At 38.4% G+C, this 144,179-nt stretch overlaps 2 protein-coding genes across 3 annotated transcripts in view; both read right to left on the bottom strand.

Moving 5' to 3' along the window:
- Nucleotides 1-45,064: 45,064 nt before the first annotated feature.
- Nucleotides 45,065-133,843, bottom strand: reep2 (receptor accessory protein 2). Of its 2 annotated transcripts, XR_008361281.1 has the most exons (9): nt 133,674-133,843; nt 129,592-129,664; nt 128,108-128,184; nt 127,786-127,906; nt 127,594-127,707; nt 127,318-127,450; nt 124,320-124,489; nt 122,893-124,227; nt 45,065-45,075 (listed from the first exon to the last, which is right to left on the bottom strand). XR_008361281.1 is itself a non-coding variant. In XM_053506558.1 (8 exons), exons 1-8 carry the CDS (start codon nt 133,703-133,705, stop codon nt 124,150-124,152), a joined length of 798 nt encoding a protein of 265 aa, XP_053362533.1. In that variant the 5' UTR covers nt 133,706-133,843; the 3' UTR covers nt 121,499-124,149. The 2 variants fall into 2 exon arrangements, 1 of the variants encoding a protein (XP_053362533.1); XM_053506558.1 differs by lacking the exon at nt 45,065-45,075 and having other exon boundaries at nt 121,499-124,227.
- A 3,673-nt stretch (nt 133,844-137,516) lies between these two features.
- kdm3b (lysine (K)-specific demethylase 3B) overlaps nt 137,517-144,179 on the bottom strand; it is an 18,851-nt gene continuing 12,188 nt past the window's right edge. Inside the window, exons 22-27 of the mRNA XM_053505588.1 lie at nt 143,848-143,967; nt 142,934-142,957; nt 141,334-141,473; nt 139,731-139,907; nt 138,357-138,491; nt 137,517-138,271 (exon numbers count right to left, since the gene is read on the bottom strand). Of these exons, the coding sequence (XP_053361563.1) occupies nt 138,191-138,271; nt 138,357-138,491; nt 139,731-139,907; nt 141,334-141,473; nt 142,934-142,957; nt 143,848-143,967 (677 nt within the window). The 3' untranslated portion in view covers nt 137,517-138,190. The remainder of the gene's footprint in view (nt 138,272-138,356; nt 138,492-139,730; nt 139,908-141,333; nt 141,474-142,933; nt 142,958-143,847; nt 143,968-144,179) is intronic.

Here is a 144,179-nt window from a genome sequence, read left to right as displayed (position 1 = left end):
ATTGTGTTGGAGTCCAAAAGTCTGCTTTCATTAAAATCAGTCATGGGTTAAAGTTAACAGTTTGCGACATTAAAATTAGTCAGAATTTATTTAAAAGTACTCTAAAAGCAGATGTAACATTTGGGCCTAACATGGGTTATGGTGAGGGTAAAGCCATACTGACTCATCAGCAGCTCAAATATAAGCATAAACACTTTATTCCCATTTGTATGAAATGCACACATTGTACTGTATAACATAATAGAATAGTTTATTACACAGTTTAAAATTCAACCCGGTTTTACATTCTTAACCAGGCATCAAATAACTCAAAGGTGGTGCTACGTTTTGCTAAACAACATAATAAAAAGACTTATTGGACTCTATTGTCGACACAATTACACACGAAACAGCATTTAAAACAGTACAGCTTGTTCTGCGGACAGTTCTGTGTGTGCTGCTGTGTTTTTTTAATGCTTAAATGTGTGTATGTTTGTGTGTGTGTGTGTGTGAGAGAGAGAGAGAGTGCACTGTAAGAACAGGAGGAGTCGAGACCAATAAAGCAGCCCTGTTATGAGGCTAACCTCTAACCACAGTCATATCCATTTTCCAGCACAGCGCAGCTCAGCTGTCATCTGTTGTCTGGGTGCAATTATCAAGCTCCGCGAACAGGAAAGTGATGTCACTTCCTGTGCTCCGTGATATCACAGACCCAGAAATGGAGAGTCCACATTACTGACGCGTGGAAAACGGAAGCAGCTTCTTTCTCACTCTGCTTCACAGATGCCGCGCTGCCAACAAGACCCTAAAATAACAGAAAAAGGAAAAAAAAAAAACCCACCATGAGCAGTTGGTTAAACAAACAAAACCAATTTAAGGCACTTATCTACTATCTGAGAAGTTTAAGGCACTTCCTGTCTTGGCCGCAGGTTCATGTAAAGGTGCCTTATTGTTGTAAAAGCTTGTGAGCTGCTGTTGCTGTATTAGCAAGAAATGCTCTTGAAGGCACTTTAAAAGCAAAACTACTCAAGCTAAGATAACATTGTTAGAGATAAATAACCATGTAGTACAGTACTCGACTTTCGTGCCGCGATCAGTGTGGTTTATAAACTTATTGAACTCCTACACGTCTTTTAAACCACCTATAAAGATGTCTTGATTTAAATGCTTAATACGGTAATAAACAATAACTAGACATGTCTCACCATGTTCAGAGGCTGAGATGAGAGGCAGATACATGTGAAGCAGTAGTTGTCTAACTGGTCTAGATTGAGAAAGGCAGCCAAATGTTTTCATTCTTCCTGGCCCTGAGGCTAATGTCCTTGTCCGTCTGTCTGGCTGCAAACAATTGTGAATGGTGCATTTTCACTCAAATTAAAAAAAAAAAAAAAAAGGGTTTCACATTTTTATGTGCTTCATGAACCTCAAGTCAGATGAATATCTCCACTAGGGATTGAGATAAGAGTGACGCTACACGAACCAGCCATAACATTAACTCTGAATAGCTGATTAAGCTAAATATCAATTATATACCAGTACAGGTTACAGGAACATAGACAGCCATGGTCCATCTTTGCCCTCAGGGACAGAAAGACCAAAGGCAGCACAAATTGCTGAATGAAGTCAACACTGAGCAGTTCAAGGTGTCCTTCTGATCCACACACAATTAGGCACAGGTTATACGCTGGAGGCCCTTCCTGACGCAACCCTGCCGTTTTATCCGGCACTGGGACTGGCACTGCATCCAGTGGCTGGCGGTATGCGGTGAAGGATCCTCACACCCGGATCCTCAGATCAACAACCAAGAGCCTTAGCTGCCTGAGTCAGGTAAGGTATCAAAACACCAAGCGCATCACAGCTTGCCTTTCACGGGGCTTATCAGGCAAACGGTTCAAGGTTGTTGATCTGCTCTCCACATTCCCCAGATCCCCATCTAATATAGCAATAGGACCCATCAGACCAACATCCCAATGGCATACGCCACAGCTCACCCCCAGTGGTCCTGTGGCGCCACACACTCCTGTGGAGCCAGAGCCGCTCCAGAGCACAAAGGAAACCTTATATCTTGTTGTTTTTTTTTAATGCAAATGGTTTTAAAGTTATGGCTGATCTTTGTATACACAATCACTGCTTGTATTTTCTATGTGTTTTCACATTCAAATGGTTAATACAGGGTCATCATTAAGCAATTGTTCAAAAATTTGGCCACTTGAACCCAATCATCATTATTATAAGTTTTATAATTAATATAATCACTACAATGATCACGAAATAGAGGGGGCTGATAGCTTAGTGATTACCACCGGCATCGCCATTATCGAGACCTTTAACCTGTCTGCTTTAAATATCAGGTGTGAACCTCATCACTGGTCTGTGTGCATGGAGGTTGCATGTTCTTCCCATACTTACAAAGTCCACACAGTCCCAAGACATGCATTGTCAGCTGATTGAGTTCCCTGGAATAGGATCCAAGCCCCTCGTGACCATGAAAATGTTACGGCATAAGTGGTCTGGCAGTTGTGACAAAAGATGCACTCCACCGAACAAGGATATGAAAGATCTCATATTTGTTTCATATTTTTTTCTGGTTGAGGTTTTTTTTTCTCCTCATGCTGACTTCATTTAGGTGACCTTTGACCTAGGCTCACAAATCATGTCTATTTAGTCAGTAATTAAAATGAAAGAATTGCTTATTATTACACTGCGTTCGTGTTAGTGTATCGTAAGTGTTCCGAATCTGTAAAAAAAAAGCTTTTTGATCCACGAAAACACAATTTTTTTGTTATCTATTTGAATATTCATCAAGTTACATTATCAGAGCTCATCTTTGCCCAAAGTCTCAATGTCTTTCAGCCACCCCTTCAATTTAACCTCTGGCAACAACATCCTCCTCAGCCCACCTTAGGAATCGCACTCACGGTGCCGGACTGCTAATATATTTCCTTATTTGATTACACAGTCGTGTTAGGGGAAAGATTTATGACAGCAGAGAACTGATGCCAAGATGAAGATGTTAAAATAAGGTTGTATTCGAGTTGTTCTGTTCACCGAATAATATGACGTGCTGATATTCCATTTATTTCTGCTGACTACCTGCAAATTTGCAACTTTTTGCTGTCAGCATGCAATACAAAGTGGCTTGAAGAGTTTTAGTGAAGACAGCACCAGGTTGATTTTTTTTTTCTTCACATTAGAGCCTGCTGTAGGAACTCACTCACTTAAGTCTCCTGATTAGAAGCCGAACAGCTCTCTAAGAGGAAGTGAGTCATTTCATTTTCGCTGAGGGTCAATGCGAAAGGTCAGCAACCATCACACAAAAAGAAGCTATGAAGCCCTGCTTGGGGAGCGGAAAAGAAAAGAAAAGAGAAGAAAGAAAGGTTTGGGAGCCTGTTTTTCCTTGCCCAGTAGGATGCATTGGAATCTTCACAGGAGAGAGAGAGAGAGAGAGATGAGGAGGAGGGAGAGAGAGAGAGAGAGAGATGAGGAGGAGGGAGACTGGAGTGAGGCCAGGGGAACTCCAGCTCCACATGACAGAGTTGAAAAGGAGCCACAAAAGAGCTGGAGCATGTTTCAGGCAGCATACTTTTTCCTCCCTAAAAGCATGTTACAGTATATTAAAGAACATATCCATTCATAAGAATATTTTAAATCTCCAATTAGGATTCGGAGGAATCCAACTGATCACTGTCTTAACCCATAAATATACAGTATAGAATATATGTGTTCTTATATGGAAGCCTTGCTTGTGTGTGTTAACGTGGAGGCTTCAGCCTTCAAACTGTATATTTGGGTTTTCGAAAATGTCAGGTAGAACAAAAGGTATCGTTAGATATCTGTGCCATTGTTGCCGATTTTTTTTTTTTTGCTTAGTCTGTAATGTTTGTATAGTTGGTTAAAATCAACTAAAATTCAGTTCATCATATTGCTTAGGTTGTGCTGAAGAAATAGATATGTCACTCTATACTGCACAATCCTGAGCCCCAAAATAGCTAAAATGCTAGTTATTAAGAGCTACAATGTCCATGTATTGGATTTTTCTTTCTTTCTTTTTTTTTCTTTTATTTTTTTTTATTTTTTAATAATGTTCCTTATACTTTAGATTGACTCGTTGAAGATTCCGAGATGACCAGGTTATTTTCTTCCTTTTTTTTTTTAACTCTCCAGGTTCAATGCCCATTGTGCCCTTACTTCTTGGCTGGCAGGAAGCAAAACCAATGTATCGTTATAGCCCACCTGCCTCACGGTTTGATGAGATGTGTTTCTGCTTACCACGGTTTTACAGCGTGGTCACCTGAGTGCTTTCTCATCAGAGCCCGTCTGGCATCCAAGTCACATTTTGTTTGACTACTCAAGCTCTTGATCTGTATCTGTTTCCGCATAATCAACTGATCGTATAATCACATTAAAAGGGCAAGGGCATGGCTGTTCCTATTAAAGTGGCCGGTGAGTGTATAGAATAAATAATATACCAGGTTGTGATTTTATTAGTTTCTTTATTAAGTATAGCTAATTAAAAAAAAGTGTCAGTGTATACATATTTATTTATGGACACACACATAGACAACTTCCAGGTTATTATCTCCACCTAATAAAGCAATAAACTTCCAGCTGTGTGTAAATCACAGCGTAATAAACCGTGCATTGTTTTTAATTAGCAAATCTGTTTATTAGGACCTTTAACACAAACCTACGTTCCTTTAAAAAAAAAAAAAAAAAGAAAGAAAAACTGTCTTAAAAACAGAACGTCCTGTTAAAGTGGAGCGGTTCAAATAGTTTGCGGACTCTTATGATGTGTGAGAGCTTTAACACGTTTTGATAGCACTGAGCAATAGGCGCGTGATTGCAATGGGTGTTTAGAGGCTGCTTTAACGAAGGCTATTTTTCAAGCAACACATAATTTCTTGACATGATGGATATACTGTCAGGGTGTGTTTATGAGGTGATTCTCTTGAGTAAATAGCGTCGCAGCAGAGGAGCTCGCCGCTGCATTCTTACGAAACCCGGCTCGTGTGGTTAGTGCCTGGCGAACAACACGGAGAGGGGTTCAAATGATCACGGTGTGGAAACTTACAGCTTAGCGTTTACCGCTTATATCTCTATATCACTTTCTCTCTGTGTCGCCATGGTAACTTACTAAGGCTGGTCTGATTCGTCCCTGGTGTCCACTTGTGAAGCCTGTGTTATGGCATGTTTGTTTTTTTTTACCATCTTTACGCGCGGACAATGCAGGCTAATTCATTGTCTTAGGGTTAGCCGACCTCGTGACCTTTTCCGTTTTCAGACGACAGGAAGAGCAAGTTGATGAGAATAAGAGAGAAAGGGTGAATAATAGTGTGAGCGCGAGTGTGAGTGGTTTTCCTGTTCTTCGGCGCTACATAAATAGCCATGGTCAGTCAGATTGACATAATGGACCTAAACTGCTGCGTGGTGTCACAGATTTCCAGCGGAGAAGGTGTCATCTTGTTAACGATAGCCTTACTTAGCTACATAACAAGCCTACTACTATTATTATAGCGGTATAAAACCTTTATTGCCTCAGCGCTGTCTCTAACACACGTCACTCGGCTGTAACCGGAATCCGAAGTGATTATTGGAACAACTTTCTTTACCTAATCGACTTATAGGAAGCCTATTTGTCAATACAGGGTGCTATAATTGGGTCGTAAAAAAACAGTTGTAATAAATGCTTACACATGAAAGCAGATGCTAACAGAAGAAAGCAGTTATGCTAGCTAATAAATGAGTTATCAGGGTGTGTGTGTTCACCAGGAAGCTGTGCATGTAGCTCGCTCGCTCTGACGGAAGTTCTCGTGTTTTAAGAAAGCCTTAGCGTGGCCCACAAACATGATTAGCACAGCGCTCTGCGGTTTGAATCAAAAAATAACCAAACACCATTGTTTAAGCAGTTTATTTCGGTCGTTTGAAACCCCTATATTTAGCCACTGTGGCTTTTGAAGAGCATGGAAAAGGTGACTGAGTTTGTTTTTCACTGCAACATTTCCTGTGTGCCGCGAGGAGAGGAAAACCGCACGCTCTGTGACGCGGCAGCTCGACACACACAGAAAGGGCAAGTCAGAGGCGTGGAAAACAAGACAGCAGGAAAAGGCCAAAAAAAGAAGGAAAAAAAAAAACCCTCAACTCATTGCTTGCTTTGTTAATCAGATCTAAAGAGCAGTTTCCTATTGAGAGTGAAGAAGAATTAGCACTGTCGATGATATCAGCCGCGCCGATACCGTTTCTGTGGCGAGATATTGCCATGATAAGTTACTGTGTGTGTACGTCAGAATGCAGTTAGAACACTTATACAGGACCGAATTAAACAAATTGAGTCATGGCAATGTTCACAAATGTGCATGTTAAATTAAATTATATTGAAAAGAACAGAAAACATAAAGCGATTGTAACATCCTGTTTTTTTTTTTTTTGCACTGTTTTATTTATTTGTTTGTTTGTTTAAACTTTACTAAAATGGAATAAATAGAATAGAAATATAAGGTTATTTTGTATAACTTCAAATTTTCCAATTTTTTTTTTTACATTTTAGAGAATGTCACTATATGGCAGTAGTGTTAATGTTATTCCACTGTAATGTGTATAATGAATATAAACAAATTTATTTTATATATATATATATATATATATATATATATATATATATTATTTTATTTTTTCATTATTGTCACTTCAGCATTGCATATGAAATATTTGTGACGTGTAACATCAAAACCAGTATTAAGTTACATTTTGGGTGATTTGAGTTGTGTGTATTTTTGAGATCCTGGTTCAATAAGCTCCAGGTTCATACCAAGTTTATTACTGTATCATGTCCGGTTGCTGAGATATGGCCAGTGTCTGTGTGTTTGTTTTACGAGGAACGCCTCGGAAAACTCGGACAAAATCCTATTTTTAGGATATTTAAATGAGGATTCCGCGACATAGTAAAGGGACAAAGAGGGAACCCTCTGCATCATTTTGTCACCAGGATTTGCCTTCTAGCCCTAAAAATATCCTCGCTAGCAGCATGGATTTGTAGCAAAAAAAAAAGTTTTAAAAATTTGCCTAAACTTCCATGACAGCTTGCTACTGGTTTAGTAATCAGAAGGTCCCTGACTGACCCCAGTTTCCTAACTGGGATATGTGAAAAAATTATTTCACTGTGTTTTAGGGTACATGTGACAAACAATCGAGTTTAACTATATAAAGTATGGAGTAGCTCAGTGGTTAAGGCATTGGCCTATGGTTTGGAAGGTCCCAGGTTCAAATCCCATGACCACCAAGTTGTCCCTGTTGGGCCCTTGAGTAGGGCCCCTAACATTTAAATGTGTAATGAGATAAAAATGTAAGCTGCTCTGGATAAGAGTGTCTGCCCAATATATACATAACAATGTTTAGGATTAAACCTTCATCAATACATTTCACCTACTGCACTGGCTACAGTGCAGAACCGTCCTGTTCAGTTGAACATCTGAAATAGTAATGGGTCACACTTGCAGCAAAATTGCCAGACATCTCAGACTTCACAATATGATTAACCTCGGGCCAGAAGTAGCTCAATGGTTGAGTCATTGGACTACCAATCAGATGGTCCAAGTTCAAACCTGGAGAGCCCTGCACCATCAACCACTAAGTGGTACAGTATAACAATAATTGTAAGTCACTCTGGTTGAGGAGGAGTCAGGGTTAGTTCAGTGGTTAAGGCATTGGACTATGGTTTGGAAGGTCCCATGTTCAAAATCGCACGCCCACCAAGTTGTCCCTGTTGGGCCCTTAAACAAGGCCCGTAACCCTCAACTGCTCAGATGTATAATGAGATAAAAAATGTAAGTCGCGTTTAAAAATATCTTCCCTTCCTACTCTTACAAACATTCTGAAAGTTAACGGGCAGGTACAGCTAGAAGGATTTGATCACATGAGCAGGCATTGTCTCATCAAGGATGGTGTTTGGTATAGCGTAGAGGTGTGTGCCTACATCTCCCTCGTGCCAACCTGACTCAGCCGTGACCTCAGAGAAGCAATTGTTACCAGTTTTCCAATTTCTCAAGGTCGTGTTTAGACGTCAGTACAGGATCAGAGATGAGTGTTCAACCTCAGTACACACAAAGTGAAACTGAAAGAGAGATGAGGAAATTGTGACAAGGTTGTCTGCAATGTGCGTATGAATGTGCTGCAGTGTGCTGCAGTCTACCGGAGACGTTCTTTACAGAATCAGGAAGTAAGACTAGAGCACATCCTTCCACAGACTGTGGGCTGGAGGTGAGAGAAACACCGCTCTAATGTAGCTTTAGCAAAAGAGATATTTTTCACCTTCTGTTTATCAGAAGATAATTGCTTCTAGATGATCTGAGTTTATACTTGTCTTAAAAAAAAAAAAATCAAATACAAATAATAAAAAATATATATATTCTGTGTCCTGTTTATTAAACCTATGAACGTAGCTCGGCTACTCAATTTCCGATAACCACACACAGCCCTCTATAAATCCATAGATAGCATTGTGCAGTGTGTTCCGAACATATCCGCAATTAACGAGAGGTCACCTTGTCTACTCCAGAGTGCTGAAAGCTCCACATCGCACCACCAAGGTTGCTATGGGGACTGGGAGAAGTGCTTCTGCATGCTCCTGAAGAAGGTATTGAGAATGTGTTCCAATCAACGGGTATGAAAAAGGAATGTGTTGGCAAGCTTGACCTCTCTCTACCTCGCTCTCTCGCTTTCCTTCTCACCCCAGGGTCAGACTGACAGCGTGGACTGTTGAGTTATTTTAATCGACATGTAGTTTTCTTCGCCATGCGCTTGCCTGGCAGGCTCGGTCCTCTCTGCGGATAGGATCAGTCATTTTTCCCAACATCGGCTGTGACGCTGGCCACGCCAGACTTTGGCTCTTCACGCTTTCAGTATGGCTGTCGCTATGTGGAAACGTGGCCGCAAGCCTCGGCACCCGCCGGATGAGTGACAGGGCCTTCTCTGTGGCTGTCTGGTTGTAGTACATACAGCACACATACACACACACATTCGCATACATACAGTGTGCTCCTCTAAGCGCAGGTTACTATCAATCTCCAGCCAGAATGACACAGCTATTCCTGGAGAAAAGAAACGTTTAAAACTCTGAGCGGAAGCTATGTGACTAAGTCGAGCAGACATTTTAATTGCTCCTTAATGGCATGAAAATCTTTTACCAACTTCAAATGAAGCAAAACAAGACTCTTGTTTTGATCTCCTTTGATGTGGTTGGGATCCTTTTTTCCTCCCTTCATTCCTGCTGAAGTTTGCTTCGACACTTCGTTAAATGCCCTCCTCGCTTTATTCTCTTCTTCACTTCTTTCTCTTCTCGTGAGCTGTGCAAATGCGTGCCGTTACTTGCTCTATTGCTCTAAGCTCAGCCCTGACAATATGCCAAGGTAAGGATTTGACGTAGAGGTTCACGAAAGGCCATGAGAACATTGACACGATTTAAGAGGAAAGGAAGAGACCGATGAACTGGGGATTAAAAAAAATAATCAATAAATAAAAAAGGGAAGGTTTAAACTTTTGAGCGAGGGAGTGTAATACGGTGTGGCAAATGACCCCCAGGCAAAGCAGGCTGGGAAAAAAATATAACAAAGCAAAGACAACAAAACATGGCTGGGGTAATGTGTTTTTGCTGTAAGTGTCATATGGCGGGTTTACTCAGACGAGTGATTGAGTGTCGAAGCTTCTCATGAGCTTTTTTTTCTTTTTCCCCTTCTTCTTTTTCTCGCCGTCTGGGTGCAACATCAGATGATCTCGATGTCAAAAGCGTTCTCTGAAATCCATATCAGAGACTTCAGACATCAAATGATGCTTGGTAACACGGTAAATAATCAGATAGTGATCCGATACTTAGTGCATAAACAGTTCTAATTGCTCACTAGAGCTTTTGATAACTGCAAGGATTTGGAATGTCAAAGAAATGCATTTATCCTAAAAATGGCCAATTATCATCAAAAAATGTGTTTGTTATTTGTTATTTGTCCTGATGCAATTAGAGTACACAGATAACAAATAGTGAAAGGACTTTGTATATATATATATATATATATATATATATATATATATATATATAAAGCATCCTTAGACAAAATCCTGTTTTAACCATAAAAAGAACATTTTTTGGTTTTAAATTTATTACACATTATTTGTGTAATAAATTTATTTAAGTAAATCTGATAGCCAATGCATCCTGTGAGTGAATGGCATTTAACAGTATCACAGACTTACTAATGTGTTTATTAACAGAGCTGTTCAATGTTTCGTAGCCAAGGAAAGGGTTGAAAAGTCTCAGCAAAAATTCCAGCTCAACTAAATTTGCTTTTTAAAATCGACCATTGGAAAAAGGAGACACATGCTTTCTTTCTTTTCTTACTCTGTGCATGGAGCACATGTGAGGCTCTTATGATCCGCAATACAGCTTTTCTTAATAATTGCCTGCTACTGCTATTATCTACTCTACGTTCCCTCTCATAATCTTTAGAATCTGTCTTACAACAGAAATGTCATAGATACTATCTGCACTCACACTAACCCTTTGTTTGCTTTGATTGATTTCCGTGTCTGCAAACTAACTACTGCAAACCCTACCTGTGTTCTTGTTTTTTTTTCTTTATCTTCTTCATCTTCTACTTCTTCCCCCCACCTCAGCCTTGGTCCAAAAACCAATTTTGTGTGAAAACTGTGATCCTGTCAGACCTAACCAGGGACCCCTTAAAATAGGGGGGAAAACGGTTCAAAGGTGTTTTCTGTTTCTGTCATTTTTTTCTTTAACATGAGCTCGAAGTGTAATACTTTCTGCACAGGTTTATATTAATGTGCTATTTCTAATGATGCTACCGTTTCTATAGCAACAGCATCTTCACAGGGACTTGCATGGCAGATGCTCTAAACAAGTCTAAAAATAGGTTAGATTAAAAACGTTTTTTAACAAGTAAAAAGCAATTCTTCTTATGGTGAGGCTTTCTCTATGGAGATAGGCGTTTACCATTCAAGGAAGGAGTCTCCAGTGTCAAGTAGTAAGTTTTCTGAAATGGGAAAGTCTTCAGGATGATGGAATTTGCATTTTCTGGGGTGATTTTTGTCGGTTGGTTTTGTTGAGTTTCAGGAGAAACAGGAAAGGAAAGGTTGTGGAGGGAAGAGCTGTGAGAATGATTTATGAACATAAAATTACCTTGAACAATATACAAAATATTTAATGCTTTTTTAAATCAAATTTCAGGTGTCGACGTTGTGTTGCATCAGTCCACTAATAACAGCAGGGCAATAGATTAAACACAAGCAAACCTCCTTTTTATGATAGAGTGTAAAGTGATTCACTTAAAGAGCTTTGAGGGTGAGTCAAAAATTATCTGCACTCTTTTTGAATTCATTTTATTAGAATTTATTTATTTTTATTTTAGTTTTTGGCAAATATAGTACGACCTTGCTTTTTAATACACTTAGTCCATTTTTCAACAACTTTCCGTATATTCTCTCATTAAAAAATGTTTTAGGCTGAGCTCCGAGCCTTGAATGCACCACTGGCTTTGCTTCTTCATCAGAAGTGAATCTTCATCCACGAACAGCTGCTTTCAGGGGACAGAACAGGTGAAAGTCTGATGGAGCGAGATCAGGTCTATAGGGAGGATGCTTTAACAGTGTGGGCAGAAGTGTGCAGATGTGCATCGTTATGCAGGATGAAGACACCCTTGGATATCGGTCCTTTGTCTTTAATCTGTAGTTTGGGCTTTAGCTCTTCAATAAGCCTCTCACTGTAACGAGCACTGTTGATTGTTGAACCGTTTTTCCTGATAATGTTCCAATACTGGCGCTTGAGAATCCCACAAAACTGTAAACGTTGATGAATTTCCCAGCTGATTTGGTTGACTGATTTGGTTTTTTGCTCGTAGTGATGAATCCGTGTCTCGTCTTCAATACTGATTCTCTTTAAGAAACTTTTAACTTCCTTAAAGCATCGCTCCGAATTTTGTTTGGAGATAACCAAACGATTCTGTTTATGAGTTGTTTCGGCACCAGGTACACCCTAAGACCACAAAAAAAAAAAAATCATTGCAGGCTGCTCTTCTTTCGTGCAAATCACTAGTACAACATCTATTTTTCGCTCGCACCGCAGATACAAATAAATCTTCACACCTGTACAGCAGTGACTGCGGAGACAGTGGCCTTGAAAGGAACGCACGGATAAGACAGTACAGACAACATAGGTTTTAATAACCGAAGTGCGGATCATTTGTGACTCAACCTTTTTCCGGCAGAATTATAGCACCTTAAAAAAAAAAAAAAAACGTTATTCCTCCATCTTGCGTTCTTGGAACAGGGAGGTGGAAACTACAATCTAAGAAAACTGGATGTAAGATCATTTGGATAGCATGAAGATCTTAAAAACACCTTCTTGAAACTTTTTGCAAAATAGTGTCAGTATGAGACACTAAACCCATGTCCTGACTGAACTACCACCTTTATAGCGAGAGGGAAAGTACATGAAATTTTTTATTTTTGCTGAAACATTCATTTTACCGTCTGGTACGCACATGCTTTCTAGCAGGAATATTTCATTGTGATATTTTAGGCTAGTGGTTTATGATCCCACTAAACCATTTGTAGGAGGTGGTTGCAGTGAGTAAGTTCTTGGTTAAAAAAAGGAGGTAAAGGCCTTCAAAACATTATAAAACAATACAACAACAGTGTAAAGAGAGAAAGATGTAGCACTGAACTCACTAACGGGTCACGCGGGGCCTGGAGCCTATCAGAGGAAACTTAGGTCATGAGGCAGAGTACATGCCAATCCATTGCATAAACATACTCACACACTACAGACAATTTGGAAACACCAATAAACACGATATCTGCATATTTTTGGACTGTCGGAGGAAACCCACCAAGCACAGGGAGAACATGCAAACTCCATGCACTCAGACCCGAGGTGAACCTCGAACCCGGACCCTAGAGGTGCAAGGCCACAGTGTTACTTAGGCAAAAATTACTTTAGGCAGTTAACTTTAACCTTTCATCAGGATATGTAATGGATCACTAAAGTATGTGTGTATATAAATACAATCATATGTTTTAAATCATTTATTTAAAAATCCCAAATACAAAGTATATGTTCCTGTATATTGAAGAAGTTATCCAGGTTTTTTAATCTAACGAGAGAGGAAAAAAAAAAAAAAAAAACCCACAGCGGCATGTTTTGAAGTTAACGATGACAGCCATAGGAATTGCAGGAGAAATTCACCACATGCCTCATTTCTGTCAGAATAAATTTCCCTCTCTGTGCGAAAGTGGGGTGGAAAAATTGGAGGTACGTCTTTTATACATTAGCCCTGATGTTTCTTAGATCTTTAAGACTCCAGCAGGGAAACAGGCACACTCAGACGAGCTGAACCTCACACGGCACTAGAACCCGGTGCAAGAAGAATGACATTTAAGTGAAAACATCACACTGCCTTCTTGCTCTTTCATCTCCCTCATTTGTTGATAGACAGGTGGAAACGTTGCTGGCTTTTACACAATTTCCCTATTATTAAAGAGTAAGTCACTAAGCCCGAGTCCCTGCGTTTGCTTTGTTCCTATTTTAAAACCGTGCACTTTTGAAATGCTCGATGTCAGAGTTTGAAAGAGAATAACACATTTGAAATGCTGAAGGGGGGAAAAAATGCCAGCAGTGTCAATAATTTATTGACGCGCTAAGAAAATGGCAAGCTTAATTTTGAGTGCTAGTAATGGAGTAATGGATGCATTCACAGAGTATATTCATTGTAGATGCATTGGTTGTATATTGTATTTATTCGTTATCTAATTGCTTGTAGTTTCCATGCCCATCTTTTTATATAATGCTTATATTTTTTGTTATATAGTAACTAGCGTAAGTACAGTATGCGTCATTGATGGAAAAAAAGAGTTTGTTATTTCAGGTTGAAGAACACTCGGATCTCTCTGCATAACTTATTAATACAAAGAAATAAAATTTTGTAAGGTCGAGTATCTTATGCCTTGTTTACGCCAAGTTGTATTTCTTTTGTCGTCAGCCAAATACGCTTCCTGTTCGGTAATGGGAGAGTGAATCACAGATGAGAAATCGAAAAAGTTGATTTTTAAAGATTAAGTTTTGTCTTAAAATGACTCCAGTGTGTTATTAACATTTACTTATACCACTTCAGCACTGTTATTTCAGCCATTATAAAATGAACTAATCCAGTAAAACCCATTAAAAATATTCAGTTTTGCTTTTCTAATTAATAATTAATAAAGCAATATTGGTGCAGTTGTTTGTTTACATTGAGCAAGTAACTAGTAGATTATTATTATTATTATTATTATTATTATTATTATAATCCACTGACTTTTGTCAGTTGTCTACAACATACTGTATTAATATTACATTCTTATGGTTGTATAAAGAGATCATCAGTTACAAGTATGTATACTGCATACTGTATATACACACACTATACAGTATTCATACTGTATAAAGTATGCAGTGTATATATACCGTACATACTGTATACAGTATTTTCTAGTTGTATCTATTGAATCGTTATTATGGTATCTTTTCGTTCCTAAAATCTAACCTGTTAATAAAAAGAAGGTACGTACTGACAGTTTCGTCAAAAGCAATCAGATACACAAAAGTGTACCATATTTTTTGTATGAACGCAGAGTTAATCCCATGCTGACAACCTAGTTTCAGAGTCCTACATCATCTTGAAAAGGTCAGCCGATGAGTCACGCAGAAAGCCCACGTCTAAAAAAACAGCAGCATTCTTCACTATAGATGCACAAACAATTGAGATGTCGCCTACAGTATACAGTTAAACTATTCTAATTCACAGTTCAGTAGGTTGGGGGAAAATACACAAACCCACCTAGCCTGGGGAAAGTCTTAGTGTATGAAAGTGTGACAGTATGGGTTAAAAATATATACTGATTATAACATGTGGACCACCAATCTGCTTCATAAAACCTATTTTTTTATGTACACTAATTTTTATTTTATGATTTTTTCCTTTAAAGTAAAAATGCCATTACGGTGCCTTGCAAAAAATATTTAAACTTATCCATATTTTGTCACATTACAACCACAAACATAATTATACTTTATTGAGATTTTATGTCATAGACCAACGCAAAGTGGTACATCATTGTTATGTGGAAGAAAAATGCAAAACACTTTTTAAATCTTTTTTACAAATAAAAAAATCTGAAAAGTGTGTACATTTGTGTTCAACCCCTAACTCTGATCCCCCTAACTAACAACCAGTGGAACCAATTGTCTCTAGAAGTCACCCAATTAGTGAATAGAGTCCACCTGTGTGTAATTTAATCTCAGGATAAATACAGCTGTTCTGTGAAGCTCTCAGAGGTTGGTTGGAGAACATTAGTGAACAAACAGCATCATGAAGCCCAAGAAACACACTAGACAGGTCAGGGATACAGTTGTGGAGAAGTTTAAAGCAGGAACACAGAGCACTGTTCACTCCATCATCCAAAAATGGTACCAAGACCAAGACTTACCAAGACATGGTGGTCCACCTAATCTGACAAACTGGGCGAAGAGAGCATTAATCAAATAAGCAGCCAACTTGCCCATGGTAACTCTGGAGAGTCTGCAGAGATCTACAGCTCAGGTTAGGAAATATGTCCACAGGACAACTATTAGACGTGCACTTCACAAACCTGGCCTTTATGGAAGAGTGGTGAGAAAAAAGCCTTTGTTGAAACAAAGCCATAAAAAGTCCCATAGGCAACCTTATAAGAAAACATGGAAGAGTTTGCAAAAGACTTGGGACGGGGGTGGAGGTTCACCTTGCAGCAGGACAAGTACACACAGGTGGACTATACTTTACTAACTAGGTGACTTCTGAATGCAGTTGGTTCCACTAGATTTTAGTCAGGGGTATCAGAGTAAAGGGGGGTAAATACAAATGCATGCCACACTTTCCAGATTTTTATTTCTAAAACATTTTAAAAACTATTTATCATTTTCCTTCTACTTCACAATTATGTACCTCTTTGTGTTGACCTATTACATAAAATATGAGCAAAATACATTTAAGTTTGTGGTTGTAGCATGTCAAAATGTGGAAAAGTTCAAGGGCATTTACATTAAAGGAAAGGGTACAAATTGTGCTTCTTAGTTCTTCTTCGCACCCTCAATGGTTCCTATATTTTAAATGGCATGTAATTTTCAGTTCTTTTTATAAATATATGAAGTATGTTATGATTTTAAAACAATTTAAGGTCGTCCTCATATAGTAAGGGTAGACCAAGGTTCAAATGGTCCAGGCATCCTGATCTCGGTCCTCCCTTTTACTGTCCACACTACAACATTCTCGCGGCTCATCATTTACAGTACATCAGTGGATCCTGCTCCTTCTTGGGATGACCTGTATAAGCATCAGGTTAAGGGCCTTTTCTGAGGGTCCAACAATGGTAGCCTGGTAGCAGCAGGGCTTGAACCCTTGACCTGTCTGAACCACCACTGCACAATTTTATGTGTGCATACAGTATATTGAAAGTGTTTCCATTAACTTTTATATAATTAGAAAACTGGAGTCCACTTGTGTACAATTAAGGTGATCTCATGATATCAGTATAACTTCAACTGTTTCTTGAAGATTACCAAGAATGTAACATGAAGGACACAACATCAAGGACCTATACAGACACATCCAGTACAATGTTCTGAAATAATATTAATCATAGTTTGGTTATATTAAAAATAAAAATAATTATAATATGACAGAACTGTGATACTATCGGATAGGGAAGTCATTAATCAAGCAGAGAAGCAAACAAGAAGTTAAAGGTGGAAGTAGAAGAAGTAGGTGGGAGAGAAGATTGGAAGAAGACTGACATTCAGTAAAAGAGAAGAAAAAGAGAGAAGAAAGTCTTGAATTTAATTTTTAAACTTTGGCAGAATCACAACACTCTGAATCACTCATATGATGAAGAATTTTGGCGGTGGTAGCATCATAATGTCGGGATTTCTTCATAAGTAGAAAAGTGGAAATTGATCAGGGCTGAAGGCAGGTGAGATGGAGCCAAACACACGCCAGTCCTAGAAGAAACCCTCTTTAGGTCTACAAGAGACAAACTACTTGGATGGATGGGGTGAAAGAGAAGAAGAGGACTGTCCAACTAGACCCCATGCATACGACCCAGACCACATGCATACTTCCAAAGTTAGACTGCAGGGGGACAAAAGCATGAACCGGGATGTGTTAAAATGGCCCAGTCAAAGCCCAACCCTAGATCTGTGTGAGATTCCGAGCCATAAATTGAAAATTTCCATTCATTGCTGGTCTCCATCCAATACGACAGAGCATGATCAATTATGCCAAGAAGAATTGGCAAACATATTAGGATCAGGTGTGCAAAGCTCACAGAAACATATCCTAGGAGGCTCTGTATGTAATTAAAGCCAAAGAAAAGTTCTACCAAGTAGACTATTGATCCAGGAATGCTCAATACATACTATGTTACCACAAATGTATGGGGTTTGTGTGTGTGTGTGTGTCAAAGTAAAATAAATATATTGCATTTAAAAATTTTGGGCTTTAACCCAATGATAAAAATCTCAGTTAGATCCATTTTAATTACCGGCTTGTTACAATAGTGGTGAAAAAGTTCAAGAGGGTAAATACTTGCAAGTCATTTGAAGTTATGCTCTGATTGGGAGATAATTGCAACCAAAACTCTTTGTCAATGTCAGAGTGTCATTTTCAAGCTTTTGAACTTTTCCAAACCCAAGTCATAGGTCAGCTCGTCTGAATTATAAAAAACATGACTTACGTTTAAGGCAAGAAGATATTTCCTTTTTTAAAGTTCAAAAACATACTATGGTAAAGATTTTAAAAGCTATTTACTAAATATACAAGAAACTATTGAGAAAATATTGAGAAACCTTGAAGTTTAATCATTTTTATATGATAGTATTAATAATAATGCAATTATGTAGAACATCTCAGGAATCAAGAATATATGAGAAATATGTTCATTCCTGTACAGTTTATGAGAAATTTATTTTTATATAACATTGTTAGCCATATCTAGCAACCCCGCCCCCTCTCTCTCTCTTGCCTTAATATAGATTTAGTGCACTTTAATGACATACTTCATAATGTGTTTGGTCAATGATCTGTAAATCATCTATTCCAGCCCAATATTTTCTTCCTGTCACGTAACGCAGAGGGCTGCCGCACTGATGAGATTCCTGCACTCGAGGCATAGTAACAGGCTGTAAAAAGAACCATGAGTCATGGTATTTTAGCAGTGGGGAAGGGGTGTGTGTGAATGGAAATGATATGGCAATGTTACTTGTTAGTGAGTCCTGGTGGCTGGCAGAGTTTCATCCTTGTCTTTATGGCTCCTCTGTGGGTGTGATGTGAATCCAGTTTTACTGTTGCCTCGTATGTTTTAGGTTATGGGGATCTGGCTGTAATAGACTCTGATCTTGTTCCGATCGGGTAATGCATGATAATAGAAAGAGCACCTCCTACTGGTCAGAGATCAAACCCCGGGAATTAGGCGAAAACTACGGCTCTCCACCCTCTTGATATATATTGACACAAAGTTTCCAGTGAAACAGGTGGTTTCAAGTTTTGTTTGCGTAGATAATGAAGGACTGTTGTTCGAAATGCACTGCTTCTGTGGAAACTTTATGCGCTATTCTCAAGTTACGCTACTTCCACTATTGTTCACAAAATATATCCCAGTATTGAGTGCATCACGTCAGGAGCCAGTCAATTTAGTATTTTTTGATGTTCTTCTAATATAATCAGTATTTGCATACAAAGAAATGGTTTCTCACTTGGGGTGAAAAGAAAGAAGTAAGACTAGAGGTCTACATCTGGACAGGGATGTTATAGACATCAAAAGTCAGGAAAGAGGGAGGTTTATACTCTCCTGGCATGAACAAGTTGTCAGAAACGAGGCTTTAAATAAAGACTTTGTTTGCAAATACGAAGAAAAACATGCCATCTTTTGGCTGTTCCCATTGTTGGGTCGCCATAGCAGACCATATGATCTGCACACAACTTGGCACAGGTTTTAAACCGGATGCCCTTACAAAGAAACCAGGGGCTGGGGTTTGGGCATTATCTGGAAATTGATCCCAGGCCTTTCGCATGGCAGCCGAGAAACCTACCACTGAACCACTAATGCCCATAAAAACATAACTCCACGTGTGGTGTTTAAATCATTCCCAAGCACAACCACAGTCTGGTATAGACAAATCACTCTCACTCAATTATCCTCTATACTGATTTATCCCGTATACAGAGTCGCAGAAGGTCTGGAGACTTTGGGCAAGACGTGGTACACGAGGGGGGGATGGGGTGCCAATCCATCACAGGGCACACACACTTACACGCTCATTTACACGCTGCAGGAAATTTGGGAACGCAAATTATCCTAACCATCCATGTCTTTGGAGTGTGGGAGGAAACCGTAGTACCTGGAAAAAACCCACCAAGCACGGGGAGAACATGCAAACTCCATTCACTCAGACCCAGGTGGGACTCGAACCTGGACTTTAGAGGTGCAAGGAAACAATGCTAAGCACAAAGCCACCGCACAGCATTTGTTGAAACCGACTATATCTTAACTTAGTTATATTACTAGATTATTACAGGACTGGATTATTACAGTTTCAATTCTTCCTGAGGACTTACTGTACCTTTGGTCAAAGAAGCATTCCTTATGTAACCTCCCTTGAGTAGCTTTGGCCACTTCTTTAAGTCTTTAATTAAGCTGTTAAAAGCAGAGTAATGTCCCTGTTTAGTGCTGGCCCAGTGGCTGAACTTGAAGTTTATCACTGCTTAAAGCTTTTCCCTTTCTTTGTTGAGATAATGATGCTCTCTACTGATGTGACCTGAAGGTTAATCAGATTAGGGCTGGACCCTGAGGCCAGAAGTCCTTCCAGAAATAAAGACCATTACTTGATTGCTGAGAGCCAGAAAACCTGTCAGATTACACTAATTAATTAATTACAAGTGATTGGCGAGCATAGACATTAGCATTGTTAATGAAAGTCCCCACTTCCAAAGAAGGTATTTATGTCACATCTTCATCTTATATGGGTATGGCAAGACTCTTTTACCCCTTTATCAGCAAAACCGGTGGTGTTATATTGAGTGCCTGTGAAGTATGGCAGATTTCTGACACTTGAAGCCCTCCATGTGCCTGACTGAATGGAGATCTGTCAAGCTGGAATGAAGCCGTTTCTGCACAGTCTATCAGTCTTGTGGGACCAGCTCACTCAAGCTCTTCTCATCTCGATATCCTTTGCTAGCAGTTGCCGTGGAAACCCAGAGGTAACAATTCAGGAGCTTGGAAAGTGGAGAACAATATTGACTCTGGTGTCTCTGAATGCGCCACACAAGGACATCAGTTCCCTCGCATCTTTGTACAGGCACCTCAGCAACCAACATCACAGCACAGCCTTGTGGTCTTCTTAAATACCAGAAAAGGAGCTCAGAGTCAGATTTTTCTTTTTTTTTTCCCCCTCTAAGTTCTTTTATTATGAAATGTACATTTCAGCAATTATTTGTTAATTATTGTTCAAGGACACAAAGTCAAAGCCAACAAAAGCTCCTTTTTAAAAAATATATATAACTGGAATTTCTTTTAGATTCACGGTTCAAGATTTGAAGGTGTTCCTTACTTACTGTACAGAATCAACAGGTCATACAATACCAAGCTTCATGCTCCCATACACACTGAGAAGTAAATTAACATTTCCTTAATGAAATCTCTGGGGCAGTACTATCACAGATACAAATAATTAAATGTGAAGTGGTATGCAGTAATTTGCCTTTACGGACCACTGTTGTTCTTTCAGCAAAACAGCCAAGTTTAGCACAGAGATGTTTCTTTTTACTGAAGAAAGAACATAACATCTGTTTGCGCAAACTGTTTTTTATCAAAGTCTAAGGTCATTTAAATACAAAAAAATACAACTACATAACGATTCTGTTTATCATCCTACAACATCTAATTTAAATGGCTGAGCCTGCTGAGTTTGTACGCCTCCCTCTGCAACTGGATCATGACCGAGAGACCCCTGTGTGTTAGGATCAGGAACACCGGCACTCCCCAGGGTTGTGCTCTTAGTCCAAGGCTGTTTATCCTGCTGACTCATGACTGTGCTGTAAAAGTACATTTTAAATCACACCATCATGTTTGCTGATGACACTACTGTTACATCAGGAACAATGATTAGTCAGCATACACGAAGGAGGTGAACTAGCTTGCAAAATGGTGTAGACAATTCCTGTATAGTGGCCTTTTTGTACATGGAACAATCCATACAGATCAGTTTGATCAGGTATAACATTATGACCTTACCATTGCCATCAAAGCAGTTATAACCTGTGTGTTCTTTCTATCATTCTATTGGAACCAGCATTAACCTTTTCCTCAATTTCAGCTATAGCGATATAGCCATCTTCTATTGGATTGGACTACACTGGCCAGGCTTTGCTCATCATGAGCATCAGCGTAAGGATTTGAGTGACTTTGACAAGTTTTAAGTTATCTTTTTTCAAAACATAAAGATTTTTTTCAGTCTGCTATAATCATATACATTTGATGTGGATTTGATGAATGTAATTAGATTAGGTAGGCAAATATTTGAGTCTTCCTTTAATTCTCTCTAATCTTCTAAAAGTATGCAGGAAAGAAGCATCACCGATAGCTCTCCATATCTTCTGCCATTCTCTCTGTAGCTTATCTGGATCTGAAAATGGAGATCTTATAATCCTCGCATCATTTAAGTGCATCTGCAGATGTATTCTGTGCGTATGAGATTGGATACCTGATTTCAATTGTTTTATTCATGATGCTATGCAAGTACATTTGCTGACTTGGGCATATCTTTCAAATGGGGTTCAAATAAAAAAAAATACATTTTTGGAACAAAATGAGTTTTAATGAGTTTTTAACAAAAATTTTTTGCAGTTTTAATAAAATAAATTTCAACATACGTAATGCTTCTTATCTTTCGAACCATGCTTCATTTATTTTAAAAATATGCATATACATTTATATTTTTAGCAGATAAAAAAACATTTGCGTAATATAATTGAAAATTGTTTTATGTAGTGTCCAGAACCTTTTTAAATTCAAAACTTTCAATAATCTTAATTGTCATTTAGATTCAATTTAGATTTCACATGAAAAGACGTAAACCTAAAAAAAAAGGTATTTTTCTAAAATGCAAAATTGTTAGGATAATACAACATGAATTTGACATGATTACAGACACTACTTTTTTAAGCAACAATTTTTACAGATCATATGCTTTTTGAAGCTTATAAACATTTTAGTATCAATACTCATAAAGAAATATGAATAATTTTAAAAATTAAAAATGGCCATTTTTTAAATATATAAAATCATCTCCCCAAAACGTTTGAAGTTAGCAACTTGGAATTTTTGGGGAAGCAATATTGTTCACTTCCATATTGCATAAACTTTAGAAGTAGCTTCTTTGGCACACACGTTTTCTGTTTTATATGTAGGCCTATAACGTAAATAAATAAATAAAATTAGCACCAGTAGTGTGTTTTGGCCGTATAAATAACATATTTCTTTAAATTGTTTGGCTTATACATTGCCCAGCAAAAAAAGAAAATTCAAACTGCATTCATTAAGCTTGTTTGCATTGCTACGGTTTGTATATGTTCAAGACATTATCCGTAATTATTAGAGATTTCCTTGATACAGTATGTATGTATATTCTTTGGTCTTTTTTTTTTTTAGTACTGTCCATGGAGGGAATATTTATTTGAAACACTTTGAACACTTTACAGATTTGTATCATAGCCTTTATATCATTTATTTCCATTCCTTCACTGAGAACTACAACCGTTCTGCTTCATTGAGTTCATCTTTTGTGATTTGTGCTTCCTGACTGCTACTCCATGCAGAGACTGCTAGATTTAAATGGCAGCCTGATAAGACATGATCTTGGGAGCCTTTTTTTTCCTTGTGTGAAAGGAAAAAAAAGAGCAAATGACAAGGCTTATCGCTTTATGAAATTGAAAGCTTTATCTCAGCTTAGACTTGCTTTTCTTTAAAAAATACTCAGGGACAAAAAAAAAGCTTTTCTGATCCACATTCTATCTCTATTAACCTGACCGTATTAGTTCTGTGTCTCCCCCTGCACCTTCGGAATCTTAGACAATGTGCGAGGAGCCTGCGAGTGATCTGGGGTGACAGTGTGGAACAGCGTGAGCTATGGCCACTCACACACACACACACACACACACAAGCATATTCTGTTGTTACATGACCTGGCATTGAGGAATGCTTGGACCTGAGGCTGCATAATTCAATTAGGACATGAACATATGCAGCAGAGGATCATTTTAACTAAAAGACAACCACATAGATAAACATATCCCTACCGAGATACCCATGTACACACACAGTAGTGAAGAAGGGTTTGGGTGGAATAGTGGAACAGTTCTCATCGCTGTTTAGTAATAAAGGGTTGAAACAAAACATTCTGTTTATTCCTACAATTGTCAAAATTACAGTATCCCTTAATCACAAGTGTATTGTTAGAGGATCTTCATCGTACAATATAACCTCCATGGGGAACACAGATTATCACACAATCAGTTAAAGACCAGCAATAATCTGAAAAGATCACTGATCTCACCAAACCTGAAAAATACATTATATTGTACATTTTATTTTGCATTCATATCTTTTTAAAAATTTGATTCTATTTAATCTCAATTGCCATAATAATATATTGAAACTTTCTTTTACTGTATACTAAAAAAAAGCATTTATGTATCAACATATTTAAATTAATGGCAGAATTTCCAACATTTTAAGTAAAATATGTAAGTTGAATTAAAATAAATGAAGGTCAATAATGGTAAAAAAAAAAAAAAAATTGGTACAGTATGTTTAGGTCAACATAATAAAATAGAAATAGGTACATTACAAGCTTAATTCATTTTTAGCCAAATAGACATATATTAATATCCAAAGGCTACATGAGGCCAGAATCTTTTTTTTTTTTTTTTTACAATATACAATTTATTACTGTAAATTTGCTGTATATAAATGCATTTATATAAAGTTAGTTAATCGTTCATGTTTTAGCATTGATTTTCTTACTACTGCATATTTTTTTCTTACTTTTTAATGTAAAGTCCTTATTTATCAGGGTACTGAGAAACATCTAGCCACGAAGTCTTCTACAGTATACAGACCGTTACAAAGCTCTGACACTAAAGACTCCTTATATTAATGATAAAAAGAACATCTTACAGAAATCCATAATCATGCCTACTGTATCTGTCTTAAACAGTGACAATTCTAAATCTATTTATTATCAGCCTTAAGGAACTTATCATATAAGAAATTGTATGGATCTCTCTGAACTGTCCAAATAATCTTAAACACACTTAAAATTTTAAAGTGAGGCTAAATAAAAGAGCATCTGTCACAGTTCAGTCTGTGTGCGTGGAGTTCGCATGTTCCCCCTGTGCTTGGTGCGTTTCCCTATTTTGCTCCTTATTTCTCTATATAATCCCCTGAAACACTAACAGTTTCCTCAGTATCCTGGATCCATAATCAAAAACTGCCTGCTGCACGTCTGAAACGCTGGCCTCCCAGGAACTCCATTAATCACCTAAACATGTAGAAATGTCTTAAAGCGAAGTCAGGACGGTACAGGGATGTGTCAATCCCTCCCAGCCGAGTTCCTGTGATGTGCAGATGGTGTTGGTGAATGATTGTCTGTACAGTTCCTACAGACAGATGTGTTTCTTCTACAACTTGACGACGAGTTATTGGTCCATTTTTAAGGAGTAGGCGTTCCACTCGAAGGATGTCCACAGGCATGACTTCAGTGGGCCTGGATCGTCGTTCATAGATGCACAGCATTTATTTTTATTTTTTAATATTTGCACCGGTTACATGTTTTATTGCATCTAAGAGTCTCATCACTGTTCTGTAAATGTCACTCATTTGCAAAGTTTATCAGATGTTCTTGTTTGACTTGAAGTCCCCTTATAGAATATTAGCAAGCACAGATGCACGCTAACTCTTTTGCCTTTTTGTCTTTTGTCCTAATTCGATAACGAGTCAAAATACCAAATTGGTTTATTTTATGGATTTCATTCGGAGTCAAATAATAATCATGAAATGACCTGCTTTTACAAATTTGTCTATGCAATTAAATCATTGACCTCAGTAGAGGTTCACATTTTGTGCTCTCGTAGGATCCAAACAAAAAAAAAAAAGTACAAGAAAAGAATCACATGATGTGTAGCTCCTGCCAATGATTTACAAATACACTTAAATAAATGAATAAATCCAAAGTATTTATTTTACAAAATAATTTTTGCACATTTTTCTGAAGGCGTACCAGTAACTATTGGTCATAGCAAGCATATACAAATGCACACCCGCACACATGCATGCACACACACACGCACACATACACACTTTCACGTGCAGTCATAGCTATTTTCACTCTTGGTGTTTGGCTATTATAAATCCCTGTTTTGGGCCGTTTGCCCTCCGGTGTAGCCGGCGCATTAGATGGTACTCCATCACCGGCTCTCAAAAGCAATAACACTGTTATTGGAGCTTTGTCTGCCTCCATCCCTCTCACACACTCATCTGTCTCTTTTTTTCTTTTTCACTCTCCTGTGTTTGCTCTTGCTGTTGGACTTTGTGTCAGGCTAGTTACTTCCACTCAGCCTGTTGACAGGTCAGTGACATTGGGAGTGTGTGTCTATGTGCATGCGTGTGAAGTGAGTCGAAAATGCCCTGATACATTTTTCGTATTTGTTCTATCACCGCACATCCTTTCTCTTTCCTTTGAGCCAAGGCTCTGGAGCGGCCCACGTCACCCCCAATTTACACGCATGTACAAGTTCACAGGAGGCAGCTTGAAAAACATCCCAGCTTCTTGTATATCTTTAACAGAATGCATCCATAAGGAAACGCTTTCTTCTTGCACAGAACAGCTCACAAAGTTTCTGCCTCTAAGTGAACGCATCGCCTCGTCCGAGGTTTACTCACACTTTTGTGCACTTTTTTTTTTTTTTTTTTTTGCCGCGGCCTTGCCCTCCTGCACAAGCAAATATTCAATCGATCACAGGAGATTAAGCAACCTACACCTGAACACACACACACACACACACACATACGCAAATATATTAACAGCACTCCCCTGACTTCCACCTTCTTAATGAATAACATTCATAAAACCTTTGAGTTTATGAGTATCACATTGTATACCTGGTATATCAGCAATAATGCAAGTTTCAATTTAGCCCATTAAACACTTTTTTTTTTTTGCATTGAACTTTTGTTCTTTTTTTTCTTTTTTTTTTTTTTAGCTTTTTGCCATCCAAACAGTAACAAGCCTCAATAAGGAAGTTAAGCAAAATTCCCCAGCGGTGCATGCAGATCCAGGAATAGCACAGGGGTTAAGCGTGCCATCTGGGAGTAATTAATACTTAATTATTGCGAGAGGTGCTGAACACTCATTAGAGGTGGGGGACGAGCCGGCGCTTCTTTAGCATCCTGCATCCTGAATCCTCTGTTCTCTAAGATTACAAACAGTAGAAAGATTTTATCTGATTCTTCAGCATTAAAGATGCCTAAAGAAGATTTATTATTATTATTATTATTATTATTATTACTATTTTATTATGAGAAGTTTGTTGGAACAGTGTAATTAATATATTCTATTCATATATATTAATATGCCATAACAAATGCAAAATTGTTAAAAAATAAATACATGATCCGGAGGTGTGGCCGTTGCACAATTACAGTAAATACGTGAGATGGCTGCCACAGATATCTTGCGGTCTTTTGGAGCCTCGCTTGTGCAGGCCCGTGCCTTCACACCAAGGATTTGGAATATGGCACGGAGTAAACATGATCACAATGTCTGGTATGTTTGCATAGTGTGAATATTCTGTACTGTGCCCAGACACAAATCAGCATGCCCTGCTCAATCCACTGGAAAAGATGATCTCAAGCACAGGACTGTGTTTTTGGCCACGTATCAAATCAGTTATAAAAAATGTGGAATGCACTGCTCGCATCCTCTGAACTGTACTGCCATTGACAAAAAAGTATAAAGGCATGAGAGACAATCTCTCTGATATACTAATAATATTAGGCATAGCATAAGGATCAAACTTACATCATTTTAGGTGTAGTCCTTGACTTACGCACAAGTTCTATTCCGGACAGCGCTATCCGCTTCTTGCACTTGCTTGAACTCACAGATGCCTTTAAATCGCTGTCGAGTCGTGATTGATTTGGAAGCACTAAGTACCGAACTCATGATCTCCGGACGATAAGGCAGGCGCTTTAAGTAAGTAAGTCTTATACGCCTTTGACACAAATATACAATGTAAAACATACCAATCTAATTCTGGATGCCATTTTGTCTCAGAGGCTGTTTTCCACTGTACTGGACTTTTTTTTGTTGAGGATTTTTTGAAATTAGAATTATTCTCCATCTGGACAGTTTTACAGTGCAGACATTTTCTACTGTATCATTGTGCTCCCGGACTGATTCATTGCAACCGGTGAGGCCAACTCATTACTTCCGAACACTCCGCCATAATAAATTATATATATATATATATTAAAAAAAATTCTATTATAACATACTATTTAAAAAACTTAAGGGAACACTTTTGTCCTGGTTTGACTTGAACCAAACATACACAGACAAGGTGTTCGAGTCAATCCAGGACTAAGTGTTCTCTTGTCATTTTTTAATTGTCTTATAATTTAATTGAAATTGTATTATAGCCCAATGTGTTAGCCCAATTTTGGACGAAAAAGCTTCCTGTGCTACCAAATGTGTTAGTCCTGGTTTCTCCGTCCATCTGAATTAGTAATATGCTTACAGGATTACATAAGATATGAGCTATTTGTAAAATAGAGTCACTTTAATGAATCATATACAGTAGAATGCATTTTTCGTCAAGTTTTTCCATTGTTTACTGAGCTGTTCAAGTCTTGAAAAAAAATTATATTCCACATTTGCATTTGTTTAGAAAGACTGGAAGAATGAACGAGACTAATAGACGCTGTTGACTAAGCTCCCTTTGTGACCAATTTAAAATGTGCAAAGCAGCTGATTTGTTGATGAGCTGATGACTTATAATGGCAGCAACTGTATGAAGGAGAACGTACTGAGCCATCACGCCACACTGCGTTAGTCAGACACTAATGAAAGCCCTGTGGCAGTGGGTATTCACTTATCATGACATAACATGCACAAAAAAACAACAAAGGAAAACACCTAAATGTGTTTCTTTTTCAGTTTGCTTCTTTTGTTCAAATGTGTCATTGTTCCGGGGTTCTCCCTCTTGGTCCTGTACTGTACTGTATGAGAGCGGATTCTCTGAAGGTTCATTTTGAGGACTTTGCATCGTTACAGTAGAAATACGAGGACCTTCTTCATAGCTTTTGTCATTCTATTAGTAAGACCTGTGACCCTGGAATTCAGAACTTTTTCATAACTTTTTAAAAATAAATGTTATGCTGTTGGTATGATTCATCACACTGCAAAGGAACGGTGCCAAGGAACCATTCATCAGTCCAGAATATGTTTCACACTTCATGGGTTGCATCCAGAAATCCATCAAGGTCTCTAACAGTACACACAGTTTCAATACTGTCATTTCCTTCACGCCAATTCTTAGAATAGCAATAGCGTAAATGCTGACATTTTCCTCCCGAGGCAACACTGTCGCTGTACTGTACTTATAAACTTATAAGCCAACTTTGAGGAAAAGTTACAAATGGCTAGCCTGAGCTCATGAGTTCGTTCAAACAGTCGAGGGCAACACTCATAAGGTTCTAACTAATCATCATGCAGAATAATCACCTACTGTACCAAAACACAGATTAATCAGCCTTGAATGCTTAATATCCACAAATTATTTACCCTGAGACCAAAAAAGAACAAACTTGAAACCAGGTTCATTTATTAGCTGCAAATGTTCTACATATGCTTTATTAGACTAACAAAAGTTACCCAAATGGACGAACCATATATTAAATATTACTGATATTAACTAACCACATATAGAGTAGTGTTTTTTATTTTAATAAGCAATCCAGGGAACTTTTTCCTAACTGGAGGTCAGCTAACAGGTTAGTAAGAGGTCTTTGTCTGGATCAACAGAACTTTAAACGCATTGAATGCCACGTCACCTCACACCTGCAGGATTGTGGGTTTGAATCCCACCTCTGCTTGGAGTGCATGTCCTCCCTGTGCTTGGTGGATTTCCTCCGGCTACTTCACTCTCCTCCCACAGTCCAAAGACATGTTGTGTAGGCTGATTGACATTTCCAAATTGTCTGAAGTGTTTGTGTGTGTGTGTAGGGATGTGCTTGTGATCTACGATAGGTTGGTACCACATCCAGTGTTCTGCCTTGTGCCCTAAATCTCTTCAAAAAGCCTTCAGGATGGATGGATGCATGGATGGATGGATGGATGGATGGATGGATGGATGGATGGATGAATGAATGGATGGATTATTTGTAGTTTAGCAGGTTTAGCTATACAGTATATCACCAAAGTTATCTAGTCCTTCAAATGACCATATTATTGTGGAATGAAATCCATACCATTTGTTCACAAGATCTTCCATCCATCCATCTAGAAACCTTTATCATATCATAACTTATTATCCCAAAGAATTTAGGGCACAAGGTGGGATACAGCCTGGACAGAGGGCTAAAATAGCCTAATAAATTCACAGGAACACACACATACATACATACATACGTACACACACACACGCAATCATACACTATAGGCAATTTGGAGAAATGCCAGTCAGCCTACATCACTGTAAATCCAAGTTAATCAGAACACCTTAAGGAACACCCAAAAACATGCAAACTCCAAACATACATACCAGAAGCGTGATTCAGACTTCCAACCCTGGAGGTGCAAGGCAACTGTGCTAACTTCCAAGCACAAACGGTACGTCATTTTTCATGTATTTGAATGAGTATCTTGCTCCACTGTAGATGTAATTTAAAAGATTGCTTAATAGGGAAGATAAGCATCAAACAGCATTTGATCTTACAGAATAACATGGCTCTATCTGTGTTTGGTGCTTGTTTAAAATGTCCGAGGGGGTTTTACGCTTATGATTGCACACGATCACAGAACATAGTAACAAGAGTTAAAAACTCAGATTATTTCTCTATTTAATCTCTTACTGATCCACTTATTTAAACGTTTCACTAGTGCTTTGATACCATCAAGGCAGAAAGATTTTTTAGCATGCGAGAGCCATGATCAAACTGCCTGCTTCACATCTGAAACGCTGGCCTCCCAGGAACTCCTTTAACAGCCCAAACATGTAGAAATGGCTTGGGGGGTCAGGGGGATGTGGCAATAACTCCAAGCTAAAAGTGGTGTTGGTCAATGATTGCGTGTGTACAGTTTCCACAGTCTTGATGTCTTCTGTAAGTGTCAACGACTTTTACACTTTCATTCTTGAGAAATTTTAACATGTTTCAAGATTTGACCTGAACGCCCCATTGGCTCGGAATATTAAAGGGAAAAATAATCTTGAAATAACCTTAAAACCTCTAAACCTTGTTGAGCCGTAAATGTAAATTTGACCCAACCTGTACATGTTTTCGAGTTATAAATGATCTGTAAGCTGGAATGTCAAAACTTTAATGTCCCATATCTCACAACAGCTTTTCACTCTGAAAGAACATTATAATACAACGGTCACGACATAGATATCAGTCACTGTTGCCCGATCAATTTAGCTCTAAACTAAAGCCCAGAGTCACAGCACAATCTCAGTCATCTGTCAGTGGAATCAGCTCGAGTAGACAGCAGGGTACTTGGGTTCAATCCACACTCATTAAAATCCAATACAAAACAATTACTGTATCACGAACTTGATTTAGCGCTAAATGACTTTTTAAATGGATGAAATTACGAAGGTGGCAGACTAAGGAAGACGATAAGTTTATTGCGATACAGCAGTGAGATTTTTCCCAGTCAGCGTCTGGAACGGTGGTAGCAGGAAGTGTGGAGCACTGCAGTGAGATTCGATATACTGTAAGAAAAAGTATTTATAATAAGCCAAAAAATAATAATAATAATGTAAGTCGCTCTGCATAAGGGCATCTGCCAAATGCCGAAAAATGAACAGGTAAATGTAAATAAGCAAAGCCTGTTTATTATTCTTTTCTTTATTTCTCAAATATCATGCTGTAAAAAAGTATTTGCCTCTGATGTTTTTGCTTTTTTGTCACAATTAAAAGAATCCAGATTAACATACAATTGTTTATATTACACAAAGATAACCCATGTAAATACAAAATGCAAAAAAAAATAGTAATTGCCCCTAAACCTAAACCATTGGTGGCAACAACTGCAATCAAGCATTTGTAAGACCTGGCAGTGACAATGAGTCTGTGTATTGTCCCACTTGGCCCACTCTTCTATGCAGAATTGTTATAATTCAGCCGCATTGGAGGGTTTTGGAGCATGAATGTCCTGTTTAAGGTCATGCCACAACATCTAAATAGTAAAAACTAGGCCACTGCAAAAAAAATTATTGAATATTTTTTTTGTCATTAATTTGCTGGTGTGTTTCAGATCGTTGTCCTGCTGCATAATCCAAGTACACTTGAGCTTGAGGTCACAAACTGATGGCCTGACATTTTTTAAAAGAGCGCAGAATTTATGGTTTCACCAATTATGGCAAATCGTCCAGGTTTTGAAACTGAAAAGCCCCACACCAACACACTACCACCCCCATGTTTGACTTTTGGTCTTTCTATGAAGCGCTATGCTAGGTTTACGCCAGATGTAATGGGACGCACGCCTTCCAAAAAGTTAAACTTTGACTCATCAGGCCAGATTATTTGGCCAAAAGTCTTGAGGATAATCAAGATATTTTTCGGCAATGTGAGGCGAGCCTTTGTGTTCTTTATGGTCAGCAGTCTCTTTGGGCTTGGAACTCCCCCAGGGATGCCTTTTTTGCCTCCATTCTCCCTTTCTTATTGTTAAATCATGAACACTGACTTTAACTGGGGCAAGTGAGGCCTGCAGTTCTTTAGATGTTCTGGATTTTTTTATAAGCTCCTGAATGAGTCATCGTTGTGCTCTTGAAGTGATTTTCGCAGGCCGGCCACTCCTAGGGAGGTTCACCACTGTTCCAAGATTTCTTCATTTTTGGATAAAGGCTCAAACTGTGATTTGCTGGAGTCCCAGAGCTTTAGAAAAGGCTTGGTAACCCTTTCCAGACTGATACATGTCAATGAATTTGTTTCTCTAAACCGTGGTATGTGTTGCTCTTTGAGATCTTTTAGCATGCTTCACTTTGTCGGACAGGTTCACGATTTCTCGATCGAAAACAGGATTCAACAGTTTTTTCTTTTAATAAATTAAGTCATCATTGCAAAACTGCATTTTTGTATTTACTCAGGATATCTTTCTCTAATAATAAAATTAGTTTGATAATCAAGTGTGACCTCAAATACTTTTTCACAGCACTGTACACAATTTATACATAAATTGATCGGATTGATAATGTCACTGGAGTTGTGGATATTCTTGATATAAATGCTCTCCTTTAATGCCCATTCCCTTTAATGAAGAAGGATCCCCATATGCATTCTCTTTTTGCAGGATTATGCATGACCTCTTACCGCCCACTGCACCACTCACACATTACAGAAACTCGGCTGGGAGTTATTCCCGCATCCCTCCTACAGTCCTGACCTCGCTCCAAATAATTTCCACATTTGGACCATTAAAGAAGTTCCTGTGGGCCAGCGTTCCAGACATAAAGTAAGGCCTTGGTGCACCGGGAAAAGGTCTACCTTCATGGTATCTACTTGCTAGTGTAATTCTAAGATAAGTGCATGAGTGTAGCAGGAGATCATATAAAGTAAAAAGACATAAAGGTAGTTTTTGCTTATTATTTTAGTGTTTTGTTATTTTGTACAGGAAAAATCCCACTTTGACTCGAACACCCCATATAAATACCACTCTAATATGGCATTCATGTTTGTTAAATCAAAACAATTCTTACCGTCACAATAATAAATTAAATCACATTCTGTTATGTTTATACTCAATTATCAAGGCGGCTTTTAATATCACACCTTTCAAATTATTCGCAATATTTCTTGTTGTTGCAGGCTTAATTTCTAAGCCCAATTATCTTGCTGCGTTTTATTACTCCTCGGTTTGTTTTCTATTTTGTTTTAATAATAATATAATATTTATAGGAACTGGCAGCACTCGATAACACACCAGGATGTTTGTTGTGTTCTTATTTTAATTAAATGCTGATTGTGTGGGATTTTTTATTGCTGCAGACTCAAGAATATCCACAATTCCGGTGACATTATTAATGTTTAATTTTAATTTCAATCAATTTTAGATTACAATCAATTTATTTAATAATGCTGTATTTGAGGCAGCAATGCAGACATGGAGCGACACGAAAAAAAAGAAAGAAAAGAAATAGCATAACAAGTATAAGGCTTCACCTATTATTCGTGCTTTTTCATACCGTGTATATAGGAGAAGCTGCTCTTGATCGCTTGTCTTGTCAGTTTCAGGAAAAGGTTCTAAGAATAAAAACAGCCGCATTATCAAAAACTAGCAATAAAAAAAAAGGAATAAAGCAAAAGCAGAATTCTAGTCTAATTGAATTTATTCTAATCTAATCCAATCTAATCAAATGTATTTTAATGTAAAGAAAAGTTTTTAGTTATACAATGAATAATAAGTAAATACTTTGGAAAATACTGAAATGCCTTAAAAAGTCAAAGTGTTTCTAACAAAGTTTTTTTTAAACAGCCTTCAGTTTTCTTTCATCTCCATTATGCTGCTTGTTGTTATGAGGCAACATCCATGGAAAGTGACTCTGTCACGGTCAGACACCCGACCGTCCTCAACAACGGGGTAAAAAGGGTCTTCAAAATTCACTCAAGCGTGACTTTGCCACAGGGGACCAAGTGTCCTAGCACCGAATGAGATCATTAAAATAATCAAATTACAGAAGCAGCAGAAAGCGAGGAGAATTACCAAATTTGTTCTAATACCGCTCTTACGCTGCCGAGAGATAGAAAGAAGCGTTCAGGCCTTAACATTGCCAAGGCGGTGTAAAGTAATAGTGACAATTCCAAAGTCAGTGTGTTTGGCATAACATGTTTAGAGCATCCTAATTTTACGGGATCTCATTCGCTTGGATAATTAAATACATTGCTTTTCATTTTTTTTTTTTGCTTTTATATAACGAGGTCCTTTAAGCCAGGTAGTTATAGTCAACCATAATTAGTCGAGTCGATCATCTAATAATCGTTATAATTTTTTTTTTAAATAACAAAATCTGTTTTTATTTCTTCATGAGGTTGAAAATGAATTCGGATTTCCCCAGTGTCCTCGCTTCATTCACCGCCGTCACCCCAGGAAATGTATTCATTTACACTGATAATCATACTACTTATCAAAAACCAGGCAATTAATTATGCTAAATGCAAATGTTTTTTCATTAGATTTGTTAAATTATGAACACACCTTCAGTTACATGGAGCTCTGTAGAGATTACAGACGATTTGATTTTCGGTAATGAATCCAACGTTGCCGTTTCTCTTCCTCTTTTATTTTTCTCATTAACTGGATTATGATGACAGCTCACGTTAATGTTATGGCAAAAAAAAAAAAGAAGCTTTTTTATGCTTCCCTAAGGATTAAGAGTACAATTTAATTTCTCAAAGATTCATAAAAGATATGAAAGTGGATGTAACATGGGGGGAATTGGTACAAATGCCTATTTTCGTTCTTTTTTTTTTTTTTTAATCAAGCAAATTGCTGAAGTGAAGAGTAGCAGACAGTCTGAAAGCTGAAAGAGCACCAGACAGGCACGTTTTCACTGATATTCATTATGCAAAACCATCACTCATAAACTGACCTAATTATAGGAGCCAGCAGGAGAAAGAAAAGGACAGAGAAAGGACCCAGGTACAGTATGGAATATGGCTGCCATTTTGGGCGGAAAAGTGAGAACAAACGTGAGAGATTTATTCTAGATTGATGACGCTAAGCTGCCGGTGTCATCACTTTGTGCCGCTTGTACTTTTTCCCCAAGTCTCAGCAGATGCCCATAGACACGTTTGCTATTACGGGGCCTAATGAATACCCCAAGGTGCTCATATTACCGAGCACTCATACATTCGCAAATTTGCACCTGGTAGAGGTCACCTTCCAGAGCAGGAGATCTGTACAGACACATGCAAAAATATACAGATTATGTTATGTTGCTTTGATTAAAACATCGAAAAGGGTGATATAAGGTGATCCTGGTGATAAGGCTATATGCTAAGGTTTCAATCTGTACTGTACTGTAGCTTCGGTCTCCTATAGTACAATTCAACAAAATAAATGTTAATAAAATAAACCACAAATCAAGAACAAAAAAAAAAAATGTGAAGAAATTACTGTACTTTGAAACTATACAGTATGTATAATAAATGAATATACAGGAGAGCCAATGCAGCACAACTTGCCAAAAAAAATCATTTTTGTCATGGAGAGAGGCACTAGAACACCCAGTGCACCACAGACTGCCATTCTGTACATGGGCAAAGATCCCAAGCCTCCGAATCGGCTTCCAGACTCCCCAAATCAATGCGATTGAGCACCCAAGGGATTCACTAGACAAACAAGTCCCCAGAGGTCTTGTGGAGTCATGCACTCAGGGGTCAGAGCTGCCCCGGCGACACACGGTCAACCTGCACAATACTGGGCATAATGTTTTGTGTTGTAATGTAAAGTTATGGTCAGATTTAATTTTTTATCATTTATATTCACTTACTTTAATCTGAAGTGATAAACAAAAGTAAATGTAAAAGTTAGCCTTTAATTCTTGAGCAGCACATGTACCTGCCGGAAACACCACACTGGTTTAAATACCAACACTTTCTAGGAAAGTCAAAAAAAAAAAAGGGTGCATTTGGGTGTTTAGATCTGTCATGTATAACCAAAATTATGTGGAAAAGTGTATAACTCGCAAAATGCCCTTATTATTATTATTATTATTATTATTATTATATGCAGTACCATGCAAAGTTTTACTGAGCATCTCACTGAAACCACCCACAGCTCTTGTGGTTCTTCTGAGGACATGATGACTGTTGTATATGCAAAATCCAGCAGCTTCCTTTTTGGTTTATTTTTTTTCGTCTAAAAAGTGGTCACTTGTATAAAATGCTGCTTTTTTTTGGTGGACAAATATTTTTTTATATTGTTCAATTTTGTGATGGAATCCTGATGTTTGAACTCAATAATAAAGTCATAAAATAATAATAAAAAAAATCTATTAAGACTTTTGCACAGTACTGTACTGTATGTGATCTTTTTGGAAATTAATTCTTGGCTCAGTCATGTTTATAGAGTTGGTTTAAAATGTAATAAATTGAATTGCATTTCTTCATGTTGTCTAAGTTGTGCTAAAAAAAGATATACTGTAAGTCACTTTATCCCTTACAATCCTGGAGGCTGTACACATATTCATTAAAACATACAATGCAAAGGTTAATTTGCAAACTAGATTGTGTGTGTGTGTGTGTGTGTGTGTGTGTGTGTGTGTGTGTGTGTGTGTGTGTGAGAGAGAGAGAGAGAGAGAGAGAGAGAGATATTCCTAGAAAGCAAACAAAAAAGTATATTATAGGTCAGTATAATTCTTTTGCTGAGCTTTGCCTCTCTAATCTCCACATGGCTGACATTTTCATCTCTGCTGTTTGAACTCGGTCTGTGCATTTAGCTTAACTTGATTTCCAAATCATTATTATTTATATTGTAAAGTCTAAAATTCGACACTTAATTGTATAATTATGAAAAAACATATTTGTCATCTTTGAAGGTCAAAATCTTGGTCATTTTTCCCTCTTTTTTCTTATTTGTCTAAAAAAACAAACAAACAAACAAACAAAAAGTTCCAATTGTGAAATCCCTAATCAATATACGGTATATAACAGCTAAATATACATGGAAAAAAAATTGATTCAAAAAGAAAAGAGTGCTCTTTTGGTGTTTGAGTATATACAGTACGCTGATGTTAAAGTTTCAAGTTTTACGTTTTATTGTCATATGCACAGTAAAGACACATGCCCCCTACCCCCCCCCCCCCAACAATGAAATTCTTCCTTTGCTGTTAAATCTTGTAAAAAATTCAAATAAAAATGAAAACATAATAGAACACTGAGGATATAATATTGTGCATGGGTGAAATGCTTTATTTCAGGGAGTGAGGTGTCTGAAGCCACTCGTACCTGAACTGAGCGTTTTGATAAAAGCCGAGAAGAGAGGCAGAGAGCATGAAAGCTGTGATCAGTGGCCCACAGGGCAGCGAGGACAGCAGAACAAAGCTGCTCGGCTTCACGTCGAGACAGGTAGTAGAAGGGGACAGGACAGGACAGGACAGGAAGTTCACATTAAGCCCCTGTGATGAAGCGGCATTGAGAGGCGAACACCGGTGCATTTTTCACTGTCTTGAGTGAAAGCCCCGAGTTTAAAAAGTGTTCTGGTTTATAGTTTAAACGATGCATTATGGTTGAATTCAGAGAGCAGAGATTAGGTGTGTATGTGTGAACAAGTGTGTAACTGTGTCTCTAAGTGTGTGTGTGTGTGTGTGCTTGGTTTGAAACACCAGGAGGTACTCCGTAATGAGCAGGGTGGTGGATCCATCACCGTCTCCTGCAGACGAAGGCAGTACAGGAAGCGGATTCTTTATGACACCGCTCCCATTATCACAGCTAACACGCTTTTCCTACACGAGCGTGTACACGCATTCATCTTTTGCTTTTTTTTCCCCCTTCTTTCAGCAGCAACACAAATACAAGGAGCAAGGGCGATGAACTTCTCTGTTATTTCATAACCGTTCGGAGAGACATTATGCTAATAGCCTGCAGCCTCCGGCGTCTGGATAAGCATTTTAGCTCGACGCGGTATTAAAGGGAAGTCCTCTCGAAGACTCATAGCGGGGTAGCGGGAAGCAGATAAGGGCCATTTGATATAATTCGCTCAAATGCCTTACACCTTTGCCCTCGCTGCGGGATCTAATCTTATTTCATTTGACCATTTTTGGTTTGATAATGATATAACAATAATGATTGTGCGTGTGAAATACACACAACTACATATGGTCGATGCGCAGAATATCTTTGGTGTTTTACCTTCTCACATAGGTACGATGCGAGACATTCATACGTACAAATGCATGCACACACACACACACACACACACACACACTCACATACACACCTATGCTCATGCACAAACCGCTGAGAGCACTGTAGGGAAGAGGCAGGAGCCGTCGTGCTCCACTAAGTGGAAAACTCGATCTTCTTACCTCAGCAACTTCTTACAGCGAAGCTCAGTGGAAGGACATATGTGCTCGAGAGAGAGAGAGAGAGAGAGAGAGTAAGCAACAGATAAAGGCAAATGGGAAGCTTCTAGCTGTTGGTGTTCTTGTGGCCGATGCGATGCTATGCAGTGAGCAGCGTTGTTCTGCTCAAATCCTTATTCTGGCGCCAAAGTGAAGAGAATTTTACACATCAGATATATCGGATACATTAGATACAGAAGTGCGTGTTAAATAAAAATCTCTGCACGCTGGGAAATTCAGCAAGATGAAAATGCATTAACAGCTGGATGTTGTATTAAAACTGCTGGAAAAAAAAAAATTACCCGTGAAACGCTTGGGGCTTTTTGCACTTGGTTGCAGCCTGCTCTGGGTACGGTTTAAAAATTAATTCAAATGACGCTCAGGCTCTGGGGCAATGTTGTGAAATAAAAGTTTTTCATGTAACTCTGAAGTTCCTATAGAATCTAGCAATGGTTCAAGGAAAGTATAGCCAGAGGGTGAGTGGAACTCACAACTCACCTAAAGTATTTATATACAGTACTATGTGCATTCGAGTCAAACCAGGACTTTGGATTGTGCAGAATAACAGAAGAGTTATGAGAGTACAGTACAGTAAGTGTAAAAACCCCATATATATCCCTCTATATAATCCCCTTCTACACTAATGCACTTATACCAGCTTTTCACTAGTGCTTGGATACCATCAAGGTAGAAAGATTTCTCAGTAATTCAGAGCCGTGATCTAACTGCCTGCTTCACACCTGAACCGCTGGCCTCCCAGGAACCCCTGTTATAGACTAGATACAGTGCTTCCTCAACATACTAAGTTAATCTATACGCGAGGTACATGAGGAAAGATTTAATGGCGGATAATCTGCCACCCAAAAACTTTACACATATTACTTTTGCACCATTTTGCATATAAAAACATTTAGAAAAGACATGTAAGAGAATTGATATATAAAATAGATAGACATTGAACCTCACATAAATTTAATGTATGATTCCTCTTTGAAAGCTGCTTTGTCTTCACTAAATCTTGCACAAAAATCCCACGAAAGAAATTCTTTGCTCGGCTTTCTTCTGACCCAAACAAGTTTTAAATGGCTCCTGGACGTACAGTGAAATTGGCCGGCACTCGGTTCAGCTCGGTTTGGTTTGTATGCCAAAGTGCTTTGTATGCCGAGGCAAATTACTTGCAATATCTTAGTTCTTAAGGCTTACATTTGTGGGGTGGGGCGTACATATGCCGAGAAACCACTGTATGTGGAAATGACTTGGTGTGGTAATAACTCCCAGATGAGTTCCTGTAATGTGCAAATGATGTTGGTGAATAATTGTGTGTACAGTACAGTTCCCACAGACAGATGTGTTTCTTTAGAAAGTCATCCTCCGACTTTCAAGGATCAATTGTTCCACTTGCTGTATGTTCACAGAAACGACTGCAGTGGGTACTGAGCCACCTCAACTGGGATCATCATTCATGGTTGTATGACCTTCGGATGTTTTACTCAAGTCTTCTGCAAATGTCAAGTGGTTTTACACCTTCATTGACAAGAAATTTCAATTTTAGCTTTACCTTGGCTGGGACACTTAAGCACATTCATTAAAGGACACTTGCTCTTAAACCACACTAGCACCTTCTTCATCTATAGCATGATGCTTCCACCACCATGCTTCGCTGTAGTAACGGTATTATCCAGGTGACTAGCAGTGCCCGACTTTTTCCAACTTTTTTTTCTTCTGCCTTACACTTATGGAGTTCCCTGCGGTCCAGGGAACATCACAGTCTTTAGAAATAGTTTTATACCCATGTCCAGATATGCAGTACATCTTGAAACAAATCAATTGGACTAGATGATTTAGTGTAGTGCATTATATTATATTCAAAATGAAAAATAATCACACACAGAACAGTGATAGGTAAAAGTCGAGTTCATAAATCACATGACCTGCTCTCTTTGTCATGCAGTTGTGGATCTGAGGGCTTCCTCATAAGGGTGTCAGCTTGTGGTCAACTTCATCTATTAATTATTGTACCTCCACCACCACTCTCTCTCTCACTCTCTCTCTCTCTCTCTCTCTCGCTTTCTCTCACCTTCTTTGCTTTCTTTCTCTCTCACTATCTCTGTCATTACCTCTCTTGTTTTATCTCTCTTTATCTCGCTCTTCTCCCTACTTTCCAGCTGTCTGTCTTTCTGCCATTGTGAGAAATTTGAGTTGCCTCCTCAGAGGTGTGTAATATTCTAGGTGCTTAAGCACTTTCATCATCTGATTTTTCGAAATTATTGCCGCATTTCAGAAGAGCGCTATCTACGTCTGTCGTCATATCCCCTGAACCGATACTTCTGTTCTAAAAATTTGTGCAATTTGCATTTTATAGGCCTTATGAAGCCTCAAATGAGCGTCGCCTTGGAAACAGTGGCATTACGTAGCTAAGCTGGAAGTTAATTTTTCTCTCTCTCTCTCTCTTATGAGGGAAAGACGGTGGACTGTGTGATTATAAGTGTCAAACTACAATATGCAATGGGAGGACTCCTGCCACATTGCGCCAATCAGACTTATTATTGGAGGATGACAAGTCACAATAGTGCCAGTCATTGTAGTGGAAAGTAGCTATTCTCCCGGGAAGCCTTGTTCACACTCCAGGCCTATATATAGTCATATAGTCCAGCCCTTATGGAACGTGCCAAGGAACAGCAATTAGTGGGTAATCAAATCACGCTCGTTCTGTGGTCAGATGACAAGCATGCTATTTAGCTAGTCAGAGATGATGTGTGAGGTGCCCCTCCAACACACGAGCAGCTGGGGTTTTGGGTGACACGTTGCAAACTCGATTGTCACAGGGTGGAGGAACTGTCAAGGGATTCTCAGTACTTCTTGTAACTTGGCAAAGTGTGTGCGTCCTCGCTTATGTGTGTGTGTGTGTGTGTGTGTATTGGCTGCTAGTTTGATAGCATTTTCTGTGCCACACTTGGCCTGATGACACCACCCTTTCTCTAATCATCAAACACTTCCACCTCGCTGTGGTGGAAAAAACAAGAGCGTTCATTAAACTCCAGGTACTTGCCATTTGCACGTCTGCCCACCACCGTGGCGATAAACATCACGTTGGAGAAGTAGTGTGATGGAGCCTCCAATCACCGGCTCTCCCCATTCAGAGCACACCTGCATAATTGCCACATCTGACCTTTTCCAGGCTGTCTGAGGCAAGAGTGAGCACTCAATCGGGCCGCGGTATAAATAGCGGCTCGTTATATCGCAGCCGAGGCATAAAACAAAGCCTGATTCTCATACCTGCTTTATTTCATCAGCGGCACACCTTTCCAAATGACAGGCGTCTCATTTTACCTGCTAATGTGCGGAATCCGAAAGCGGGGATTCATCAGACTGGCTAATATCATCGAGGAAAGTCGGAGCACATCGATTTTTGTGTAAATCTGACCTCATTTGCTCTGGGGTTTGCATGTGCGTGAAGGGGTGATTAAGGAGTCAATTCAGTAGCATAATTCAATTCTAAATCCACCCCCACCCCTCCACCCCACATTTGAACCCCCTACCCCCCTCCCCGCAGTAACGATCCTCTGTGTAACTAACACAGATTACTGACAGGCATTCCCTAAGTAGGGCAGGAGGGGAAAAAAAAAAAAAGGTTCCTGTTGAAAGCAGCTCCAAGCCTTAATCCATAATTATCCTCAAAGCTCGGGAGCTATCTAAAAGCTGATATGCCCCTGTGTCAATGCATGGGAGATTTCCCCGACGTATAAGCGTGCATTAAAAAAACTGATTTTCAGGAGAACATATGCAAAGCATGCGAAGAGCTCGCGGAATAAATTTTACTAAATACCATCACATTAAACACAAACACATACATACGCATGCACAAAGGAAAACATGACCCAGTGAGGATCGCAATTCTGTGTGATTAGAGAGGCTTATGGTTCTGAGCAACAGATTTCCCAGCCCTTTAACAAGCTAAATAATTCACAGGGTAAGATTTGATAGCTCGATTCCTTTTGAGCAGGATTTGCCACACGTGTGACAATGCGATATATATATCTACTTGGCAACACATTGTTACGAGGAAAGCGGGCACAAAAGACAGCGCTGGAGGAACAAGAGGGTCGTATAAACGGGCCGCGGACAGCCATAATAAAACCTGTGTCTTTTTATCTGCTGGAGAATACACACGGGAATTAATCTTACACAATCATTTTAAAAAAGAACAAGTATGAATATGAGTGTTCTTCAAACTATGTAATAATGGGAGAGAGTGTGTTGGAGGGTGGTGGGTGTTTAAATATGAAAATTAATGAGGGTTACAGCAAGCAAGGTGCATATTATTTACATACATACATATCTTATATATAAATACTGTATATACGTATGTGTGTGTTTGTGTGTCATGTGTTTGAGAAAGATAAAGTGAATTACCTAAATATGGTAGTGTGTGGGAGAAGGACTCTTCTGTTAACAAAATAATGGCATAGGGATCCCCCTGGAAACTGCAGCCCACACAAGAACAGCCATGAAGTCATTAAACATCAGATTTGCAAGCAAGGACAAACACACACACACACACACACACACACACACACACACATACAGAGAGAGAGAGAGAGAGAGAGCAAGTCCGGCGAAGCTCCCAAAATCAATAACGATGTTACAACCACGCTGTTAGGAAAGCACAAAGACTGCAACTATTGAATAACACATACCGTATGACGCAGTAATTATGCATACATAGTTTAATTATGAAAGTTATGACTATGTTTTACTAGTTACTAGAGTAATTACAATTTATACAGGAAGAACATGCGTACAGTTAGACAGCAAAAGGAAACAAACTCCATTTGTGAACTTTCTTTGATTTTTACACATTATTGTCTACTGGTCTTGTCTATAATAAACCTTAATTTTTATTATTGAAAATTACTATATAGTAATATTTTCAGAAGAAATAGGCTTTTGTGGGTACGTCTGGTACACCCCGATCTCAAATCAGGATTTCTGAACTCTCTTAGATTATAAACTAATGGGATCACAGATAACAGTAAATGCGGTTGCTGGATGCTCGATCAGAACATATACAGCACATCGCTGTGGTATAATAACACCTTATAATAACACCTGTCATCAGGAGAAAGAGGTGAATGATGCTGCAAAGGGGAGTTTGTGTATTGTTTTTAATGTTTTATGTTTCTCATGATCTTTTGCAAACATTTTAGGGTAAAAATGTTTTGTGTGCAGCAAAACCCATCAGGTTTTAAACACAATCAAAACATGAATTTGATGTATACAGTACACACACACGAACTCATACATTATACATACACATACACACATACATATATACTGTGATTAATGATTAATGATTATATATATATATATATATATATATATATATATATATATATATATATATATATATATATAAGCTATATATATATATATATACAATAACCCAGTGTTTAAGGCATTGAACTACTGATCAGAAAGTCCCAGGTTCCAACCCCAGGACCACCAATTGCCACTGTTGGGCTCTTAAGTTAACCCTTAACTCTCAACTGCTCAGAAGAAAATAACAAAATAAAAATGTGAGTTGCTTTGGAAAAGGAGGTCCCCCAAATGTATTGTAAATGTAAAGAAAGCCTTATGTGCAGTCACTTCTGTAAACATTCAGCAAGTGGAATGTCTGATTTTGATAATCTGGATTTCACCAGATTTCTGTAAAGGTAAGTACACATTGGGTTCTTCAACCAACACAAAGAAATGTTCTGACATGGAAGGCTCCTATGTCCAATCATGGAGAAAACTTTGTACCTTGATGGTATCGAAGCACTGGTGTAATACTGGGATAGGTGTATTAGTGTAGCTGGAGATTATATAGATTGTCAAAAGCAAAGAAAACAACCAATGAGATTGCTGGAAATAGGTTTCCAATACATTATTACAAAGTTATAAATAGAGAACACTTAAACACTTAGTGAAGTGGCATTCTACATATATAGTATACTATATAGCAGAATATATAGCATATAAATAAATAGAGTAATGAGGATTCTGAAACTTAAAGTTGTGTAGAAGATGAAGAGCTACAGTATGTAGTCTTGAATAGCTATGTATTGGTATTGTGCTGCGAAGCTCTTTCACAAGTTTTGGACATATCACTCATAAAGGAAGACCAGCAAGCAAAAAATGCAGGTTTTTGTGGGATTAACTACACTTGTATAAAAAGTTTTTGCATTTGTAACTTATTAAGTTATAAAATAAAATTTCTAACCTACAGCCAAATGACCAGCCGTTTAGCTACATTATAAGATACTAAAAATTTGCTAACTACCCTGAAGTTATGAAGTCCTGAAATCTCATGTGATGTTTTCTTTTTATTGTGTATTTTATTTCTGTAACAAATACCTAAAGTCACACACAAAAAAAGAAGAAAAAAAGACTAGCTAGCTAGCTAGCTAGCTCACGTTAATATGCATATGGTAATCCATATATCGCTAAAATAATCAGACATTTGGTTCATTTGCTGAAGTATACTGTAAATGGTAATGCATGCAATAATTTCTTGTTATTTTATCCTGGCTAATGCTAGCTCTTAGGCTGAACAATACCCCAGGTTAGCTGTCCTGCTCCATTAAAACTCCATTACTCACTGTTGATTGGATTTTTTGAATTACTTTGGATTGTATATGAAAAAAAAAAACTTTTATATGTTTCAGGTTACAGAGTAACAAACGAGTCTTGCTATCATTTCAAGAATAGAAGAATGCAACCTCTACCATGCATTCTTCTGAAATTTCTCAGAGGCAAACAAACATCAAACCAACATACAGTATATTAGGCACTAATTTGAAATAGTGAAGTTGGTTAAACTGGAAGGTTTCATGGTGTTAAATTGTGGTTTAAAAGAAACAGCAAGAATAGCTTTTTTTTTCTAGCACCATGCTAATAATATTCTGTAATTAAGGTTGTAGTGTCACTAGCAATCCGCACCACCAGATGGTAAGAACTTGTCCAGCAATAGTACGTTCTTGTAAAGGTTAAGTTTTAGATTATGGTCGATGCTGAGAGAGATGCACCAAATGGGTAGATAAAAGGGAAAAAAATTGTAAAGCTCTCATCAGTGTAGCCATAAGAGCTGATTACTGAATCCAATTATTTAGTATACACTGAGGAAAAGTCTGGACCACACACTGACCCCTGAGGGACTTCAGCAGTAAAACTGTGTGGTGGTGAAACTAAACCTCTTAAAGCCATGTGGTAGGATCGATCTTTTAGGCATGTTAAGAACCAGGCCACAACTTAGCTCATATTTCCAATGTGACCAATAAAGATGACACAAACAGTTCTAGGATAGACCCCAGCGGTACATCATGTCGTGTTAGCATAGTGGACTCATAATCCTGCTGGACAGATTCTTTATTGGTCTCACTAGACAGTGGAATGGAGCCACTTTATTAGTTGGGATTATTTAATTATGTTTAGTATTATAAGTAATTAAAGTGTTTATATTACAGAGGTGGCAAAAATATTAAGACAACATATGCCATGTATTATAGTCCTCCCTGTGCACAAAATAAGTGATGTCACTAATTATTTCTGCAGACATCTTTTTTGTTTCTGTGTCCAGGCAGATCCAGCAGGTTTTGAAGAATAAGGCTTTATACTAAATATCGATTGTTGTATAGCAATTTTTTGTTATTAAAATGCTGAATTGCACTTCTTTCTCAGTGCTTTTGGAGTCCACTGCAGATGTCCTTTTGAAAGTCATCAGAACTGATTGTAGGCTACGGCATGCTGTTGTCGCTTACAATGTCAACCAGTTCTTTTCTGTCTTTAGTTTAGTATGTATGATGTGTTCAAGCATACAGGAATCCTCAATAGTCCAGGAGCAGATAGGACTTGGATGCATAAATCCAATTTTATGGTTAAAAACATTTACACTAATAATTACAAGGCTCTGTGTTATCTTTGTAAATGTCATATAAAGGGCATAATCCAAAAAGCAGCTCAGTTTAGCAGGATGTTTATTTGGTGAGTAATGGCATTGCCAGTTCACAACTGCAGGATCGCTGGCCTGATCATAAGGTTTGCTTTCTGCCTATGTCGGTCCAGATCTGGATTGGATTGTCAGAATTGGAATGAATTTTCAATATGAATGGTGGAGGGGAGTGTAAACCTTTCATAATCCATTCAATACAAAAATCTTAACCATGTAAACACTTGATCTGATTCTTTCTCTGCATATTTGTCAAGCGTTTCTGGGAAGTAAGCTTAGCTTCCATTCCTGATTGGTGAACTCTGTGAGAACAAGTCTCTCCAGACTTTCATTCACTGGGGCTCTGGCGGAGAAAGGCACACTGAGTGGCTTGCCATTTCATATATAGTCAAGCATCTAACCAGTCATAGATGAGACATAATTATTGTAACCAATCTTAAGTCAAAAGGTGAGATTTATTGGCAAAGGTAGGAAGCTTAAACTAACCTCAAATTTGGGTGGGAAAATATTTTCTTCTGTTATATTTGTCACAGATTGAAGGCTTCACAGCCGGCAGAACCATTTTCCACATGCATAGAAACACACCTCTACTCTGATCAGAGACCATGTAAACAGTAAAGTCACCCAAACGAGGATGGGTTTCCTGTTGAGTCTGGTTCCTCTCAAGGTTTCTTCCTATTGTCATCTCGTGGAGTTTTTCCATCGGCTTGCTCATCAGGGACAAACTGTAAAATTCTGTAAAGCTGCTTTAGGACAATGATCATTGTTAAAAGAGCTATATGAATAAAATTAATTTGAATTAAATTTTATGGATTTTTTATTGAAGTTGCTGCAATCTTTATGCCACAGTTTTAGTGGGAACATGGGAGCAAAATTGCAGCAGATGTTTTCTGTCTAAATCATATAATTTTGAATGTTACTTTCTAACTTGAAATACTCAATGACTTTACTTTCAGTTATTGGGACTACCTGTACATGGCTTACATTTTCCAAATTATTTTATCCAAGTAAACAAGGAAAACATATATCCTGTAACAAATGAGGTTTAAAGACTTTTCTCAAGGACTGTCTGACAATCTCCATTCTTAGTCCAGAAAGCTACAGTAGTACTATATTGTAGATCAGTTACTGTGCATGATGTAATAATATAATGACAAACATAAGACAATTGAGCCTCCAGCTGTCCAATGATCTTTGGTCGCCTGAATTGGATAGAATGTATAGAAAGCGCTATGATATTTGGCAAACCATATAGTTATAAATTCTACATGAAATTCTGCACTTTGTGCTCATGCTTCATTTTAAACCCAATAAACAGGAGTAAAAAGCCAAAACCTAAACTTTACAATCTGCTGCTGATGATCATTGACAGAACTCACACAGAGTCGGGATCACAGTTCATGCAGGAACTTAGTTTTGAAAATGGTTTTTAAACCACAGAAATGAAGAGTATTTGAGTTTTATGAAACAACCTTGGAAAAAACACCTACTACACTTTTGGCAACTGTTGGAGTTCATTGGATTGGATCGTAAAAAGGTTACGTTTAAGGTGACATATTTAAAAATAGACAGCAGCGAGAAATTTCCTAGTCCATTTAGAGTTAAGTTGAGTTAAACCTTTATTTGTCACATATACAGTGAAATTATTTCTTTGCATATTTCAGTGTAACTGGGGTCAGAGCACAGGGTCAGCCATGATACAGCGCCCCTGGAGCAGATGGGGTTAGGGGCCTTGCTCAAGGGCCCAACAGTGGCAACCTGGTGGAGCTGGGGATCGAACCACTGACGTTCCGGTCAGTAACTCAGTGCCTTTGCCTTCTGAAGCACTTCTTGCTTCTTGAAGTGCTATATCTGCATTATGCTTAATAAGTTAAGTTGGTGACAAGTTATTCCATTGATTTTCAAGAAACAGACGTCCTACTAGCTAAATGTTCACGGGAACGGCTGCAGTGGGTTCTGTGATCATCAGTACTGCCATCTTTAAAAAGTTTGCACCATTCAAATGCGACTAAGAATCTTTTTACCAGACTGTGTTTCTAGTCTTCTGTAAACGTTAATCAGTTTTACGCCTTCATTCCTGGTATGACATGAACACACCTTATATAAAACCGCTCATGAATTTAATTATGTCTTTTATCTATAAATGACACAGGTCCATAAAATGTTTATGCAAATTCTAAAAACCCTTCAATAAACTTGAAGTGTAATTGCATTCCATTATAATATTGTTCTTTATTTAATATGATATCACAGCACGAAAAAAAAAAAAAAAAGCTGCACAAGTCGCAAACTATTTTGGTTCTCTCCCCTGAAGTGAGCGATAAAAACTGACTCATCTTGAATGAAATAATAAACTTTTCAAAGCAGATCATTTGTATGTAATAAGTTAGAAGCAGTAATCTGGGAAAGTGCTCAGACTCTGACTCCACGTCCATGCCGTTCCCTACTTCTTCCACTCTAACACCCCTGATTCCTCCAGGTGCGACTGCTGTTTTTAGATCTGCAATTATTCAACATCTGCTATCATGATGGAACCCCAAATCAGGAAGGAGGTGCATTGATGATAAGGGGTACAAGATTTCGGTGGAGGTTCAGCGAGCAGGTTAGCAGATGTTCCACAACTACCAGAATCTCTCTTTCTCTAAAAAAAAAAGAAAAGAAAAAAAAACTAAGGAAAGATGCTTCAGACAAAGTTTCATTCTTGTGTGTTCCTGTTTGCATATGAAACAGTGATGAATGTTTAAAAGATACATTGTGCTCTATGGTGCCAAGGTTCACTAAATATAGAAGAGATACGTTCTCATCCACCCTCCCTCACTCTCTACTTTTCTCTCTCTCTCTCTCTCTCTTTCTCTCTCATCTATATTCACGCTCTACATATTGAAAAGGTCTCGAGCAACTCGAGCAGACCCTTGAAAAGCACTCTTGCCGCAATTACTGATTAATTACAGGGAATTAAAGCAATTACAGCTTTTGAAATATACAATTAACCATCACATTTCCTGTTGCAGCTCTGAATCGAGAATGTGCGAGATTACAATGCAATCATATATCTTACTGTATTCTTGGCTCTCACATTCCTCTGACATCAGGCTCGGCTACAGAAAGGTGCTCCTAACGATCCTGCAAAACAATGAGTACTTTTCATCACGCGATACATATTTAATTTCACATAGACAAAGCTGATCGGGTAGCAGGCGAGGCGATGAGTTGGGTATTTCATGTCGCATACTACTGTACAGCCATGCTCAAAAGTTAGTACTCCCTCTTTTTATTTTATGTGTTTTTGTGTGTAATAAAAATCATCTGACCGTAGCATGTCTCAACATTAAGCAAATACAACCTCATAGTGTAGGAATAACAAGATTTACCTTTTTTTCCCTGTACCATTATTTTAACAAAAATGAAACCAATAAAAAAAAAACATGCAGGCAATACCAAGTACCCCCTTACTGCTTTCACAGAATTTAAGAGGGTAAGTTTCGGCCAGTCAGGCACGGTGGCTTAGTGATTATTGGATCAAGGGTTCGATTTCCGCCTCTGGTCTATGTGCATGGAGTTTACAATTGCCTATGGTGTGTGTATATGTGTGTGTGTGTTCATGTACCCTGCGGTGAATTGGCACCCCATCCAGAGTGTACCCTGCCTCATGTCCTAAGTTGAGCATGAGGCAAGGTACACTCTGTCTATGGGATGGGCTCCAGCCATACACACACACACACACACACACAACCCTGAATACAGGATACAGCGGTATAGACGATGAGTAAGTAACTGAGTGACTGAGTGAGTTGTGCTGCTAAACATGTGACTATTCATGACTGTGACTGTGGTTGGCTGTTAATGCCAGTGAGGCTCTTTTAAGTACTTTATAAACTGCTGATCTTCTGGAACATTATGTTCAAGCTGACAGAAAGGATCCACTAATTTAAACAACCGCTCATTACAACCGTGGTAAGCAGAAAAGCATTTCACAATCTACAGCACATTAAGACCTGAGGCAGCTTTGCTAAAACAACATTAGACCACATGAGGTTCCACTTCTGTCAGGAAATACTTGGAAACGTGGGATACTGGATAATTGTTTTGATCTGTCATTGGATACACAATGACAAATGATGTTTTGTGATGTTTATCAAATACATACAGTAAACAGCTGTTTGCTGCCTAGGATTCATTCATTCATCTTCTATACCGCTTACTGTACATCATACAGGGTCACGGGGGACCTGGATCCTATCCCAGGAGACTTGAGGCGGGGCAACATCTTGGACATTGCAGGGTGTACAGAGTGGCAAAGGGTGTGGCAAAGATCCAAATGACTTAATCTGCATGTCTTTGCACTGTGAAAGTCTCAGAAAGAAACCCACCAAGCAAGCTACAGTACAAACCCCATGCACACAGACCTGAGGCAGGGATCGAACCCTTGATCCTGGAGGTGCAAGGCCACTATAAGCTATATTATAATCACTATACAGTAATAGCTTATAATGAACTGACGAAATCCAGTGTAATTTCTTAAACAACAAAAAAAAAGGACAGTTTAAACAAAGTTTATTGCACAGTTGAGTTTGGTGTTTATTAGCTAAACAATTCTTGCTGATACACAGTTATAAAATAAAAGATGATGATGATGTTGTTTGGCTTTTGACTGCTCCCATCGAGGGGTCGCTACATACACAGCAGACCCTCCGATTCGCACACACTGGACCTTCTTCCTGACACAACCCTCTTATTTCATCCGGGCTTAGCACCAGCACTGCATCCAATGGCTGAAAAATTGAAACCCTGGCCTTCCTTAAGGTAATCGAGAATCCTACCATTGAGCTACTAAATGCCTGAAGATGCAGTATTGGGTGTGACGTTATTATTTTTTTAAGCTAGGATGGTGCTGCTTACTTCTGGCTACCTCCATGGTCATGGACCTTTGCACAAGCTAGGTTACTAAGTTTAACCACTTAAGTGAACTATCTGGCTAGCTATTTGCCATTGCAGTAGGACGGAGGAACATTTTCAATTTGCAAGTCTTGCATATTTGTCAGTTACCGGGTAGATATATATATATAAAAAAATGACTCACATCCAGACAAACTGACAGTCTAACTTTTTTTTTTTCAGATCAAGATTTCTGAAACCTAGAGAACAGGGCAGAGATGCTATGTGACAGTTAAGGGACTTCAGGCTTAAACTTCACCGTGGCACTGGGAGTTTAAACTCGGTGCTAGAAAAGAGTGATGAAGGGATGACTGGAAAGGGGTTGAAAAGTGAAAAGAGGTCTTATGGGGCGCTCAGGTAGCTTTCCACCCGTACTGCTGAACAGATCGGGGTGTGTTGCCTGCAGCTATGCTTACGGACACACACACACACACACAGGCCTGTTCTCTTCCATTCAGAACTTTGTTTTAAACACTACATAGAGCGACGGCACGACAGCAAATTGGACGAAAAAAAAAAAGTTTACTTTCCCGCGTCGTGTGTTTTCATTCGCTTTCAAAATGCGATGACAAATTTTAAAGCTAATATATCATGAGGGCATTCCCTTATGAGATTTCACTTATAGCAACTGCTGTGCTAATGCACATTTCAAACATACGCATTCATGATGGATGTGGTTTCTTGCATCCTGTTTCTCAAGTCCCTAATGTTGTCCCACAAATGACGGTGAAAAACAACAAAAATAGGAGCTTTAGCTGCATTGGTGCTGTCATAAATCTTTCATAACTGCGTTAGCCAGCTCTGCGCGACCGGTGACGCTGCCGAGGTGACAACCGGTCCCTTCTGCGCTCATCGTATAGAGACCTCTGGATCGCCTGAAATAGCATGCTAAGCGCATGTTTCGGGTGTTCTATGCACTATACTGTATACTGGCTGTCCGTCTGCGCTCTGTCTATGAGACTGTGTTTGTTATTATGGGTTTGTAATAACTAATCCGTTCCTTTCTTTACTAAAAGGAGATGGATTGCCTTGGAACGCTTAGACAGAATGATCAAATATTCGCACTTATCCACAATTCCTGAATCTGAAAAATGATTATTTATTTTTTTTGCACTGTATTTGCTTCTCTTATTCATAAAGGCAACAGGGACCATCCTCATGCCGCGCTCACGTTATGAGTCATCCGGAAAGCAAATTAACACAGTGCACACACACACACACACACACACCCCTTCTTAAAAAAATAAATAAAACACACACACACACACGCACACACACACAGTTACAACAGTACAGGGACTATTTTTGATTAGTAATGTCAGCAGGGCTTCCGATACTGCAAAGGTTGCACATATTCATTCCCTTAATCCCACCGTAGCCGTTATCTTTAATTAATATGTTGTTTGCTATTAATACGAGTATGTTCTTCGAGAAGCCAGCGAGCGGTTAAGCAAATGAGAACAAATATGCAATAAGGTCACGTGTGCATGGTCCGCCAATAATCGTTACTTTCAAAGCGGCTTAATGATCGACTTCGAGTGAAAAAGGGGAAAAACAGGCTATTTTTGAACTCTTTGTGTCTTTTCTCTGCAGATTTTTTTTTCTTTTTTTTTTTCCTCGTCTACCCGCCTCCCTGTGGAACACTTTAGCAGATAATGACCGAACGCTGTCTGCCGCCGCTCTGGTAATGACATCTAATGTGTCGAGCCGGCATAATGTGCATTACAAGTTGCATTGCGTTTAGGTTTGGAATATGCCTCCATGTTCTAATACTGGAGCTGTAGCAAGAAGCCATTATGGTAATGCAGCACCTGAGGGAAGCAGAGAGAGAGATCAGTCTTCAAGTGCTTATTACCAAAAGATGACTGTGTTTAATGAAAGCTGCCGTGTATGTATGTGTGTGTGTGTGTGTGAGAAAGAGAGAGAGAGAGAGAGTGGTCCTCCACCACCTTTCTCCTTCTCTCCATCCCTACTCCATTTATCCTCAACTTCGACGCATCTTTTTGCCTGGTTTTTTAGCTCCTGCGTTTCCTGCGCCAAAGTTTTACCATGTTCCTTTCTTCTCTTTCATCAGATCCTCCTCTCTCATCTGTCACCATCCCTCTCTCTTTTACCTCTCCTCTCACATTTGCCTACACCAAACACTGACAGCTTATATAAGCCGCTTCCAAACTTAGCTACCCATTTGAACCATGGTTTCCACTTGTTTTTTTTTTTTTTTTTTTTTCCTCAATTACATGACTCATATTCACTGTTATGCTTCACACAAGGAAAGCGGCGATGGAGGGGAAAAGAGAAGATGACAGAAAAAAGAAAATGCAGTTTAATTATTTATTCTTGACCCACATGAAAGGGCCTGTACAGTACGTAGGTGCGTGAAAACGAACACTGCCAGAACGGGGCCAAGGGATGGTGGTGGATTTGCTTCGGAAAGATGTAAGGAGAACGATGGTAGGAGGCTTATTGTCCTCCTAGAAAAACAATAAATTCAACGGGTTTGTTTTTCTGACTTTAATCTGCGACTAAAATATTTTAGACTCGCATAAACTGAACATAAAAAATGTTGCCTGAGTAAATATTTGTCCAAACTCCTGCGTCAAACAGTTGGTCCTAATTATATCTAATTAATCACCTCATTTATATATATATATAATGGTAAAAAGAGTTTGTGATGGCAGTTGTATGGATTATGGCACTACTGTACATCTCAGATACACGTAAACAGCATACGCCATCCTGTAAAATATATTTAGATTTTATTTATATCCAAAGCAATTAATACTGATGAAAAAAAAAGTTAATTGTACTAATTGGTAACAAATGGAATACATGAGAAGAACAGAAAAGATAACAAGATGTAAATTTAATTCCTGCCACCCATCTCAGATTATTTTCTGTTAACAGATTTACTGGAAGCAAACACAACAGCATCACAGACGGCCTTAAGAAGCAGACACAGAAATGTATGCAGATGCAAAGCTGGGGCTGATTTCTTTCCAGCCCAGACTGTACAGTAGATTAATATTTAATATGGTTTAATTTAGGTGTTAGATTTGTTTCTCACTCACTCACTCATCTTCTATACCGCTTTATCCTCTATTCAGAGTCGCAGGGGGCCTGGAGCCTGGAGCCTGGAGCCTATCCCAGGAGGCTTAGGGCATGAGACAGGGTACACCCTGGACAAGGTGCCACTCCATCGCAGGTCACACACACACACTCACACACTACAGGCATTTTGGGAACGTCAGTTAACCTTACCTACATGTCTTTGGAATGTGGGAGGAAACTGGAGTACCCGGAGGAAACCCACCAAGCACTTGGAGAACATGCAAACTCCATGCACACAGAGACGGGAATCGAGCCCGGCCGGGAATTGAACCCGGACCATGGAGGTGCAAGGCGACAGTGCTAACCACTACACCACCGTGCCGCCCGGATTTGTTTCTATTTTGGGAAATTAAATTAACTATAAAAAATAGGTTCTAGTTTTCAATTTATCACCCATTAATGAAAGCTCGAATATACAAAAGTTCTTTAAGTCAAACCCGGGACGTTTCATTGTGCAGAATAACAGAACACAGCCATGAGAGTATATTTCTTTATATAATCTCCTGCTACACTAATGCATCTATCCCTGAGGTTCATGAGTGCTTAGATACCATAAAGGAGGAAAGTTTTCCCTATGTGCCCGAGCCATGATCAGACTTCCTGCTGCACGTCTGAAACACTGGCCTCCCAGGAACCCCTTTTGACCGTGAAATGTGAAAACGCCTTGGAGCGAGGTCAGGACTGTACAGGGCTTATAGTAATAAGTCTCAGTGTAGTTCCTGTAATGTGCAAGTGGTGTTGGTGAATGATGGTGTGTACAGACAGACCACAAGTTCCACAAGTTGGCGAAAAGTTATCCATAGATTTTCATGGATCAGGCGTTCCACCCACTGAATGTTCACAGTGGACTCCAAGCCACCTCGGCTGGGATCGTCATTATTTAAAGCATTTGCACCGTTTAAATGCTCATCACATTCTCATCACACACAGTACTGTGCTTGATGTCTTTTTGTAAATGTCATTTGCTTTTTTATCGCTTTTATGCCTTCATTCACAAGAAATTACACCACAAGTCCCAGTTTGACGCCAGTTTTTGCAGTTTATAAAAATGTTTTTTTTGGGGGGGGCACTTATTTGAGTCCCTGTCTTTATTCATTAGACACAAGAACTTGCCTTCTGAGTTTTATAGAAATTTTACATACACGATGACTGTTTGACACACACCACCATTTTGAAACACCCATGGCGTTATATCCACCATTTACAGTATATCCACCATTTACTGTATATCTGCCAAGTTATACAGTATGTGCCATTATTTCCCCAACACCCATTCATTGGGAGTCTCAACATTTCAAATTTAGATGAACTATCACTTTAGGTTCACAAAATTGGCCTTTTTTCAGGACATAGTGTTAGGGTCTTTTTTATGGCCACACCCTATTTGAGTTTATTTCCAAATACTTGAAACAAATTGACAGCTACAGATAAAAACATTGCCCTTATGCTACACTCTTACACCCTCAGTGTGTGTATAAAGTGAGGTTACCATCGAGTATTTCTATTTTCCCTACAGCTCTTCTGAATGCACAAACCCAACAACCCAACAGACAAAGAATTGTGTGAAACTATCAGAAGTTAAATTCACTTTATTTGCGCATGAGTGTCATGTTATTTTTATTATCACGCACAACAAGGAAAGGTTTAAAGTTTGTAAGTAGGTCACGATTTTAAAGGTTCTGGTGTCGCTGCTATTCATTTCGCATGACCTCAGAGAAGACTTTTTAATCAGATCTGCTAGGAACAAATCCCTCAAAAGTTGGCGTGAAAGAAAATGTCAGGTGTTCCAAGATAAAAACTTTTGCCGTGTTTTCTCAGAGATGCAAAGACACAAACACTCTTAACAACTTTATTCTCTTCCTCTCCTAATTGCCTGGCTCCGAATTCATCTCTGAATTCATCATTCTGCCTTTATTTCCCACTGCGCAACATGTGTTCTCTCTCTCTCTCTCTCTCTCTCTCTCTCTTTTTCAGCACACTGACTCAACTGCCGCTAGAGTCCTGATAAAATCAATGTTTAATTCAGATAGCTGGAGGCCATTGACAAAAACAGTGGAAGTCTTTCATCTACAAAGGGATGCTCGGAGACTTCTTGCAAATCTCTTAGAATTAACGCACTCGTCACGAGCTGTCCCATTTATTACACTGAGTGCGTGCTCTCGCTGACACGGAAAAGATCTGAGGAGCCTCGCGTACAGACGCATTCGTCTCACATGCCGAATGAGTTCTCCCCCTTTTACTCAGAGTGTGCATCTGCAGTGTATCATTTTGCCTCCTGAGAGGCAGTGAAGTCTACCAATGAGCCCCTGTAGGACATGGGGACTAAGGTGTAGCTGTCCATCGGTCCTACTTGACTGGCTCCAGGTTTTAGAGGATCCGTAATTAGATTACAGCGGGAACTAATTTCTTGAGGGTTTTAAGCCTCTTTTTTTGGGCGGTCTAATTACAATATCTTCAGGAATTTTTTTTTTTTACACATAAAACATTACAATAAACAATAAAACAATTCAGGATGCATTATCGTTGTAAAAATAATTTACCTTGGTGTGTTAACAACACAAGGTATACAAGTCAAACCGGGACTTGTGATAAACTTACTCAAGAATGAAGGCGCAAAACCAATTGACATTTACAGAAGATTTCAGGCACAGTACGGTGATGATTTTTACTCTTAGCAGGGAAATATTTAAATAGTGCAAATATATTTAAAGAAGGCCATATCTCTGAGAACCACAATTCCTGGCGAGGAACATTGTGTGAAGGGTGTGTGGCTTGGTCCACTCGTTGCAGCTGCCCCTCCCCCAAGTGGGGCAAGGCCAAACTCACAGATGCAGAGAAGGTAGCCAGCTTTCACTTTTTTAATTATATCAGAGGAACCATAAGTGCAAGAGCTTTAGTTCGATTGGTTTGAGAGAGAAGGCTTTAATTGTGCAGTATGTCAAATCTCAAGTGTTTCATTAAAGTCTATGGAGTGATTTTTGTGCTGATTTTTATTTTTGTAAGGTAATAGGGTGAACTAGTCTGGAGTGGCAGAGAAGTATGTTAGAGTGGTGCAGGACATGTATAAAAGCTGTAAGACAGTGGTGAGATGTGCTGTAGGTGTGACAGAAGAGTTCAAGGTGGAGGTGGGTCTGCATCAAGGATCGGCTCTAAGCCCCTTTTTGTTTGCTCTGGTGATGGACAGGATGACAGATGAGGTTAGACAGGAGTCTCCATGGACTATGATGTTTGCAGATGACATTGTGCTTTGTAGCGAGAGCAGGGAACAGGTGGAAGAAAATTTGGAGAGGTGGAGGTATGCTCTGGAAAGCAGAGGAATGAAGGTGAGCCGCAGTAAGATGGAATACATGTGTGTAAATGAGAGGAACCCAAGAGGAATGGTGAGGATACAGGGAGCAGAGGTAAAGAAGGTGCAGGACTTTAAGTACTTAGGGTCAACGGTCCAGAGCAACGAAGAGTGTGGAAAGCAAGTGAAGAGGCGGGTACAGGCAGGTTGGAACAGGTGGAGAAAAGTGTCAGGTGTGTTGTGCGATAAAAGAGTATCAGTGAGAATAAAAGGAAAGGTGTACAGGACAGTGGTTAGATTAGCGATGCTCTACGGCTTAGAGACAGAAAAGACAGGAGGCAGAGTTGGAGGTAGCAGAGCTGAAGATGTTGAGGTTCTCTTTGGGAGTGACAAGGATGGATAGGATCAAGAATGAGTTCATCAGAGGGACAACCCATGTTAGATGTTTTGGAGATAAAGTCAGAGAGGCCAGATTGAGGTGGTTTGGACATGTTCAGAGGAGAGATTGTGAATATATCGGTAGAAGGATGCTGAGGTTGGAACTGCCAGGCAGGAGGTCCAGAGAAAGACCAAAGAGGAGATTTATGGATGCAGTGAGAGAGGACATAAGGTTGGTTGGTGTGAGAAAAGAGAATGCAGAGGATGGGGTTATATGGAGGCAGGTGATTCGCTGTGGCGACCCCTGAAAGGGAACAGCCGAAAGACAAAGAAGAAGAGAATAGGGTGAATTATTGTTGGTGTTGACATGACATTACAGAAAGTAGTAGGGGTTTTCGAGCTCTTTGATGTGACATCTTGTTTTTCAATTGGACCAAAAATGAGCGAGATATAAGTCACGGGAGCAAAGTGGGACGGCATGGGTACGAGTCGAATCCTTGTAGCTTAAGAACAGTGCATTTTGCACTCTCTGCTCTCAGGAGACCCTGCTGAACATTTTGATATATGATAATGGTCATGGGGATGAATACAAATGGCAGCCTAGTCCCATTTCCTCCACCAGTATGACATGCATTAATTACCAAAGTTTGTACATTTTAAAAACGTGATCCCTTCTAATAAAGTTAGCAATTTTTGTTATCATGGACAATTAAGTCCCAACTTAGGTTTGAACTGCTTATCCTGTGCAGGGTCACGCGAGGCCTGGGGCTAATACAAGGGGACTTTGGGTGCTAGGCAGGTACTGTACACTCTAAATGAGATGCCAATTCATCACAGGGTACACAAGCACACACAAACTTACACACTATGAGGAATTTGGAAATGTCAATTAGCCTAATCTGCATGTCTTTGTACTATGTGAAGAAACCAGACTACCCTGAGGAAACCCACCAAGCACACAGAGAACATGCAAACTCCACACACACAGACCCAATGCAGGAATCGAACCCGTGACCCTGGAAGTGCAACGCCACAGTGCTAACCACTATGTCACTGTGCCACTCATTGTATCAAATAATCTTTCACTAAACTGTTATATTCATCAAAAGACAAATTATTTTTTACAATTATAAGGAACATGTTAGTTAAATATTTTATGATCTTGAAATTAAACCCTTTTACCTCGTTACTTTATTGTACCTTCAACATTTAGGCACTGAGTTATCATGCCATAATTCTTAATAACAAATCCTGAGTATCCAGGTGTCGGTATCCAGGAGACAATTTGACTTAAAGAAAGCTACACGACGTTGAACACATGCTAAATCATGGCAGCTGCTTAAACAAATTCTCTCTTGCAAACACCCCAATGCCTGGAAACACACAGCGCGGGGGCCAATTCCAACATGCACATCTTATTACACTGTCTGCCTCCCGTCACCTGACCTGAGACAGGCATCGTCACATTCATAAGCATCAGAGGCATAATTGAATAATTTTCTGCCAGACTGAGTTATATCTCCAGGCCTCATACATCTCTGTCTCTCAGTGACAAGCCCAGGCGACAACCCCTCGCCTCGCATTAATGCTAGCTGAAGGGTACACTCAGGGCCAATCTGAATTCATTACCTCCAGTGGGCCACTTTCAAAGCCCGGGCCATCACGGTGACTCAGTGAGCCTGTCTGCTGCTCTCCAAACACCATCAACAACTAATTCACTAATTGTAATACATTGTCCTCTTTTCAAACAAGTTGTTTACATAACCGAATAAAACTACGCTTTTTTTCGGGGGGGAAAAAAACACCTTTGGCTTTTGAAGAGGCAAAAATAATTCACATGTTGTTAACAAGGCTATGGTTTGTAGAACAAAGCGTAAGTTTAGTGTAAAGTGTGGCACCTGAAGTGCTTGTGAGTAATTCAAAAGAAAATGAACTTGCCCCTGAGGACTGAAGCAAGGCCGAGAAATCAGAGACAATCACCAACACGTATGCTTTTGTACAGCTCCTTTATAATACATATTCAGGAGTAGGGCACACTTTTAATAAAACTTGGGATAAAGAAAGGCCACATGCATATGAGTTATATATGGAATTAATTTTTTGCAAGAACAATATTGTCAGGTGCATTGTCAAAACCCATTCAAATTTAAAAACACTTGCAATTTAAGCCACATAGAGTAGTACAAAAAATAAAAAAATAAACCACAAACATTTATGAATGCATAACATGATGAAACTTATATATTTATATTTCACATCGGGTGATTGATACTACTTACCTTGAAGATATATCCATTGTTTCTATGGTTGTTACTTAAGGGGCCGGGGTGCCAACTCGATCCTGATTGTTATTCACACAATATGGGCAATTTGGAAACTCCTGTCTTTGGACTATGGAAGGAAACCAGACACAAGGCAGGAATTGAACGCTGTGTGTATATCCATCCATCCATTTATCTAGAAACCTTTGTAGTCCAATGGTGACTATTGTATTAACTATTTGGTCAACATTCACACACACATTTACCTACCTCAATGCAATTTGGAAATGCCAATGAGTCTAATCTGCAAGTTTTTTGATATGTGGGGGGAAACTGAAGAGCATGCAAACTTCATGCATACAGACCCAACGTGAGTTTCAAACTCAGAACCTGGAGGTGCAAGGTGACAGTGCTAACACTAAGCATCCGTGCTTCCTTATACACATAATTACTTAGAGAGGTACAGCCAATAGTAAGATACAAAAGGGTACATACTGTATGGTACAGAAGGTCCTTATGAAATATCAAAAGAATTTGACACATGAACAACTAAATGTGTAAAAAAAATAAAAAGAATAAAAAGAATTAAAGTACCTGAACTCTGAACCAACTCAAGTGGCCTTGCTCAAAAATACCTACATAAAATGAGGAAAAATATGTAGATTTTCTCCGGAAAATGCACAGGTTAGTTAAAATTCCATCAGAAGTGTGCATGATTGGTTAAATATCCTTCACAAGCAGGTGGGATTAGTTAAATATCTTTTGACAATGGACAGGATTACATAAAAATTCCTTTGGAAGCAAGCAGGATTAGTGATAATTCCTTTACGTTCAGATGGGACTATTTTAATGCCTTAAAGAATTGATGTGGCTGAATAAAAATCTCTCCAGAGAAAACAGGAGTCTGTAAATTTCCTCAGCATTTCTAAGAGAGTAGGTGGGATTAATTCAACTTTTTAATTGGGAGCAAGTGGAGTTTGTTAACATTTCTTTAGGAGCAGGTAGGATTATTAAGCATTTTCGGGGGGTAGGGCAGATGGGATTAGTTGGCATTTTTGAGGTGGTTGGGATTAGTTAAAATGACTTTGTGAGCAGGTGGGATGAGTTAGCATTTCCCTGGGAACATGTAGGATGGGTTAGCATTTCTTTGGGATGGGGGGATTAGTTAACATTTCTTTGGGAGCAGATGCGACTAGTTGGCATTTCTTTGGAGGTGGATGGGATTAGTAACTATTTGTGGGATTAGTGACCATTTCTCTGTGAGCAGATAGGGTTATTTAACATTTTTTTGGAAGCAGGTGGGATTAGATCTTTTTTCTTTGGGAGTAGGTGGAATTTATTGGCCTTTCTTTGGGAGCATATGGGATTGGTAAATGTTTTTTGGGGGAGCAGGTGGGATTAGATATTATTTCTTTGGGAGCAGGTGGGATTAATTAGCAATAATTTCTTTGGGAGCAGGTGGGATTAGTTATTATTTCTTTGGGAGCAGGTGGGATTAGTTATTATTTCTTTGGGAGCAGGTGGGATTAGTTGTTATTTCTTTGGGAGCAGGTGGGATTAATTAGCAATAATTTCTTTGGGAGCATGTGGGATTAGTTATTATTTCTTTGGGAGCAGGTGGGATTAGTTATTATTTCTTTGGGAGCAGGTGGGATTAATTAGCAATAATTTCTTTGGGAGCATGTGGGATTAGTTATTATTTCTTTGGGTGCATGTGGGATTAGTTATTATTTCTTTGGGAGCAGGTGGGATTAGTTATTATTTCTTTGGGAGCAGGTGGGATTAGTTATTATTTCTTTGGGAGCAGGTGGGATTAGTTATTATTTCTTTGGGAGCAGGTGGGATTAGTTATTATTTCTTTGGGAGCAGGTGGGATTAATTATAATTTCTTTGGGAGCAGGTGGGATTAATTAGCAATAATTTCTTTAGGAGCAGGTGGGATTAGTTTGGGATTTCTATTGAATCCTCTTTAGCATAAAGTTGTAATATGCAGTCATGCTATCCACAATCTGTGAAGAATAGACCAGCGTCACTCTCTTCCCACACAGTTTGTTCCATAATGAGGCATCTGGCCATTTGTCCAGCATTTTTTTATACTGTCAAGCCAAGGTTTTTTTTTTTTTTTTGTCATTCCTTCATACAACTTGTATGCCTAAGAATGTGACACATAATTAAAGATTATATAAAATGTAAATAGGAGATGTAGAAAAATTAAATAAAATGTAAGAGGAGTCCAAGGAAATAAATGCACAGGACTGTACAAAGGACATGTTAGTTTTTTAAGAAAATATGCAAAATTATTATGAACAGTGCTTAAAGCTTTAACCTTGTTACTTAGTTTTGTCACCCCAGATTTTAAAAGTTGCTCCTCATATAGAGTGCTCTCTCCACTTTTGCATACATGAGCACACGATTGGCTAGTGTTGCTGCGACTGGCATGGGAGAAAGGGGCACACCATTCCTCCTACCTCAAAAAACACGCTTCATTTTATTCCCTTGACTCTCAGATTTGTCCACCTTGATTCATATCTCCTATTTATCTACCTTGTTTCAATACCCTACTGTCTCCAGTCTTGGTAAAACAATAGCTTGGTAGTCTGATATTAACCTGACTATATCTCTCTGCTATATTTCTGTGAAGAAATGTGGCTTATTTCCGTCATTTCTTCCTTTGCCCTCTCATTGCAATGTGTTTAGCCTGTACATCGAGTTTTGACTTTTTCTTTTTATACCTAATGGATGTCACAACATTGTGCTAGCTTTAGAAGGTCAGAATAGATTGTATACTCTATAAAGTGTATTATATGTAGAAGTGTATATAAATCACAATCAGTCAAGCTGAGTGGGAAAAAAAATGTGTTATGGACATGAGATGTTCTACAGCCTTCTGTTACATGTAAGGATAGACGGTGTATTACACTTTTTTCCCAGATTGGCAACATTGAAGGATGACCTGCCAGAATGGTTGTTAAATTAACGCATTTGGAAAGTGGGCGGGTGTTAATTTCATAACAAGCTGAAGTGATCTCACTGGATTTCAGATAAACAATGTAAGAAAAAAAAAACTTTGAACAGTTTATAACCATTTCGCGAACAAGTTGCTTTTTCATTCATTCATTTATCTCCAGTAGCCCCTTTTTCCAGGTTGGGGTTGTGGGAGATCCAGAGCTGGTTTGTGAGGTGGGAATTCATGCAGGATTGGACACCACTCCATCATGGAACAATACATACATAATTCAGTTTGTGAAAATTTCTATATATACCAATTAACAGCTATGGAATTCTTCCTGGTGGAAGGGTGACACAATGGACCAATTACTGTATTGTACCTTCCTGCTTTGGAGGCCCTGGTCTGATCATGATCCAAGGTTATAGTCTTGTTATAGTTCCCCATGTTGGTGTGGGTTTCTTCTAAATTCTCTCTTTTTCTTCCATGTCCCCAAAACAAGCTAGTTCATAGTATTCATTCATCCTTTATACCACTTCATGCCTACAGGGTCACGGGTGCCTGGAGCCTATCCAAGGAGACTTGGGGTATGAGATGAGGGTTAACCCACGGACAAGGTCACATACAGACAAGGTTATCATACATTACTAACGTCAGTTTCATAAGCACTAAATGACCTAGCGCTAGTATATCTGTAAGTCCTTACCTTCATACAGTATGCATGAGACCTGTCTTTGTTGCCTAGTAGACCTCCTAAGGTCAACCTGCTGCCCTGAAGCAATGGGGACTGCTCTGTTCAGAGGTGTATAAAGTATGCAGAAATAAAGCGCTTCATTCTAGTCTCTGTTTTGTCTAGTCTGAGACAGTAAATCCCAGTATTCGTCTGACATTAAACTGGCAAATGAGATAACATACATGCACAGGGACCAAAGTCTTTAAAAGCAAAGTATCCTTTACATTTAGGTGTGCCATTCTGTAGACACTGTGGGGTTGCAGTTAAGAGGTTAAAGTGCCCTATTGGGCATAACTCACTTTTTTTTTTTGTTATTCAGACATTCATGTGGGTTTCCAGTGTGCATGTACTAACAAAAAACAATAAGAATAACACAATCCCTGCATTTTATCCTTTTTTTTTTGTATTGGCCTGGACTTAAACAAGACAAGTGGACTTTCTCCCTAATGTGACCTCATATAGGAAGATATCTTGTTGCTCAACTCTGCTTGACCCAGGATATCTCATTTACATAAACATAAGGAAACAGAAGGAGTTTGTGGTTGGAAAAAAGGTACGGGGAATTTCAGCTAGAGCATTAAAACACACATTCCAGGGGTCCGCTAAGACATATGTATGTTAACTTTTAAAGGAAATAGTTAAATATAGGACTTTTCAATTGTCTTTATATGCTGTGCATAGTACATTTGATAAAACTGGCATAAAAACGGTACATTCTAGTTTTATACTCAGTGTACAAACTGACTGTGACCTGGATAAAGTGCTTACTGATTATTAATAACTGAGTGTCTGGTAATATGTAAACTGTAATTAAGACAAATTAAGACTTAATGAACCACAGGACAACTTGGACGTCATAAGAAAATCTTTGTATTTTATTTTTTTATTATTGATTTTAAATAAGGCTCAGGTTTATACAGTTTAATTCACATCCAGGACAGTGAGCACGTCCAATCCAGATAAACAACTCTCCATGTTGTTACTATTATGGAAGGTGACTGACGAGATGATGTGAGAGCCTGTAATAATCTGAAACGCTCAGCTCAGCCGAAGGCATGTGACAGCGATGCGATGTTGATGGCCCGACGGATGGAGATGCAGTTCACTAATTGTGACGGACAGAGATGAAATGTCAGACATCTAACCTTTGGATGTGACCCCTCTGGCAGGGACAATGCCCGCTGCGGTTTCCTGGTTCTTACATGCAACGCTGACAACTAAACATCATCAGAGATGGGAAGAATAACATTATGTCTATTCAATGGGCCATTTTGGTACGTCAACTTTGCTGATGATCGAGGTTCTTTGAGAATAAGCCAATGTTTTGATGTAAAATGTTGCGGGAAAGGAAAGAATTTTTGGTTTGAAGTTTTTTTCTAGTTGTTGAATTTGTAGTTAAGTGACATTTTGAGGTTTGAGACGCCCATGAGCCTTATCTAAAACTCAACACCAAAATGCTTTTAAAGTTCAGACATTAGAGCTTTTCTCATGAATAAGGGAACAGTGGATTATCTTAAATGGCTTTGGCGAAACTCCAAGGACACAACTGCATCAATGTCCAGAAACAAGCAAATCTCCTTTAAGACTAAATACATTTAATAAAGGAAGAAGAAGCACACATTTAAAAGTAGCATAAAAGCTTTATTAGACCATATTCAAAGTTGAGCTCGTAAGAACCCACTCTGGAACAGGTGCCAAAAACCATTTAAATGTTCTGGAATTTGATGTAAAATTAACTTCCTATTGCTCCTTTATCAAATTAATAAGCTTGAGTTCATGGTCAAATTGTGCATAACACATGCAAGACATGCATTGTATCCTCAAACTCTGCCCAGTGTACAGAAATCCATTCTTTTGTCTCTGGGGTCAGAATACTGACATATGCATGTTCCTGTAGTAAATCCTCACTATAATCACCTAATTAACCCCTCATTATGTTCTTAAAGGATTAGGTCAGACTAACTACAATATTATTAAGTAGAAGTTATGTTGCATCCTTTTATTATTTTTTAAAAAACCCCAAAACATCTTACCTTTCATGCCTGAGGTGAGTGTAAACCTCGCTTTTAGTGTCAATCTCATGTGTCATGTGCAAAAGATTTACTTTGATCTCAACCCAGCAGACACCATGTCGCAGTCCAGAGATTAGCGTTGAGGCGTGCATGTTGCACTGGGCTGAGGTGTCCTTCGGCCAGTCATAAACACCCAGAACTGAGCATTCATTAAAGCATTCATTAAAGGAAGAATGAAAGGCTCACTCGTGAACATGTGCACAAACAATAGGTTGGAAAATGAGAGAAATGATTACAGGATTACACTGCAACCACCTCCATATTTTACCCATGACAGAAGGACAAAAACGGGTTAAAGATCAATAGTCTTCTGAAACATGATATGACAGAAGTCTAGTGTACGGTTCACACTCGCTTTGGGCTTCAAGAAACATGAGCTCCATGGAAATGTCTTTATTAGATTACAGTCGGACGTGCTTTATACGACATAATTTGAGCGAAAACATCTTCATGAGATTGTAGTTGAATATTGCTTCAAATTGCATAAGGATACTCACAATCAGCATCAATGCTAATCCGTTTAGTCCTTTTCCATCTAATGGACGCACCATCGCCTGTGTGCTGGATGGCGGAGAGGAGTTTTCTGTTACTGAAGGACTCGGTGAACCAGATAATCTGAGAAGGAGAGTGAGCACACCAGCCCAGAGGACTCATTAATCCAGCAGCACTCTCAAGCCCAGTGACATTCTTAAGCAGAAGTTACACTCCATTTTAACCTAGACTGATGTTCCTCCATTGGCGATCATGCTAATCAACACACAATGCTTCAATGACAGAGAGAGATCTTACCACAGGTGCCTGACAAAAGGTTTCGGACAGAGGTGTTGAAGATCCACTAGCCCTGATTAGTGCATTATTCTTTTCTTTGAAAAGTTCAACTGGCTAGCAGTGATGAGAACGATCGCACCGAGGTCAGTGTAATGTCTGCCAACTGTTTTATCTTCAGAGGGCATTTTTTGACACCATTCCATATTCATAAGCACCTCAGCCACTGCATTATGCATGACCCAGGACTTATCAGTAAATAATGCGTGGTAGATAATAAAAATGAGAAAACTCTTAAACTCTCTCAATTCTCTCCTTGTGCATTTCTAAACAGATGCACAGAACTTCATGATCGTATTTTTTTGTTGTTGCAGAAATTAAACGGTTCAAATGTAATATGAACCAAGGTTCTGCTGCTGTGGCCAAAAGTTTTGAAAATGACACAGATATGATAGTATCACAAAGTCTGCTGCTTCAGTGTTTTTAGTTCTTTTTGTCAGATGTTATGGTATATCGAAGTATAATTACAAGAATGTCACAAGTGTTAAATGCTTTTATTGACAATTGCATTAAGTTTATGCAGAGTCAATATTTACAGTATCAATATTTTAGAGGGTTCTGACTCTTCTTTTTTAAGATCTCTGCAATTCACCCTGGTATTGTATATATGGTATGGTATAAATCCACCATGTATTGTTTGCCACCAAATTGTTCTTGGATGGTTGATCAGTTAGATGTTGGATATTACAGTGGACGCTAGCAAGTGGGCTGTGTACAGTATATGTTAGAAACTTGCTAAACTACAGTAGGAAGCAGCTATGGACAGATCCAGATGTGTGGACACATTGGGGACTATAGTTGTTAAAAGGACAAAAACGATATGAGAGAGGTCCAGGCTCTGTGTAAGCTTTGCTATGCTAAGATCAAGCTAAGTTGGGAAAAGGAATCTGAATATTACATAGTTTATCCCCCATCAAAGAAAACAATCAAATCTTAATCTTGCTCTACAGAGAACCTTTAAGCAAAAAGTAAAGCTTCCATAAGAATAAAACATGTCACAGATGAAACAAGTGGCGTGACCCAGCAGTTTTTATTGTTGTTATTATATATATTTTACAAATTGTTTTAAACCAGCCTGAAAGCAGTGTCAACCACACAGGGATTTTAGGGGTGCATTTTAGTCACTTTCTCACGGGATAATGTTTGCCTTCCCTAAATTCCCATCTGCTTCATACTGTACTGTAGCTCCATAGCTATAATCATATTGATAGTTTTTATTTTATTTTACTACACTAAAAATAATGAAATTGTACAACGCTTAGCACATTTTTTAATTACATACTTGGAAATACAAAATTTCAAGACTTTTCCCAAAACCTTTTTTATTGTTGTCATATTTATGGTGCAGATCAAGGTCAAGGTTAGGTCAAGTTACCGTACGTCACTTAATTGGGCAGATAGATAGATAGATAGATAGATAGATAGATACATAGATACATAGATAGATAGATAGATAGATAGATACATACATACATACATACATACATTCACTAGCGTTCAAAAGTTTGGGGTCACTTGCAAATTTTTTGTTTATTTATTTTCTACATTCTACAACAATACTGGGGATTTCAAAACTATAAAATAACACATATGGGATTAGGTAATTACATAACAACAACAAAAACAACAGTTAGTTGTTATTTTAAGACACAGAGGTCAGCCTTTCTGTAATAGGTCTTGCAAGAACAGTATTGTCAAGTGCATTTGCAAAATCCATCAAGCACCATAAAGAAACTAACCATGAAGGCCATGAAGGCCGTCCCAGGAGGGCGAGACCAAAACCTACCTCTGCCGCAGTAGCAGACACATCTTACTAATAACTGTTCAAAAGAGATTCATGCATTTTTTGGACGCCTTTAGCATTCCTTTACAATGTAGAAAGAAATAAAAATAAGGAACGATTATGGAGTTAAAAAGTGATCCCAAACTTTTGAACGGTAGTGTACATACATACATACATACATACAGGTACATACATACATACAGGTACATACATACATACAGGTACATACATACATACATACTGTAGATACATACTTTATTCATCCCCATGGGGAAATTCACAGATCCAGCAGTCCTCAAATAGTTACATCTAAAACTAAGAGAAATAAGGTAAAAACAATCCTATAAACAAACAAGAAATAAAAATAAAAAATGAATAAAAATAGGTAAAAGCTCTTGTGCATATTATTGTGCAAAGTCAGTGGTTTTGTCCATATAGTGAGGATATTATGTTATGGCCTGATTACCTCCTGTTTTTGAGTAAAAGTTGCCGTTTTAAGTCACCATGTTGCCTATGATGTGACTCAGTTCTCCATCAAGGTTGAAACTTTACCAAAACAGTTTGCTTCATCTGTGATGTGTTTGTGCTGTCAAAGGAAATGTTGCACACTGTTATTTATCACCCTGCACAAATGAAGCACAAATGAATCCCATTCCAAATGGAGCAATCTGGAAGTTGACGGGGTGCTGAGTCGTGTCATGGGTTGTTTCATTTTTTTGAACACAGTTTCAGCACACTGCCAGTGGGATAGAAAAACAATGTGTTTACACTACAGGACAAACACAGCACCAATAAGCATCAATACAATCATATCAAATCATGATTTTAAATTGAAATTTAGGTTGTTTTTTATTTTAAAAAGACTACTTTAACAAGCAGTAGAAGGAAAATGGTTTAAAAATTACACATAATAATTTGAAAAGTGTGGTATACATTTGTATTCAGTCCACCAGTTTGTAACTTAATGCTCCCCTTCCAGCCTGTCAGTTTAGGTGGACGCTCATGTCTTTGCAGTTGTGCCGTACTCTTTCCTTTTTTAGGTGATGGATTGAACAGGCCTCCGTGAGATCTTTAAGGTTTGGGATAATTTTTTATAACCTTATCCTGCTTCAAACTTCTCCACAACTTTATTCCTGAGCTGTCTAGTGTGTTCCTTGGGCTTATTCACTCATGTTCTCTAACAACTCTCTGAGGACTATAAACAGCTGTGTTTACACTGAGATTGTATGTGTGCATGGAGTTTGCATGTTCTCCCTGTGCTTGGTGGGTTTCCGCAGGGTTCTACAGTTTTTTTCCACAGAAAAAAAGAAAGACATGGAGGATAGGCTAATTTCATGGTTGTACAAAATGGGAATAATACAATGGTCCCCATTGGCCTCCACAGTCCCTAGTTGGACTAAAAAGGTTCCTGGTTTTATGGATGGAGGTGGATGCTATTTAGTAATTAGCAGATTTTTGAAGCCAGTTGGTTCCACTGGATTTTATTTAGAGGCATCAGATTAAAGGGGGCTGAATACAAATGCACACCACATTTTTTAGATATTTGTTGTTAAAAAAAAAAGATGAGAACCATTTATCATTATTCTTCAACTTCATAATTATGTGCCACTTTGCATTGGTCTATCATATAAAATATAACAATAACATACATTTACGTTTGTGGAAAAGTTCAAGGGGTATGAATACTTTTGCGAGGCACTGTACATGACCACACAGACACTAATTATTAACTAGGGTTGCCATGATTGACGGAATAGAAATCGTATTCCATGATCACTTTACTTGCTTGCCTTGCAAAAACATACGTTTATTTATTTGAGTGTTTGTTCAAAACCAAGAAAAAAAAGAAAGAAAGAAATATTTCAGTGAAACATTCTTTCAAAATTCAATAATTTTTTCAAAATAACCGGTATATATAAAATATTTCTAAAATACAGCACCTATAAAGTTAAAGGCAAATTTATTTAAACATAAAAAAGTAAATAAAAAATATGAAAATACACAAAAATTATAATTGAAAAAAGAATTACCAAATGTGGATCTTTGCTTGATTAAGGATTAAACAATTTCAAACCAGACTACATAAGCCATATCAGTCTGACCTACACAAAGTAACAAATTTAGGGATAAAAAACCCACCAGAGTAGTCAAAATAAAAAATGTAAAGATTAAATAAAATGCTATTTTCATCATCTCATTACGGTTTCCTTGTTTACTCTCTGACCTGATTTTCACAAACACATATCTCTTACACCACAGAAGCCACATTAATCCGGCCTCAGGTACACTCCCAAATCCCACAGAGAGGGAACAACCCTGACCATCTGTGTGTCTCTGTACTGATCTGGCATCCCTGAGAAGATTCTGGAAGACTGGAGGACCACCTCTATGGTGACCAGCTTGTATTTATCAGACCAGCTCATGTTGCTGCTGTATTAAACAGTATGGAAAATGTGCAGTTTGGATCTTAATTAAGAGTTTCAAGGAGTAGAAGTGAAGGTACCCCCTCAGACGGTCTCAGACGGATTTATTACGCTGCAGTGGAGAACGCTGAATCATATATGTAGAATATTTAGAGAATAAACTCAGGAGTTCTGAGGACATGTATATTAACAATTATTTTGCTGTGTGTGCATGTGTGTGTGTGTGAGAGAGAGAGAGAGAGAGAACAGTGTGACATTGGCCGGCCCTTGCACAGTGCCTGGTTGTACCTGAGTGTCCAGGCAGTTCGACCTTCTGTGGTGGAGGGGGGGCAGAGGGGGGAGTCCCCGTTCCATATCAAACCTGCAGAGAGGGCCATCTGTGCTGGGGAACCTCACACCGAGGACCTGGCCGAGTTCGTGAAGACATGTGACTCATCCTCTCTCCTTCTCTCACAAACACACACATACACTATCACACTGACATTAAATTTCCATTATATTAGTGTCAATCCTGATCAACCAATAAAGTAACAAGTCCAAGAAAACATACATAATTGACTTCTGTCTCTACTGACATCGACACTAATCAGTTTATTTCCAGTCATTGGAATACTGGGAACAGCATGGGGATACACCCTGGATGGGACACCGGTACATGGCAGGGGATTTTTGGACAGAATTCCAGAAAATCTGTTTTTTGTTTTTGTTGTTTTAGGTGGCAAAAAGTGTTATAAAGATGATTCATTCATCTCGACCCACAGCAGCTGTCAACAATTCCATCAATTCATCCCTTTTCCTTAATGTTTATTTTGTGTAGGGTCACATGAGGTCTGCAACCTATTCCAGGAAATTTAGGGCACAATCACACACTATGGGCAATTTGGAGATGCCAGTCAGTCTACACTTTATGTCTTTGGACTGTAGCAGGACACTGGAGCAACCAGAGGAAATCCACAAAGCACCGGAAGAACATCCAAACTTCATGCACACAGACCTGAAGTAAGATACCAGAAGATATGAGTCAACAGTGCTAACCACTAAGATAATATTAATAGGTAAAAGCATGTTTTGGAACATCTGTTAGATTTCTATTATCATATACTTATGGTAGTAGAGCAGCTGTTCATCTTCTTATCATTCGCCGTCAGATTCCATTGAAAAGACAAAATAAAAAACGTTGGAATTTTATTTTCTACTATTTTTCTACATTCTAGAACAATACTGGAGATTTCCAAACTATGAAATAACACATAGGGCGTTAGGTAATAAAGTAACAACTAGAACAACAGTCAGTTATTATTTTAAGACACAAAGGTCAGATACAGTAGATGGATACTTGTAGATAGATAGATAGATAGATAGATAGATAGATAGATAGATAGATAGATAGAGTACATATATATGATACAATGTTTACAATAAAAGATAAAATATGTTGTAAAATAATACATGTACATGATGTTTGTATTCTACAGTAGAGTGATAGAGTGTTTATGTAGGCTTTACATAACACATTTTAATATCAACCTTTCATTTGTGTAATTTCATAGTTTTTTTTAAAAAATTCAGTATTGTTCTTGAATGTAGAAAATAAATCCAAACTTGTGTCCAAAGATTTGTCTGAATATATATATATATACTGTATATAGTACAGTATATATAGAACAAATACCTTAAATCCATAATGTAATGTATCTCATATTTCCTATTATAAATTAGAATTAAACCTATAGAAAATCAGATCTATCTAATTTCAAGTTATGTAAACATGCACAGTTTAAATAGTAAATGAGATATCTCCTTTTCAGCACTTTTAAGAAAACGTGTTTTGTTTTGTTTTTCAAAAGAAGCAAGAACTATTTCAAGTTGTTAGAAAATGTTTCAGGCATTGTTTCTTTGGTTTACAAAGGTACTAAAAAGGACGAATGGCACAATTTTACATCAAAATTGTTTTAGTTATTTTTAGTGTGAACTTCGATTGAATTTTGATGATTTTGCTAAATGCTGTACACTGGGGCAATAACGTATTTAGTTAGCCACCAATTGTACAAGTTCTCCCACTTAAAAAGATGAGAGGCCTGTAATTTTCATCATAGGTATACCTCAACTATGAGAGACAAAATAAGAAGAAGAAAAAAATCCAGAAATCACATTGTAGGATGTTTAATGAATTAATTGGTAAATTCCTCAGTTAAATAAGTATCTGGTCACCTACAAACAAGCAAGATTTCTGTCTTTCACAGACCTGTAACAACTTCTTTAAGAGGCTCCTCTGTCCTTCACTTGTTACTTGTATTAATGGCATCTGTTTAAACTTGTTATCAGTAAAGACACCTGTCCACAACTTCAAACAGTCACACTCCAAACTCCACTCAGGACACCAGAAACAAAATTGTAGACCTGCATCAGGCTGGGAAGACTGCAATAGGTAAGCAGCTTGGTGTGAAGAAATCAACGGTGGGAGCAATTATTAGAAAATGGAAGACATACAAGACCACTGATAATCTCCCTCGATCTGGGGCTCCACGCAAGATCTCACACCCTGGTGAATGACCTGCAGAGAGCTGGGACCTAGTGAATGACCTGCAGAGAGCTGGGACCAAAGTAACAAAGGCTACCATCAGTAAAGCACTGCGCCAGGGACTCAAATCCTGCAGTGCCAGACGTGTCCCTCTGCTTAATTCAGTATATGTCCAGATCCGTCTGAAGTTTGCTAGAGAGCATTTGGATCTAGAAGAGGATTGGGAGAATGTTATATGGTCAGATGAAACCAAAATAGAATTTTTTGGTAATAACTCAACTTGTCGTGTTTGGAGGAGAAAGAATGCTGAGTTGCATTCAAAGAACACCATACCTACTGTGAAGCATGGGGGTGGAAACATCGTGCTTTGGGGCTGTTTTTTTGCAAAGGGACCAGGACGACTGATCCGTGTAAAGGAAAGAATGAATGGGGCCATTTGCATTGAGATTTTGAGTGAAAACCTCCTTTCATCAGCAAGGGAATTGCAGGAGTGGGACAGCAATTACAGGCCTCTCTCATCTTTTTAAGTGGGAGAACTTGCACAATTGATGGCTGACTAAATACTTTTTTCTACCACAGTGTTCTCCCCTAATACTGTAGTCTCATTAATAGTGTTTGTTAAGTTTTAATTTAAAAAAAAATCATTGAATTGTGTTTTTGCAACCCAAAACAAGGAAACATTTTTGAGCACACAAACTTTTTTAATTACAAGGAGATTTCGAGAAACATTATAGACAATACAGAAACTTCAGTTTGTAGCATGATCAGCCTCTTACCCCTATCAATTTCCGTTTCACTTTGGCTTTTGCTATATCACAGCCTTATCATGGGTCACATACGGTTATAATAGGATTCAGACTGGAAAACAGGGTACAGGCAGACCTAACAAAGTACACCAAATATAGCAGTTTCCCATACATACATGTCATGGCAAAGTGAATGCATCATCCAATATTTATACCAGTAAGGAGTAGAAAGAAATTTTAAACATGTGACATTGTTTATAGCTAAATATTTGTTTTAATGGTTAAGGTGCAACCTTTAACAGACTAATGTGAAAATTGACGAAATCAAACGCACTCTTTTGCAGGTGCTGTGTTTTGGACGTGCATGTACAGTATAGTCGCATACTGTTTACAGAGAGGTTGTCGGGGCTGCTGGATATGATGTTGGAATAAAACAGAATACCATCATCCATCGCAATATATTATGCAACTCATTTTACTTGGGAGATTTTGCAGCAAAAACCCAACAGCACTGGATATCAGCTTGTGCTCACGTTAACTAGCAGTAATGAAAACACAAAACTCTTGCTTCAGTGGTGGTTTGGAAAAAAAAAAACGTAGAAGCAATTACTAAGGAGACAAAGAGTTGTTGATGGCATAAAGTTATCAGATGTGTTTTCATGCTGATGGTACTGTTCATCTCTGAAGCTTTTACTGGTATGCAGTACCAGACCATGCCAGCCTACTTTCACCCATGTCTAATATGTAAAATATTTCTACACAAAAAAAGGCTTTATGGTTGTCTGAGATAACCTTTGTGCATTTCATGTTTTAATCTGAACATGTTGACTTTTTGCACTATGACCTGTTCATTGGATGCGATAGTATCTATAGAGTTAGGGAGAAAACAGTCACTGGTGAAAAGCTGCCTTCGCTCTGGGAAAAAGAAAATGCTTCTGATGAGAATTTTCCAGGTCAGTAAAAATAAAACCAAGAGGGAACAGAAAGAATGAACGCAGAAGGTAAAGCCATGCACATCAAATTCACCCTAATATGATTTTGTGTTCTGTGTCTATTCAAGTCAGCCCTGATTTGGTTTCCAATGCTAATCGCATCAGTCAACAGATTTGCATAGCTCCTTTTATTCTTGCCCCCCTACCACCACCACCCCACCTCACCACACCACCACCACCCCCCGCCCCCTTCCTTCTTCCCTTATTGGAATTGGTATCAGGCATCGTGACACAAATCCTCCTTGATAAATTTAAAATGATTGATTCTAAGTTAAACATGGAAACAGGACCACGTCTAGGGGGGGAGAAAAGGGGAATCTTTTTGCATGTTGAAGGTGTGTAAAGAAACGTCGTCCACATTCGTTTCAGCAAACGTGGAGGCTTATAATCACCTCAGAGGCACGATGCAGTCAGCCTCGGGCGCTTCTGCTGCTCTGTCGATTGGCATTAACTTGTTGCAGCAAACATTTTTAACTAAATATGATTTTTTAAAGTTTTATTACAGTATAAAGAAACATCTAACGTTGCTGTGAGTCAAGAGTGAGTGTGTGCATGAATCAGGGCTGTGAGCTTTTTGCTTTATTTGGAGATGAAGATAATGGAGCCTTTTATAACGATCGATGACACAGTTCCGGCTGGTTTAGCAGGTTAATCCTACAAGCCGTCCCACGGTGGAGTTCACAACATCATTTAGATCCAAATCAACAGATTAATGAGTAACTAAATCAAGCTCTTAACCTACGCGCAATCTTTCAGGGCTAGAAAGGATGACACACACTCACACATGAAGACTAGAAATATAAACCGGTTTGCTCAGGATTTTGCACAAGAGCACAAAATACTAATACGTGGGGGTTATTTTGCGAACCCAATCATGACTATTACTTTGTCGTAATCCTGTACGTCCTGCTTAACAGCCAGGAGGTGAAGGATATCATTAGATATGATCCATAGCTATTGCATTGAAGCTCCGAACCTTTCCATTTCACAGGCTCTTATCTAGACCTAAAGTGCTCCCTTTCTTTCTGAAGAGTGTATAGATTGTATCATCTGTTGGTCTTCTTTCGACTGATCCTGTTAGGGATCGCCACAGTTAATCATCCGCTCAGCATATTTGATTTGGTTTTATGCCGGATGTCCTCCCTGATGCTACCTAAATTTATCCAGGCTCAGGACCAACCCTGAGAACATCCACACTGATTTGGGCGTGTCCATGGTTCGGGTTTCCCATCTCGAACCCCAGTCTCCTGCAAGACAGACAGAGATACAGGACAAAGAGGGGGGAAAATATAAATAATATCAATTACTGAAATATAGTGTTTAGGTCAGAACCAGCACTTTGGGACTTTTCTTTAGAAAGCTGGAAAGATCCACAGTAAAAATCAGCCATACAGACAATAAGCAACCGGTTACATAGAAAATGTGCTGTTTGGATTGCCACTGGATATCAACAGGTCCTGACTGTACAGCTGACCATTTAGATATTTCTGAAACACTGGGCTATATGGATGATATTTTCACGAGTTATTCATGTATGAAAACAAACGAATCCGCAAATTGCAAACACCACTATGTCCTTCTTCTGTATACTGTACCTAGGTAGCTAAATGCGAATAAACCACTAAATGGTTCATGATCTTCAAGAACTAGCCTCATTTTTAAGTGAACAGAAAAAATATCTAGCGCACAGTGTCTAGAGAACAATGATACCGTTTACCATATTTGGTAATAATTTGCATCTTGAATATGATTGGTCCGAAGCCTATCTGTGAAACATTTTTAAGGAGCTCAGAACATTGGTCTAGAACATGGAAATAAGCAAACGCAGTGCGTTAGCAGTGAGTATATCAGTAATTGCACTGATTTTCTCCCTAATTTACTCATCAATTCCCATTTAAGGCGACAGCTACCAACCAGGGATGGTGAAGACTATCATTCATACGCTTCCTTTGAGGCACATAACTGCATCTTTTCCACTACTGATCACATAACACACTCAGGGGAAAGTGCTATCCACCACTTCCGCTTGCGTCAGCTCACAGATGCTCATGATTTTCTAGTGTCGCTATGATTGGTTTGAAAACGCAGGTATGTCGACCTTAGCTCTTTAGGCTGTGGCATCATTTGGGAATCAAATCGCAAGAGTCAAAAATTATCTGCACCCCGGTTATATTAAAATGTCTGTTATCAGCGCTTTCCGTTCAAGTCTCCACAGTCACGGCTGTGCAGGTGTGAATGTATAAGATCAGTTCATTTGTAACTGTTGTGCAAGCAAAAATGGATGCGCCACTTGGAAATTTTCACAAAGAAAGAGCATTGAGCAGTTATTAGTTTTTTTTTTGGTGGTCTGAGGATGTACCCGATGTTGTTATTCATCAAAGACTTTGTGCACAGTATGGAAAAAGTGTGAAAAAGTGCATATAAGTGAATTGAGAAGTTCAAGGAATTTTGTACAAGCATTAGCCATTAGCCAGAAGCCGAGCGCGGCCGATCAGCATTGCATCCTCCCTATAGTCCTGATCTCGCTCCATCAGACTTTCACCTGTTTGGTCTCCTGAAAGCAGCCTTACGAGGGCAAAGATTCACTTCTGATGAAGAAGAGAGGACAGCGGTGCATTCGTGGCTCACAACTATTTTCAATAAGGGAAAAGCAAGGAGATTATATTGAAAAAAATATGTTGTCTAAAAGTTAATCCACAAAGGATGCTAAAGCTGGCCCTTACTCTGCCTATTTTAAAGAGAATTGTCAGTCTCTTCTCTAAAAGCCATGAAATGATTTTTCTTTAAATGTTTGAGCACAAACACGTATTACAATACCACTTGCTAGGCTGTAAGCTCACTGCTTTTGCTTAGTTCCGTGTTCTAGACTCACTTATTAAAAAGGCTTCACAGATGGGCTTCGGACCAATCACATTCAAGATGCAAATTATTACCAAATATGGTAAACGGTATCGTTGTTCTCTAGACCATTTGTGAAAGGCATAAAATGAGGCAACATCTTAAAGGTCATTAACTATTTACTGGATTGTCGCATTTAGCTACATACATACAGCAGAAGGACATAGTTTGGTTTACACATTGCAAATTTGCTGCATTTCCATACGTTAATAGCTTGTGAAAATATCCCAGTGTTTTAGAAATATTAGTGTGAGTCAGCATGTGTGTTCATTGCTATTGTCATTTTTACTTAAGATAAAAAAAAGAATATGTCTGCTTAAAAAGAATAAAATAAGATTTTTATGCCTTCTAGATCAAATGATGAGTACACGTTTCTGGTGTAAGAACTTGATCTCAGTTTCTAAGCAACCTAAATCAACATCAACCAAAGTTTTCTCTCTTTTTTTTTGTTCCCTCTCAAACTTGCTCCCATATGAGACAGAGGAAGAAAAGAGAGACATAAAGGAAGACACGTCAAACTCCGTCAAATCATTGCACGTCTACAAACAAGCTCTGGTCCTGGCTACACTCCCCTGCAGCACACTGTATAATCATTGTTATTAGCACGTACGTACAAAGCCCAGGGTTCCCTCTGCAACTAATGCAAAAACACATACACATTCTCTTTCACACACGCACACACGTTCACACACACACACACACACGCGCACAGTTCCAATTAGGCGGGAGTGTTGTGTAGCGTCAGTGTCGGGGGATTCGGCTTTCTTCTGCGCTGTCAGGTCCCATCAGAAAGGCGGCTCATTAGTGTCAGGTTCGGCACTGCCACTGCCTCTCCTCTCTCTCTCTCTCTCTCTCTCTCTCTCCTCTTTCTCTCTCTCTCTCTCTCTCTCTTTTCTGTCTATCTCTCTTCCCTCTCTCTCATCTATCTATCGCTCAATGCATCCCCTTTCGAACAAACAATTTCAAACGATTCCTGCTTCAACTCTACCTTCCTCCTTTTCTCTCTTTCTCTTTTCCCTTCATCACGTCTCATCTTATCGCTGTCATTTGTTTCTGTCGCATCTTACATGACATTGAACAATATCTTTCCTATCTACTTTATATCGATCAATCCATAAGTGTGAACATGGCTGAAGTGTGTTAAAAAGTGAGCAAACATTTATGTTGGGATCGAAAGTTACAATACAAGCCTGTCTTGTTTATTAGACAATTGGATGCGTGCTGAAATGATGATTCATTTTCTTTAACAGCTATTCTGACAGTAGTTACAGATTTTAATGCACAGGTTTTTACGAGGGTGGACGTTGGACCGGGTGCGAGTGCATTGCAGGCAAGTGTGCACACATTAACACACAACCAAACACCTTGGATGTTCTAAAACCCTATTGATAAATAGACTAAACATACGACATATCCTTTGGAAATTGATAAAATAATCCAATAATTGGATATCATATAATAATATCATATAAAGAGGTATAACATACTTTCGAGTGGCACTCGCAATTCCACCTTATGTCACTCAGCATCACACCATCTTATCGTTTCTGACTTTTCTTCAACATCTTGTCCTGGTATGTTTTATTACTTTTTTTAGTGTAACACAGTGTTAAATTATGCCATTTAAAATAAGAACTTTTTGAGAACTTATTGTTATGATGAGACTTGGCATCTTTGCACCAATCATATTCAATATGGAATAGGAAAAAAAAAAAGTGTGCAGACAAGTTCTAGAGTTGTTCGTAAGAGCAGCTGTATGCCATGGCTAGTGATAAGGTTCTACAAGGTTTGTTCAAGTGAAATGGGGACTGAAAGTAAAAACAACCATTATTTCTCTATATAACCACCTGCCATGCTAATGCACTGATCACAGTGTTTCACTAGTGCTTGGACACCATCAGGGTAGACAGTTAGAGCCATAGACAGATCCACTGCCTGTTTTGTGTCTAAAACGCTGGCCTCCAAGGAGCTCCTTGAATGTTGCACACATGAGGTAATCCCTTGTAGCGGGGACTGTAAGGTGATGTGTCAATAACTCCCCGCCGAGTTCCTGTAATGTGCAAGTGGTGTTGGTGAGTGATTCTGTGTACAGTTTCCACAGACAGATGTGTCTCTTCTGCAAGTTGGCAAAAAGTTATCCACCGATTTCCAACAAACAGGATCCATTCGCCAAATGTTTACAGAAGTTACTGCAATGGCCTCCAAGTCACCGCGGCCAGGATCATCTTTCATGGACGTACGGTGGTCTTTAAAACACTTGCACCATTCAGATATTTTACTGTGACTAAGAATGTAGTACTTGAAGTCTTGTGGAAATGTCCATTGTTTTTACATCATCATTCTTCAGACAATTCATCACAAGTCCCAGTTTGATTTGAAAACCCCTTGTAATTTAACATGCTCAAGATATCATTAAGTCTTGCTCATTTGCATAAAGAACCGCCCCCGAATCACCATATAAGGTAAAGCCAAAAAAATGACCCATGTGTATCTCCAGTTAGTAAATAAAACCCCAGAAACATTCATGAACTTGTTTATTCTGTTAGTTTTACTGATTAGAAAAATAGTTTTGGCATGGGTATGATGTGTTATGGTACCTAACCTAAAAAAAGCATGTATCATTATTGAGGGATAAAACTGCGCGGCTTCAGCAAACATAAAAGAAATTCATTCGACATAGATTGTGTTTAATCTTAAACCATCAAAATTGCAATTTTTTTTCAATAGCTAGTCATTTCACATTCAAATATATATATATATATATATATATATATATATATATTTCAACCAGCATGTAGCTTTAAAAATCCAATACGTCCCTTTTTAACTTGTGATTTTAAAGGTTCAGGTCTCAGTTTAGATGGAAATCTAATCAAACCTGTGAATAGTCCGGAGTCAGTGTGTATCAGGGGGTATATTTATTCACATCACCAGCTGGAGTGGCAGCAGACGGGGACTGGCAGCATGCGCGCGGGAAAAGCAGCGCTAATGGTCTCAAAGTGTCAGCAAGTTTTCACTCCATCATATACACACACATATACTGTATATACTGTATCTGCAACACACACACAAGTTCTCTATGTAAAAATCAGGGAACCTGACACACACAAAAGTGCCCTATATCAGAGAAGTTATTAGAGACTTTTGCAGGTCATATCAGTAGCACTAGAATCATGGAGCCTGGTGAAGTCTTCACTCCTTCTTCCTGTTTTTCACCTTTTATCTTCTCTTAAGCTCTTTGAGTTGTGTTTCTCCAAACTGAATTAGTCACTGATTTTTTTTCCCCCCACATATAAAAAAATAAAACACTTTTATCGGCGCTGAGCTGAAACATCTCGCTGGTTTGTCACACAGCGAAGCTGGAAATCCGACTTCTCTGAGGCAGCCTGAGATGAAAAGGCTAACTGGTGTGAAACTTGTCTCATCTTCCCAATCAATCGAGCGCAGATACATTTTCCCCTCAGCTCTCCGCTCAGCTCAGCCCCTTTCTAATTACAGCCTTTAATTAAGAAATCAGGCTGTGAGTTCTGCAGTGGAAGAGGCGTCACTCGGCAGGCCAGGATACACACTAACCTCCAGCCACTCCAAGCCAAAAACTGGAACATAAAAGAAAGACATAAATCTCTTTAGCGCATTTTTCCCATTCTTTCTTTTGCCCTCCATTATTCTCACATTTTTGCTCATTTGCATTCTTTTCTCCCCTCCATTAGTCCTCTTCCCTTTTCTCTTTTATTTCTGTCTATCCTTCCTTATTTCTGTCTTGCCTTATTTTCCCTTTTCTTTCTTTTCTTTTTTTCTATTCTTTTTAAATATTTTTTCTTGCTCAGTTCTTTCCTTCTTTCTTTCTTTCTCTCTTTATTTATTTTGTCCTCTCTTACGTATACTTCCTTTAACTTTTTTGATTATTTACATTCTGTATTCATTGATTTATTTATTCATTTAGATTCAGTCTATTTTCTTTCTTCCCTCCCTTTTTTCTTTCTTTGTTTGTCTTAATTTTTTGGCTTTCATGTGTGTCCCTTTCCTTCCTTTGCCTTAATTGTGTTTCTTTCTTCCTCTTTTTCTTTTTTTCTTCCTTTCTTTCTCGCTCAATTAGGCTAACCTTTTTATTTCCTTTTGCTCAAATCATATTTTGGTTTCTTTCTTTCTTTGTATGTTTTCTCCCACAATTCTTTCTTTCTTACTTTCTTTTTTGTCAGTCTGTTTTCTTATTTGATTTGTTTTCTTTCTTTCTTCCTTCCTTTTTTACTGTCCTTTTTTCTTTTTTTTTTCTTTCTTTCTTTTTTCTTTTCTATTTTCTTTTTTTTTTACTTAATTTTTGATCACTTGAATCCTCTATTTTTGTTTGGTTTTTTATATATATATTTTAATCTATTTAATTATTTTGATTCTGGTAAATAATTTTTTTTCTTCTTCCTTTTCTCATTGTTTTCTTTTTTCATTTATTCTTCTTTATTTTTTTTTAGCTCATTTGTGCTCCTTTTTTTCTCTTATTCTTTTTGCCTTTTTTTTTTTTTTACAATTTGTTCTTTTACTATTGCTGTCCTTTCTTGCACAGTACTTATTTCTCCATCTTTTCTTTATCAGTTACTTTTCCTTTCTTTCTTTTGGTCACTTTCTCACTCCATTATGCCAGACTAATCTCAACTTCCTTTCTCCTTCTTTTTTCTTTATAATTTTTCCTTTTCCTAATTAAATCTCTCTCTCTCTCTCTCTCTCTCTCTCTCTCTCTCTCTTTCTCTCTCTCTCTCTTTCTCTCTCTCTGTGTGTACCACACTTACTACCAAAGACATGCTAATTAGCCAGAGTGGTTTGTCCGAATTTCATTATGTCATATATTTTTAATTAACTGTCTCATTCATGTTTACAATAAACCCATAAAAGGTCCTCTAGAGCTGTAACGACCTGTGAAAATCTGTGACTTTTGTCCAAGCTGCCAAAGTATTTTGTGTCACAAGACACAATAAATCGCGGTAGCCACAATAAACACTCATTCTGTCACCTTATGTTATGGCTGGTTCGTAGTTACGCGCTATCATTTTAGCTAGCGTTCAAACAGAAAGCACTGTAGGCAGAAAAAATTTTACAAAAGGCAGTACTTTGTCGGAAATAAATACTGTATGACTGTATCTTCTAGTATATTTTATGAAACATTGTAGAAGGTGTTAAGTGAATCACAGTCTAACGTGTCAGGGTTTATTTATCCATTAAATAATATATAAATGAATATTTATTAGCCATTAAATTTATCTTATTCAATAATTCTTGATGCCTAACGTGTCAAACCCTTTATTCATTTATTCATGCATTTATCTTCTATACCGCCCATCCTGTGTGGGGTCTTGGAGCCTATCCCAGAAGATGTTGGGCACGAGGCGGGGTACTCCCTGGATGGGGTGCCAATCCATTGTAGGGCACACATACATACACCCTACGGGCAATTTTTGGAAACGCCAATTAACCTAATCTGCATGTTTTGGAACTGTGGGAGGAAACTGGAGTATCTTTTCACCAAGCACAGGGAGAAAATGAAAATTTACACACAGACCACAAGATGGGAATCGAACCATCAACCCTGGAGGCGATGCCACAGTGCTAAACACCTTTTGTCAAATCCTTGAAATTTTAAATAAGGATTATAAATAATACTGTGCAGCAACACTAAATGGCTTGTTTTTCCACTGGAATCACTTTCTGAAATCCTTATCTTCAGCACACCTGCTTGTACATGAACACACTTTGAGCTGTAACATGAAAAAGTGGCAGTGATTGAAAAGCCATTCAGAAAGCAGCAATTTCTTTTCCTCTTTTCTCTTCTCTACTTCATTCTACATGATTTTCTATTCTCTGCACCACACTGCATTTTCATGGCATTTGTAGCCATCTAATGAGGACAAAAATGAAATAAATCGAAAGCATGACTGGCAGCATAAAATGTAGCAAGTGACCACAGTGGTTACTTCCTACATTTTACATAAATATAAATTAATTATTATTTAAACAATTTAATAAAAACCAGTGCATTTTTTTCTTATTCATGGTTGAATGAAGTGCATACTAATTTGACTGAGATTTAATTTAAGTCACCCATAAGCTCCTTTATAACAAATTTTTGCACAAAATTCCTTTATAAATGCCACGCCCACCTCTGTCTGACAAACCTGCCATTCCATGATGAAACACATGCTTTTCCCTTTTTTTAACCATCTATGCACTAAAGTTAGTTTCGCAGGTGATTTTCTCAGAGCAAATATATCAAACAACGATGAAAAATAGACCATATCTGGCAACCTTTAAAACTAATACAAATGTTAAACCAGTGACCATTAATTTGTACTGCGAAAAAACATTTGCAAAATAATAAAAATAATAATAATAATAATAAAATGTTTTTAAGCAATAATAAGATGCTCTAAGCCGATATTTTTGCTTATTTCAAGCATTTCCAGAAAGATGTTTAAGCTTGAAAGAAGGAAAAAAGTCTAGAAATAGGTTTAATTGTATTATATTTGTGATATAATAGTTGCATAATGAGAACTTCCCTTATTCAAGATGTCTTAACCTGCTGAGACTTTCTTTTTGCAGCAGCAGCAGCATTGGGCCTTTTACTAAAAGATGAAAATCAGAAAATAGCAAATGCCAAATGTGTTAAACATTCATTTATTATTAAAAATAAGGACCCAGAGAGAGTTAGCTCGGTCTGGACAACCCGTAGAAATCTACCTTTGACATTCATTGTAAAGTAATTTTAGATCTATTGATCAAATCATGGCTAGAGGTCTACAGCGAGAAGACAGGAAAGAGATGATGGTCACTGAAAAATGTAGAATTTAGGAAAGATTATGGAATATGGGTGAGAATATAACTCTGCAGGAGAAGCCAGGATGTTTGGCAAGTGTTAGATCCACAGCTACAGGCAGCCCTGCAGATTACCCATAATGCAGCCCTTAGTATGCATCTTCACTTATCAGAGACAGCCGTGTTGCTCTGCTCATTAAACGTGCTTTTTAGCCTGCGCTTGTGTGGGACTTTTTAACAAGCAAGTCTCTGTAAGCTACAGACAGACCGAATGTGTGTGACTAAAGAAAGAATTTGCAGAAGAGAGAAGAAGGATTCTCATTTAGCTCAGGCGTCTCAGACATGATTACTTGTTTTAATATGCTTTGAGGTGTTTTAAAATACTTGTCTCTCATGTAGGGCTTAAACTCCTACACGGTGGGGACGTGTCGATCTCTTCATTATTTATTACGCAGCCTAAAAACAATGCTGTCTTTTAAAACGGCAAAACTTGGCACAGTGAACTAAATCGGTAGCTCCTTCACGAATGCACTACATAGGGTGTTAAATGATGGGGTTTACACCCTACTCTGCACTATATATATATATATATATATATATATATATTCTACAGGGAGCCTTTTGAGATTCAGTAATCTTGTCGTGTAACATGCGTGAGCGAAAAAGGCTTCCGCCTCCCATGGACAGGATGCTGATTATTTGGCTCTGAGCAGCTAAAGCGCAGTTCAGCTGCAACAAATTTGCATAATGCGTTACAGGGCTGAGATTAAATGTAATAGCGCAGGGTTTCCCAGTCCTGCTCCCAAAGTCTCTATGGTGTTCTTGTTCTAACCCATCGCAATTCAACTCTAAAATCATAAAATGTAATAAAGCTTGACAGTGACTTTATTAGGTGTTTTAGAATCTGCATAATACCATGAGGTTTAATTAATGGTATATTAAAAATGATGTCTTACATTGATATTTTATCTCATAGCTTATACAATGCTATTATATATTCTTAAAAGTAAAAAGCTGGATTTCTCATATTTTTGGATATTTTTGTAAAGTTACATTCATGCTGTATTTCTTCAACCTCCAACATTAATTCATTCATTGCTTAATTAAACGAGGGGACTGAGGACAGAAGGGAGCTCCACCCTGGATGGGGTGCCAACCCATCACAGAGCACAAACACACACGCATTCACAAACCTGATCAACACTACAGGAGATTTGGAATGGCCGATTTAAGTACTGTGCAAGTCTTTAGACTGTGGAGGAAAACTGGAATACTTGGAGGAAACCATGGAGATCTACTTTACACTGTGTAATCTCCTACCTGTCTGAAAGCATCGCTGAACATGGTTCCTCAAAAGCCAAAAATAATATCCTAGCCCTTTCTAAAAAAGATAAAGTCCAACCCTTCCCCTTAAACCTATCCCCTATCCCCTAAAAACCCTAAACATAAGATGCTGTACAAGACAGAACAATAGATATAAACACAAAGAATAAAACACATTACATAGTCTTCCATATCTTAAACTTTTGCCTACACTCCATTCAGGTAGGTGAACAGGTCTGACTCTACCCTCTCGACTTTGGGTTCTGTATCGAGAGAACCTTATGTGTTTGCTAAAAAATGAATCCAGATGGCACGTGGTGGTTAGTATTGTTGCCTTGCACCTTCAGGGCCTGTGTTCATGGAGTTTGCATGTTCTCCCTTTGGCTTGGTGTGTTTCCTCTAGTTTCCTCCCACAGTGCTGCCTTTTTTTTATACTTCTATTGATTAACCTTAAAAACACTCAGCATACGTTACTCTCTCAATAAATATCTTCCCATTAGTGGTACCACAGATATTGATTAATTTGTCCTAGTTACCAAATCATCTGCTCAAAGGTGAATAAATAACAAGCTATGATTTTAAGTGTTTTGAACAAATATAATGAAAAACATTACTAATGAAAATGTTATAACAGTCACAATCGCTACATTAAAAGCATTGAAATATAAACTCTTGAAATGGGGGGGGGTTGAATCAGTTATGTATCGTGATTTGTTTGTGTTGTAATTCATGTATAGGCACACTGACGACAGAATCAATTCTTTAAAAAATAGTTTTAAAAAATTCGTTTGCATTTTAAATTTAAAGTCAAATTTTATTTGTCACTTACAAAAGCATAAACAATATGACATGCAGTTAAAATCTTTACTGTTCCTCTATGTTCCTATAATTGCTAAATTTGTTTATAATTGTAACAAAATAAAAAATAAAAAAGAAAAAGGATATTTGTAAAATCATGATATTTAAAAAATGGCAATATTAATCTAATCCTTTTCTAGACATCGTGATAAAATCTTATAGACTGCTTCCTGTTGATTCCCATGCCTAATAAAAATAGTATAAGCACAACTAGCAGAATGTCACGTCAACACTGGAATCGTTGTGTCACCACAACTGACAAGAAGCACTGTGGCCTACAAACATGGCAGGCGATTCCACACACACCATGCTCATTTTTATGTTCATGTTCACCTGGTATTGATCAGAAGGTCATGAGTTCAAATCCCAGTACTGCCAAGCTGTCACTGCTGGGCTCTTAAGCAAGACACTTAAACCTCAACTGCTCAATCGTGTAAATTAGATAGAGTTAAGTTGCTTTAGGTATGGTGGTTTGTATAATCCCATAAATATACTGTGAAAACATATAAAAAATGAATACTCGCATGTATGGCCTTGCTTTGTGATTTGGATTTCTCTAGCAGTTCTTAAATAAAGCATTTTAACCTGCACCTGCAGCCGTCTCCACTGCCTGATGCATAAATAACAAGTTTTTCACTCTGTATCATGTGTTCAAATGTCATTGGCAATTAAGAACTAATATATTCATCAAACACTGCCAGAGAAATTTTATTTATAGACCCAGTAATGAATTCATATATAACAGTGCAGACAAAATAAAACCTGAAGTTTATTGAACACAAAGCTGAATAATATTGGAGTGGACTGGTGTTCTGTTTTTTTGTCATTTAGCGAGCAGCATGGGAGCTGCAGTCAGATCAAACCCCCTGTAGAGTTCTAAAATATTTCTTCAACAGGAAGCATTTATAGTCAATTTTTGTTACAGGTTGTCCGACTGAGACTAGAGATACAGCTTTTAGAAAATATTTCCTGGCATACCTGGATCATTGTTTTATAAAATACTCTGTTCATTCTACACACCACCTGTTGCACTGCTAGAAACTGAGGCCGGGTCCAGCTAGTCACTTCCTCCTCTTTATCTTAAACAAAAAATACTATCATAGTATGGCGGTAGCTCTGCATATAAATTTAATCCGTTCTGGAGGCGAGTTTTTAGGTGAAATTTCACATTGCGAAAAGTATTTTCCTATAGGAAAAATGTTACTGCAGACAATCTGTTCCAGCCATCCAAAAATATTACAGATATTTCATAAAATCATATTTTTGCATATAACAAAGATAAGAAAAGATATGTAAATTAATTAAAATATAAAATAAATAGACATTAACCCTCACTTAACCCTAATTAATGATTCCTCTTGGCACTGGCTGCTTTAAAAATGAAAATTAATTTCCTTTTTGCTAACATTCTGGGGACATTTTGTCTTCACTAAACCCACGAAAAAACATGTAAACTCGCTTCGTTTGGTTTTCCATTGACAGAATAGGTTTTAAACAGCTCCCAGATGTGCACGCAACTTAGCCGGCATTAAATGCTTCATATGCCGAGACAAATTTCGTGCCAGATGTCAGTTCTTAAGGCGAAAATTTGTGTATTTGAATGCAGAGGGACCTCTATACTTTCCTGGCTATCAGCTACATATTAATATGTGCTTTTTTTTTTACACTGAAATTGGTTCATAACTGATACATCCGCACAGGTTGTGACAACTTTAAAAACTAGCAGGCTTTTTAGGCTTTGCTAATGTTACAGTAGCTGCCTGACTCATACTTAAAAAATAACTACATTTTCCTGGTGTTTTTGAGGCTTTTTTTTTTTCTTCTTTTTTAAAAAGAAATCTTTAAGCATTTTTCTGGCAAGACAAATACCATTTATGACAGATAAAAATGTCTTTATCACATGACTGCAGCTGACTAGCTTGCACAAGTTGTGCCAATGTTATGCTAACAGTCAATACTCTGTTTAAATAACGCATTATAATAAAAATGTTTAAATAAATAACAATAGATATTTTATATGACTTATTATAAGAAGCTGTAGGTTTTTTTTCTAGACAATTTTAGCATTTCCATAAGAAAATTTACCTTCGAAATGGACTATAGTTTACTAAGGTACTATTGTGTAGTAATGCTCTGCTGAGCTCAAGAGTTACCAGTTACTTAGCTAACCGTCTGAAAATGCACAACTCATAATAATGGTAATGACAGATTAATTGAAACCACATACACAACAAAAGGTTTCGCTGCTGCATGCTACATTAGATTACTCATTAAAGAAAATGACTACTAGCAGAAGAATGGGCTGACCTCTACATGTTTGCTTAGAATTACAGAGGCTGGCAGAGAAAATTAATTACTCTTTCTTCTGTTCTACAACTGTTCCACTATCTTTTAAATAAGGTCATTGGTGGTGAAGTGGCGAGTGAGAGTAAGGACTTTCTTGAGTCAAGTGATCAGTATTGTAGGCTGTTGCACTGATCTTGTAATAGCAGCATTCTGTTCACTAGGTAGATACAGCTAACCAACAGGTCCAGGCGAATAAGTCAAAATTAAGCATGCAGCGTACCCTGATTGTTTTTTGTTTTTTTTTTCCTTTTATACATGACAGGTGTTGTACAATAAAGTGTAGTAGAAAGTACAATATTTTACTTTGAAATGTAGTGGACTGTATACTGCTTACCTAGGGTGCACGATCACAGGGGCCTGGAGCCGAACCCAAGAGACAGGGTGTCAATCCATCACAGGGTGCGCGCACGCGCACACACACACACACACCATGAGCAATTTGTGAATGCCAATTAGCCTACTATGAATGTCTTTGGACTGTTGGAGGAAACCGGAGTACCCAGAGGTAAGCACAGGGAAAGCATGCAAACTCCACGCACACAGATGCAGGAATTGAACTATTTGGAACAAACAGGTGTCAGAACTTTTGGCTTGATCTTGAGAAAGCAGTCACATGTCACACAGGACTGTGCACTAACTCCAGAAAACTTCTTTTTGACTCCAGCAGGTTTTGAACAATAAAGTATTTTATATTTAATATTACTGGAATTTTATTGCATAAAAGGGCAGTGGTAGCTCAGTGCTTAAAGCATTGGCCTACGATTCTCATGGTCCCTGGTTCTAAACCCAGCACCCCCTCCGCTGTTTGGCCCCTTAAGTAAGGCCCTTAACCCTCAACTGCTCTGGATTTGGTTGTCTACCAAATGCTGTAAATGTAAAATACCAAATTATTTAAGAATGTCATTAAAACATTGAATTTCACTTTTATCTCAATACTTTTGACCACTATGCATGCATTATGTTCAGTGCCCACTTTATTCCCTTTCAGTTGTTACTATGGAAATATAGAACAAAAAAAAAAACTGAGTAGAATATTAATTAACACCTAGCTGACCAATGAGCTTCAAGAATTCGACAGCTCAGTAGTGAATAGTGTGCTTAGTTTAGCATTGAATACTCTATGTCTAGACATACGAGGTATTAAATCTGAACCGGATTTGAATGCTTTCACCTTAATATACCCATATCAACTTTATGAAGGCCACATTAACGTCAAATTTAAGGAAACACTTAATATGTGAAGCACAAATGGACACCAAGTGCCGAACTGGGAAACACTTTAGGAGCACTTCAGACTCATAGAGAGATATTAAGTTTATAGCATAAAAGGATTTTCTGTTAAACACATCCCATAATCTCAGTTTTGTTACTTAAATTAATTATTCATCTACTTTATCACAGTGTTGGTTTTATGAAGTACAAATCTGCTATGAAGTAGAGTTACTTGAATATTTAATGTATAATTGCACTTAATTACAGTCTTCTATTCAAGGCTGCACCAAAAGGAGACATTAAAATCATAATGTGCAACATCAAACCATTATTGTGTTTCTTGAGGGGGGATCTAAACACATGAAAGAGCACATGAAATGCCAGGATTAGTACAAGTAATAGTGAAGCTTTTATCTCATTATAAGTTTATGCAGCTGATATGATGTATGAAGGTGATGCAATAAGTTATTTCATTGCTAGGAGCATTTCTTTTCCGAGTGTGACTGTATAATTTAATAAGGATCCACCAACATCCAGTTTATTGTAGTAATCATAATACAGTGCAAGATAAACAGTCTGTGAAAATCCAGACATATGATTTTTTCTCCTGAATGAAATCCATTTGTATCTCAATCCAAATTTTATTTTAGATATTGTCACAAAAAAGTAAACACTTTAGAAAAATCCAGATGTAGATATAAATAAGCACTAATAAGCACAATCCTTGCACGAGACACTTCCTGAGAACGACAGGAGAAAACAATCTTAATCTTAAAAAGAACAAAATCTTGTGGATTTTTGGAATAATTATACCAAATAATTTTTTTTAAAGTGTCTTTCTTTTTGTTTCTAAAAACAAATGCTTAGGAATATATTTTTTTATAAATGCTATAAATTTTAAAAAGAAACCAGCTATGTACTTTCAGACATCAATTAAATTAATCTTTTACACCAAAGTGATGTTTTTTCCTTAAAATTAATACCTAATGGACACATTAGAGCAAAAAAAAAGAAGAAGAAGAAGCTACAGTAGATCATCCAGACTGCAAAAAGGTTAAAGCATCTTCCGAGTTTCGAAAATAGCTTTATGTTTGCCCGCTCCACACATTTTCATTGTGGAGTGGAGCCACACAGTAGCACTCAAGAGATCACTGGGTCAATTACCTAATCTTAATAACCGTAATTGCCGGGCTTAGAAAGCAGCTGAGCTATTAATTCTAGTGTGGCCCACTGGAGAATCAAGGCTTGCTGCCAAAGACAAGACATACTTAAACACCCTCACATCTGAGCCTTAACACTCATTTACTTCCTCTCTTATAAACAGGGTAGTTCTTCATAAATACCATCCACCCCCATTCCACATTTTTTTCCTCATGACCAGGATGATTAACAGGATTTCTTTTTTTTTTTTCTTTAATCCCATTCTCCCTTACAGGCCTCTTTCATTCTTTTAAAACCAGGAAAGATCAATTGACCCTAGAGCGGTACAATCGATCCACACACCATCGCCCCCAGCTTCTAATGAAGCCATCTGCGAGGGGAATCCTGCCCTTACACAATTACCCAGCAGCCTTTTCTCCATGGGTAACCCATATCAGACTGCCGACACCCTGAGAAGCAGCGTGTAAGTGAGTCCCGGGCATTAAACGCTTACACAATTCCACAATCTGGACGCTGGTTTGGAGGTGGAATGCCAGCAGCGGGGGGTGACCTGCGATCAATACGACAGGACGGGAAATAAGCAGGAGCGAAATGTCAGCTGCTGCTGCACGGTTATTGAGATCCATTTCTCGGTGAGGTGACAAATGAGAACACATTCTTCCAAGCCACGAGGACTCAGCACTGGTTCTGTACGATGTGTTATATCCACAAACAGACACACCATTAGGGAATACGCCTGCTGATTTTTACAAAACATGTTGGGAAAGCTTGAAGTGATTATCTACCATGTTTCTTTGTTTTCTTGTAGAAGATACACTGAGGCGAACGTTTATTATGCCCCAGTCTAGTAGCTAAAATAAAATGGCAATTGTCATGTTTAATGTATGTATCTCTAAAAGTATTTGTAACACGACGCTGTTTAATTCTTGACTCGGATTGGTCAGATAGCAAATCAAATCACAGGTATTGTTTCTATGGTAACTGCTCAATCACAGGAGCTTGTATGCATAACCCAAACCATTTTTTGTTATCCTGTAAAGAATCAATCCTATAATTGTTGGTATAGGAATGTTTTCTACATTACTGTACCTTTATTTCACTTGATTTAAAGGAATTAACGGTAAAGCAGGTGCTTAAGGTTTTCTTCAACAGAAAGCTTAAATAGAATATGAAGTCATGTCTGTCTATAAGAATATTTGTACACGTACATAAAGTCATACTTGGAACTTGTTTTGCAGAATATGAAACGTACCTGGATATGGATAAGATTGCAGATAATAATGTATAACCTAAGTATAGAAAAAACAACTCAAGACTCCAGACATGTAGTTCTTTTTTTAATGCTTAAGCAGCAAGTGGAAAAAGAATGAGTACAAGTATAACAATCTGCCTTATATATATATATATATATATATAAAAGTTCTTGTATTTTACTGTTTCTTTAACAAGTTAAATCAGGTCACAGAGGTTTTCCAAAGTGTTTCTGTGGATACTTAAAACTGAAATGCATTTAATTTATTTAATTCCCTTTATTTACTCCTCCTTCAAATGCAATAATTTCATTCTATGTACAGTAATTGTGCAAACACTGAGCCACTGGATCTTCTTATATGAGGTCACAATAGGGGAAAAAAATAAAATCGTCCAAACTCAAGTCAGTACGAACACAAAAAAAGACTGAAAGCTTAATATGTCTTTTTTAACATCCTTTGGTCATGACAGTGAGAAATTCATAAACCTGCATTTAACATGTTGATAAAAATTATAACAATCACACTGGCAGTCAATTGTTGTCATTCAAAGGTAGGGTCTGGCTCTTATATAACATTTCCTATGTGCGATGCTCTTATGTAGCCTGCTAAGTAATGTCAAAAACTTTGGGTACCCCGGTAGAATAGGTTACTATTACCATATATCCCCCCTCCAAATCTCATGACTAGCCCTTTTATTGGAGCTGTCAGTACATAATGTTGCTCTTTAGCCTTTAAGTATACGCACAGAGTGTGTTCTTCAACCCAGGCATTTGTCATCTTAATGACAGTAATTTGCTTCCCTGCTACCCAGCGCTGCTGCAGGCTGAAGCTGCTCTCTGTGCACATGATGCTGAATTTCCCACCGCCTCAAGTCGGCATCTGCCACTCAGAACCCTTGTCACCCTACATCCCGTCACCATGTCACCATCCTGTGGCTGACACCTACAAGCGCCTAGTTTGTCCAGATGTTTATGAGTTTGAAGACACTCTGACCTATCACTTCAGGTCTAACGTATCCATTTCTGGATGCGGCACTGACACCATTGTCAAATTCCAAGAGACAGCAAGACAATATCGAGAAGACAACACTGTAGGAGGATATGCTAAGGGAAACCTTGCATGGGAGACCAGCGCTCGATTTGAACCAACCGTTTCCATAGATACAGCCAAGGAGCAAGGGGAGGCGGTGGCACTAAAATAAGAAATGGCCACAGGTAATCAGCTGCAGCAGCAGCAGTGACATGACGGAGGTGACAGCCGGCCGAGGTGAGGGCCGGAGCAACCCCGCGCTCATGTCGAGCCCTGTGCAAACAGCCAAAAGATTATATTCGGCGAGATTAAAATTGGACTTCTGTTGACGCCCGACAGGTTAGTTTTATGTCAGTCTTTCTGAAAGAGACCGCATTAAGCTTATAATGGTCCTCGGAGGAGGATGGAGGAAGGATAGGCTGCTGTGACATCAGATCTGATGATCTCTGATGATATAAAGTCGCATGAAAACTACTTCTACGTGCTGAGAGAGCTAGCGACAGAGAGAGAAAAAGGGAGAGAAACGGAGAAAGAAAGCGAGACTGTGGGGCGGCTAAGCGATTGAGCCAAGAAAGTGGTTGCTATGGCAAACAAAAGTTTCGTAACGAGAGGCAGAGCTGGAATGAGAGAGAGAAATACTTTATATAATGCAGATTGATAGAAGAACAGGCAGAACAATTACAGCACTCTGTCATGTTTAAGAAGCTTCAGTAAGATCTGGATTCACCTGAGTTTCGAGAGATTTCTTAGTACAGGGTGGATTTGGCATAAATCTCTGACCTAAATTACAAACACAAACAGCACGTCGCATCAATAGATGAGCTCCTTCTCTGCTTTCAGTCTCTGCAATTAAGCCCGAAGCTGCCAAAGCACCATTTATGTCGACTTAACCTCGGAATTACAAAAGGGAGTACAATTTCAGCTTCCTTTCTTACTAAACCCCCAAATTTCAGCCGTGTTTGCATGTGCATGAGTGTAGACAAGGATATTTGATCATGTTTGAATGCCGAGGTGTAGGTGGATGCCCGAGGCACAATCTCTCTCTCGCTCGGTGACTCAGAAGCTCTTCTCCAAATTCCTTTCCTGATCCCAGAGCAATTCTTAAGCACATATTATACATCCTTACACCCAGGCTCATGTTATCACCAACAACCCTCTTTCGTACCACGTCTGGCACCAATGGGTAAGCCTTCAACGTGGGCAAAGCCGTACTTAAACCAAAGAGTCAATAGATTACAGCCCTGAATTGGCAACCGTGCTCTTCTTTTTACGGATCCATGCTCTGCTTTCACAGACAACACAGAGAGCTCGGAATTAGTAGTCTTTTAAGCAGCACTGATGTTTTTAGATCTCTATCTATCTATCTATCTATCTATCCAGATGGATAGACAGAGACAGAGAGATACAGGTGGTACACAGAGTGTCCATTAGAGACCGGGATATGAAACACGGCCGTAGAACCCTAACCTGATTTATTAAAAAAGTTAGCAGCAGACTTTTTTCTTCCTCTCCGGAATTGACGTGAATGTATCTACCTGGTGCTTTTTGCGAGAGGTGAGGTCAGTTCATAAGCGACGGAGGGTTTTCTTCAGGTCTCTCCGAGGACACCGTGCACTCTCATATTAATAAAGTCAGTGGGCAGGCGGAGAGGAAAGAGAGGCGCTCTCCTGCCATTTACAACTAATATGATTTCCCCCGCACAGCAGAGAGCGCAGGCGCCAAGGTTAAAGCGTGCATCTCTCCACAGCAAACACTTACACCTGCCCATTCAGCTGCTACCTTCTACCTTCACCCTGCCTAAGAAAACAGACTTTATTTATCCAGGAAAAAAAAAAAAAAAGAAGAAGAAGAAGAAGAAAAACCTCGGCTCCTGCGCTATTTTTTGCGCTGCCTTTCAACTCCGGGGTCATCTGCAGAAGGGGCAAGGTATTCAGAGAGATGGAGTTGGAAGATAAAAAACGAGAGCGAGAGAAATTGTAAATGGTTTACTAATATACAGTGTGAGTGTCGCTGAATCTAGTGCTTTGGTGATTTAGATAAAGTTGGGAAGATGAATGTAATGAAGAGTACGAGCTCTTAACCAGGCAGAGGAGTGGAGAAATGGCCCTTACACCCCCTCATCTGAGTTGTAGGATTGCTGTAATAGGATAGCTTGCTGCCTTCCACTCCACACACACCTACACGATTACACACACACACACACACAAGCTGAACTTGGCACCGCTCTGTTAGAAACTGAGTGATTTTGGCTGACATGTTGAGGATCAATACTTTCTATTTCTCTTTTCATTCCCTACACACACTCTTTCCACAGTCCTATTCCCTCTCATATTGCTAATGCAGACATATTGCCTCATGTATATGTCGCAAACTCAGTCATATTGCTCGGCTTCAAAAGATTTATAGTTAACGGCTCGTAATGTCCTGCAATATAAAAGCGCAGCTTTGCAACAAATTCTCGCTGCCTTTACACACTCTTTAGGCTGTTTCCAGATTTATTCTCTTTCACTCACGCCAAAGTTTATGATCCCCGACCGTACGAGCCAACTCCATATTCCGCAAACAACCCCAGACTTCGCAGCGTTCGCACCGTATCCGGACTACAGTAAAAGCTCAAAGTGCCACGCTGAGAAAATAACACGTCTCAAGAGAAAGACAGAGAGCAGAGCAAGGTGGTGGGGGGAGGGAGAAAAAGAAGAAGACGGCATCTCAGAGTCCACAATTCTCCGTGGCTTGGGGAGCCTCAGGAGCTCCGTGAGGCAGCTTAGTGGCCAGGTGATTCATGTGGTAATCTCTCCCCGCATATCAGGGTTATTGACTGCGAGAGAAAAGCTTTCAGACGTAATGGAGATTCATTTTTTCCGATGGCATCAAGAGGATCCGTCTACTCATATTCATACCGAGCTCTCCGTCCTGAGAGATGAGATTTCAGAGCACCAGGGAACGAGGGGGGAAAGGAGAGATATGGAAAAGTAAAACGAGCATTGATCTGAGCGAGAGAGAAAGAGAGAGGGGAACTACTCGAGGTTACATTTACAGTCTTAACCTTGCTGTAGTTCACCAAGTCAGTGCTACAAATATTACACTGTGTAGGAAGATGTTATCTCCTATTAAATGTGTACTTAATGCAGCGGTGGGTAAATCGGTAGCCGAGCACCCAGGACAAGCACATTTCTTATCGGATATTAATTGTTTTTATTTATAGTTGACCAGTGGAAAAGTAGGTTTACCAGTGAGAAAAGAAACAAACTTTCGTAAAAAGTTTTTCAATTAATCTGTAGGTTTGAACACAAGGTTCCTCACAGTGGAGTAACACACTGGTAGGTTATTTATAAATGGGGTTATAATGAACTATTCTTTGTATTTATGCATCTGGTTCTCCAAATTAATATTATAAATATTGATTCAAGTTCAAAGATGAAAATGCAATGATTTGTTTAGTTATGTTTAAACAAGCCGCATTGAAATAGACAGTGCACAGGTTATTTAGTTCTTTTTCTATTGATCTATTGATAACACTATCTTTTTTTTTGCGTTAATATTTTTTATTATTAATTATAAATTATTATAATTGGCAATAAATTTGAAATATGTAAAACTGCCAAGTCTTTGAGTTTCAAAAAAAGTTGTTTGTTCTATCATCCGGAGATCATGTGTTCGGTTCCCAGGTGATGCTTACAGTCTTTGGCAGCCAGGAGTCTAAAGAGCAAATTGTCCGAGCTCTCTCAGGTAGAGGAATGGCATACCTGCACTGACTCATCACAACTAGCGACACTAGCTACTAGCTACTAGCTACTCATGATATTCTATGAGCTCACGCACCCAGTGCTTTCCTCCGACTGTGTTACTTGTGGAGCAGTTAGAAAAGATGCAGTCGGCTGGCGTCATGGAAGACACCATAGTCTTCGCCCTCCCTGGTTGGTAGTTGTTTCCTTGATGGGAGAGTAAACTAACAGAAAAAGAGGTGAGAATTTGCTACATTAGACAAAAAAATCTTAGACAATCCTAAAAAAAAAGAAAAACAGACATGAAGATGACTACATCTCTTGTACTATGCAAGAACACAGAACCACAACTATGGTCAAAAACTTGCTGATTTTGTCAATGGCGCAAACATCATGTGCTACATTAGATTCCTTCTTCTTCTTTTTTTTAAAGATACTCAGTGATTTACCTGCTTTAATGGACTGAAATAGCTACCTACCACTTTTTGTCCAAAAGAAACAGTTTTTCCTGAAAAATGGATTTCTTGGCAAAAATAAACATTTGAACTGCTTTGCAGGCTAGGTAATGAATTTATCAATTTGTACATCTCTAAATGTGCATAATTTTACCGTGCCAGGATCCTGGAAGGTAGCCAAATCTCATGTGTCAATGTTTGCCTGTTTAAAATTTCATGCCAAAAATAAATAAATAAATAAATAAATAAATAAATAACAAAAATCATGATGTTGAATTTGATGAATTCTAAAGGATGGAAGATGGAACACTTGCAATCAAATTTATGAGCAGAACCCAAGTTCTGGTTAGGGTTCATAAGTTATTAGCTTATTCCCTGTTTTTACAAAATTTTCTCTTCACTTTGAACATCTTAATCTTATTTTCAAGCCTTCATATTGTGTAGTAAAGTTATTTCCGTGATGTAATCAACCGTGAGAAAAGCACATGCCTGCCTGTAGTTACAGTTAGAAGTCAGATTTATTTGGTGACCCTGTGATCACAGTCAGATTTCTACAAACTGCTAATTAGATGATTAGCAAGCTGTCTAGCAGCGGATTACTAAATATGATGTCAAAATAATATATTCCCCTTTATGTAACCCTTTTTTTACAACTTTGTATTATCTTAAATTAAAAAATGTTAGTTTAATTGATGAATTGATAACATTTTTGAGTTTTATATATATATATTTTTTTTTAATTCTTTCTTGAAAATTAGCATTGGGGAAACCCCATAGGGCGATTCCACGCAAACTCTATCAAGGAAAACTTGCCAAACCCTGCTGATACACTAATATACAAAGCTACTAAATCTGCTTATATTGCTTAGACCTTAACTTGTAGATTAAACAGTAAAGTCCAATTCTGAGCATCAAAACTCACAAAAAATCACAACAATTATGAAAATACAATGACAAAGAAAGGAATAGAAAGGAAAGGACCAGAAAAGGTCAGAAATAATTAAATAATTTTGTATTTTACTGTATGTTGAAATTCATCATTCAAGTATGCTCTTATATAGTTTGTACAGGACTGATTCAAACACATCATATCCAATTAATCCAGTAATTTATTTGAGTTCTTTTTCATAATACCAGTGTAAATTTTCTTTGCAACGTTGTTTGAAATTCATGGAATTTGTAGAAAATGTATTTATTTCTTAAAGGTCTGTTTCATGGAGTACTCTTTAATGGAATGCACTGAACAAGCAAGTCTGATCCATGGAGGCTCCACCCCGCAACCCACAGCACCCAAATGTGCCCTAGTGCCCTATACCAGAGAACACCACCAGAGGCCTTGTGAAGTCATGCTCTAAGTAATTTCTAGCTTTTCTAAATGGTCAGAAAAAAGGTACAGTAGATTGACTATTTAACCATTTGGTTGCCCATGGCACAAGCAATCTCACAGTAACACCTGTTTTGTTTTGTTTTGTTTTTTGTTATTTTTTCCCCCTGAACGCATCAGTACATTAAAATGAACTTTGATAGATGTTTTTACTCCCAAGTGAAAAAATCCAATAACAGCACTAAGCAGTGTAAGAGTTAAGAGTTTTCCTCAAAGGCCCAACAAGCTTCCTTCTGTTGCCCGTCTGTTTTGATCTTAGGAAATTGATCTGCTCATACATGGACCTGCATTTTAGATGCTTACACCTTTGGGAAAAGACTATGCAGCTACAGTACAACCAAATACCTTTGAATTTACTGTGTTACCTTACCATTGCTCCATTAACAAGGACTGTTTAGAGCCCTCTACTGTCTGAAAGCTGAGTTGCAATTGAAAAATGCTAAAAATAAAATTAAAAAAAAGGCAATGTGTACCATCTTACCTATTCACTATTCATGACGTAACTCTTATATTAACCATAACCCTTGCCACAACTACTTGGTTTCTATTTAAATGTGTGATATCGAACTCCTTTGTACAACAGTTCAGAGTTTCCTTGAGCCTTTCCCTTCCACTAAAACATGTGTCCAGATGGATTTGATCAAAAATGAAACTTAAGGTTTTATACAAACTTGTTGAGTCCATTCCCCTGCAAGTGCACACTCTCATTAAAGTATACATACAAAAAATACCTCCCAAAAAATACTTTTCACTCATTATTGCTAATAATATAATTGATAATATATTTTCTTAAGTTAAAAAACATTTGTTTGTGTTAAATTTAAAAAGAAAGCTTTCTTATTTCAACTTTTGCAGGGTTTCACACAGCACTCTCTAGTTTCCTCCTACCTTCTAAAACAAACCCACTGAGTCAACATGTGACTAATAATCCACAGGGACTCTGACTAAGAATAAGCAGTTATTGAAGATGAATAATACATAGGGCATCTCACTGAGACTATCACTGCAGTACATAATTATTACCCACATACTGTAGCTAGCAAGCTAAACTGTGAAAGGAGGATCAATATCTGGGAAATATGGCTAATAACAGTTTTTCTACATTATTTTAGAAATGATGTCATCATTACAAGTATAGAATTAATTTCAAACACTATACAATCTGCAGCTTTAAAAAGGTCTCGATTGCAAACTAGTGAGACTAAAAGCAGGGGAAAATTGTTAACTGATGAATAATAATTCCATCGTTACTCCGTCGTCCATGACAACTGTGTGGGACTAGGTAAAGGCTTCAGGCTCTCCCCAGCAACGAGCAGCACAATTAACAAAAAGCAAACAAACACAAACAAAATCCCCATGCATGCACACACACACACACACACACACACACACACCTCCACTGCTTGAGAGCTATTCTTTTATCAAACACAATACACACAGCAAATGGGGGTGCATTTATTATTCATAAAAACAGAAATAAATTAATGTTTTATTTCTGCAGTGCATATGCATGAGAGGCAGCGTGTGTGCGTATGTATGAAACATGCTATTATATACATATAATACGCAGGCCACAATGCTATTTCCAGTTCAAGGACACTGCCACAGTTCTGCTCAGGTCTAAGCAGTAATCAAAGACGCACCTGGGTCGTTTTAAACGTATGGAAAAGTAAGATACACACAGGTCATGCAGCTCAGGACTTGAAAAGTGAAAAGTAAACTAGTGCTTCGTGCTGCTGTGTTTAGGTACTGGAAAGAAAACAGCCAGCGGAGTTTAGGAGAGTGGAGCAGGGGGGAAAACATTAGCTTTGGCTTATTGATGTAATATTTATGAAGTAATATCAGGAGACTCTTGTTCCATTATTTAGAGCGAGGGAGGGAGCGAGGAAAAATACTGGCGGTGTTAACAGATTAGCACAGCTGCAGGTGGGTGGAAAAAGGGCTTCCCCCAACATTCTCAATGACTCTCTATAGCAGTACACACACACACACACACACACACACACACATTTACTTTCCACTGTGCCTCAGTACGCAAGCACACAAATACCCTCAATGTTTGTACAGAAACAAAAGTGTTTCCTGTATGGTACAACTCTATCCTTTTAACCAAACACACACCCAGACACATACACACACACACACACACACACATTAACTCTTCCTGAAAGCTAGGCTAGCTATAAAGTGTTGTTCATAAATTATGGACAAGAGCAAAGAGAAACAAACTAAACAGTGGTACCATGCCCTTTCTAAATAAACAGTAGCTGACTGTGTGTGTGTGTGTGTGTGTGTGTGTGTTTTCATGCATGGGAAATTTTTTAATATCCTATTAGGGAACATTTACGCATGGATAGGAGTACCTGAAAGATTTGATTTTGGAAATGTTTCACTAGATTTTACATATGAATTTTGTAGCTCTTGAACAGTAAATACATTGTAATCCTATGTACTGTACACAAATTATTTTCCTCATCTTAACATTTTCTTTCAAAATATATATTTTAAAAGCATTTCATTAAAAAATACCAAGACATCTGAGGTAAAATTTGATGTTCTTTCGTATTTTGTCTCGTTCCCCCTGCAATATTTCTTCATCTATGAAAGTTGTGTTGTAAAGCTTTAAATGAATCTGAGGTAAAAGTTCATGTTCTTGATGGTTTTGTCTTATTTTCTGTAGCTAAACCTTTAATGCTAAGTTTTAAAATTGTTTGTTTTGTCTTGTTTCCTCTGTCCTTGAGGTTTTCTTCTTAAAAGTCTAACAAATGTTGTAAATGTAGTGAATGTTGTGCTACATGACTTTATACGTATATGAAAGTTCTGTTAGCATTCTTTGCTAAATGTAATTATACTGAAATAGTTACACAAATACTTTTCTCAAAAATCTAATAATGTACACTATCTGGGGTAAATAAACTTATGTTCCAAAAGTTTTTGACCAGTTTTCTTTGTCATTTTCACATAAGAACGTTGCTTCAGTTGTCAATGCTGTGCAAATCTTTTTGTAAAAGTCTTTTTACAAACTTTTCTTAAAAATCTAACATAACTAAAGTAACAACTGATGTTCTTGATGGTTTTGCCTTGTTTCCTCTGTCACTAGACCTTCATGTATGAAAGTTGAAGACAATATTTCTTCAACTATGAAAGTTAAAAGTAAATAAACTGTAATTTTATTTACACAAATTATTTTCTTAAAAATCAACCAACACATCTGAGGTCAAATTTGATGTTCTTTGTGGTTTTATCTTATTTTCTCTGTCTCTGTTATTTTGTCTTATATTCTTTGTCAATGCCAAGTGTAATGACACTGTAATTGTAGTTTCACAAGTTCTTTTCCTAAAAATCTGACAACGTACAGTATCTGGGGTAAATAAAATTATGTTCTTAAATTTTTGACTAGTTTCCTTTTTTCACATAAGAAAGTTGCTTCAGTTGTCAATGCTGTGCAAATCTTTTTATAAAAGTCTTTTTACAAACTTTTCTTAAAAATCCAAGGTAAAATGTATGTTCTGGATGTTTTATTGTTTTCTCTGTCACAAGAAATTTTTACTGTTTTTTCATCCATCATGCCATAAATATTAACTTAACCGACTAGCGCAGTCTATCACAGTTTATTGCATTGTGCCATGTTGTCATGCTGCTGCTCCTGTTTGGACATTTGCACATGCATTTCATGTTTACTTGTGTTTATCATTCATGTTCCCATGTCACACACATGAATTCAAACATTATATTCAAACACTGATTACTTGTTTGGTCATGTGAGTCATTATCAGGAGCAAATTGCATTTCAACAGTAATGTATCAATGGTAGAATATATATGAACACTGCATAGATTTTTTTATTATAATGGCTGTGTTTGCATTATCCTGTACTGTAGCTCCAGGCATTAACAACATGCTTTAGTATTATACATTTAATATTTTTGGCAACACAACATTTCTTACATCGGTATGCCACAGAAGGCCTCTTACTTTAAACATCTCCTCATATAAGTTGGTAAAAACTTAAATCTTTGTGTATGTGTCATCTGGAGCCATTGACTCTTTTGCTCTGACTAATTTTAGTTATTAGGTTCATTTTGGAAGTACATGCTTCCCAGACCAATGTTGTGTTTATCATGTGCATAATTCGTGAAGCTTTGTATAATAATCTGAAAAGCAAAGCAAATATCAGTAGCAAGGATTCTTTCAGACATAATTAAAGTAATTATACTAAATAGAATACTAAATTAAAAAGCTAGATTTTTTGTTCTTAATGTCACATGGAGTACAATCAAAAATAATTAATTTCTACTAATCACTTTTGTTTGCACATAATTATTCTGACCTTCAAAGAACCTGTTCAACCCTTTAATTTCTAATCAGGGATTTCTAAGTGAAAATACACATGCAAAATATTAGTCACATACTGTGGCTACCGCTCGCACTGTTGTCAAAACCATTGTTTTTTAATGAAATGTATGGAATTTGCTGCACTGAGTTGTTGTTGTTTATGTTGAAATTTGGGCATTTTACAGACATAAAATTAAGCCTAGTCTTCAAACCTAATGCAGGATACATGAGCTCATAATGTTGGCAGACAGTTTGTGAAGGCTTTTTGCCAGTTTCAGGTATAATTTAAGGTATTTTTATCTCCTTGGTTTGTTTGCTGGTGTGTCTTATAGTAAAACAGTCTATACTTGCAGCCCAACTGAAAAATGTAATGGATATTCTATTAATATAATAAGATTATGTATAACATATAAATATCTTATAATAAATTCAGATCTGAAGAACATTATAACCTTTCTTTATTTAACCGCCTTAAATTTGTATTTCTTTTTTATTAACACTTGATAAAACTTGATAATTTTCTTTAAGCAGGAAGACGTTTCATATGCAAAAATTGCACCAGGATTCATACAAAGCATAGAACAAAAAGTTATGTCCTACTATGAAGACATTCAGTTTTGTTTTTTTGTTTTTTAACCATTTTCAGTATATGGATTAGATTCCCGAGCAACTGGTTTCATTGCTGATCACCGTAGGTCTGGAAGGCCAGGAGTGACAATGCCAAGACAAGAGAGACTAATTCAGTGGAATCATTTTAGAAATTGTACGGTAATCTTGCCACTGCTGCTGTTGGTCCTCCAAGGTTACACACGGTAAATCGTTGGACTATTGGCCACAGCTAGACGTGCAAGGAGGACGTATACTATTTCGGTGGATTTTGGTTTAGCATAATAAGTGGAAAAAAGGTTTTGAAATACCCATTAAAGGTCCCACACATACCATTTTTCATTAAATGTTAATATGATTCTTTAGGGTCCTAATGAAAAGTTTGTAATATACTTTAATTAAAAATTCTCAATAGTTGTGTAAAAAAAACACGACTTTTACCTGGTAAAAACTAGCTCTGTTCTCAGCAACCTGTTTCAGTACATGCTCCTTTAAATGCTTATGATCTCTGCTGAGCCCGCCCCCCAGTTCTGTGGGGCGTGTCTTTACAACACACGTGGGGTATAGCCACGGGAGTGTAGTCCAGTGCGGGCAATGCTTTGTGGGTAATGCAGTACAAACTGGAAAACGCTGGAAGTTTGTAATATCGCCTAACAACGCAGAAATTAAAAGAATGGACATGCATCGACTCGATTTGTCTTTCTCATCACTGCATGTGCATGAATTAACGGGCTGTTACGCTGTCGCGAGCAACAACAACAAAAGCGGAGAAGCTTACTGAGAGAGATACGAACGCGATGTGTTTACTGATGTGTTTACATGACTTCTTAATCTTCGACAGACATCGTTATAAACCATCTAACGTAACAAAGGTAAGCATAATATAGTTTTCCGACTACGTACACAGTTTGCAACTAGATAATCACCTTAATGCATTGTTTATTATAAACGTGCGATTAGGGATTATATAGAGACGGATGTACATAGAGAAGAAGCCATAACCATGTTCTTTGAGAGTATAAGTTAACTTACACTCCGCATTCATCGTGGTTATTAGAAAAGGCGATCTGCAAAGATTCATAGAAAAAGAAATTACACTCACCGAGCCTGGTGAAGATGAGCAGGAACACGAAGCGTTAGTACAGATCCGATTTTTAGAAGCTGCTTCCTAGCAAAACCTGCTTTATATTGACCTGCGTTTATAAAGCAGTCTAGTGAAAAATGATTATCGCAAACATGAACGCATTTAGGTAAATCGGCGGGGACGTTAGCTTCAAAAACTAAATTCAGCCACTGCGTCCTCAGTGGCTCATATACCTAACCCTAGGTAGGTACCCTAGGTCACTAACCCTAGGTAGTGAATGACGACTGCTGTGTTCGCTATTACACCCAACAACTGTACACCACACTTGCTTAGGCAACATTTTGCTCCAGCGGCGAAAAATAATGGCCGACAGCTTCTTCTCACTCGGGGCAACTATAGTAGGAGCGGCCTCTTGTGGTGTGGCGTCACATTGCCAGGCAATTGAGATTGGCCTGATTTCAGAAGGGGCATGTTATTTTAACAAATGAAAAGAAAATCACTGGGCGGCTCTTTATCATCGTAGAGTGGTTGTGTACGCACTCTCCTAACACACAGTTCAGTCCAGACAGCTAAAAAAAAGTGCATGTAGGCCCATATGACCCATTTAGGTTACTTTTAAGGAAACCTGGCAACCCGTCTTGTCTGCTCCTCCCATCTCTCTCTTCTATTGGCCGAGAAGTGCAAAATAAAATAACGAAAACAAAAACAAAATATACAATTTTATAACAAAATAACAAAATCGAGTACTGCAGCCTCATGGCATTTGAATGTCTGTGAAGCTGCAGTAATTCCTAAATATCTTGAGTGACAGATAAAAATCAACAAACCGGAAAAGGTAGGTGCAGTTTGAGACAAAATTCTTAGTGACAGATCTTGATCTTGAGTGACAGATGTCTCGTCCAATCAACAGTTAGGCTATAATTCACAAACTACACCTACTTTTTCCGCTTTGTCTGAATTGCCGTTGTGTTTTATTATTTGGTATTTTTGTTTCTGGATTTAATTTTGTATTTTAGGTTTGTTTTTTGTTTCTGGATTTTTTTTTAATTATTAGTAATCTTGTTTTTGTTTTTGTTATTTTGTTTTTGGATTTGCGATTTGGTTCTTTGAATTGAAATTTTGTTTTCAGCTTTGTTATTTTGCTTTTGGATATGTTATTTAGTTTTTGATTTGTAATTTTGGTTTTGTTTTTTCAGTTTTGTTATTTTGTTTTTGCCTTTGTTTGTTTTTTCAGTTTTGTTATTTTGTTTTTGCTTTCGTTTTTTGTTTTCTTTTTCCAGTTTGGTTATTTAAAATTTGTTTTGTTTTGGGATTTGTTATTTTGTTTTTCGGTTTTGTTATTTTGTTTTGCACTTCTCGGCCACCGTACCCTCTACTCACTATCTCTCTCTTATTTCCCTACAAATCTGCTCCTGTCAGGTAAAGCTTGGCTGAACTGTGATGATTGACTCTATGTGTGTGTGTGTGTGTGCGCGCGCATGTGCGCTCATCAATCTGGAATGGGGAAACAAATTGGTTGGTTTTCATTGCTCTGCATCCTGTCCTGTGGGATCTTTAAGCCAACCTGTCAGAATCCCCGTGTGACACTCACACACCCTTAAGCATACAGCGTTTTCACGCACATGTAAGCCAAGCACACACACGCTCACAGACACACAGACATACACATAGTCTGAAAGAGACTTTTTTCACTTCTGTGTCTGTACATATAGCTGCATGTGTATACGTGCATGTGGGTCTACGTGTTTCAGTACAACTTTGAATTAGAGCAATAATGATCCACGATATGAGGTGGATATGGCTGGAACACAGCAGGCCGTGGCCAATTTGCTCCTAGCCGCAGCACCATGGCACACATCACACATCCGGATGCGTCTTTAAACCTGGACGGCACGGCGGGGGAGAGAACAAATGCACGCCGTTTTATCATTTCCTTCACAGCAAAGATCAAGCAATCAGTTTGGCTCTACGGGGGCCTGCGTTAACAAACCCATCGTTTTAATGCAATTTCCCAGTGTACTAACACACATCACAACATCACAATGCAATGTTCATTTGCTAATGTTCACTTTGTCTAAACTAATACACCCAAACATAAAAGCCAGCGTTTTCAACCTATTACATAGACAAAAAATAACGGAAAGCCACCAGGCAGCTGTGTTAGATCCATTTTGTCACCAGCATATGTAAAGTAAGCTCTGAGTGAGAAATATCCTATCATGAAAAAAATCAACAACAGGACTGTGTAATACCCCCTGATATGAAGCGAATTTACAGTCATCATTCAAAGTTGATTACTTTTCAATTACAGCATATCTCACAGAGCTTTATTACTCATTCACCACAGCGGTTAAAACAAAAAAATGTCCAACTTGTCATTATTAAATAAGTGTGTATGCAATCCTACAGTGGTCTGGCATCTCATCAAGGGTTTATTCTTACAGCCCAGAGACAGGTCAGGATTCTTTTCAGTTTTGATCAGGTTAAAGACAAATCAAAACGAAACAATTATGATGGGTGTTTAAGTCAAACTGGTATTTTTGATTGTACACAATGACAGAACACACGAGAGTTAAAAACTCCCTTTATTTCTCTATATAATCCCCTGCTACACTAATACACCTATCCCAGTGTGTCACTAGTGCTTGGACACCATCAGGGTAGATGGTTTTCTCAGTCAGTCCCTGTAATGTGCAAGTGGTGTTTGTGAATGATCGTGTGTATGCAGATGCGTATTTTCTGCGAGCTAGTGATGTTATATGTTGAATTTCAATGATCAGGTGTTCATGGAAACGAATGCAGTGGGTGCAGAGCCACTTCAGCCGGGATCGTCATTCACAGCCTTCTTTAAAACATTTACATACAAGATTTTACTACTGCTAAGAGTCTTATCTGCATTCTGTGTGTAAAGTCGTTTGTAAATGTCAATCGGTTTTACGTCTTCAGTCCGAGTCCTTATATGTATTTTTTTTATTATTATTATTTTCATGGGTGAAGTTAATGCTTAATGTTATCTGTAACAAGCTCTATGTACACAAGCGTCATGCACTTGAATGTACAATGTTCAGTATATCAGTGCATTCATAGATTATTTTCAGCAGAAAAATGAGTCAAAGGGAAACTCCATTTCTTCCCATCACCACCTTCAATACACCTACACAAGCCTAAGTACAACATGTCTGTGTTTGACAGCTTATGTAACGCTGAAATAGAAGATGGTGTCCCACAAATCATGCCCTAAACAGCATTCTGTCCAAACAAACTGCTCGTTAATAACAATTGAAAGTTTAATTTTAGTTCCCCGCTCTGCTTTTCTGACTTTTTCCTTTTTTTTTCTTGGAAATAAAGTTTTCAGCACTATGAAAAGAAAAAAGAAAAAGTTTTCAGCACCACGGAGAGCTCTTCAGTCTCAACACGAGCGAGTGAAACGGCGAATGGTTAGAAGTGTGTGTAAAGATGTCCAGGTTCAGGCTTTGTCAGTTTTTGCATGTTGTTGTTTTGCTTGTGTGTGCGTGTGTTTCTGAATGTGCATGCTGATTTGTGAGTATGTTGTGCAAGAGAGTTTGTGTGTGTGTGTGTGTGTGTGTGTGTGTGTGTGTGTGTGTGTGTGTGGTGTGTGCATGGTGACAGCACGCCAGGTGTCCCCTCGGCAGGAGCTCCAGAGTAAACAGCAGTAAATGCAGAGAGGGTGCTGACAAGCACTGACCTTATCCACTGCTCTAAACTCCATCTCTCCATCCACTCATCTGCACGTTCACTTTCCATCCTTCTCCTCTCAGCAAGGCTGGGCTGCTACTCATCTGCCCACATTTGTCAAGGGCAAGATAAATGGTCTATGTGTGTGTTTGGGTGAGAGAGAGAGAGAGAGAGAGAGAGAGAGAGAGAGAGATTAAATCAGTCAGGGCCTTGTCATTCTGTGTCTGCAGATGAGCCTCCACTTAGAGGTACAGGAGAAAGAATATCTGAAATTAAAATAGAGAAAAAGGCAAAAAGCCTGGAGAAAGACTGAGAGACGGTAACAGAAAGACAGCAAGGAAGGAAGACGGTAACATGAACATTCCTCGACATAAAAAACTCAAGGGATAGTTTAAAAATAGCTTTTTAAAAAAGAAAAAAAATTATTAATACATTCAACAAATGGACAGTGAACAGTAAATTTTAAAATAAAATATAAAACATATTTTATAAAACAACCAGAAATACAGCACCAAACTAAACATTACAGCAAAATTAAAAACAGCCAAACCAAAAACACGAGAGGAAATTTGGAAATGTCAAAGAAACACCAAAAAACACCAAAAAAAAAAAACTTCATTAACTCTATATGGGTCGGTCCTTATTGAACATTACTGCTGATTGGCTGTTTTTGTTTTGTTTTTTTCTTTCTGTTTAGCAAATTTACTGTTGTGTTTTTGTTTTTATTGTGGTGATTCTAAATATGCAGCTGTTTTCAAATTTGCTCTAATGTTTGGTTTTTTATGTTTTTTATTTTATTGCCATATTTTTTTTTTGTTGTTGTTGTGTTTTTAGTTTTACAGTCGTGTTTTTTTTTATTTTGGCTTTGGTTTTTATGGTTTTTTTTAAGTTATTGTTTGGTTGTTTTGTTTGTTTGTTGGCTTTGCCGTTGTGATTATAATTTGCTGTTTTTTCTCCATTTTTGATTTTATTGTCATGTTCTTAGTTTTGCTGAAGTTTATTTTTGATTTGTTTGTTTTGCTGTTCGTTTTGTTATCTTTTTGTCTTCGCTGTTATGTTTCTGAAGTTGCAGCTGTGCTTTTGGTTCCAGTTGTTTCATGTATTGCGCACGTACAGGCCACTGTACTCATTAAGAACGATGGAGTGATCGGAAGCCTGAACCCAGCAGCGGCGCCTGTCAGTTAAACAGGGACAATGTGCAGTATTCATATTGAGAAAAATGTCAGCTGTGAACCGAGAAAACTATAGTCGTGGTAAAATAAAAGAAAGAAAAAAAAGGTGGGAGTGCTCGTGAGGTGAAGCAGCCAAGCCTGACCAAATTAGATGGAGCAGCCCTCGGCTCAGTGGAAATTCATTTCCGCGTCTAAGCCGACACTGGGGAAACCTGGAGAGCCTGAAGGTCGACCTCACACCCCCTCGGCAAACCGGTCAGCTGCCGGAGAGAGGGAAGGAAAGAGAGAGAGAGAGAGAGAGAGATAGAGAAAGAGAGAGAGAGAGAGAGTGAGATTTGATGAGAAAGAGAGAAAGGTAAAAGAGGGCTGTATGGATCAGTGAGTCCACTTGACCCCCTCATTAGCCCAGCCTACTCTAATTAGCGCTAAGCTAAGTGCCAGTAATTAGTCGCATTGTGTCACCTGCAAGAGGCCGCACACGATCTTTGCACGTTGCTATGGTTACCAAGGGAGAAGACTGGAGGGAGGGAGGATAGAAAAATTGATGAGAATGATCAGAAATGTCACCAAAAAAAAAAAAAAAAACAAGTCTGCACACGGCACGCTTACATGGACATTTTGTCTGGGGTGTTTTTTTTGCCATAAACTGTGATTAAATCATAATGTCTTAATGTTTAAGCCGAGTTAGTTCTAATAGTAAAAACAGACTTTTGATTTTCTGCCACCCCTTTGACTGTGATTAGCTTGTTGTTAATAAGAGTGCCTCGATATTGATGCTGGTATCATGAATCATGTACTGCATAGCATAAGAATGTGTGCGACAGTGTAAGAACCCACAGTCTATCTTAATAACCATATAGCATGAAGGAAATGTGTGATCTATACACCATGCACATTACTTCCGCCTCGTAACTCCAGGGGCAAATTAAAGAAAGCTATTCTGAAAAGTGAATTTGCAACACTTTTCTGGGCCACATACCTGTATGAACTTTCACACTTCTATAACACTTCTTAAGCTTTAAAATAGATTTTCAGAATCGCAGCGAGAGCCACAGGAAGCTCTTTAACCTACACACTCCTTGTCAGACCACTTCAACATGGCTGTTAAAAATGCACTGCTCTACAAGCACACACACACACACACACACACTTGACTACAGGTGTGACTGCTCTTCGGCTTACCATAGGGCTGGCTGCTTTATTTCTTTCGGTCTATTGTAGAAAAAAAGAAACTGGGTCTGGGGTATTGGAGATGCAAGTGTGTGTGTGTGTGTGTGTCATGAGAAGCCACAAGGACCCATGTTTGGCACAGTGACTCACCCACTAGTTGCTGCTGAAGTTCTCTGCAACCTCTGTATATCTCTGTGTGTGTGAGTGTGTGTGTGTGCGTGTGTGTTACTGTGACAGAAAAATAAACAGTATGAAGGCATGAACCTGCAAACAAAGTAAACATCTCTCTCTCCCTTCCATTTATACTCCAACCTAATTCCTAACATCTAAATTATTTGATGTTCCCTAATTTCCCAAAAAGTTGAACGAGCTGCTCTGGATTTTATTACAGTATACATACACATGCTGATACACTACACACATCTGGCACTCTCCGGATCTACATTCTTCCCTCCTCTTTGTCACCTGCAATAGCTCAGAAGTGTTTAAGCAAATTAATAAGTCCTGTAAAGAAGGTTATACTGCCTGCATAGAACGTTGTCGCGTCCTCAAATCAGATCGGTCAGCAGCTCTGGTAACGTAATTCATTGTAGCTGCGGCTGTAATCCAAATAAGGGGTTTATTTATGCACTCGTTCTAATACTTTACAGTTTCTATGGTAACGAGTCACACTGGGACTTGTAGGATGGAGCAGATGTTACATATGAAGGGGTATTGTTCATATGATGAAGTTTTCTATAAGGATGTGTTTACGGTTTCAGTGCTCTTCCAACATGGGCTGAACGTCTTTACTTTTGTTGTAACGTAACGTTTTTATTAACTTTAGGAGAGAGAGGGAGAAGAGAACCTATTAGGAGAATGACTTGTAGTGCTTCCATATTGTATAAAGTGATAAAGTAACTTGGCTCACAACATTAACCACAAGTGCATGTGGAAAAAATGTATGATGTGTCATTTGTTAGTTAATAACTACAATATAATTGTAAATTTGGCAAAGAGGGATGAATTTGGTTTTAACTGCATCACAGTTTTAACTACATAAGTGAACAAGTGTGTTAAGCTTTATCTAAACATTTAAATTCAAGATTAAAGAGAATGAGGATGTAGCTCTAAATGAAGCTAGTCCTCCTGGATACAGCTACATACTGTACACCAGCCTCGGCTATCTGGTAGAGGAGGCGTCGCAATTATTTACAAAGATAACCCGTCTATCGTCAAAAAACACAGACTTACATTTAATTGCATTTGAAGTTCTCTATAGTAACATTAAAAAGTGTAGCTACAAATATGAAGTCAGCTCAGTCGATCCCATTAATTAACATTTACAGACCTCCAGGGCCGTACTCTGAATTTCTCTATGAATTTGCGGATTTCCTCTCAAACATTGTCATCTCTGTAGACGAAATGTTAATTGCTGGAGACTTTAATATTCATTTTGAGAATTCAGAAGACCCTCTGAGAACAGCATTTACGTCCATACTGGACTCGGTAGGAGTAAATCAGTGTGTAGTAGGACACACTCATAAAGCAGGTCACACTTTACGCACAGCGCCGCACTACCAAATTAAACGTACATTCACATCAAATACCACACAGAGCTTTATCAATAATCTCCAAAAGTTATCAACTATGATTGGATCGCTATTTGAATCTACAGAACTCGATCAGACGACTGAATATTTAGAGTCAACATTTCGTTACGCCTTAGATAATGTAGCTCCAGTTAAAATGAAAATGATTAGAAATAAGAAACTCGCTCCCTGGTATAATGACCACTCACGCACTTTAAAACAAACCGCTTGGAAATTAGAACGTAAATGGCGTCGACCTAAATTGCTAGTATTCCAAATAGCATGGAAGGAGAGCATCTTGAACTATAAAAAAGCTCCTGCTAGATCATTGTATTTCTCTACTCTTATTGAGAATAACACAAATAATCCTAGATTTTTATTTAATACCGTAGCTAAATTAACTAAAAACAAGACCACTGCAGAAATCTCCACAACAACAACATACAGTAGTGAGGACTTCATAAACCTTTTCAATAACAGAATCATAAATATTAGACAAAAAAGTTCAGCCTTTGAAAACCAGACAATTTTAGTTATGCAGATGATAAACTAACCACACCACATCAGAACCTAAAATACTTTACTCCCCTTAAAGAGAGTAAACTAATTTTACTAATCTCTTCTTCAAAATCGTCAACCTGTGAATTAGATCCTATACCAACACATTTTCTCAAGCAGAGCACAGAGACAGCACTTGTTAAAGTAGTAAATTATTACTGATTGGCCTCTGATCGGGGTTGCGTCACTGTACTATGCTTGTGTTATTCGACCTCAGTGCAGCTTATGACACAATTGATCATAGTATTCTTTTTCACAGATTAGAAAATGTAGTAGGAACTAAGGGAACGGCCCTCTCGTGGCCTAGATCCTATTTGACTGATCGTTATCAGTTTGTAAATTTAAATAGTGACCATTCTACATGTTCTCAAGTGGAGTTTGGTGTTCCACAGGGTTCAGTTTTAGGCCCACTGCTTTTTTTCTCTTTACATGCTTCCTCTGGGCAACATAATTCGTAAGCATGGTATTAGTTTTCATTGTTATGCTGATGACACACAATTATAAGTCTCTAATAAGCAAAACCAGATGAGAAAAAACAGCTTACTAAAGTTGAGCAAAGTGTGCATGACATAAGAGACTGGATGTTATTTAACTTCCTTCTGCTTAATCTTGATAAGACAGAAGTTCTAGTCATAGGACCACATGCAGCTAGAAGCAAGCTTTTTGATCACACTGTAACATTAAATGGCATTTCTGTTCCATCAAGTGCAACAGTGAAAGACCTCTGTGTGATTATAGATTCTAGCCTTTCATTTGAAGCACATGTAGATATATTACCAAGATAGCACCTCAGAAATGTTGCCAAGATAAGAAATATATTGTCACTAAATGATGCAGAAAAACTAGTTCGTGCTTTTATCACCTCTAAGTTGGACTATTGTAATGCCTTACTGTCTGGTTGTTCAAGTAGGTGTATAAACAAGCTTCAGTTAGCATCGGCAGCAGCGAGAGTCCTCACTAGAACCAGAAGATACGAGCACATCACCGCTATCTTATCTACATTGCATTGGCTCCCTGTAAAATTTCGCATCAGTTTTTAAAATACTACTATTGACGTATAAAGCGGTCTCACGCCACAGCATCTGATTGAACTGCTAGTGTCTTTTAATCCACCACGCCTACTTCGATCAAAGGATGCAGGCTGCTTGTCAGTACCGCATATTATGAAAACTACAGCAGGAGGCAGAGCCTATTCTGACAAATGACTAAATTTATGAAATAGTCTTCCAATTAATGTTTGGGACTCAGACACAGTCTTAGTGTTTACCTTTAGGATAAAAACCTATTTATTTAGCCAAGCATTTTTGTAAATAGATTTGTCCTGGGTAAAGAAGCAGATCTGGGGGACTTATGGACGTAGAGTATTATGGTGAACTGGTATGTTTAGATGCTGTCTTCCCCACTCTCATTGATCACTCAGTTCCGTTTGTTGACGGTGAAGTGATTGGCCAAACTACCATCTCTCCTTCTCTTAATATATTTAAGCTCTCTCCTCTTCTCTCTCTTTTCCTCTCTCTGTCGAGCTATACATTTCGCTCCTGAGCTGCCAGTGATCCAGACCCCATCTGCCCCTGGAGCTGTCTGAATCGTCCTGGTGTCCTGCTTCTGTTTAGAGATCTCGTCGCATGGATGCCACATGTGGTCTGCCTGGGATGCGTGTTGTGACTAGGGATGGTTCCACTTTTCTACAAAGACGGTCCTGTCCTCGGCTGATGCAGACAGCTGTTTTTTGAGGATTTGTGACTTCAGTCACTCGATAGTTCAGGACTAAAGTTTCCTACAGTCTACCTGAGCCTCCAATAACAAACTGAACTCCATTTTAACTTAAACACATCTCCTGTTATACTGAACTTCCAGTCTCACACAGATGCAGATCAATCCCTGCTATCCGTCTTACCCAAATGACGATGGGTTTCTGTTGAATCTGGTTCCTCTCAAGGTTTCTTCCTATTACCATCTCAGGGAGTTTTTCATTGCTACTACCGCCGTCGTCCTCGGCTTGCTCGTCAGGGACAGTCTTATCATTTTGATTTATACACATTCACATTTCATACAAACTTAAAATTCTTTTGATTGTGTAAAGCTTGCAACAATGTCAATTGTTAAAAGCACTTTACAAATAAAATTGAATTGAATAGTGGTTAGCACTGTTGCATTGCACCCCCAGGGTCCCGGGTTTGAGTCCTGACTTGAGGTCTGTGTGCATAAAGTTTGCATGTTCTCCTTGTGCTTGTTGGGTTTCCTCCAGGTACACCAGTTTCCACCCACAGCCCAAATAAATGCAGATTAGGTTTATTGGCAGTCTGCGTGTGTGTGTGTGTGTGTGTGTGTGTGTGATGGATTGGCACCCATGGTGTACCCTGCCTTGTCCCCAAAGTTCTCTGGGATAGGCTCCAGGGCCCCCGTGACCCTGTATATATGATAAGCTGCAGAAAAGATGAATGAATGAATGAATGAACTGATGAACAAAATGAGTGAGATATTCAGGTGACATTTGAAAGTAACAAATTCTACATCCAAAGTCCACATTTCACAAACTTGTCATTTTAGAGGCAGCTGTGGCTAAGTCTGTTAAGACTCTAGGTCACTGACTGGATGGTCATGGGTTCAAGCCCTGTCACCACCAGCTTGCCACGTTCGAGCTCTTGGGCAAGGTCCTCAGCTCTCTGACCATACATTTATATTTAGGCATTTGGCAGACGCTCTTATCCAGAGCAACTTACATTTTTATCTCATTACACATCTGAGTGGTTGAGGGTTAAGGGCCTTGCTCAAGGGCCCAGGGTTGTGGGGTTTGAACCTGGGATCTTCCGAACCGTAGTCCAATGCCTTGACCACTGAGCTACCCCTGGCCCCTACCCCTGGCCCTGATACAAACATACGTCACCGTTGCTGTTCCCAAAGCCTGAATAAGAAATGCAGAAGGTTAAACATCAGCACCCTGGCCCTGTAAAAAACACCATTTCTATAGAAATGACCGAACCTGCTGTACTCAGAAACATAGGGGGAATAACTTGTCTTTTTAATGTTTTTATTGTAATATATTTTTAAATATTTCTCGCACTCACTAAATATAAACAGGGGCAAGATGAAGATTAGTGGTACATTTAACTGATTTTCATTCTGATTTAATTCCATTGAATTATTTTATTTTAATGTACGAGATCTTTTTTTCTGCTGAAAAGTTACAATATTCATCTGATTAAATTAACAGTTTCTGAAGTTCAGCAGAAAACAATGCTTTTATACTTAACATTATAACAAAAATAAGTTTTATTTCCTTTAATTAAAAATAACTCAATTGCACTCCGAATGCATTTTAACTGCGACAAATAACAACCTCATGATTAGAGGTATTGGCAATATTAGTGATAAAGTAATAATAAACAAAATGAACCTTGTATCTGCTTATAATGAGTTGGAGGATAATTAATAACATGGATTAAACTTGCTAGAATTTTAGAGCACTTTTACAGTTTGTTCCTGATCTAACAAGGGCCCCTGGTGGTCACTCGCGTTATTATGGAACAGACTGATTTGAGAGTTTAATAATGCAGCTCGTTCCTGAAACACATTCTCTGTGTAGATACTAGGTTTACACTTACAGTACATTGGCATTCATACAGGCAGTGCGAAGCGGAAAACATAAGGCTTTTTCCTCTGTAATTCTGACGCATGGATGACGGAGTGAAACAGGACTTTCGGGCTTTTCCTGAACTCTGAGACAGAAGCAGGTTAACAGTTTGAGGTGTGGAGCCATTATGAAAAAAAATTTTACAGAACGTTTAAGACAACAATGTCTTGTCTATATGGCACTATAATACATATTAGATTTGGATCTAACCTAGATAATCAGGCTTGGTTTAACCATGTGGTGCAAATGCATGACTTTTTAAAAAAGCAGAAATTTATTAAAATGTTTAGATTCTCCTTATTCACTTACTCATCTTCGATACCGCTTTATCCTGTAAACAGTGTCGCAGAGGGTCTGCAGCCTATCCCAGGAGACTTAGGGCATGAGGCAGGGTGCTAATGAATCACAGGGCACACACTTATCCATACACTACAGGAAATTTGGGAATGCCAATTAGCCTAATCTGCATATCTTCAGACTGTGAGAGGAAACCAGAGTACTAAGAGGAAACCCACCAATCATAGAGAGAACATGTTAACTCCATACATAAAGAGGCCAGAATCAAACTTGGCTGGGAGTTGAACCCGAACCCTGGTGGTGCAAGGTGACAGTGCTAACCACTACACCACTGTGCTGCATTAGAAGACTCTATTTTTTACTTCAGTTGCATGAACTTGGAAAAAAAAGGGGGGGGAAATCTAGAATGTTTTTATTTCGGTCCCCACTGTACATGTGACACAATAGGGTTTTCAATTGATTAAGAAAGTTGTTGTTGCATCGACTCTATACAGTATATGTATAGCGAAATTGTTTTCTCTTCAGTTGCTGAAACTTGTATCAAAAGTCATGTTAAAAAAATTGGGAGGACATGACCTAACAACATTTTGTTCCAAGTTTAGCTTTCCCGTGGTGTTTAAAACCACTTAAATCAGTTGTTGTAGCTTGTTGTAATAAATTGAGGGTTATGGGAAATGAGACATTTTTTTGCTGTAGAGATAGAGAGCTGCGGAGGAACGGTGGTAAAGTATCTGATGTTGCACCAGGGGCATGGTGATGAACACTATAATAAGCATGATGCGTGTGATGGTGACTCACCTCGACAAAAAAAATTAGAAAAAACCTACACAACACACACACTCACTGAGAGAGTGAGAGAGAGAGAGAGAGAGAGAGAGAAAGAGAGGCTTTGCTGAAATGGCCTGGTCCATGTTGTGTAACAGGGTTCATCCCCTGACGTCAGCCAGAGAGCACTGCAGTCTCTAAGGGGAAGGAGAGAGAGAAAGAGAGAGAGAGAGAGAGAGAGGAGGTAGAGCTGATGCAAGTCTTAGGCAAACCCTGGGATTCCCCAATCATCAGTATTATTTGGGGTTCAGATACTGAGCCACACACACACATCTCTTTACTGCATACTGGGACTGCAGCCTTAATGAGATTCAGCCACTGCAGAGCCTTATGCAACCAACCTGGACCACACACACACACACACACACACACACACTTTGATGTGCACCTGACTCTGACATACACTCGCTCCCATACCCAACGCACACATACAAACAGCAGACAATAAAACGTAACATCACACACACACACACATTTTTAACATCCTAAAAAATGTATTCACTTTTGTTTGTAATGCAAATGAAGAGCTGGATGAAAACCATCCCACAAGGACTCTGATTACTGAATTTAGCTGATCAAAGCAACAAAAGCAGAGAAGGAAAAAATAAAAAGTCAACAGCTATTAGGCTTTCTTTTCTGGAAAAAAAATATTAATTAAAAGGTAAATTAAGAAATCTAGAAGTCTTAGAGCTCCACATCAATAAATGATGCTACTTTGGTTGCATTCTATAGATATGATTAACTCCAGACTGGTGAGAATGATGATGTACGCTGTGATATCGCTTGTAGTTCATTAGAGTTTATATTATATTACTGTTATATAACAACGTTGATAAATCCATAGAAACCATGTGACGGCGTATGAAAGTCAGTGAATCGTTTAATATTCAGCAACCGAGGGCAAACATGCACGTCAATATTGATTTATTTGATTCAACATAATTGTCAGAGCTGATATAATGAGCGTTTCGTTGTTTGTTTGTCCGTGAGACTGTTTTAATTGCTCTGGATAATGAAGGAACTCATTAAAGGGATATAATATGCACAGTACAGAATTAGTTATTAGTCATCACTTAGAAAACTCGCTCCACGCACAAGAGCATTCAGCTGGTGAAGAGTACCACCTAGTGCTAGAGCAGAGCATTACAATGAGGAAATCCACACACATACACACACATTTTGTATTTTGGGGGATTTTGGTCCAATCAGCACATCAGGTGACGGATACTCGCCACTGTGGAGAAATATCTGTCGTTTCTGTGGCAGTTACTTAAAGGGTCGGGTTGCCAGGCATAGGCACAATGTCCTACCTGAAGGTTACCAAGTTTTAATTCTCTGGCTAAATTCCTGAGGTGTTGCGAAACAGGACAACATGATGCTGCCACCAGCATGCTTTACTACTCAATACAGTGTTCCTTGAGTGTTAGTCCTTATCATCATGCTCAAACTATTCAGTTTTTGTTATCTCTGACCAGCAAACAATCCTACTAAATGCTTGTGATCACTTAAAACATTCAGTCTGGCTTATTTTATGCCTCATGGTACCTTCAGTTGTTTAAAAATGTTCTAGTGAAAAACTTGGGTTTGTGAAGACTCACTTGTCTTCTTGGCTTCATTGTATGGATTTTCCCAAAGTATCATGGCAATAAGGCTCTGCATCTAAAATGCATCTAAACGCATTCTCAGCTACTTTCAAAGTATGGCCATCACTCATTACATTAACTACTGGAACCTTCTTTACAGTTAGTTGCCTCTATGTAAAACAGCCTAAGGAATTAGAAATTAATTAGAAAAAAAATTCTAATCAGTTGTTTAAAAGGATTCATGGCGTGAACAAAGTAGTAAGGGGATTTTTAGTCTAGATGTATGTAAACATTTAGCCTTAACTATAATTCTGTTAAACTATAACCAATAAATAAATAAATATTTAAAAACTTTCATTACATAAATCTTTAAAGGCACTGAAGGTCATGGGTTAAAAGATTACTATACAATGCATAGGTTTTTTTTTAAGAATTGATACAAAAAGACTGCACTTTAAGTACAACTGTAAATTAACTAAATTCATGGCATATCGCCTCATTATATGAGGGTGTGTTCAAGTCAAACCAGGACTTTTGATTGTGCAGATTAACAGAACATACATATGAAAATATAAATTCTCTTAATCTTTTCTATATAATTCCGTTACACTAATGCACCTATCCCAATGTTTCACTAGGGCTTAGATATCAAGGCAAAAAGTTCTCTCGGTTCGTCGGTGCCATGCTTCCCATCTGAAACGCAGGCCTCCCAGGAACTCCTTTAATGGCCCAAACATGTGGAAATAGCTTGGAGTGAGATCAGAACTGTATAGGGGATGTGGCAATAACTCCCAGTGGAGTTCCTGTAATGTGCAAGTGGTGTTTAAGAAGACGTTCCATTTACTCAATGTTCACAGGAACGCCTGCAGTGGCCTCGGCCTGAGGTTAAACTTGTTTTAAACTGTTGGTTTTAAAATGGTTTTACGCCTTTATTCACTGGAAATTCCACCACAAGTGGCCTTCAACGGCCCAACATTGGCAGCTTGGTGATGCTGGGGTTTAAACCTGTGACCTTCTGATCAGTAGTGCAACATCTTACCCACTGAGCTACCCTTGTAAATGAATTAGAAAGAAGACATGGGTGCTTTAATCATTTTATTTCAGTTTTATTTAAGCAGCAATCTTTCCACATCATCTCTGCCTCAGTCTTATTATAGTGGCATATTGACGATTAACACAAACAATATATTAGTGCTGAATATAGTCTCACTGTTTCAAGTCCTATATACACACACACAATAATACTTGTGGCAAAAATGACACAGGAAATAATCCCTAAAGGAAAAAGACTATGATGAAATTAACTGGCATGACTATACCATGAATACTATTTGCAATGTATTTGTCTCTCAAAAGTCCAAAAGTTCAAATTAAAAAATGAAAGAAAATAAGAGAAAGCAAACGTAGTGTTCCTCTGAAGCATATGTACATTAAGTGAGGATTAAAGAAAATCCAGAGAAACCCGGCGTTACATGACATTTCTAAAAATAACCTTCGTCTTTCTTATAATCTAGAGCTAACAAAAGAAATGAGAATGAATGCAAATTAAAAACAGGCGATCAATATTTACAATACACCCTTTCCTACTATAAAAGCGAGAAATAATCAGAGATGATGAAAACAGGGAAATAAAAAGACCACAATTAAAGAGTAAGTCAAGCAAGCTCATTCTGTACAGGCAAACATATTTGAATATTTACATTTAAGAACAATTGCCAGCTGTTCAACATGTTCGATAATAACTTTGCCATTGATTAGAGTGATATATTTATATTTTAATACTAGAGACCACATTATGTGGGCGAACAGGTCAAACCTGCAAATATTAAGCAAACTTTAAGAGCCACCTTGTTTTTTCGGTTTTATTTAAACGGAAACTTGCTGCGCCTGCTGTTGGTTCAGTGTAGAAACTGCACGGCGCGGTTACTCGACTCAAAACCTTAATCGATCCTGACATCACAGCTGGAGGCTGATACAAGACAACTGATCTGAAATCAGTATCTACAGCATCTGCGAAGAGGCAAAACAGATCCTTGTCTACATTTAGGCATCAGCTCTCAAGCCGACTTGACAGAATCCTGCCTGTGGCGAATTTACATGCCATTTAAAACTGAGGCAATGAAAGTCGCTGTCAAAACCGGTACTGCACAAAAATATCAGGGAGTGACACAGGTTATTTCCAATTTTTTTTCCTAACAATTAATTAAAGAAAGAATTAATTAAAGTAAAACAAATGAATTTCTTTGATTGTTTGTCACGTTCCTGTTCTTAAAACACAACCATTGTGAGCAGGACAGAGTGAGCTAGGCTACAAATTGGACCTTTTAATTCTGTAAAAAAAAAAAAAAAAAAACATCTCATCACACAACAGGTCATGCTGCAAACTGTCCCATATCTGGTTAAATATTTCCACAAAACTACAGTACTAGAGTTGCATACTGCCAAGCTCACACCTCCATTAAAAAGAACTAAAACAGCTAAAAGGCCGTATTTAATAATATTTAAACTGAAAAACGTGACCAGGCATTTACCTGACGCCACAACACACACACACAGTCTTCTAATCAGGTCCAGAAGGGGTGAATGAAATTATATTATATATTATGGAAAATGAAAGACCGAGGCATACTGTATCCTGAGGTGTAACAACACCCCAAATGGCTATCAGACTGGTATGCATGAGACTGGCCTGAATCTAGAGATCAACACAGGATTGTACTGAATGCCATCTCCTATGCAGATACATCTTAAGACACAGATAACCCTACAATAAAGCATGAAGAGAGTCGGATCGGTTATGTTATGACGCAAGGATGTTTGAGATGAGCTCGGGATCAGATATCAGGTCACACTGATTGTGGCAAAACACAAAAAAGTGAAACTGGGACGTCCTGTACGGTGATCTATTGCCTGTCCCTAATCTGCATGTCTATTCATAAGCCTTCATAATTCTTTTTATTATAAGGGCAATATAATCCCAAAGATGTGAGCTGTAACGAGCTGTGTTGCTCAGTGGGAACACAGACAGGAAGTGAAGCTTGAACGTTTCCAGCAACAGTTCCAGCAATAAAGCCGTCATTAGCAGCAAAAGCTTCCGAAGAAACACGCATCTCCCCTCCTCGAGCGTAAATCTTTCAGAGACGACGGTGATTACGTAACGTTCTGTGGAACGTAGCGAAGACAGGGCTGTGCTTGCAGCCCTGAAATCTACCACTAACTTTTAACACACTCATTATGCTTGCATGGGAGAGAGTCCCCTAGTCGAAAGCTAAACCAATCGGCTGTGAGTCCGTCTTCCCTTCTGTCTCAGTATTGTTTTTTTTTTTCCTGCCTGCAACTCCCACGCTGTATGTCCTACATGTTTAAAAAAGGAACAGTGACAGGAAGACACAACGTCCTTAAACACAAGAGAGCTGTGAGGGACTGGATGAAGTGTGTAAGGATACTTAGAGGGACGTCACAAAGAGATGAAATCTGAATACACTCTCGCACACACATGACAGCAGTTTAACCGATACAGAAGCAGAAAATCTATCTATCCAAAACAAGCAAGAGTGACCTTGATTTGTGTGACAAAGACGGACTGTGTGTATGTGTGTATGTGGGTGTTTGTCACACCCTATCTCCAAAAGTATTAGTGTTTATACGAGTTTTACAAGAATTCAGCGTGTGTGTGTGTGTGTGTGTGTGTGTGTATATGAGTGAGTGTACATGCAGCCTTGTGCTGGCATCTCAAGGTGGTGTCTCAGCGTTACTGCCGGTTGCTGTGGTGCTCTTCTTCTTTGGCTGCTTCTTCAGTGTCTTAACTGTCTAAAGGATAAACATTACCAAAGGATGTGAAAAAAGAAAAAAAAACAGCTGTTAAAAAAGTGTGAATTGCGTGCGTGCGTGGTCACTAATACCTCTGTCTTAGCAGCGGTTGGTTTCTTCGCTGCTCTCATGCTGGCTGTTCGCTTGGGCACTTTGTCAGCAATGTCCTCATCCGAGTGCTCCGTCCTGCTATCTGCCTGTTCGCCATCAGAGCGGGAACTGAGCTGCGATTCGCTGTCTGTCGGTATGGACGTTGGACGTGCTGAGCGGAGCATAAAAACCCACATACACACTCGTCAGATTTCGACTAACAATCAATCAAATACTACCGCTTCCATCAGAGATCTTACAGTATGCGTCTAAATCTTAATGCAACACATCACATGTCTTACATGACATGTCTTTCTAGGTAATACAAACTCATCCATTCATCTAGGAAACAAGATTGGAGAGGCTAATGGTTCCCTTCTTATTTTTACGAGCGTTGTAAGACCCCTAGTTAATATTCTAAGCATACCATCAAGTTTTGCAGAGCTATATCTAAATCTAAACAAATCAGCTCATATATCAGAACTTTGTATTAACTTCTACAAGCTAGCAATCTCTATACTAGATCTTATCTTAATGTGTAAAAGATACAGTTCTGCAAACATCCCTAGGATTAAGTCAACACACACCCTAAGGCCACATCTACTTCACAAAAACCGACAGGCACTGCGGGCACACCTTCACTAGCACTAACAGGAACTAAAGCTATTCATCTTCAGCACAATTCATCATCACATCATTTCTTTTACTGTGACACAGATCTTCTTTACTAGGACCGACAGGCACTGAGATCACAACTCCTTCATTAAGACATACACGCACTAAACCCCCGGCACTGATGCCAAATCTAGGACTAACAGGCCCTATGGTCACACCTAATTCATTTGGATTTAAGGCTAATTTATACTTCTGCGTCCACGTCCAAGTGGAGCCTACGTCATAGGCCTACTGCGCTGTGAGAATTTATACTTTGATGCTGGTGTGTGGGCATTACACTGCCAAACCACTACTTGGCTGTGGGGTTTCTACATCAATGGCTGTGCTCAGCCTATTCACCACTCTCTGACAAGTTTGTTTTGAAACGCAGACAGGCTGAACTACACAAGGATTCATGAAGTTTTCTTTGTCTCCCTTAAAGAGACAACGTACATTTTTTTTTAACATGATATTTAGAAAATGTGGATAAGCGTTGCCAGGTCTTTTTATAATGTGATTTGTTTATAAACTAAATATATAAATGTATATATAAATTAAAATCTGAAAATCTGCACGGACTTTGGAAACACTGCTGGTAACTTTGCATGCAAAGACCACAGTTACAGTTACTCTGCAGTAAATATCATGTTAGCTTGCTCAGTTTTATTCATTGTCTAGGTAAATAAAATTTCAATAAATTAACAAAATAAAACAATTTATTTCAAGCATTTTTACACTTTATTTAAATTACACTCCTTTTCCAAAATTAGGTCCGTAACAAAGTTTAGACTGACATGTGATTGCTAGATTTCTTTTATTATTATTATTATTATTATTAAAATGTTTTTATTTTAGGTCAAACTCTAAAAGGTGAATGAGTCACACATTAGACTCTGGTATTCCCCCAAACAATACTCGTCATATAGCACACTGCATCGCACGTGTTTCACTTTTTGTCTCCCTGTATTTTTTTCTCCATGGACGCTCACATCCAACACAAAACGACTATTGAAGCGGGTCACATTAACTACTCCTGAATGCAGCCTAGTCACTTCACACTGCAGACTAAACAGAATCATTGATCTCATTACTGTAGTTATAACCTCAATGGGTAAAAACACACACGATTGAACAATTTGGTTGAAAGAAAAATATCACAGTTTAATCTGGGTCAAAAACCTTTGAAATGAGCCTGACTTTACCAGTACAATCCTTTTCTTTTCTCAGCCCAGCCAGAGCACATGACCAGCCCAATCTTTTGTGTGTGTCTCTTTTTCCCCTCTCTCTCTCTTTCTAATCACATGCTGCTCACATCAGCCAGGGTATAAAGAGGACAAACCCGGACAATTGCTGGCTCGCTGAGCTCGACTGAGTGAATAAGCAGGTCTTACTCATGCTGTAAAACATCCTCACACTACACACTCCACTCTGAGTAGGTTTAATACACACTACAGAACTAAAACTGATTGGACAAGAGGCATTCTGTGGGTGGTAATAATGGACGATAACCGGACTGGGATGTTTAACTATACGCATCACATGCTTTGCAATAATCGGTAATTACCAGAACATGGGCGAACGTAGGTCTGTATGGTCTTCAGTACTGAGAAGAGACCAACTGCCTGACAAAAACTACATTCAAAACCAGTCAAAGAAGCTCCTTCGGCAAGAAAACACATCTAACAGCGGTCTGTGATCTTAAACACTTGGTTTTCTCAATCAGTCGTTACAAAGGACTGAACCACTGCCTTCTTTTATTTACAGCTACAAAGCTATCTAGCTCCTCACACAAGACTGAATCTGAAATACCTCTCAAACCACTGAACAAGGGCACTACTTGGCTGACACTGGATTATACACCCTACTTAGCATACTAGATTTACATATAACCCAATATTTGGGATTTAAACCTGGAAACCCAGAAGTTAGGCTGATATTCTAAAACAGAATAAGTAAAGATATAAAGAGAAACTTATGAGATTACCAGGACTGTCCACCACCTCTATGGTTTAATCCTCCTCACCTTTTGTCCACATAGTACTGGTAAGGATTTAAAACTATTTACACCACTGTTAATTATACTCTGCTCTGCAAGTGGCAGTTAGTCAGTTCCGCCAGGCGTGGAAGGATGTGTGTTGCTTAAATAAAGAAACTGTCTGTTGATAATAAACGGTGGTGTTTGTGGAAGTGTTGCATAAAATCAATATCACACTTGCGACCACGCTGCTGTGCTAAAAATCAGCACAACAGCACTTTCTCTCCTATGATATTGTAAGAGTTCCACTCAAAGAACAGGAATCTAAGGTCATGTAAAAATGATAAGTGCACATTTTTGTGTGTGTGTACCTGTACGTGTTTTAGCACGGGGCAGTGTAGCAGCAGTGTGTGTCTCGTCATCCAGCAGCTCCTCCTCATTCTGAATGAGCGTCAGATCCTGCAGACTGAAACTGCGCAGCTTCTCCGACAACACGCCCTGACCCTGCACAACACACTCTGTTAAACAGCTACACACACCCTGCACACACATTCTTACACTACTACTTCAGGTTCTTCACAAACACTACACACACACACAGACACAACTGGACTCCTAGGCACCACGGTGTGTGTACACTCCTTTACCTTGGCGGCTGCGGTGACTGCGGCCGTGGCTGCAATATTCAGCCCTCTCTTCCCAAAGCGCATCATGGTCTCATAGCTGCGGTCCTTCGCCTGAGTGATGTACTCATCGATCTCCTAGAACACACAAAAGCACAGATGTGAGCAACATGTGCATGTGCATGGCTGGCAGATAAGAATGTCAAGAAGCGAGACCTTTTCTTTGTTGGACAGCGTGGGGTGCACAAACTTGCGATACAGGACGCTGGAGCCCTTTGTGTATGGAGACAGCAGCCAGATGACAAAAGCAATCTTCAGCTCGAAATAAAAAGGAAACCTGAGGAAAAGAACATCGGATATGTAATTCACAGACTTGAACAGCACACAAACAAACACTACACACTGCGATTAATAATTATCTCTGAAATATTTTAGCAGACTAAATCAAGTCTTCATTAACTTAGAGACACAGCAAACATATCTTTTAGTATCACTGATGGAATTCCACCTTCAGTGTGTGTGTGTGAAGGTCACTCACCACGACAGAACCATATCCGTGATCGTCTCTGCTGTGGTAAAGAGCGCAAATACTATCCAGTACATCATCCATTTCACCTGATGGATAAACACAAATACAGAACCATGTCAAATGAACCAGAGTAAAATCAGCCAGCGATAGCAGACACGCATTTTATCCATTTTTATGTTGCTGTTTTTTTTAAAACATATACAGGTAGTACCCGGCTTACAGACATCCGAGTTACAAATTTCCCCAGATACGAACGGACCGCGGATCTACAAACATTCGTAGATGCAAACAAATCAATCACTGATGTAGTTCACATTTATTGTACAAAAAAATTGACACTGCTGTGTACCAGATACCAATATTTACAATTATATACAACAGTACAGTGTGATTATTTAAGTGACTAATTCTAATTTTGAAAAATCCTCAACAAAACAGTTCACTGTCCAATACAGTGGAAAACAGCTCTGAGACAAAATGGCCGCTGGGATTCCCCAGGTGCAGAGACAAAACTGTTACTTTCCTTAGATTCATTTCCTTAGGCGTGGTTACTGTTTTTGGCCACATGACGGCACGGTGGGGAAAGGGAACAGAGATTTAGTCAAGTGATTGGTATGCTTTACATTGTATATATTCGTGTAAAAGGCATGCAAGACTCACTTTGTTGGACTTAAAAACAAATCCAACTTACAAACGTGCTCCCGGAACGAACCTCGTTCGTAAATAAGGGATTCGCTGTATAGGGCTCAGGATTGGGCAGTACAGTGACACGTCATTATCCATAGGCTATATGATGAATTTTATTTTTTTTTTTATTTTAACCAAACTACACAAACATGACTAAAAATGGGTGACATAGGAAAAGAAATAGGCAAGAAACATGCTAATTCTGACACTTCTATATTTTTGAATGTCATTCCAATATTTGATTAGTGGCAAAATTAAAAAAAATTTATTTAAGGATCTGGCCGGTTGTTTGAATTGTCACAGGCTCAAACCCAAGTGCTGCCAAGCTAGCAGTGTTAGACCCTTAAGCAATGTCCTCAACACTTAAGTGCTCAGATATATGATGAGATAAGCATGAATGTAAACTGAGCTAAAGGACAGAACTGTAGAAATACTATGTGTTCGGAAAATGATTATTATTTAAACTAGCCAAGCATACAGTACCAGTCAAGAGTTTGGACACACCTTCTTAATCAATGTGTTTTGTCAATTAAGTTAATGCTTGTGTCATTATTTGTTCAGTTTTATTACCATATGAGCCTTTCCCCATACTGTGCAACAAACATACTAGTTTTCTGTGTCTGTGGAATGGATCACAATGGCACAATTAATGGAAATTTTAATTCTATTAAACACCAAACCAGCGCATCTTCATCCTAAAATATAACACACTAACCAGATCATGCACTCTGATTATGAGCCACTCGATTGTCTCCCACACACTTACAGTGATGAACAAACAGAAAAGCAGATGCTAGAATACTCACATACTCCTTCACATTTTTCGTCTTGACTGCCTTATATGAGGAGTAGGCTGGGTAGAGGGTCCCAAAGGCCAGGCTGAGAGAGAGAGAGAGAGAGAGAGAGGGAGAGAAGGACAGAGAGAAACGTTTAATCATTAGTTCAGGCCAGATCCATTGTCTTTCCAGTAAACTCATTTCAGTTCATCTTATAATCACTGATAAATTAGATGTCTTACATTTCAGGAAAAAGCATCTTAAAGTGAAATGGGGTAACTTGAAGCACAATGTTGCCTGCAAACCATATGTCTTAAGGGTTGTGTGCTTAACGCCTCTCTCTCTCTCTCTCTCTCTCTCAATAAAGAAGGTGTGGCCTTTAGGCCTATCTGCCCCAGTAAAGGAAAATGAGGATCTAACAGCTATCAGATCCAGTAAAAAATGTACAGCCTTAATGCCCACCAGATCCAGTAAAGGAGGTGTGGCTACAACAACCATTAGACCCAGTAAAGGAGGCGTGGCCTAAATGCCCTTCAGATCTAGTAAAGGACATGTGGCTCCAACAACCATTGGACCCAGTTAAGGAGGCGTGGCCTTAATGCCCATCAGATATAGAAAAGGGCGTGGTTATAACCATTCTACCTGTAAAGGAGGTGTGGCCTTAATGCCCATCAGATCCAGCAAAGGAGGTGTGGCTATAATAACCATTAGACCCAGTAAAGGAGGTGTGGCTCTAACAGCTGTCGGACCCAGTAAAGAAGGTGTGGCCCTTTATGCCCATTTGTCTCAGATATAAGACATTAAGGAGGTGTATTGTACTCCTAAATGGTAGAGTAACTCTTCCTCTATACATGCATTTGTGCCATCGTTCATCCCATCTCTTAAATTCTCTTAGAAAAAAATCCCTTTCGGTCACAGCTGATGGTCTTAAGCCGTTTCTACCTTGATGGTATCCAAGTGCTAGTGAAACACTGGGATAAGTGCATTAGTGTAGCAGGAGATTATATAGAGAAAAATAAAGGTAGTTTTTCCGCTCATAACTGTGTTCTGTTATTAAGTTAAAGAAGGACCTTGGTTTGTACAGAAACAGTCCTAGCAAAAACAAAGGATTCATACTGTACTGTAAGCAAACACAAAGAAGCAGACACACAGTCTGTGAGCGACACATTTAAACACTTGCTCTCGTACTCTCTCTCACTCAAACACACATACACACACACACACAAACTTCCTGGATTCTATTTTGTGCTGATGGGACAGGATCTGAAGCCCTGAGCAGGGACAAAGGTCACTGATGTATGGCACAGACCTCGCCTACTCACAGCAAACAGGCCTCATGTCAGCTGCATTTGTGTGTACACGCTCTTTGTGCGTGTGTGTGTGTGTGTGTGTGTGTGTGTGCTGGCATTTGGGTTTCCCGGTGAATCAAGAAAGAGTACCGCAAGGGTGTGCATGGCTAAACACATGCTCTCTGTCCTAGCTGTGCTCGTCACAATCCCATAATCCTTTGTTGCTTCTCTCCAAGATTACAGCACCTCCATTTGCAAGGTATTGATCACTTTAAACACAGGCAGTCAAGTGACATATCTCCTTTCAGTGTAACCCTATAACCAAAAGAATTCAAAAGTAATGGCACCCAGAGGCAGCAGACAATGTCTGATATTTTGTGCTCCACTAATCGCAGTTTCCTAAGTGAAGCTTTGGATCCAGTTTCCTTTAGATTTTAGGATGACATAATATCAAAATAATATGTGCCCCCAGAATGTGCAACCTAACCGCGCTGTGTGAGTAAAGCAGATATAGCCTACTTACTGGTACAAATTATATGATTGTAATGCAATATTTTTTAGTTTGGGTTTTGTTACAGTTTATGTGTATGAATGAAAAACTTCAAAAGAAAATTAAGACCGGTGATTAAAAAAAAAATTTAAATTAAAGTGAGCTAGTTTACTTGACCATTTTTCCTGCTTTCAACACACCAGCTGCTAAAACTGTTCAATTGCTGCCTAATATAGCCAACCACCATGACATGCATCATTGTAAAAAGATAATCAATATTCTCTACTTCATCCATTTGGTTTCATTGCTACAGCTAATTAATGTAACGAATTATTAACCAAATACATATTTGAAATCACATTATTTTTCTTGTTGTGGTACGTAACAGCACTTTAATAAGATTATATGTATAAATATGTCCATATGGCATCAACATTTTATCATTACATCATCCAGCTGTACCAGTCTGCAAGCTATCTGGGATAGCAAAGTGGTTTCATATTGCATACATTTTTAGAGCCAAATATTTCTAATGGCAGTAAATGTGTTAAAATATTTCGAGGCCGCTGTTTGTAGCTTTGTGTGCATTTTAGTGGTGCGACTCACGGACACGTTACTGCAAGCACCTGACTTTAGTCCACTTAACAGTCAAGACACAATATAATAAGCGAGATTAAATAAAGTGAAGTGAAGCAAGAGCTTCACAAAATGTGCTAGTCATAAGGACCAGATTAGAAACTTTCATTAAAGAGAAGAGTGGCAGGTTTCCAGCATGTATTCCCACCTCCCACCCAGCATTCCCAGTATAAAGAGGTTACAGAAGATGAATTAACTACAAGGATATGATTACAAAAAGGTTGATGATGCTTGATGATTCTATAAATAAGCTTATACTGTATATGCAATGGCACAGCATTTATTTTTATCCAGAGTCGCATTAATTTATCTCCAAGATCCTGTATCAATGATGCTGAATCTTCTCCAGCACATCCTAAAGATTCTCAATAGGGTTAAGGTCTGGACTCAATCCATGTGCGAAAATGATGTCTCATGCTCCCTGAACCACTCTTTCACATGAATCCTCATGCATCATGATCCTGGAATATGCCTGTGCCACCAGGGGAGAAAATCTTTTGATGGAAAAAACAGGTCATTCAGTAGATTCAGATCGTCAGCTGACCTCATTTTTGGCTATACAACGCTGCTAAACCTAGACCCGACCAACAGAAGCAAGAACGGGTCATAACACTGCCCTCACAGGCTTGGAGGTACAGTACAGTACAGTAGTTGGAGGCACTTGACATGATGGACCCTCACTTTTCCACAGTCATTCTTCAATATGCTCGCAAGCAACCTGAAGCCTTTTTCCCTCCTCAATTAATCTCATTAACAAGTGGTTTTATAAAGGCCACACAACAGTTTTTAGTCCAAATCCCTTGACTTCTCGTTGTGGAAATGCTCAACTTTTATTTTTATAATTATTATAAAATATAACCGGGAGTAGTTGTTGTTGTTTTATAATTTAATTTCACTAAGCATTTCAACAATCTCCTTAGTCGTTGTCTTTGCTTGATGTAGGAAAATAATTAGACCCTACTGAACAGACGACCACACCTTCTGACAGGGTCCGCGTGGGTTACGGTTAAATAACTGGTCTGTGTCTGGAACAAATTAATTAATCCAATGGAGGGCTCTTAGTTATATCCAGGTGATGACTGTTTGTTTGTTTGTTTTTTTGTATACTCTATGTACAGTATCGTATGCAGTTCATACTTCCTGTTGTGTTTATACAATAATTATGCTTGTTTTTTAGCAAGACAAAAATGGAGGAAAAAAAACATTAATATAATGAGAAATATTTTTTCTGTATTAAAAATAAATAAATAAATAAAACAGGTCAATCTGTTGAAACCTGCTCATATAATGGCTATTAAATTATTTACTTTAATAAAAAAAAAAAAAATATATATATATATATATATATATATATATTAATTATTTTGTCAAACTTAAATATTTAGCTGATATTTAGTACATTTAATTTTGAATCATTTATTATTTAGTTTTTTTTTTTTCATTTAGAAAATGCTAGCTAGTTAACATCCATGTACACAATGACAAGCAAAACAGATGTTATCCGTTTGTTAGCATTCTAGCTAACCGTCCTTATGACGTAAACCCCTACCTTATACCTTTAATATTTATTTATATAAACACATATATTTCTTTTATTTAGCATTTTTTATATTTATAATTATTTTGTACACGGAAGGAGGATGCAGGAGGAGAGCAGACATGGCAGCAGCAAATAAGGAACACTCATTATTACTCACACCACCATCCTGGAAATGATCCACGACACCATGATGAGGACCGCTTCTAGTGATGCTTTACTGATCCCCGGAAATCACCGCCATTTCCACCTACCAGAAATAACGCTGGCTCGAATCACCCACGGATATACCTGTTCAGCTTTACACCAACATCTCGCCTGTTCATTCACTCAGACCTGTTATACAGCATATACATGCCGGTCCTGTCCTAAATCACCTTCTACGCCCTATAGAGGTGCACTATATAGGGTGTGAAATAACGCGATTTTGCACGCGATGCTTAGCGCACTATACATAAATAAGGACTCGATTTGAGATCAAATCTCATTTTTAAAGGGGCCGCAGTCGTTTTAATTAATTTGTCCTTAATATGAAGAAAAAGCTTGTTAATCTCAGTAATTATACAAATATATATATAAGTAGAATACATACGTAAATACCCCTCACTATCAGGGATTGGTGTGTATACAGTAGGTCAGTGGTAGGTTTCTCACCTGCTATGCAGAAGGCCCAGGTTTGATTCCCATTTAATGCCCCAACCCCAGACATGGGATGCAGTGCCGGTCCCAAACCCGGATAAAATGAGACGGGTGCATCAGGAAGGGTGTGACTCGTGCGCGGCTTGGATGTTCTGCTGTAACGACCCCTAGACGGGAGTACCTCCAGGGTCTGGGTTCAATTCTCACCCCAGGTCTGTGTGCATGAAGTTGCGCATGTGCATGTTCTCCTTGTGCTTGATGGGTTTCCTCCGGGTACTCCGGGTTACTCTGGTAGCATTCCTCCCACAGTCCAAAGACTATGAATGACCAAGGGGGTGTATGTGCGTGTCTCCTGGGATAGGCTTCAGGCCCTCCAGGTATACAGGACAAAGTGAGCGAGATCTGAGGCTTGGATTAGATTTTTGTATTTTGACACCTGATCATTACATCCATACATGTATGTAGTCCATCGGTGGCGGTACAGTGGCTCAGTGTGAAGTTCAACTCCAACCTCGGGTCTGAGTTTGCATGCTCTTCCCGTGCTTTGTGTATGTAGTTTATCACAAACTATACAACAGGACCCAATGTACTGTATATAACATTAAAATGGATTATTTTGCTTGTGTTTGTTTCGTAATGTTCAAGGGTGAGTCAAAATTGATTTGGACTTATAAGTTATATTAAAACGTCTGTTGGTCTTATCAGCACGTTCCATTCAAGGCTACTGTCTACACACAAACATGCACTATGGGCAATTTTGGAAAACTAATTAGCCTATTCTGCATTTCTTTGGACTGTAGGAGGAAACCGGAGTACCTGGTGGAAGCCTACCAAGCAAGGGGAGAACATGCAAACTCCATGCACCCAGACCCCGAGGGGCGGGAACCGAACCACCATGCTAAACACTAGAGCACTGTGCTGCCGTATTAACATTTATTAACTCATTTGTTCATTTTCAGTATGTGCTTTTTCCTAGCCAAGGTTCTAGTGAACAAAGGAGTCTAATAAGGAACACAATGCGTGAAATGGTAATTCACCCTGGTTCTGGTATAAACTTTTTGAGTTCAGGACAGAACTATGAACTTGAAGCAGTGAGGTAGCAAGGCTACACTATAGAAGAAATAAAGATTGAATAATTTCTCACATCTACTTTACAGCAGAGTAAAATGATTTATTGATTTTAATTTTTTTGCATATTCCAGTTAGGAAGCTGGGGTCAGAGTGCGGGGTCAGATAGTATACAGCACCCCGGAGCACATAGGGTTGAGGGTTTCTGCTTTGCATTCAAATTAAAGGTATTTAGTCGGAACACACTAAAAGAATAAACAACTTCAGCCTCGTGTCTACCACACCTGTAACACATGTCTGATTAACATAGACATGAATGTCAACATCCACTCCTGTTCTAAGGAATAACAAATGTTTTCAAAAGCTATAATTTGTCTTGTGGCGGCATGGTTGTGTAGTGGTAAGCCCTGTTGCCTTGCATCATCAGGTTCCGGGTTCCATTCCCGCCTCGTGGTCTGTGTGCATGGATTTTGCATGTTCTTCCTGTGATTGGGTTTCCTCTGGGTGCTCCGGTTTCCTCCCACAATCCAAAGACATGCTGATTGTTGTTCCAAATTGCCTATATTGTGTGAATGAGTTTGTGTGTGCCCTGCGATGGATTGGCACCCTGTCCAGGGTGTACCCCGCCTCGTGCCCTAAGTCTTCTGGGATAGGCTCCAGGCCCCTCGTGACCATGTATACAGGATAAAGCGGTATAGACGATAAGTGAGTGAGTTAATGGGTGAGAATATGTCTACAGGCAGGAGGGCGAAGTCACTAAATAAAATGATTTACATTAAACATGCCAGTTAAAAGGGCAGCTAGAGATGCACTGGTTCGTGCCTGTTTAATAGGCTGAGGATTGATAATAAAGCTAAAATATTATCAAAGAGACTTAAAGACTGGAATATATAACATGGGTTAATGGATTTAAGAACAGATGAATTAAGATGTTTTTTTAAATGCTTGGTAAAAAGGGAGGTTTTTAATCTTTATGTAAAGATAGACTGATAATTCAGACTTCTTCAAAAGATAAATTACGGGCTGTCTTTGCTTGTCACAGTTTCTATTTAATAAGCAACCTAGGTCACTAAAACTTAAGTAAGTGTTCATCGACATACACTGCCTGACTAAAATAATAGGAGTTTTCGGCCAAGATTCCATTCAATCCCCTTACATGGCTTTACATGCTGTGGTGGCCACTTCATGTGTCAAAATGATTGCTTATGCTTCCAGAAACACTCTTTCACAATTTAAATCCTGGAATATGTAAAGTTTCTCATGGTCTGAGAGCCCTTTAGGTGCCTTTTGGCAAACTCCAGGCAGGCTACTGTCTGGCCATTCTACCATATAGGCCTGATTGGTGGATTGCTGCAGAGATACAGCAGTGGTCTTCTGGAAGGTTCTTCTCTCTCCACAGAGGACGTCTGGAGCTCTGACAGAGTGACCATCAGGTTCTTGGTCACTTCCCTGACTAAGGCTCTTCTCCCCCAATGGCTCAGTTTAGATGGCCGGCCAGCTCTAGGAAGAGTCCTCATGGTTTCGAAATGTTTCTGTAACCGTCCCCAGATTTGTGCCTCCAAACAATCCTGTCTCGGAGGTCTACAGACAATTCCTTTGCTTGGTTTGTGCTCTGACATGAACCGTCAACTGTGGGACCTTATATAGACAGGTGTGTGCCTTTCCAAATCATGTCCAATCAACTGAATTTACCACAGGTGGACTTCAATTCAGCTGCAGAAACATCTCAAGGATGATCAGAGGAAACAGGATGCGCCTGAGCAAAAATCTCAACTAAACCTTTTTCCATGTTGCCATTATGGGGGGCTGTGTGTAGAATTTTGAGGATTGAATTTTGAGAATTGAATTTAATTCATTTTAGAATAAAGCTGTGACATAACAAAATGTGAAAAAACGTGATGCGCTGTGAATCTTTTCCGGATGCACTGAACGTTGTCGAACCCAGATCATAACACTGTTTCCAGAGGCTTGTACAGTGGGCACTATGCATGATGGGTGGCATTGCTTCATGTGCTTCTCTTCTTACCCTGATGCGCCCATCGTTTTGGAATAGTTAATCTGGACTCATGACCCTTTTCCATCGCAAAATGGCAAGGTTGTATGTATAGCAAAGCAACATAACTACTTGATACTGTTAGATTTTTTATCTCTACTTAATTTCCTATTAAATTTTTAATGACATGCGGAATGTAGAGCTAACCACAAAAAAATTAAGAACCAAACACAAATTCCTATAAATACATAAAGAAAAGTGACTAATTTAAAAAAGGAAAAAAAAAAAAAAAAAAGAAATCCCTCAACTTTTTTTTGTAAACTTTATTTTGGAAAAATCATACACACAGCTAAGATCAATACATATTGATACATATTAATGACCAGCAATTTATAACTGGAATTCTTAATATTTCAACAAACATTTCTTAATGCCAGCCTAGCGTTCATCAGTGAATCAAAATTGCCTAAAGGCCTATAAAAAAAGGAAATAAGACCAAGATGATTTTATTTTAGTTGAAATTATAAACTAAAAATACAAAACTTTGGTCTAGTTCCATTCAAAAACTTATGTCCACCTCAACCATATTTTTTTTTCTTTTTTTAGACATCCTTTTACCTCTTTCACACAGAGCTGAAAAAAAATAATAAACCCAGTGCTCACATTTACTCAGGAGAAGCTGATCCGTTTTTTTTTTTTTTTTTTTTAAGATCCTTCGGCTTCTTAATAAACAGTCTGACAAATGTTCCACATTTAGAATAACAAACAGACACATTTTAGATACAGAGAAAAATGAACAGAGTCGTAAAAAACAAAACAAAACAAATAAAAATGGTGTTTGTAACACTGATGAAGTGCGTCCTTCATCCTAGGCCGAAGCTGACAGACGACTCAAATTCAGAGCGTGTTCTGTGAGCACACGGCACTCGACAAACTCATTTTAAGTGCCCATTAACACAGTCTCTCTGCAAGTGGAACTATGAACGGGCCAGCTTCATCTCGTGAGCTTTCAGTGTTCCCACTGCGTCCTTCACAGCGTGGTAGATGATGTTCTTCACCTGCGAGAATCAGACATAATTGTAAATGACATTTAAGAGAGCTTGCTTTGCGTATATGCTTTAGAAATCTCGAAAGCGCGCAAACCTGTAGCTTGTCCTCGTGGTTAGTGTGTGTGGTGGAAAGATGCCGGAACTCCTGCGTCAGTCTGAAGCAGTGTTTCACGTGCTCGGGTGAGACGAAATCCTCCGCTACCTTAATACAGCTGTACAGGTTGTGCACCTGGACGGACACACACACCAACACATGTAATTTAATGTTTAATACAAAAATAAAATCTTATATCTATATAATACATAAATGTAAATCTCTAAAACAATCTATGTACACATATAATAAAACTGTGAAGTTGGTGCGTCTTTACAATAAAGATATTTGCGAAAACATAATTGGGGGGGTGCATAAATTAATTAAATTTTATTTATATAGCGCTTTTAACAATGGTCATTGTCTCAAAGCAGCTTCACAAATATGAAAGAAATTTATTTAAAAAATAATAATAAAAAAAAAATGATAATAAATAATAACAAAAAGATGAGTAATAGAGCACATCAAGATAGTTTTTAAAAATTTTGTCTGGTTTGTCCACGCATCACGTAAAAACTTTTTTCACAGGTGTATTTGCCTGAGTCTGAGGTAACATATAGGCTTCGTTTCATCGCAATCACCCAATGGGAAGAGAAGATATGCTACTTTGAAATTTAAATGGAAAACGCCGTTATATTATAAAAATAAACAACCATGAAAAAATTATAAGTTAATCTCAAAATTTAACAGATGGCGCTGTACATTTCTAAAAACGTGCTTATGAGTCTACAATTAAATCCCACGTGAGCACCTCTAGTCTTAAAGATAACTTTTTAATTCATCAATCTTCTGTTACAAACATCAGTCCAGTAGGTGGCGATGTTACACCAACCACACATTAACTGAAAATAAGACAAAACGCTTTCGTGAGAATTTGCAGAACAAGTGCTTTCTATTTTCTGTAAAATATTTTACACCGTTCCATGTGTCAATCGAACAAAAACTGACCCATCGATTCGATAAACAATAACCCAAAAAGATCGATTAAATTGCGTAATCAAATGCATCCGCTCTATACTTAAATGGTGAAATACTGGATTTGACCCATCATTATGCTCCTTAGGGGTTGTTGTTTTTTTATCTTAAACATACTAGCCTTTTGCTTGCTTCCTGTCATTAGACATTTTTTAAGTTCCTGAACTTATTTTAGTATTTGAAAGGGATTTGATCTGACACAAAGGTGCTCTTTGCTGCCACATTCGGATACCTTGTACAGTGGAAACGCAGAGAAAACATTCTATATACTGAAACGACACTGTTCAATTCAACAGCATCAGTCATTTGGCAGAGTAAAAAAAAAAAAAGAGAAAATTTCGCTCTTTATATTGAAGTTTTTCCGTCCACTTTGTCTTTAAGCGGATGTGGCACGCTCACCTGATGAGGCGCTCCAGCTGGAATAAATACGGCATCCCCCAGGAACTGGATGATGGACCAGCCCTGAACTCCGTACTCTTCGTACAGGCGCCGGCGCAACACCTGGTCCAGATACCAGCTCTGGTCGTGGATGGGGTCGTGGTCTGGAGGGTTCTCCTGGCCCTGCTCCTCTCCCACCTTAAACACAAACAGATTGGAACGGTTCATCAGTATGATGTAATGAATAATGTAATCCAATTAACTTGATGCAGCATTAGTGACCAAGAAGCCGTCAGATAAGGCTTCTGCATGTTGGTGTGCCCGTTAATAATCATAAGCGTGCGACCTATTCCTCGTCACCGAATTGTGCTGCCAGCGGTAACTTCTTTTCTGAGTAAAGAAGTATAATTTTTTTTCCCGGTACCATTTGATCCACAGACCGGTACCGGTCTGCGGACCAGGGGTTGGGGACCACTGCTGTAATGTATTGTAGTGTAATAATTCACCGTCCCAAGCCGTGTTGTGTTCCTCTACGGTCTCTCTGTGTTCTCTCTAGAGTACTGATACAGTATAATATTTTTATATGAAAATTTAGCTTTGAATTTTACTTTAATATTTATATTACGAAATTAGTAAACTTAACAGTTCAGCACTAAAACACGTGGACAATTACAATACATGTTGGCACGAAAAATATTTGCTTCCGCAAAATTCAGGGGGGGTTTGTGAACAATTATTAGTTAGGTTCTATGGGAAAAAAAATCTGCAAACAACTGAGGCCACAAACTTTGAACCACAACCACATATAAGCTAATTAAAATGAATAACTCATAAAAGAAAAACTGAGAAAAAGGAAGTTGATCGTCATCAAAATGGTCCCAGGATTTTACTTTTACTTTGTCGTTTGTGGTGTAAATCAATAGAAAATCATTTTTAATTACATCAATTTTGAAAACTTGCTTTTAAGGGTTCACATCACTTAAATCACTCTACGGTGGAGGCCAAAAGTATAATTTCATTGTGCAAAATGAATTATTCTCATCTTAATCGTCATCTTTTTAAAATTTAAGAATGTCATTTGAGCATTGAATTTCACTTCTGCCGCAGTACAATTGGGCACCGGTGCATGCATTTTGATTCTCAGTTTAATGTCGGTTGCAATAGTTACACAGCGACACCAGGATACAAATGATGACATGCCTACCATCAAGCTACAGAACCTACAGAAAAACTTTTTTTTTTTTTTTTTTAAGTTTCTAAGACAGATCACTTCCAATTAAAAGATGAAAAAAAGCAAGATGTCTTTACATAAAAACACAAGTGTTAATTGAAGTTAAAGCAATGTTTTGCTCATCATTCTTTCTATTTCACATTTTACAAGCTTAAAAAAAATATAAACTCAAAAACATGTTTGTAGAAACCAAAAAAAATTTAGTAAATTTAATATAAATTACTTCAGTTTTCAGTTCTATGCAGTCACTCAAATTTCTTCATTCATTTTGTCCACGAACCACAAGCTCTTTCAAAATAAACCACAATTCATTTTTATCTACTGGGTTTATCCTTCTGATTGAGCTCAGATTGTTAAGACAAGGTCGGTTTTCACGGTCCGTTCATGCGTTACCTTGCGTAGGAGCTCACGGATTTTCTCTGCGTCTTTTGCGGCGTAGATGTGCCAGAGCGCTCCCGGCTTCTCCTTGGCCTCGTACACCCTCCTCTTCGTCATCTCGTCCACGTCGCCCTCCTCGATGGTCATCGACACCTCTGCAGTTATAACAAAGTGGTCAGTGCGACACAGAACTAAGTGTACAGAAATCTGCTTTGTCTTGTCTAACACTGAGCTGAGCTGATGTGATGTCTGACAGAATGCTGGAGTAACAGTGACTTTCTTCACCGGCACAATTTCCTACGCAAACACGCAGGCTAAGTGCTTGACTGAATTACAGTAATGGTGATTCACTTACAGGAACCTTATTAAATGACTGGGACGGGCTTAATCTGAGGCATGAGCTCAACATTAAATATGATTGGAGACAAAAAAGACAAAGAAGAGAAGCTAATAATGAACCCTTGTGAGACTGGTGTCTCATTAATAAAACCTATAAACCTGATAAAAAATCTTTACTAAAAAAGGCAGGGGAAAAAAAAAAAAAACTCTCAAAAGATCCATCCTATTATATTTAACAGAAACTAAAATCCACATGAATGAATAAAGACGGAAGAAATGAGTAAAGCTGAGACTGCCATATACATCCACCCAAACATATGAAATATAATCCATGACTGTATTAATGTTTTTCTATTGCAGATCTGCACCACACTGACGGAAAGCTGAAAGGGAGTATGAGATCATCCACGCAGTACCAGGCACAGCCATGTGTTAAAAAAGGCGATGTTTTTAAGGCAGTGCAGATCTGACCTACTTTGTTCGGTCACATGAAAGTAAGAAGAAGAAAAGGAAGAAGAAAAAGCAGCAGCAACAGCAAAAGATATGGAGCGAGAGTGTGCCCTTGACCTTATTTTCTTTATCAGGAGCATTAATTTACATCTAGGTGGCGTCTCAGATATCGCACTAAACACATCCTGGTTAGCGAGGGGGGAAAAAAAATAGTCATGTGATGTGTTAGGATCAGACCTGATTGTTAATTCTTTTTTGTTAATTGTTTTAACAACATGCTTTGAAGTTTTTCAACTCTGTTAAAGTGTTAAACTATCTAAATCAGATTTAGCTTTTAAACACTGGTGACTTTTTCCAAAAACTGGTGAATTAAAATACTACCAAAAAGAAATGTAAAGTCACTGATATGGCAATGAGTAGAATAAGCTTTGCATTAGAATGATCTTATGAATCTTTATGATAAAACTGGGACGAGATACTCAGAGTATCAGAGTTAAAATTGAACTTCTGCAATGCGCTCTCCTTGAACATTTTAACTTTTTAAATACCAGCACGTGACGTGCTGCCAAGTTATATCCCTGGACGTCATTTTCAAGAGAGTGTAACCGGTCGTTTTTAGGACACATTGCAGGTCATGTTAAAAAAAATAAAAATAAATAAATAAATTTTCACATAAACCACCAAAGTCGACTTTCCCCTCCATCAAGCGCAAAAGAATAAATGTTGACAAGAAAGTTAGTCTGAAGCATCATGCCTATGAGTGAAACAAATATTTGGGTACCAAAAAAATTAAGAAAAAAAAAAAAAAAAAAAAAGATGCACAGACCTTTATATCCAGCGGGGTCTGCTTCTGTGAATGAGAAATGGTGCCACAATCAAAAGAAGCAAGACCCTGAGCACCTGAGCTAACAGCCACCAGGTGGCGACTTTCAGGATGCTCTTGATCTACACGTCAATTACAATTTTTATTTATTTATTTTATGGAAAAAAAAAAATTAAGACGCTTATCGGCTAAAAACCTGCTGGTAAAAGCTAAGCAATTTGATTCCTGCTGCTGTTAAGGATTGTATTACCAAGAGATGGGCTTAGTAATACTAACACTGAGCAATCATTCAGGTTTTGAAGGAGAGCTTGACAAAACATGGAGACCAGGGCCCTGTCCTTCACAGAATCAAAATAAACGGATAAATGTCTTCATGAATATTTTATAATTTGCCATGTCAAGTTCTCAATTTTAAACAATTACATACATACATATAATTAAACAACACCGGATGGGAAAATTCAATCATAATCTCAATTAAGCAATCTGATCTTACAGACTTTTTTTCTCTAAAAAGCGAGTGCAAAAACAGTGTTAAAAATCAGAATTTATCCTGGGATTAATCCTGGGATGCAGCAAAGAAAAATAAAGACAAAACATTTCAAAAGACACCTTGGGAAAATTAATTTAGAAAAAAAAAAAAAATAATAATAATATTAAATAAACAAAAAAAAATTTTTTTTTATATTTAATAAAAAGTGACACTGCAGTGTAATTAAGGCTTGCATGCAGATTATTGGACCCTCGCTTTAGCACAACAAGCAAAATACTAAATAATAAAAATATATCCTAATAATAACATAAAATATAAAAATAAATAATAATAAAATATTATTAATATTTATATAATATTAACAACCATAATGTGTTAAGAGAAAAAAAAAATTATACAGCGTTTTTTAACATCACATTCTTACCCTTTTCGTGATTATCCTCTCCCTCGGGTATCCCCACGTAGACCATCACGTTAACAGCATCGGACACGTCCAGATGCAGGTTGGTGGTGCCGTACTTCCTGTCCTCTGTTGATAACAGACCTGAAATAAAAAATTTTAAAAAATGATATAAAAACATACACATACATACACATGCATACAAGATTACTCCAAGCAAAAAAACAAACAAAAAAAACCCCCACCACACCAATAATCATACAGCAGACTAAAACAATCTTAAATATTACTAGTTTTCTCCTGTTTAACATTGAAAACAATAGTTATAACACGAGTTACAAATATAGTTGCAAGGC

The sequence above is a fragment of the Clarias gariepinus genome, chromosome 10 (genome assembly GCF_024256425.1).
Source record: "Clarias gariepinus isolate MV-2021 ecotype Netherlands chromosome 10, CGAR_prim_01v2, whole genome shotgun sequence".
Taxonomy (NCBI): Eukaryota; Metazoa; Chordata; class Actinopteri; order Siluriformes; family Clariidae; genus Clarias; species Clarias gariepinus.
This window is presented reverse-complemented; position numbering and strand designations above follow the sequence as displayed.

What these genes read in the sequence shown, in the direction of transcription:
- reep2 (XM_053506558.1), bottom strand. Translation starts at nt 133,705, where the DNA reads ATGGTGTCGTGGATCATTTCCAGGATGGTGGT. An exon ending in CGCTGTCCAACAAAGAAAAG is followed by an intron (nt 127,708 to 127,785) that starts GTCTCGCTTCTT and finishes TGTGTGTTCTAG; the next exon opens with GAGATCGATGAGTACATCAC. An exon ending in CCGTGCTAAAACACGTACAG is followed by an intron (nt 124,490 to 127,317) that starts GTACACACACAC and finishes TGCTCCGCTCAG; the next exon opens with CACGTCCAACGTCCATACCG.